Below are 144179 nucleotides of genomic sequence, written 5' to 3'. Positions count from 1 at the left end.
GCACCTAGTGTCGCAAGGTAGAAGAGCAAGCCTTTACCACGCCTTTAGAGGAGGAATGGAGACAATCGGCCAATTGGAACATGATAGAGGAAGCTCCCCAACTGAATGAAGAAGCAAGGAGACCAACCATGCAAGAAATACTCCAAGCACCAGGGGAGGCAGTCTTGGTACCCCCTCAAAAGACAGTAGTAGAGAATCCTATCCATCAACTGAGAAAATGAGATCTCAGCAAGACCCAAAAGGATGGTGCACCATCCCCCTCTGATAATCCCACCGACGGAGCCACAAATGACCCCAAAGAGAAGGAAGCAACACAACAAACTTTTGAAGAGAGTGTGAAGAACCTTTGGGAACACCATTAAAATTTGATTCAAGTGCCTATATCTTAGTCTTCCTCAATGATGAGTTATACATGGAATCAATAGACTAGCTTAGGACACATGCTTTAGTGAGTTTTCTCGTAGGATCCTAACCTCTAGCTTCAAAGAATCTTATATTAGATTCAACTCAATCAAGAAAAGGATTAATGTATTGAATGTTAGATTTCTCAAGAGAAAGGATATTTTGTCTCTCCCTTTGAGAAATTAGATATGGTTGAGAGAGCTCTAGATCACGATCTTTGGACCCTCCCCCCCCCCCCCCCCAAAGAGTCTTTGGACCAAAAACCAACCCTTACATCTTGAGCGATGGTCTTTAGATTTCCCCCTTGATAATTACAGATCCACTAAAATCCCAGTTTGGGTAGAATTTAGCATTATGTAGATCTCGAACTTTGGAACCCCCCCCCCCCCACCCCTTGAGTCTTTGGACCATTAGAAACCAACCCTTACATCTTGAGCGATGGTCTTTGGATTTCCCCCCTGATAATTAGAGATCCACTAAAATCCAAGTTTAGGTAGAAGTTAGCACTATGTAACCAACTATCAAGCCTTTGTAGTACACTAGGTAAGGTCCCAGGTATTGAAAAGCAAAATTTCATTAATCCCAAGGGTAACCCTCTAGGTAGGATTTAGCCTATCTTTAGAGAGCAAGAATTAGTGTACAAGAATCTACCTAATTCTTTCTTTGTAAGGTCCCAGGTATTGAAAAGCAAAATTTCATTAATCCCAAGGGTAACCCTCTAGGTAGGATTTAGCCTATCTTTAGAGAGCAAGAATTAGTGTACAAGAATCTACCTAATTCTTTCTTTCTGTGTGGTCTACAAAGTCAGAGTGTCAAGAACTATCCTCAAAAGACATCCAAACTAAGACCACCAACTGCATTAAGGCTAGGCACTCAACTCTCTCAGAAGTAAACCAAACTCTGCTTGATGACAAGGGATGCCACAATATAAACAAAGGTACAATTTTCATATCGTTGGGAATACCTTTGGGATTTGATATTACCATGAAACAAAGATGAGAATTATTCCTAGAAAGATTCAAGAAAAAGCTAGATATGTGGAGGAGTTTCCAAGCTTGCAAGAAGGAAGCTAGTCCTTAACCACTCTATTTATCCCATAGGTATCTTTTACCTTTCATGTTGGTCTCCTTCACAAGATTGACTTGAGAAATTCATTAGACTATGGAGATCTCCTCTAGGGAGGTAATAACAGAATCTCAAAAGTCAAATGGTCATTCTGTATTATTCCAAAAGCTGAGGGTGGTTTAGGGGTAAGTGAACATAGACGAAGCAACCAAGAAACTAGCAACAACATGGGTTATTAAAGCAATTTGAAATCCGTACAAAGATTGGTCACAGCTACTAATGAGAATATTAAACACAATAGACCAGTAAGAACCCCCAAATGGAAAAATTTGCTATTACTCTCTACTCGTTGTGGATCAGAGCCATGTTCTACCAAAGGAAGCCCATTTTGTAGAGAGGATATACAAAGCGAGATTTTGTTTTCAGGGGAGGGTCCTTTTATGGCTCTTGACTCCATCTAGATATCTGTAGAACAACTCCTTAACAAATGCAAAAATGGATGCAACCAAACTTGTTTTTAAGAAAGGCCTTCAGAGCTGGGGTCAACTTTGGAACAAAGGTAAGAAAAGTTGGCTAGTGATGATAAGGAAAGAGTTAGATTGAACGACAATCTACAAGCATTGGTTATGGGCAGAATAGAGCATAACTATACAAAGAATTCAGTCAAACAGGCAATACACAGTTCCTTTCTGTACCTACACCCTCTTTGTTCATAGATGAGCTATTTAGAGTGCTAAACAGTAGGTGGAATCTACATGACAGTAGAGAAAAATGGAAATGCAAGTTTGAAAAATTTTGGTCTAGGAAAATTCCAGAGAAATATTATATGATCTTGCAGCTCATTACACATATGGCAATCTGGACCAATGCAAGGAGCCTCCAAACACAAAGGGGATGGACTTTGTAAAAGATGCAACAACAAAGAAGCCATCTTTCATCTTTTTGTGGCATGCCCTTAATCAAGAGTAGTTTGGAAATATATCCAAATCAATATAGGAGAGCCACTAAATTGGAAGTCAATCCTTTGGGAGATACATGCAAAATCAAATGGGAAGATAGGCCATTAATTAGATACATGCAAAATCAAATGGGAAGATTGGACAATAATGAGAGCAAATGTCGTGTGGTGTATATGGATAGCTAGAAGTAATGTGCAATTTAACCAAGTGCATACTAATCCAAAAATGGCTTTTGTATCTTGGTGGTCCAAGAACAAGACCCATCTTCAACAATTATGTGGACTAGTTGCAGAATGGGATGGAAGAATTCTCCAAAGATGGACTAAAAAACACTATACCCCCTCCCTTAGTTTCTCCTGGGAAAGCAACAAGCCTGCGACAATTAATGGGAACACTGAAGACACTCCTCTCTCTACAAATGGACAGAATACTAAAGGCAAGGAATAACCTCTTTGAGCCCACACTCTTTTATGCTCTCAGCACGTGATCTCTTCTGTTATTTCATACTCTATCTGTGTTTTGTTGTTTCCTGTGTTGAGAAAATGAAGGCTACATGTAATAATATACAGTTCACTTTTTTTTGCTCCCAAAAAAACAAAAAAAATTTCTGCTCCCAAAAAAACAAAAAATCTACAACTTGCACAACAAATACATCTAAATAATACAACCAAGGCAAGGTAGAAAGGACTTACAATCAACAAGACTTGATACCATCGCAATATCCCATCAAAACAGGAAACCTTGTTCAACCATTTTTGCATAGGTGATAAGGCAATATAGGTCATTCACAAAATCAAAAGCAAGACCTATTTGAGTTACAACAATGGTAGTGAGACAATTGTCCATGTAAGAATCAAGGCCCTACATGCTCCATGTTTTGGGCAAGGGATAGGGAAACTTGAAATAAAACAAATCCAACGTAGGAAGGCCATTCATGCAAATGCCAAAAGTAGTGGCAGCGAAAATACAAGTTGGAGCAGGTCTTCATCCTCTTGGTCCCATAGTAATTTATCTACCTCAAGAGTGACAATTAGGTCAAAAGGTTACATTTGCAATTCTTGGGCAAAGATGTTTAATCAAAGCCAAGTCATCTTATTGGCTATCTTCGATACATAAGGTTGGAGCTTGATTTTTGAATGGTAAATTTCGAGAGTCAATTGTGATGTCCAAAAGAAATTATCAAAATTCTGTACTTGCTTTTGTTAGCACTGTCTTCCAAGCAGCACTCTACTTACACTTTCATTTAAAAAGTGTCCCACACAACCTTTTGCCGTGTGGAGTAGCTTCTATTTTTGTTCTCTTTCTCTCTCTCTCTCTTCCCTTTCCCCCCCCCTCCCCCCTCCCTCCCGAGTAGTAAAGGCACTCCCCTGTCTGCCTCCCCCTTCCCCCCTCCTTCCCGAGTAGTAAAGGCGCACTCCCTTCTCTGCTTCCCTCCCCACCCTCCCTCCCGTAGTAAAAGCAGTGCTCACGAGTACTTGTACTCGCTTGTTTATGTACATAGAAATACACAGTCATAGACTATACTCCACGACATGATAGTCATTCCATTTCGTCCGTGTGGGGTGTGCAAATCGTGGGAATGTGCATGCCAATGCACACGTCCATGTTTCAAGTTGAAAGTGTTCCATCTCATGCACCTTGCAGTGCATATAGCCAACAAAGTCAAAGACTTTGGACAAAAAACTATGCAAGGTTTGAGCAACAAAGCTACATATTGCACGACTAAGCATAAAAGTTCCAAACCCTTGGTTTACATTCACATTTTGCATACAGGTCAATTTGTTGAGCTCAGACAAAAGCCCAAAAACTACTCCATTGTTAAGCCAAAAGGCAACACCGAAAGTTTTAAAATAAAAGACATGGCCCATCCACCATCACAGCAGATGCTGATGACTCCGCTATCATGACTGCAAAGGCAGAAGCTACAATTATCATAAAAAACACTCCTGACAACCTATGCCAATAAAATATCATTATGAGCTTGCACACAAGATGAAGCAAATACTGAAATGTGTACATGCACGGACGCACACATGACAAGGTGGGACCTCTAGTCATGAGGATCAGAAGTTATCATTATATGACAAGAAAAGCAGGATAATGTAAATCCCTCTCTCTCTCTCTCTCTCTCTCTCTCTCTCTCTCTCTAGCAGGATAATGTAGATCTCTCTCTCTAGCAGGATAATGTAGATCTCTCTCTCTCACACACACACATGCACGAGCGCGCATCATTCCATGGTTTTAAAAACTGCAAAGAACTAATTTCGATTACCTGAGGTTGTGTCCTTCAATCTCTATAGGAGTGGATGCAAATTGCTTTATTCACTTTCAACCAGAAAGCGGCCTTTAAAACCTTGAACATTGCAGTCCCAACCAAGTGTCTCATATTAAAGTACAGCAAGTCTGTTTCCTATACCCAGCCAAGAGCACAATAACAAGGAAAGCCACAACCCGTAAGGAAATGCACTAGCTGATTCAACCTGAAACTCTAAACATGCGCAAGAAATAAGTGGCATGGTAAAAAAACAATCAATGATGCAGGCCATAAAAGTAGCTCATGAAAACATGGAATCAGATAAAGAGCTTGGGATCATCTACAGAAATTACTCACCTCAACTTGACGTACTGCACATAACACGTCTACTTCTGCAGAGTCTGATGCTGTTGCAGACAAAATTACTTGCATGTCTGTGATCAGAGGCTCAAAAAGTAGAGACATCCCTACTTCTACTATCTAGCAGACAAGGGCACGCTCTTTTATAAGCAATGACAACGTTCAAACTTCAAGAACTTGACAGATTGAATCATGAGAGGAGGTTAGAGGAGGCAGAGAAAAACTTGAGAAATAAAGATTTCAAGTTGTTGAATGCACGCAATTAAGATCACAGAAAGGACATCTTGGCAATTCAATGAACTGGTGTGCAAGGACTGGACTAAAGATAAAGAGAAAAGAAGAGGAACAATCTTCAGGAAAAGTAAATTTCACATTGACTTATTTGATGATCCCTATTCAATCCCGTTTCAGGGAAATGATAAAAAATAACGTGGGAGAATACTTGGGGGCACGAACTCGGTAGAACGGCATTAGAAACCAGCAAAAAATTCTTTTCAATTCTCCTATCTTTTTGCTTGATCAATCAGATCCTTTTAAATGCTATCAAGAACATATATCCACCCATTAGATTCAGCATACAATCAAGTTACCTGGGACAAAAGAGGCATTGGCTGACGAAGAGTGAATGTTCTGTTGTCCACAACACTACTCCCTGTGGGCAGAATTGGTACAGAGACCAATGGTACCATAGATCCAGGAACCACTGATCCAGGGAAATGCAAATTTTGCCTAGTTGTAGATGTGGTACCAATTCCTACACCCCTTCCCACCCCGACACCAACCCCATACCCAATTCCCATCTCCATTTGAGGCATCTGCCCATGTTGTGCCCCATGAGGAATGAACATTGGAGAAACACTCATCCCACTTCTGTAGGACATCATCTGTGCATCAAGAAGGAAGCTACTATTTAATAGAGAGACCTACAAGATCATTGGACTTCCTTTCTGACAGGCATTTTCACTGCAGTTTAATGTAAAGTATATATAAAATTGAAGAATCAACCAAGCCTCACCTGCAGCTGTGACTGCAATGTTTTGAGATATTCAATAGCGTCATCCAGCACTGAAGCTTTGTCAGTCTGCACGGACCAAGAAGAATCTAATGTAATAGTACTACACAAACTTAGTATTCTATGAGTGCGAGAGTAAACAAATCAAGACCCACTACTTGCGCTCCAAGATCTCCAAGATGCACCTTGTTAGAGTTGGGTATAAGTTCCTGAAGAGCCTTCAACTTTTCATTTATCCTGTCCCGTCGTCTCTGTCAACCAGCATCACTAATATCAATCCCAGCACACATGAGTGGGCAGACAAATCAATTTAAACCAAGAATTCAGTGCCTAGATTTCAAAGATGCACTCGTGCATACACACAGATAAATGTGTGTGCGCACGCGGGCGCGTGTGTGTACATGAGGATTTCGCATCCCAACAAACCCTTGTTAAAATGAGGCCATGCTACTATGTGAAAAGGAAATAACCCTTTCTGACTGATTGTGAATTTCAGCTGCCCTCCTCCTCTTCATAGCAGTTGGGCGTGACGAGGCTGGTTTCTTCACATCACCCAAGTCATCCTCAACTGCCTACAATGGCAATCAAAACTGAGAGTTGTACAGGATCTGGATAGTGCTGGAAGCTGAGAATCCTTACGCTGTCATTGACATGTGCACGTCCAAAAATGACAGTGGATATTAATAAACATACCTTGCTCTGACATTCAGAGTCATCAGTTTCTCCTGCCTTCCGCTTGCTGAAACTATTATCAATTTTAGTTGGCTTGCCAGCACTGTTGCCAGAGCCTCCTGAAGATGATGTAACAGTTGGTTCGGGAGCTTCATGATCGTCAGTGGTTTTCTCTGTAGCTGGGACTTGGTCACCAGACGGAGATGAACCAAAGCCATGTAATATAACCACAGCTTCTGCATTGCCGGCCACTGATTCGTCACCACAAACTGCAGCACCATGTCGTACAGTATGCAAGATTGAAGTCGAAGAAGAGCATAGAGGAACATTAGAGCCAGATAAAAAAGCATCTTCGTCATCGTCCCTTGAGGCCGGTGGGCTTTCAGATGTGATAGTTGATTCAATTGACAAAGCTTTGGGCATGCAAGCCTCTGTAGCTACTCCTTGCTTTAGTCTCTGGGAAGGCAAAGGTCCACTTGCCATCCCTAAACCGTGGAGGTTGGCCTTCATTATCGCTGCTGGCCTAGAAAAATGTGAGAGGTTCATACATGCGCTCCTTCCAGGTTGCTCAGATGAACAAGGACTAAGGGATCCAGGTTGCAGTGCAAGGCTCCAAGATGAGACAGTAGTAGCTTCAAACTCTTTGATTCGTGAGTTGGAGCCACGGTTTGCTGTGCATGTGACAACAGCAGAAACCTTCTTAGTGGCACTACCACTTTCAGATGCATTGCTACCAGTTTTGAATCGGTTTAATGGGCCTGGATTGCTGGAACTATAGGCCAGCTGAGCAGTTGCCTGTGAACTGACGTTCGTCTCACTTGTTGGATCGGCAGTTACGATCTTTGGCAAACGTTCTCGATCTGTAAGTCTTCCATTAGCAAAATTGTTTTCCAACGCGCCAGCTCTTGAATGCATGGAATCAGCATTACTTGACCCCTCATTATTCTTATCCATTCGCACTGCTGGGTGAAATTTTTCTGGAAGGACTTCCCCTTCATGATCCGTCCCTTCTTGCAAAGCCAAATATGAAGCGTTAGTTCTCGGGTCGCAGCAGCTGGTTTCTAAGGGTTCGTCCAGAGGATATTGCAACCAGCCTACTGTCTCATCGTCGGATATACCCGGGGGGAAATCTGCTACTCTCCTAGCATCAGTCACCACTGTTTCTAAAGTCCCCACCCTCTCAAGTGGGAAACCCCCCGTAGGAGGGGCGACATGTTGACCATCTGTTGCAGTTCGGCCGTCAAGAGATGAAGTGGATGATTGTTTTTGGGGCATAACCACCAAGAGTTGTCCATCCTCCCAACAAAGCTCCTCGAAGTCGTCTTGCCTACAGAATGAATCGAGCACCAAGGGATTTAAAAGCTTTACTGTGAATAACCGTTTGAATACAAGAACACGATCAGGGAGGATGTACTCACACGAAGGCCGCTCTCGGAAAGCTCGACCTTCGAGAGTGGCCAGACGACTCCCATCTCTCTTTAGATGAAGAAAACTCTAGGGGACGCATCGCGACATCCGAGACGCCGCAAGCGACATCCCAATCTGGAACGCACTGCAATGACTGCATCATAGTCTGGAATAGAAAGAGATATCAGCAGGGCGAAATGGCTGCCAAAGTGCATATTTCGATTTCCTGATCGCAGGCAGGCAGGAAAGCAACCAATAGAGTCGTGTGTATCCAAGCATCGACGAGACTACCAGGATAACTAGACAAAGTCGAGCATATTTGGAGAATTTGGGACATTTGCAAGGAAGAAGATCACGAGGAGAGATACAAAATCTCTCTCTCTCTCTGGGGCCTTACATCTCACAGCCGGGACGAGTGCACGGATTGAGCCAGCCTCGCTACACTAGTGGGGATGGTGACAATCAAGCTGATGAGCATTAAACCAAGAACTCCGGATTCACACTTTTATCCATGCTCATGAATCAGTTTATCCATTCTGCAGTCGCTTCACAGAAACCTAACACCTTAGTGTACCCGCTTCTTACTGCTGCAGAGCACGCGCTCATCGCTGATCAGTGAAGACATCCACGGGGGATGTCACGGTTGAGGCAGCAGGCGAGGCACGGTAGACTGTCCAAACAAAAAGGGCAATCGTCCGGCGACCTACGCTCGTTTCTGGTGGGGAGCTGAGTGAAAGGAGGAGTCACGTCGCCGGAAGTAATCAAATCAGTGTTGTGTGCTGCTGCTAAAATGGTTGCTAAGCGAATTGGAGTTAGAAAGTACCTTGAAAAAAGCATAGAAAAGCATGCGGCGATTGAGCTAATGCAAGTAGATCCTGGAGTGGGAAAAAGGAAGGAGAAGGAAGGGTGAAAATCGGAGCTTGCAAGCTTCGTGGCTATGGCGGGCAAAGCTTCTGTTCAGCTTCACAGAAAAACCCAAAGCTCTGAAAACTCCACCCTTTTCACAAAATGAGAGAGACGACACATTAATCCTCCATTAGCTTAATTAGAAACCCCTTAGCCTTAAGCCAACCGTTTCCCCCCACCTCACCCCCTTCTAATCTTAAACATGGCTCAAGGTTGCACTCAACCCATTTTGCCTAACCTCCTCTGTGTCACTCCAAAGGGCATGGAGGAGAGTCACAAAAGCGCATCACGAACAAAATGGCTGAATGTTTGCTGTACATTCCACAGCTGCTCCTCGGAACATCTCTGCGTCTTTGGTGTGGGCCTATGATATATTAACTCCTTCACATTTAGGCTTGCTGGTGGTTGCGGCAAAATGGAAGCTAATCTCCTCGGAATTCATGTCTAACTTCACCCAAATCCAAGATGTTAACAAGATCTTCTGCACAACCGATAAATTCTTGCAAAATGATTGTTCTTTGCCTCTCTGCAAATTTAGATTGTACGATTCCCCTACATAGGAATGCGGTTTAGCCGAAGATTTAATGAAATATTATGGATGCCCTCTTAATTTACATTCTATTTCAAGCCTCTTCCCTTCATTCACATCTCACTTTGCCTCCATTGCTTTACCCCTAGTCGGGATTGTTGTGGCTTTTATCGCCTTGTTACGCCCAATGTTATAACTTACAAGTTTGCTTTATCGAACATCCTGGTGAAGCATAGAAGGACTACATGAGGGAAAGAACAAGATCGAGAAACAACATCAAGACTAGGGTCACTCTCAAAAGGTGATTTACAATAGGAAAAGCCATTTGATGGTGATTGGGTTTAATGACATGTGTACCTTATGGTAAATTCTCAAATTTTCTAGGTTTCCATGTCAAAAGTGACCTACTAGATCTTACATTTGAAACTCACTAAAATATCATGAGGTGGACATATATCAAATGTGCATTTCCCCCAAGTTTGGGATCATTTAGAGATCCAGTATGTCTAAAAGTTCCCAATAGTATGTCCCCTTAGCATGATTGCATATCTCGGGGCCTACTCGAAGAGCACGAAGAGCATTTACCACCCAGAGCCTCTACACGTGTTCCATGAGAAACCTTCCGGATATATCTTCGCACAATCTATCAGTTCCCCATGCATCACTACAAACCACATTAAACCAGCACCTTAGCTAAGCTTGATGCAACCAAGTTCCTACTGCAAGACCCCCAAGTTTCATGAAAGTTTAGAAATCTCTAAGCGTCCACAAAATTGATGCCACATCTAGAGTTTTCCCAACATCTTAAACCCGATCACAACATTGCCAAAAAGCCAGGTCCACCGTCTCCAAAGGGGCACCTAGGTATTAGATAACCACACCTCTCCTAACCCAATGCACAGGTAGAGGTTTTACCCAATCTTCTTAAGGATCCACTCTAGGCCATAAAGCAAAGTTTTTTTGCTAATTGCATCCTGAGTGCATACTGGACCAAAGCTCTCACAAAAAAGACAAAGAATGGACAATAAATGTTCGACCTTATCCTTAGCCGTAGTAGAGACCACAATGATATCATCTGCAAACATTTGGGCACAAAAGTATTGTTCCAAAGGCAATTTCAATCCTATTGATGTATAGGTGATACATAGTTATATGTACATGGATGTAAAGAGTGGTTGTATCTATATGAGGTGGCATCTTTAAAGGATAGATGTAAATGGACTCAAGGGACCTCCTTGTAGATGGAGATGAATTGTAGAAGAAGTAATGCAGTCTATAGTTGTTACTCCTCCCCGTAATGAAAGTGGAAGACTTCATGAGCATACTCTATATGTAAGTCTCTCTCTTCTGCCCTTTTTGAAGTTTGGAACTCGACGAGTAGCTGCTAGATGATAACTAAGGTGTAACTGCCTAAGTTCAAGAGATGGAAGTCGCCTTGGATCTATAAGGGGCCAGAGGACTTTGCATGTGCTCAACACATTGAGCCTACCTTCACTGAAAATTGAGGAATGGGCAGCAGTACGGAATTCAAAACTGGGGTGCGAGAGAGCCTTATGTGATCACCCTATATTCAAGTTGGATGAAAGGAGCATGTTGGAATACCATTCTAGGAAGAACGCCCCATAAGGAGACCTCCACCCACCTTCTCTTGGGAAGAAATCATTGCGCAATTAGCTATTCACTAAGGATTGAAAGGCTTGATAACAAATCATCGAACTTGGTAGTAGTGGGCACTAATTACAACCATAGGCTAGCACCTCGAAGAATTGGAGCTCTTTGGCATTCTCGTCAACCCATTTCAATATGAACTTATTGAGATGTCGCTTGTGACCTGTAGAGAGGTATCCATTTTAAGACTTGTACTTTTGATTCAGAGTTGGCTGGCTGTCTTTGCTAGTGACTTGTTGTATAGCAAGATGGAAGGGTGGACTTGCAATTGTGGAAATATTGTCAATGTCTCTAGAGTTTAAGGTTGTGAAATCAGTGGAAATAATATTTAGCACATTCCTTTGGAAGTAGAAGGCTGCAAAGTCAAAGAGCATAGTGTATCTATGCACCAAAGAGATTAGTAATAGAAAGCAAAGTTTGGATGCTAAAGAAAACGAAGTGTGAATTGGCCCTTAGACAAGTGTCCAACAAAAAATTAGTCCCTATGGATTGCATTAGTTGACCGTAAGTGCAGAAGAGCTTCCCTTGAGTACTATGGCTTTGAGGCCTTGAAGGAGCTCTCCATAGAGGTGGAATTGCATGCCATGAAAGTTTAGTATCAGAACATCTTACTATTTTTATTCAAAAGAAGAAGGGTTGTCATTACCTACTATCAACATCGTTGGATACCTAGTAAGAGATCATTACTATCATTTCCCTTATTCTACTTTTAGGTTACCAGGATTGGCATAGCTCCCGTGAGTATTACGGTGGAAGAATTTTCCTTGGGAGTAGAATTTGTAGGTACAAACACTCAAAATAAAAAATTACAAGAGTGTCACAAGCATATGCCTTGATACAATGGTGTGGATGCATTTATGCACTTGGATTAAGGGGATTCATGTTGGAGAATACATATGAGTGTGTGAATGCGCAATATTGAAGATGTTTGATACCTAAAATATTGGGATAAATTATAGATTTGCAAATCATTACAATTGCAAGTTTGGGATGTCTTTAAGGGTTGTTTAATGCCCTGACATATGCATTTATACAAAGTGGAAAATTGCTATGGTTGCATGGGTAAATGCATGGTTTGATTCTCTTGAATGCTAAAAATTTGAGCAAATGTAAGCAATTGTGGCAAAGTTCAAATTTCTGATTTGGATGCTATATGCCTCACATGAAGTGAGTGGAAATTGGTGTGCATAAAATTCATAAAAGTGCCAACACTTTGGGTGTTGTTGAATTGCATTTGGAAGAACTATATGCATAAAGATTGTGAATCAAGCATGGATGAAACCTCTTAGATTATGCAAATTGTTGGTGGGAAACGCACCAATGACAACTATAGTGTTTGGTCCTATCACATGGAAAATTTCCTCATGGGCAAAGGTGTATGGGGTTTGATTACGGGTGAAGATTAATGCCCCAAATTGCCATGATGTGAGCCAATGGAGGAGGAAAACTTGGCATATAGGACTTGGGTGAGAATTCTAGGAAGGTGTTGCACTGGATATCAATATGCATTTCAAAAACTCTCATTCCACATATCAAGAAGGCCAACACTCCAGAAGAAGCTTGGGATATAATTTAAAAAATGTATGCTACAACCACCAAAGCAAGATAAATTTAGCCTAAGCAAGACTCCATGGAATGGGGAGAGATAATAGAAGTATTATAGATTATGTTGCATAAATTAGGCAAATCTCATAGGATTGGGCTTCCATTAATTGCAATGTGGAGGATGATGACTTGGTGTCCATCACCTTGAATGGCTTGGGGCCTCAATATACACCACAATAAAAACATATGAAATTATGTTGCATAAATTAGGCAAATCTCAGAGGATTTGGCTTCCATTAATTGCAATGTGGAGGATGATGACTTGGTGTCCATCACCGTGAATGGCTTGGGGCCTCAATATAGACCACAATAAAAACATCTAAAACAAATATTAATGTAGCATTGCAAATGTTAAAGATACATGGGAGAGATTTTTATGTGGCCAAATCTCATTTGCAATAGGTGAAATAGGGTACATTGCCATGGTCAGCATGTGAATGATAGTAGCCTCGCATAGCTTTAGAGGCTGTGGGAGAGCCTCATATGCTCATGAACACAATATGGATAGGAATGAATATGTGCCAAGAGGCCATGGTTACATGCAAGGAGAAAGGGGGAGAGCTCCAAACTATGGTAGAGGGAGGGCTAGCCATGTGCAAGAAGCTCAAAATTGCCATTTTTTTTGAACATATGGTCATTATGAGAGAGATTGCTATGCCAAACAAAATTCTAGCCATAGACTCCATGGTGGAAGGCATCAATACAAAAATTATGTTGGCCAAAGGGAGTATGATTATGAGCATAGGCATGGAGCTCATTTATTTAGCATAGAGCATGTTATGGGTAGCATGTCAGCTCCATCACAAAGTGATGATGGGTTTATTGACTTGGGTGCCACCAATCATATGACCTACCATGGTAAGCAGTTCACTTATAAAGATAAGATGTCAGATGGTGAGTTGTAAAAAGGGGATTTTAAATATTCCTTCTATTGAACCCACGTGCTATGCTTACATATTTATGAGTGACCCCCCCGAGAGATGACCAAGACCTCATACAACCCCTTGCAAGTCCTACCTAGACTATTTGTCTCCAGCCTCCAAACCAATATATGCCTCCTCTCCCAATCCACAATACATTGCATGAATCCCCTATTAACTACTAGCTATTCCATTTGTGGAAAGATTCAGCTTTTGATTCATGATGAACATTCCATTTACTAACAATACTAACAATACATTCCATTTATTGACAATACTAATGACAAACATTCCATTTATTGACAATACTATCACCAAAAGCCTTACTTAGGGCTAGGGCCGGTGTCGGTGGGGATCCTAAAGCTGTGGTTCCTAAGGCTAGAGAGTATTCGATATGTGTTGCCAAAGTGGATGATAATAGGAAGGAGGGATAGGATGGAGAGTGGATTGTTGGCAAGAAAGGCAAAGTGGTCACCCTTGAGGTAGTTCCAAAAGAGTGTGCCAGCTAGCATGTCATCTGCATCATGGAGGAAAAGAGGGAAGGGGGGGGGGGGTTCTAGTGGTTGGGAAGGGCCTAGTAATTTGGCTTCATAAAGAGGCCAACCAGTGAAGTGGTGATGCTAGATAATTCGAAGTACCTATATCTCTCCCTCTCTCATGAAATCACAATGACATTGAAAAGATTATTGCAAGCATTCTAACATAGCCTAACTAGGCTTGTTGCCTTTTTAAAAAAAGTTCAATATTGAAAAAACCTACTGACAGCTAGGTAACAAGATTGTTTAAGAGCCATGAAGCTAGACACAGACTTGAATTAACTCTCATGAGCACAACTCTCATCAAGCTTGGGTAGATTGATCCACACATAGAAGCTAGGTCTACAACACTACCTCTGCACCTTCAATCTCAAAATCTTCACAAAGTGATTGGTCAGCTGTGTAGAATAAGTGCATGGTGAGTGGCATGTCTAATTCATGTACACCCCCCTAAACTTCAGTTAAAATGCTATCCCCTACAAGGATTACCCAACGTACACCCCATAATTTGAGGGGGAGTTCTAGAAGACAAGAAAACTAATAATTGCTATGGAAATACCAAAACAAAAGGCATATACCCACACAGGGCTGAACACAAATCCAAATAAAGCTTGTCCAACATAGAACCAGATGACAAACAAGGAAAAGCCTGGCCACCCACAGCACAAGACAAAAAAGGTGTAGGTCACCCACATAGGGCAAGGCCGAAAACTGTCTATTGATTTCAAAATGCCTAGTTGTCTTCAATGCTTGAACATTGATCTGCAACTACAAATCGTGCAAGTTCTTCCATTGGTGGAGTATCTTCCATCAAACATGCGTGCTCTCCTTTACATTGATTATTAAAATATTTTTTGTTACCAATGTTTGCCATAAGTCCCTCTACGTTGCAATACTCACTTCTGAGTTTCTAGTTGTTGCTGTTAATATTCCCCTTCTTTCCTTCTTAATTGTTTCCATTCTTTATAATATATGAAACCAATCCTCCCTATACTAATGCCTTTGTTCTAGGCTCTTCACTTAATAGCATTGAAACAACGTCATGGAGATCCATACTATTCAAACCCTTAGTATTGTCACCAACTCCCAAAACTTGCAACTACTTCATGATTGATTGCATGCCATGGAGATGTGAACCCGTGTATTTCCTTCTCCCATATGCAAGCCAAAAAGCTCATCCTTCAAGTTTAGAGTTCATCATTTTTGCACTGAAGAGCGTTCTGGTCATGCTCTAGCCCGCCGTGTTGTGTCTTTAAAACGTCCACATAGTGAAAGTAAATAGCACCTAAAGCTCATACAAGAATCCCTATTGCCTTCTCATTTTTAAACTCCCATCCCTGAACCTTCTCCGAGACCTAGTTGTTGCTTTTCTTCTCTAAGCTACAGAAAACTCCCCACGGTCCCTTCCTTCTCCATGAAGAAAAGGAAAAACTGACACTATGATTGGCTTGTCAACCTTCAATCATGTGTTGGGATTGGCTATATTACTCCCTCATGGGGAACCCTAAGGTGGCACTTTGCATAGTGGTTGGCAGTTTTGTGTTAGACAACATGGAGGCTGTATGTGATTGGGCCATTCAAGTGGGCAACTATTGATTGGCTAGCCTATGCATGAAGGCATCGTAGCACTTGGCAGTTTTAGGTAGGGGCTTCTCGTGATTTCTACAAAGCAATGGGCAGTAGAGAAGGTCAGTCTTTTTGTCCCCATCACGAACCTGATGAGGGTCGTGTGTAGGTCGGCTAGTTGAATTGATGTCATGCAGAGTAGCTACTAGTGAGTCAAGTCATTAGAGTCTCTAGTTGAGTTATAGCTGTGTCACCATATCTGGTTTTTGTATGAGCAAAAAACTCGATAGAGGTGAGCTCCTATAGTTGGTCGATGTCAAAGTGATGCTTTATAAGAATATATTGTTTTGATATCCTTGTCCATTGCACAACTAATTTTCAAATGTTTATCATTCTAAACATGTTTGTGGAAGAACCTCTCTATCTGGTAAAAGCTTGGATTATTGATAGTATTTTACTACATGCAATATCACTATATTGAGAGCTCCAAAGCTAACAAGTGGTATCAAATTTAAAGGACCTGCTATCAATAAGAATTCAAGAGCGCTATGGATTCCATGAAGAAAGAGAAGTCTGAGGTGACCATTGTAAAATTCTACGGTCAGAATTTTTCTAGCTGCCAATTATCGACCAAGCTATGGTTTATGCACAAAAACCTCTAGAGTGTGGTATCAGAGACAGAGAAGAAACCCAAGAGTAGTGGTCACAAGGTAGAGAAGGTCACTATATGGGAACCAAAAAATGAACGAGCGCTTGATATGATGGGTCGAGCCCTCAGAGCAGATTTCTTTCATCATATGGATACTATAAAGATTGCAGCTGAGAACTGCACTATGTTGGAAATGTTGTTTGGAGTGCGCATGAAACATTCAAAAGCCATGTTGAAACAACAACTCTTTGATTTAAAGATGGATGAAACATCGGAGCCGAGGGATGTTTTTGAACCGCATGCAGTCCCTATTGAAGCAAATCAATGATGTTGGGTCCAAGGTGGAAGATGAAGATAAGAAGCCATACTTCTAAAGAGTCTCCCTCCAAGGTATCACGATCCTATGAAGATAGTACGCTTGGATGATGATGCGGATTGTATCGATTCTGTGGCCATGCTGTTGAGTGAGGGGAACCATGAAGACTAGTTTTTCTCACCTTGAGAACATGCCTATGCTATGAAAGATAAATGGAAGTTTGTGGGAGATAAGACTTGCAATTAATGTGGTAAACCCGGACACTTCAAACATCAATGCTACAAGAAACAAAAAGATGAAGAAGACTAAAAGGCAAATGACAAATCATGCATTGCGGATGAGACTCCATCGACATCAGAGGTAGTGGGTTTGGTATCTAATGATACTATTGAAGACAACTGGGCGTTCTAGAATTGTGAACATGTTGTTAGAATTGCTTTGGGTTGGCAATTGTTTGAGATGATCAGGTTTGATTGGTTGAACTGGTCATGTTTTAGATGTTCATGATAAAAGTGTTTAGCTTCTTTTCTTTCTATTGTCTGTGTTTATTCCCCAGTTTGGTCAAGGGGGGATTTTTTGGGATTGGCTATATTACTCCCTCATGGGGAGGCCTAATGTTGGCACTTTGCATAATGGTTGGCAGTTTTGTGTTAGACAACGTGGAGGCTTTATGTGATTGGTCCATGCAAGTGAGCGACTATTGATTGGCTAGCCTATGCATGAAGGCAGCCTAGCAGTTGGCGGTTTCACGTAGTGGCTTCCCGTGATTTCTATAAAGGACTGAGCAGCAGAGAATGTTGGTCCTTTTGTCCATCACGAATTTGATTAGGGCTCTGAGCAGGTCGGTTAGTTTAGTTGATGTCATGCAGAGTAACTCCTAGTGAGTCGAGTCATTAGAGTCTCCAGTTGAGTTATAGTTGTGTCGCCATATCTGGTTTTTTAATGAGAAAAAAACTTGGTAGAGGTTAGATCCTATAGTTGGTTGATGTCAGAGTGATGCTTTATAACTGATTTTTAAGTGTTTATCATTCCAAACGCATTTTTGGAAGAACCTCTCTGTCTCGTAAAAGCTCGGATTATTGATAGCATTTTATTGCATGCAATATCACTATATTGAGAACTCCAAAGCTAACATCATGTATCCATTGCATCTCAATAGAATACCTTACTGAATTCGACCTTTTCAAAACTGTGATCTAGACCTTCACTTTGATGAGACCCTAATCAGTCTCATACCAGTGTTGGATAATTTGGAGTATTAGATCACACTCTAATTATATCTCTCTATCTCTCATGAAATCACAAGGAGTTGAAAACATTATTGCAAGATGACCTAGACTTAGGATCTAGCTTCTTCCAAAGCTCTTTTGGCACATGTGCATATGCCTCACACCCAGATATAGGCTCACACAAAAGAACTAACTTGTATTATTAAGAAATGATAGGCATAGCCTAACCATGCTCGGCCTCTTTACATTTACAAAAGCTCAAGACAAAAGACCCTATTGGTATCTAGCTAATAGGATTGTTGAAGAGCTACCAAGCCAGACAAAAAATTATGCTCTTATTTAATGTTCTAAGCATAGCTTGTGATGTAGCTGATAATGTAGATAGATTTTTGGACATCATTTGATAAGCATCCTTCCTTTCACCATAGTTGCGAGGGTAAACTCTATATACAAAATCAAGTTACAATGGCAAACGACAATAAGAAGGCAATCATGATGTAATATATTGAAAGACAAGTACACTTGTAAGAAGTTGTGCTAATCATGAGACTTAAGGCTTGTTGTCCCTTGTAAAAGCACCGTTTAAACAATGTGTACTAGTGTTCAAAATACGGTGATGACCATATTCACTATTGTTGCCTCCCTCTTAGAGAAGATCCATGGGGCCTTCAGAAGCACACCTTGGTACCCCTGCTTTGTGGCCATAACTCTCTCATCTTATCCTTAACTCTCAAGTCCTCTTATTCACCTCTCATATTCCTCTCACTAACCAAATGTGTCCAAATATCTATGGGGTCTAAGAGGCAATTGGTTAGCAATTTACCCAAATAATAAAGCTCATGGAAGATTGATAGCTTCATCGTCCCAATGCTCACCATTATCTCTCCATGTACCTAGACAATCAACTACCTTTAATGGAAGTGGTTTTGGACCAATTATTTGATCGTGTAGGATCGTGGTCATGTGGGAGGTGTTGAATGTGAAACTCATATACCTTCTTGAGAGTATAGTTCCTCCAATCAATCACCACAAATAGGACAAGCATGGTATCCTCTTGCTCTCAAAACTTAGGCATAAGAGCAAGGGTTAGCATCACACATCTTAAGACACATTGCTTGCAAAGGGGAAGTTACTCTTACTTGATTAGTCTCCATATCTCATGGATTCCTCTCTGTAAGATTTTCAACTCCTCTATTAATGGTGCCACGTAAACATCCATATTCTTTGTCCTGTACATCTCTAGGATAAGAAGGGCAAGCATAAGATGTCCCTTCTTTGTGGTCAACAATGAGGGAATGTTGTAATTCACCACAACTATTGGTCATGTTGACCATGATGTTAAGTTATAATCCAATAGGATTCACCCTATCCATTACGAGGTCAAGATGCAAATTACATGGTTCCTCTGCAAAGTTCAACCATATGTTATCTATGTGCTTCCATGTAGCACAATCTATATGAATCCTTAGAGTGTCATCAGTGGCATGATTCTTTGCATGCATGTCATCAATTTGACCATGGAATTACACTTGAATATGTGTGGTTCCTATTGATGATTGAAAAATGTCTCAAGATCTTCACCGATATGGTCTCACCTTGCAAGTCCTACCTATTAAGCATGTGCACCACAATCTAGACAACTAACCATGTCCTCATACTCAAACCAAAAGATAATGCAATCATAAGGACAAGTGTGGATTGGTGTCCATGCCAACACCAGTCCCTTCTTAATTTTGTCCCTTGATGCAAGCATGGTATTTGGTTTTGGAAACATATTCTGAAGTAACCTAAATAAATTAACAAAGTGCTTAACAAAAAAAATGTGATTAGAATAGATTTCCTACTCACCTCAATAAATATGACACACTTGTATCTACATCAAATTTTGTTGAGCACATGGATCTTACTTACATTAAGGACTATACAAAGTATCATATCCATTAGATACATACCCATATGGTAGAATCCGACTATTAGGGGAGATTTGAACTCAAAAATTTGCCTCATAAGGAATGTATTAGTAAAATGAATTAAGAACTAACAACCCATCAAGAGGGTCTCGGAACCCCCTAAAAACTACACCTTGGAGGTTCCCCACTATCCCCCAAAAAGTGCACCTCCTCCTCCTAGTTGGGGCCCCCCACTATATCCAAAAATTTCATCTCTCTACTCATCAACGCATTGGAAACATGAATGTGGATAGGCAAAAATTAGACTGATTACTGGGATAGAAGGATCAAGGCATGAGTATTAGTAGATGTTATCTAGTGGATCATATGATAGGTGCACCTCCTACATTTGAAAATGTGCTAGGTTTGATTCAATACATAGGAGCTGGTCATTGGGGATTGCTCTCTTATTGCAATCGCATTGGTCACAATGATCCACAATCCCATTTTGCAAAGGTTCAATTACCTATGATGGAAGAAGCATTTGGAAAGCTTCAATATTATGTGCACAATTCGGATAAAGAATTGATACAAGAAGAAAGAGTATGTTCTATTCATTAAAAAGAGCTCTCAAATCATCAAGCTGAGATAAAAAACATGCTAACACTAAGGCAAGGATAGAAGAGCTCATTATGAGTTTGGTCAATGGTAAGTATGACTTATTGCAAGAAACTCTCCAGTCTCTCAAACAAGATCTCTTTGTGTTAGCTCTCAGGTTGAAAAAATTAAGAGTATATCTCTCAATTATAAGCATAGGAAGAGGCTTATGCAACCAATGAAATGGTTGGCAACACTAGTGGAGAGGAAATAAGGATGCCAGCTGCACATTTTATATCTTGAAACCTATTATTTTTAATCTTTTGTAGTTGTAAAGGATATCATGCAATGCTTGTAATAACTCGTGTGTTTTTCTTGCTCATATTTTGTGAAGGAGCTTTATGGATAACGTTGTTGGAAAACATGCACATGATAAACTTTATGCTGTGAAGAGTATAATTATAAAGAAGGTTTTTATTGCCATTCTCAAGGATTTGATCAATATTGCAAGACATTTTGTTTAATTCAAAAAAGTTGGTGGACCTAATAAAATTCATTCATGCATGTGATGCTGATGGCATTATGAGCAAGGGTACTTAGCTATTTGTCATGTTTTTCTAAATGCAATTCGAAGTTAAGGTTTAAAGAACCTTATTTTGCCGAGACGTGAATATGTTATGTCGGCAAGGGAGAAGAATAATTCTACTATCCAAGATTTGCTAGGTGGACTCTTGCGTGCACGTGCGTGCGAATGCATGCACACATGCACACATGTATGCACAGGCACATGTGCACATGCAAGCGCACGTGTGCACACACACATGTATGTATGTATGTACATACATGTGCACATATGCACAAGCACACGTCCACACACACACACACACACACACACACATGTATGTACATACGTACATGCATATGTATGTATGTATATGTTAATATGTGTGTATATGTATGTATATATATATACATATGCATGTATCTCTATCACTACAAGGTATGGTGAAATTTTTTGACACGAATATTGATGGAACTTATAAAGAAACAAAAATGTTCTTATGTAGAACCATCAGTATATTTGTTGATACATGCATCTTTACAACATTGATATATGCACTAAACATCGACAAAATTATGCAAACAAAGGTCAGTATATGCATTTAGCACCGACATTATGGAATGCATAAATAGAATGGGGATTTGCTACCCCCATTATACCCCACTAGAAGTTAGCATAAAAGAGTTCAAATGCATATACAAAGTAGAGCTATAAGTTTCTCTACTTTTTATATGCATTTGATCTCTTGTATGTTAAATTCTGGTGGGGTAACAAATGTCATAGGCTACACTACAAAATAGTTCCAACCATTTGGGTAGTATATTTTGGCTAATGCAAGAGAAAGTTAACATTTAAATGCTAGAGACAAAATACAACATTTTGGAGGCTCAAGCAAGTTGATGGAGGAAGACCCATGAGGAAGTAAGGGAGGAAACAATAAGAGATAGGTGGAGGCGACAAGTAAAGAAATATATTTAGTCAAAGACAAATTGGAAAATCCAAATAAGATCAACCAAAGAAGAAAGCATAGAGCAAAGGAAATAATAAGGATTCTAGACAAAGTAACTTGAAATAGAAGGCAAGAGTACAACTAATAGGGGGACAAGTCAATCTAGCAATAGATCATTAGGTACCCATCTACAAGACCAAGCTTACAAAGTACAAAATGAAGTTCACCAATGAATTCTCTAAGTTATTTGAAGGCATTAAATGTGGCATGAATATATATGGTAGAGGGACCTCACAATAGGCCATGATACGAAAAATTCTCTCAAAGGGCCATGAACCTATGATGTAAGATGTAGTACAAAAATTCCCTCAAGGGGCATGAATGTGTAAGGTTGCAAGATCAACTACAAGAACCCAAAAAGGGTATACAAACTCATACTTTATACAAAAAATGGAAATCACCACCTATAATATAGAGCCCTCATCGATCTCATCAATTTGCTTCACACCTAGAGGAATCTATCTCATCCTCACCTCCTCCTTTGCCTCCACCTCTACTTGCTCTAGATCCCTCACTTGCTCTAGACCCCTTGGCCTCTTCAGATGCCTCACCCTCTCCAAAGCTACCAAATGGGATAGGTTGCATGGAATATGAATGGAAACGTTAATTAAGTACATCAACATTTGTTACAAAAATTATATTTCTTATATATCTTGCTTTGGACATTATTATTTTTAGTCGAGTGTGACTATGGCAAAGTATTCCATAGGAGCGCACCGGACGTGACGGGGGTCCTAGTGGATACTTTGTGTGTTTAGTTGGGGACGCCTGACTAGCTTGTGTTTTGCCATGCTAGATGGTCAGTATTGTGGGTGATTCCATGTTAATACTGATGTCGCTAGTGTTATTGGTGTTGTGCTTGATTATTGTGCTTTGAGCACAGTTATGTTGGGATCGGTTGATTCAGTGATTCGTTCAATCGATTGTTAATAACTAATGTAATTGGCGGCTTGAGTGCAAGTGATGGAACTCATAGCGAGGATTGGAGTTAGTGCGAGGGTACCGATCGAGGTGTCGCACAGTGCATTATAAATGGCCATGGGCCAATTTTGTATTTGTTTTATTATTGCAAGTTTGAACAGTATATTTTGTGGAGGACATAATTCATTTTTGGGCCCTAAGATGGCTATGTAAAGCAAATCCCTCATTTTTGGATGAGAGGGATAATTTTGGCTATGGTTCTTGCTTAGGTAGCTACTGCATTGGCATATATGCATCGAATCGTGGATGTGGATGTAGTTGCAAGTGCATTTTCACATCAGTGCATGCCATGGTGGAGCTTGAAGTTGTAATGTGGTGTTGCGGCTAGTGAAGGACACTCAAAATCATTTCCTGAACTTCCCATGCCATCGTGCATGTGAAAGTGTAGTTTTTTTTTTCAAGAAAAAGTGTAGTATTTTTGGAAGGTGGCAGTAGGGGATATATTTCACACTGCTCTCTTAATAGTTACAGTGGCTCGACATGCTCCCATATATGTGCATACGCATGAGAGAGAGAGAGAGAGAGAGTAGGGGGGACGACACATGCGAGAGAGAGGTGTCACCAATATCAAGCTTGAGAATTCTTGAAAAAGCATATGGGAGTGGAGATTCAAAAATAAAGCCTGGAATTTTATCTTGGAAAGTAGGGTTGCCAATGTCATGTCTGGACGGGCGCGTATCTGTAGATGGGTTATGCAGTTTGTCAGAGAAAATCTGAGATGTATTGCCTCTAATTATTCCCTTGGCTAATGGAGAAAGCCGTAGTAGCTATAGGGGAGCATGGGTAATTGTAGCACAGGTGGCCATCTACCTAAGAGGTGGAACTCAGGTGGTTCCCACACGGTAGTTGCCACGGTTGGTGCATAGTGTTTGTAGCTCTCAAGTTGCACATCATTGGCAATGGAAGTATCTATGTTGGCTTGTTCAACATATTGTCATATGAATGAGCAAGTGGTTGGCACAGTATACAAACCTTCTTGTTGTTCTAGTTTTTGATGATGTAGTGTTGGTCTAGATATGGTGGTCAATTGTTGAACCGTAGATTGTTGTTGGTCGCTCAACAAGTTGGCACATGTAATGCCCCGTGAAGCCTTGCAGAGGAGGGGGGCCTGTACAAGTTGGAAACAAGTTGATGATTGTGAGTTCTCCACAGTCAAGGTATCAAAACATGCTCAAGAGGCACGTGCAACTTGCATGAGAAGCCTTTTCATGGTAGAGAAGTTGTAAGCTCGGCTTATAGTACATTGCAATCCCCAGCCCATCATGTTGGAGAAGAGCAGTGTGAAATATATCCCCCACCACCTTCAAACAATAGAAGCTCATGTGCAGTTCCATGATTGGTTCATGTTTCCTACAGGCACAAGATGGTGGCATCAAGCATGCTTCCAGAGTTGTAGGCATCTTGTGTAAGATGGCCAAATGACAATGTATTAAGGCTATGGAGGGTATCATTTGCGTCCATGGTGGCGGTCATATTACTGTTTTGTTTGAACGGCCACTAGCGAGAAGATCTTAATCTCAAGATTTCTTTTACCATTGGGTCAACCTTGATCTACCTATGTTCCACTTCGATAGGACGAATTGGTTGGATGGGTCACGTACACGTGAGAGAGCGGTATAGACTAGTCCATGCAAGTGTATGTTGGAAGGATCGAACGTGAGTGATTCCATGGTAAGCCCTTATGACCGATGCATAGTTCTTGCTACGGCAAGTTGCACAGGGGATTGTTTGCATGAGACTGTGTTCAATTGGTTCTTCCCAATCTAGAACTCGCGGATGACTGGAACTATTGGAGTCCAATTTCTTGATGTGTCTGTTTTGTAGTGGTGTTTATTTTCTGAACGTGTCTGCACCCCGGTGCCGTGATCCTTGAACCTCTCCCATACCATGCATGGTTGGGAATCCATGTGGCTGTCCATGAAGATGCCATCTTCTTTGTTCACTATCCCATGAGCTACATTCAAGTTCCCTGAAGAAATCTCCATGATCATTCTTAGTTTTAGGTGAAGCTCGCTATGTAGGCCTCCTATTATCCTGGAGTCCGTTGGGGTCTTGAGCGATTTGCTGCACAACCTGCGCCTAATGTCTTTTGTTCTCAAAATGTGGGCGGGAGTCTATAGTTTTTCGAAGACATATTCATTGTGGGCATTTTTACAAGCATTCATGTAAGGCTTGGTTTATACTAGGCTGGTGGATGACCTCGAAAAAGAAAGGTGAAGGGGCATTGTCCCACTTTGACCAATCAAAGTAGTGGGCCCGGATGCTCAAAGGAAAAAAATTTGTCCAATGTAAGAAGGCCATCCAAGCAAGGCATTTTTGAAAATTTAGACCTGGGAAAGAACTTCATTGGGTATTGAGCCTGTGCAACGGGTTCTACACCCATATCCTGCCAATAAGCGATTGAGCGCAATTATCTTTTATGAGGTTTTTTGCTGGGTGTTGTGAACCACCACACTGGCGGTCATGTCCTTTTGCAAAACCTCGAGGCCTTCCATTGGTCGGGGGCCTAAAACATGTGGGGGACGATGTGTTTATGCGGTGGTTCTTTGAGGCATAGGCAGTTGAGGAAATGTAGGTCTTCATTAGATTGTGCCCTAGTTCTAATCTTGTTTAGCACTCGTAGAAAAGTTACATTCTTTTGACGCATTGGTTTTTGTAGCTCATAGTAGAGCAGGCTCGATTTCCAAAATGAATCGAATGTAGCTGAGCTGGCAAACCTATCAAGAACACCCACAAGTCCTTTGTGGGGCTTGCCCAGCACAAGTCTCCAAAGAGCAAAACATCGACCCCGCAGAAGGGCTAGTCATGATTATGTTTTATGTCTCGCATTCGCGAGTCCGCCACAATGAAGGTGTTATGCCCAGCAAGGGAGATTTCTTCTATCATGAGCAATTGTACCTCCTTGTATCTATCAGACAGAGTATCAGACAGAGTTTGAATTTTATCTATAGAAAGTGCTGTGTAAGTCTATGTGAGGAGGGGCGAGTGGAGCACTGAGTGGAGAGTCAGACCTCCAACCACATGTGTAGCTCTTCTTGTGTAAGCGAGTAGCATCACCCTACGTAACTCAATGTCGAAAGTTTTACCTTGCATGTAAAAGCACAGTAGTGCCTACACTAGAAGCAACAGCGTGTAGCTCTTGCCTTTTCCTACCACTTTGGATAGGAAAAGATGGAAAGGCTTTCAAGGTGCTATCACCTTTATGAGCATAATGTCTTCCAGGATCGAACATTGCTCGAAGTTTATCTTCCTATTTGACAAGATCTCCACTTTCTCGGCTTTGCTAGAGAAGTCCTCGATGGTTTTTGTTTCCACCTGTGGCAGCGACTCTGCCAGCGCTCTAGAGATGGAACGCTTTGACATGGGCCTAGAAATATGCACCATAGACTTGGAAGCCAGCACATGCTGACCTACAGCACCACCATCCAATCATGCAAAACATTGAATACTACAAGCTACCTCAAAAGATGCACGATTTGCTTCGATTTGCTCCACGTGGAGGTGGTATATGTCATGCCATATGGGTACTTCGTCAGAGGGTAGGTGCTCTCTGTTTTGGAATGGTAGGTACAGCAAGCAAAGCTCCCTGAAATGGATCTCTAGATCCTTCACTTTGTTGTAGTTGTTGTAGCACATAATTTTACCTCATATTCTATTGCATTTTTGTTTGTTGGGTATTGTCTTTTCACTTGCAAACTGTGCTAGGAAAATGTTCTCATACAAGAGGCCATGGTCCACATATTTTTTGATTATGTCATCGAAGAAGACATCGGTGCTTCTGGGGTCCAGTGTCTCAAGCTGTGATCGTCTCTTCAATAAGAGGGTTTGCTCCTATGTTAGGCTCATGTTGGTGTAACATAAATCCCTACTTGCACTTGCTAAGGGTAATGATAGGCAAAGCTAAGCAGCTTGCTATGCACTTATTTGTTGCATGTTGAGGATTGTGTTCTTGACATCCCTTATGCACTATCCTTAGGTGCTCTTCTAAGGAAGATTGCAGGCTGTGTGATTCTGCTTCATAGTGCAATTATGTAGTCCTCATGGAGTATCCCTATTTGTTAGAAGAATATATCAAAGTCAAGCGAGATCATTGCTTGTTCCTCCAAGAAGCTTGAAACCCTCTTGAGGTTTTTTTTGGAGAGCCTTAGTTCAATACCATCTAGCAATGGATAGAGGATCTGTGTTTTGATCATTGGGGATCACGGGAACTCAAACCTGCAAGCGTTGCCTCGCCTTCGGTATTGTTTCCTATGCTTGTGGGTTTGTATGTCTTTTTTCGACAAGTCAAATAGAGAGAGGTTTGTCGTGATGTATCAATCAATGTACATTGCTATGTCATCATCTATGGTAGACCCAAATGCGGGGACATAAAAGAGAGAGTGGCACGAGGTGGGATTTTGAAAAGGGAAAATTCTAAATCTAATGAGATTCAAAAGAGAGAATGGCACCCGGGGGGGGAGGCAATAAATATAATGAGAAATTAATAGAGAACAATGAACACGAGTTCATGGTGTAGAAGAGGTGTGCAAGAATTGAGGACGGTGAGAAAGTAGAGAGGCAGGGAGGGCGCAGTATTGCTGACACTCAGGGAGTACGTGTCGGGCTAGAGGAGAGGGCAATAAGAAGAAGGTACCTGTGTAGAGAGCAAGGGAGGTTTTGGACGGAGGGGGTAGGAGGGGGGATGCAGCATTACAGGTTGTAGAGATGTGAAGCAGTAAAGGAGGCAAGGGCCGTGAGGGAGTAAAAGAGGGATGTGGCAGCTAGTAAGCGATGTGCAGAAGGGCAGTGTTAGCAAAGGGAGCACTCATAGTGGATGAAGCAGAGCAACTTAGAAAGTGGGGGGTGGGAATGACTGGGAGGGAATGGTTGGAGGTGAGGTAATTTATAGGCAAGGGAATCGTGCAGTCGAGGATGTAGGGAGTTAGGAGATTAGAGACAAGGAAGAGTGGTAGTTGTGGCAGGGGGGTGTTTAGGAGTAGTTTGGGGAGGTTAGAGTAGTTGTGTTATAGGGTGAGAGGTTAGGTGGTTTTTTTTTTAAAGGGGAAAATATTCAAAGGAAAATATTAGGGAGAAAATGTGAATAAATTGAAAAAATAGGGAAAAGGAGGAAAAAGTAGGGGGAGAGAACTTAATGAGGGAGAAGCTGAGGAAACATTAAGGATAAAAAGGAAGAAATAAGGAAAAATTAAAGAGAATAAGAAAAAGTAAGAAAAATACAAATTAAGGAAAACAAGGAAAAATAAAGAAAATTCAACACAAAAAAAAAGGAAAGTGAGAAAAAATAAGGAAAGAATAAGGAAAATAAGGGATGATTAAGGAAAACAAGAAATAATTAGGGAAAATAAGGTAAAATGAAGGGGGATTAAGGAAAAAAGGTAACATGAGAAATGATTTTAAAAAAGAGAAGATTTTAGCACAAATAGAAAAAACATAGGGAATTTTTTTTTTAAGGGGGAAATTTGGGAGAAATTGGAAGAAAATATTAGAAAAAATAGAGAAAAGGGGGAAAGGAATAAGGAAAAAATTAGGGAAAAGTAGGGAAATTTGGGGGGTGGGGCCAGAATAAAGGAACGGGGGGGGTGGGGGGGAAAATGGAGGAGAGAGGGAGGAAGGGAGAGAGAAAGAGAGAGAGAGAGAGAGAGAGAGAGAGAGAGAGAGAGAGAGAGAGAGAGAGAGAGAGAGAGTGCACCCACTTTTGCCCCAGTAGGGTACCTCACACTAGGTGAGACAATAGGTCATCACCTAGTGTGATGATCTACTGCCTACCCAAAAGGGAACGAAGTGTAAACAAATCTAGTTGTAGTTGGGGAAATGTATTGGAAGAGATGTACTTGTGGATGGATTTCCTAATTAAGTGAGGTTGGAAGACATTGTGTTTTCAAATGTCAATAAGAAAGGATGAGTGGACAACTACTTCAAAACTGTCCAAAAAGGATTGGAAGGAAAAACGTTAAATAGACTTTGTAGGAGGAGGAGAGGGGTCAGTTACTATGACAACTGACGAGGGAAACAGTGGGAAAATGAAGAGGTTTTTTTTTTGCAAACAAATGTGGTAACGAAATTGCCAAGGAAGGGAGGAGAAAGAGAGATATGTGTGCTTAGGAAAGTGGTGGAGAGGCTGATAAGTATTTGATTAGTGTCAACAAAGGAAGAGAAAGGACTACATTTAAGGGAGATAGTGTGTAGTGGACAAAGGTAAAGGGGTCATCGTCATAGAGTGGCCTAAAAGGGTCAAGAAATTTTGTAATGATAGGACTATTGATGAAAAGGATGTTGTCAACATATCTGAAGGTTAGAAGGAAGAGGGAAAGGAAGTGGGAATGACCCAGTTGTGTTAGTTTCTTTTATGAATTTGAATTTGAACGAGGTACAATAAAGGTGACACCAAAGAGGAGAATAGGAGAAACCCATAGGGATACCTTTATTTTCGGTCCAACAACATGGGCCAACCTAAATCAAGCAGGAGGTGGTTATAACTGAAAAAGGTATCGAAGCAGTAGAGTGCTTTAACCTTTTTTTATTTAGTGAGGTAGAGACATGCAATTTTTAGGATGAATCCCTTGAAACTTATTTTAGTAGAAAGATTACAAAAGTAAGAGAGAGAATCCATGAGACTGAAGGTGCCATGGTGGTGGATGGATTCATAATAGTTAGCAACGTCAACAGAGTAAAGGGAGTGGATCTCTTGGGGTATGTTAACAAGGAACTATAAATTTAAATCAATGCCCCATAGCATATTGGTGTTAACATTAAGGAAATTTTTATAATGTTTTTCAGTTCTTTAAGTCTTGAAGCAATGAGGTCAGTGAGAGAGGAGAAGATACAATTTTGTGCATTGGTAAGCCAACAAAAACCGTATTTGTGTGCCCTATAAGTACCCATGAGATAAGGAAGGTTACTAGAATTGTGAGGAAGCCTAAGGGAATCAAGAGTATTAGAAGTGGAATTAAGTGTGACAAATTGGGAGTCCGTTTGGGGTAAAAACTCGGGTGAGTTTATTCTAACCAGAGTGAGATTTTGTACTGAATATTTGCAAAGAAAAATGGTAGTTTGGGATGCTTTATCCAAGCCAGTGATAAATACATGGTTTGAAAGCCAATTTACTTCATCAAAAAGAGTTTTATTTTCTAGAATGCATTGTTTGGTTTAAAGGTTAGGGAAAGAAAGGAAAATCTTTTCAAAAAAAGCTGGGAAAGATTTGATTCGTAACTGGTGTGATCCAAGTTGAGAGTAAGACAAACATCTTGGAAAGCAAGAGTAAGTGATTTAAGTGCAACATGAGGATCTAAGGGCAGAGCTGCAAACATGAAACTGATCATCAAAAAGTTTGAGAAAAAGGTTTAAATCCCTTTAATGAGTTACAATGACATGTGGAGTTAAAGGAATTAGCTAAGAAAGTGAGTTTGGGTTTGTAAAGTAATGATCTAAGTCATGGAGTATACTTCCAACTAAAGGAGAAAGAGTCAAAAATGTGGAGAATGTCAAAATCAATGCTGAAGTGTATCTTTGAAAATAGATTTAGGGGGAATTTTATCTAAAATTTTGTTTGAATAAAGAACATGAAAGTAGTTTAAACTTTTCTCCTTTGGAATTGACTGAAAATGAAATAACCCATGATTGAGTATTTTGGTGGTACGTATCTCAGGAATGTCAGAGGGAGTGATCTACAAAACCAACAAGTCAGAGATGATCAATGTTTATCCTAGTCGATGGAGTCGTGTGGGGTATCATCACTCTTTGGTGCTTTTCTTTTGGGAGTAGAGGCGGCGGAAGAGTCTGGTTGGGAATATTTTACATGAGAGGTGAGAGAGGGATTACTGAGTGGGGAAGAAGGGATTATTTTTTGGAATTGAGGGGTGTATTTTTGGGGGGAGCTATGTCTTCTTTAGGGTGGAGGGGGGTTGAGTTTAGAAGTAGAGGAAAGGGAAAGAATGTTGAGGGCTAAGGAGGGACCTGGGAGGTTGAGAAAAGAGGAAGGGAGGGAGTAGTGAATGGAGGGGGAGAGAAACTTTCCTATTTCAAGGAGTAGGATCCTGAAGTGGTAAAAGGTGGCAAGGGAGAAGATGGCCTCTTTGGGTAACTGTGACATCCATTTTAAGAAGGCAAATAATTTAGCTTGCAAGGAACCAATAGGGAAAGAAATTTTTGGATGGTTGATAGACAACATGATCAAACCAGAGAATAGCGGATTTGCAAGACATGGTTGTCTTTTTAATGAGGCAGGTACACTTTATATATGGCCTGAAGACATTCCAACAATTCTTGATATAAGAATTGTCATCTTTGTTTGAAGAGCTAGCATCATTATGATTAGCACCTTTTGAGCGAAAGAATACTTCTTTAGTGATTGGAATGGTCAATAGAGTTTAAGAAAAATGGGTGTTAAAGTAGTAGTTTGAGTTAAGATGTTGACACCCTTTATAAGCATCTTCCTTGCATTGATCAACCTCTTTAGACGAGAGGTTGCAAATGAAGGCAAGGGACTAGATGGAAAAATGTGCTAGAGAGTTGAGGTTAGATCTAGACACCATATCATATTATCGAGAAAAGGAACTTTCATTTTGATGTGTCTGGGAGGAAGAAGGGGCACATAAGAAGCAAAATTTATAAGTACTCTGATGTCAAGAGGTTTGGGGGGTTTCATAGGAAGCTTTGTCTTTAGGGGATAAGAGGTTAATAAAGCTATGAAAATTGCTATTTGAAGGGGCTAGACCAGCAGGGATGGGAAGGGGAAAAGCACCCTTGGGAACAAGGATGTCATTTCCAAGAATGATGGAATGATAGTCATTTAAGGTATTAGTATCATTGAGATTTATGGCAGCAAGGTTTGAGGCAACTCTTTCAATTTGGCGAGGGCGCCATCACTTTCGCTATGCTAGAATTTTAGGAGTTTGATCAAGTCATTGAGGGAGAGAGTTTTGATGAGTAGTAGAGAGTTTTTTGAAAGAGCTTCAAGGTCATGAGTTCTAATAAATGCAAAGAACTTAGGTTGTTGAGAACATGAAAGGTACGTACCACTTGGGAGGCACGAGAAGAAGTCGAAAGCGGGTTGTTGAGAGACTTGGACTGGAGTGTAGCATCCCTAGAGTACTTCTGAAAGGACAAGAAGAGGATTAGCAAAACAAAAAATAATAATGGGAAAATTAGGTTAAAAAGTTTAATGAAAGGAGTCAAGAAGCCAAAAAAGGCCTTAATGACTTAAGTGTACTTTGTGCAACCATCCAAAGCCAGAGTTGCAAGGGAAAGGACGTGTGTGGAAGACAAAACAAAACCACTTTGCATAGTGAAATGACAAAAGAGTGAGGACAACGGAAAAGAAAGAGAACCTTATAGAAATAAGGGAGAGTTTGAACAAGTAGGTAAACACCTACTAATATATATAAAAAGTAAACAAGAGTTTTGGTAAAAAATATCCAATTATATTTGCAAAAATTGAGCTTGAAAAAGTCCTGGCAAGCGTCACTTTTATTGAAGAGGGGAGTTTGCATACCTATCACCATCCAACAAGAAAACAGAATAAGAACCAGCTTAACTTTAGTTGGGAAGACAGGTGTCATAAACACCCTCCCTTATTATTAGGGTCACAATAAATTAGAAGCTTTGCCATACAATTAACTTGCTCGATGTGAATTTGCAGTGTAAAAAGATGGGTTGTTTTGGAGAGTGACTAAACTAAATTGAAAGTAGGGGTTTATATAAGTAAAAGAAAGTGGGAGTTGGTGAAACAAGGGAAGTGAAAGGTGAATAAGGTAAGGTATTAATTACGGACGGAATGGATATGGAAGGTAAATAGGGAAGGGTTAACTAAAAATTAGAAGTAATAACAAAGTAAAGAAGTAAAGTGAGGACAGGGAAGTAATGCAAATAGTGAAGGGGGAGGGAATAAAGATAAGAAATGGAAAAAAAGGGGGGTTGTGGGGGTTTGAGGTTTTTTTAATTAGTTATACTAGTTTAGTAGGTTTAAGAAGGGAAAAACAAGTAAGAGGTAGGCACTAAATAGAGGTAAAAAGAAAAAAAGGGGGGGGGGGGGGGGGATGTAAAGAGGGAGAAATGAAGGGAAATATGAAGACAGAGAAATTGGGGTTAAAATATGAAAAGAACTTAAAAATTAGAAAAGGGACAAATACTATAAAAAGATAATAAACCAAAGGGGAAAATTAAACTTAATAAAGTACATTAAAAAAAGACATAAAAAAGAATTAAACTTAATAAGGTAGATTAGAAAAAGAATTGAAAAAATGAAAAGGAAGAAAAGTAAAATGTAACCTAAGTGGGACCTTAGATTAAAACTAGAGCAACCTTTTTTTTTTTTAAAGGACTTTGTAATAGATAGACCTATAGGGTAATAGATAGGCTAACAAAAAGCAAAGAAGGGTGATCGATAAAGCAAGGAATGGAAAAAGGGGAAAAGAGTTATATAGAGAAGAAGGGGGTGGGGGGGGGGGGGGGGGGGGGATTAATGGAAAAAATTAATGAAAATAGACTTTTAAAAAAGGGTGAATAAGGTCAAATGAGGAGGAGTTCCAAAATACATAGCCACTTTGTAAGAGGCTTTTACTGGTCAATAATTCTTACTTGAAGCATCATGCCTTCCAAGTTTTGGTTCGTGCTCTCATTCGTCGACTCCTATTGCATTCTCCTCGGTCAATGCTAACTGGGCATGGGATCGCTTCACGTCGGACATGCAAGATTTGATTAAAGTCTATGGCAAACACTACTTAGGTGATTGGCATCACAAAGTAGTGCATGCTAAGGCTTTAATTCAACAATATATTTCTACTACGCAGCACTCCCAAATATCTAAGCCTGATCAAGTTGACTTTAAGGATGCTCCTTCTTGCTTGGCAGAAAATGATCAACAAAAGTTAAGAAAGTGGTAGCTTCACTCTCGCAGAAAGTCATGCAGGATACTGGTTTTCTTCTAAGACCTTTGTCAAAAGTCTTCACACTTCTCATTGTATGCTATGCATACATTGTATCGGGTGATGCGCGAGGATGGCTCGTGGACAATGAATAGGCAACAACTTCATTTTGAGGTGTAGAAATATTTTGCTGATGTTTGCAACTCCTCCTTTGACTCTGCCTATAGAGGTGAATGCTCGAATTATAGATCTTTGTATTGTTTCTCCCATTCTATCATAGGAAGAAGCACATCGTCGTTTACTCAATAAGAACTAAAAGAGGCATCATCTAATATGGTTGCATGATGGTGTTTACTGTGGTGGTATTTTTATTTGGTTATTTTCAAAATCGATGTGTTTCACATCCAAGTTGGGATGGCCTTATAGTTGAATTTTTTAAAGAATTTTGGGATAGTCACTTTTGCTAACTCATAGTGTGATTAGCGTAGCCAAGTCTTCTGTATCCTCCAGATCAGGTTGTGCGTCAGTTAGGATATCCTACTGGCTGGCATATTTCCCTACCCCAAGAGTGACTTTGCGTAATGCATAAGCTTTTTCATAAGCTAGATTATTGGAAATTGTCTACATGGCCGCTGCATGTTTGCCTTCGGATTGTGCAGTCCATCCTCGTGGCCTTATGTACCATTGATTCCTTGGTCATCTCTCGATATTCAAAAGTTTATCACCAGGATTATGGAATGCCTCTGGTGTACTAAGCATGATCGTAAGGCGTTGCACCTTCTCAAATATGATTTTGTTTGTTTGCCCAAGGTGCATGGGGGTTTGAACATTCTTGACATTCACATTCATATGTTGACTTGTAAGGCCACCTTCTGCTTTGCTTTTTGCAGTAATACCAACATGGGTTGTTATTTTTTCATGTCTAGTTGGCTCTCTTCATACATTGGATTCCCGCTGTCTTTGATGTTATTTTTGGGTGCATGTGGGGGTTTATTCCTAGCTACCCTCTTTCCTCTCACCTAAAACATGATTGGCAGCATGTTTTGGCTTATTTGCACTGGTGAGATCATCTCTCGATCCAGGCGAGTTTGCACAAGAGCAGGGTTTTTTATCCTCCTCAGGCTTTTCTTCAACCTAGAAAGGCATATTTCCTACATCGTTTGGGTATTTCTACAGTTTAGGATGTGGTGGATGATCGAGGCTGCACTCTTCTTTTCTAGAGGCTAGGAGATAGTATTATCTTACTATGCATCACAAATCGATTTGGCAAACTCTTATAGTCATGCTACATTGTAGCCTTTTCAGCCTATCCCCCATCTATATACTACACTTCCACAGTTAGATTGGAGGTTTGATCAGCATTCTCCGAGCTATCCTTCCTTTTCACTTGTTGACCTCTATGCTAAGAAAGCTTATCTACTCTTGCTTCTTCATATTTGGGATAGCAAGCTTCCTCTCAAACAACAAGTCTTTTTATGGCACTATTTAGTAGGGGCCTTACCAGTGGGTTTGTTATTGGCTACCCAACATATTGCTCCTTCAGTCTATCTACCCTACTTGTTCACATCCGAGGGAGACTACATTACACGTCTTTTGGAACTATCCTACTGCAGAGATTTTCTTTTTAGGCCGAGGACGAACCTTGTTGCTCGTTTTCCTGGGATTAGCTTTGGTAGATAGTTCTGCTTGGTCACTATGCCTCTAGACAAGACTTTACTCAGTTCTTTTCCTAGTGTCAATTTAGGGCTACATGGTCTACCTATCATTCCCGTAAGATTCGGTTGTATGGGCATTGTTCTATTAAGGTCTTTCATTTCTTTCGTTCACAATCTCTCCAAGACATGCGTTTACTCCAAACTTTCCTCTAGCCCAATTGGAAGTTTTTTATCAATGTTTTTAGTCTTGAGTGTACATTCTTCTTGATGAAAAGTTTTTTACCCAAAAAAAGAAAGTTTGTGTGATTTCACTAAAAAAATGTGCACGCCTGTGCACGGGGGTGGGCAGGCGCGCACGTGCGTGTACATTTAAAAAAGTGTGTATGTATATCTCTATGTATATAAATAGATGTGTATGAATAGGGGGAGGGGTAGAGTCATCATGCAAAGCAGTAAGCTTCGTCATGCATACATGCTACCACTTCCCTATTGATATCATCATGCATAGACGTAAATGTAGGCAAAGGATGATACTGAGAACAGCACAATAAATGTCCAATAAATAGGGTTGTAAACTACCTGCAGAAATAGGTCTCAACTAGGTGCAGGCTGCAGCTGTAGACAAAGCCATTTCAGCACTGAAATATAAAAATCCAAGCTCCCCAGGATAAAATCTCAAGTAGCCTGTAGTTTAAAAGTGATTAATCAGTTACAAGCAAAGGCCAATCGGAGCAATAAGATCTCCATAGAAACTGTAGTATTCACATTTTGTATCCATCATTGGCCAAGTTCCAACATTTATATCAGGTACAGGTACACATCATGTAGAAAAACTCGGTAAAGTTCAAATTGACATTCCAGTGGATTCAATTGAAACAATTCAAAATAGAAAGGAAGAAGATTAAAAACTCTGTGCATCGCCGTGCACAAAGCCCCTCCACAAAAAAACCACTTAAAATTTCTTTACCACCAAGATTCCAGGGTAATAAACACCGCAGTAGAATTTGAAAGAATGAATAAACCCGTTCCTCAAAATGAGAGGGCTAAAGATACAACTTTCTGGAGTGGGTGGGGGGGTGTGTGTGTATAAACTATTCACCTGATAGGATTAATACTGATACATACGACCACCATAACGCCTGTTGCCATCCTTACTCTCTCTGATGTATTTTACAGGGATGGCAAGTAAAATAATGCTGGTACAAAAAGCAATGTTACAAGTGACTTGAGAACTCAGGTCACAACCCAAACATTGATAGCCATGATGGGGAGGCACCATGTTTGAAAAAAATCATTAGGGATACAAAAGCTAGCACCTAAGACTGTCAAAAGGTAGCTGTCGGGAAAAATATGTCCATGTGTTCCTGAGAATATGGAATAGGCACAAACAGAAAGCTTTGTCGCATATCTCCATTTAGCAGAAAAATGCCGCAGTTATTCCTGCCATTGATTTCCCCTTTCTGCACAGCAGCACCAACTTCATCGTGTACCTTAAAGTGGCCAAGCTCCTCAGGCCCCAGGCAAGGCAGAAAGTCCAATGTCTAGGTAAAGGGGGATTGACAAGCTTCAGAAGAGTAGTTCTCCTTCGAAAAGAATTAAAGAATTTGTATCATCAAGAGTAAAAGGTTAGGTGAAATCTGCTATGTAAATGATGGCATTGTTTCAACCACTGAGTTCTTTTCTGGCCACGTTTTGGGACATCATCTCCTCCTCACGAATCTCTCCAAGAATCTTCTGTATCCATTTCTTCTTGTCATTCAATCCAGCCAGATGCACCATGAAATCACCGTTAGAGTAAACCCCTGCAAAACACAAAATAGGCCCATCATAAAGCTGCCCGAACACAATCAAGAAAGAGAGATTCCACAAGAACATATGCTTCTGAGAATGAAAAACATCTTCAAAATGGTGGGTCAATTCCAACCTTGCCATACAGTTTTTGTCAGTGTCATCAATCGATGACCACTTTTCAATGAAGGACTCCACAGATTTGAGTTAAATACACATTGCATTCGAGGAATCCTGACATGCTGCTTGCGTTCTTCTTCTGACATGTTCTGTATTAGATACTTCAATGCATCATTGTCCCCGCTCTTTTTTTCGCCAAACGGTCGTATAAATGAAGTTTGATTCCACCAGAGGTCCAAGAATTGCATGCTCCAGCTAGAATTGCGGAAGAAAAACATTCCTAAACGTTTGGGATCCAAGAAAGGTCGTTACCAAGGAGACCATGAGATTTAAAACTCAAAACAACAGCGGGAGCGTTCAATCAAGTATCAACAAACAATTATCGGACCGGGAAAACAAGTACTTCTACAGAACCGACTTTGCTTCCGAGGAGAATTCAGTATCAAAGTAAATGCATCCACACACGCACTCAGGATAGAAGTCTTTAACAAGATTCTAAAAAAGATACACGATTCAGTATCCTAGCTCGGTGTTCCTAATATCGACTAGCAATGGAATGTCCCAATGTGTCACCTGCATTTACACCTGTGACATCCTCTGTAAGGATGAAATCTGGCATATCCTCGTATGGTGTGCTTCCAACAGAGGACTCGATTATGTCCTCCTGTGAAACCCAAGAAAATGGACAACAAAAGGGGCAACACGATCAATATTACTATGAATTTTTCCCGAGTAAAAAGCGAGTGTTCTCGTAAAGCATGACTGCTTGAAGACTGTGATGAGCAATTGCAGGCAGTACTTTACCAGAGCAATTGCCGGATTAGTCACGAGAGAATCCTGCACAGCAGAGTCAAGCAATCATTCATATTGATCGAATCAGGTGAAGGCAAGAAACCTTAGAGATGTTCCAAAAACGCACATACCGCGTCGTTCCAGAAGACCCAGTCGAAATTGGGCAGATGCTTGCGTACGGCCAAAATTTTGCTCCAGCTAGGTGGCCTTTCTTCGTCCAACAAGTCACTGGCATCGATGAAACGGTAACCATGCCGCTTAGCATAGCTGAGTTTATTTGGCCTCACCAAATCCATTAGACCTTCAAAGGATCGGCCTGCAACACCCTGACGTCCGTCTGTGCAAGTCACCATGGCAAAGCTATATTTCCTGCCCTCATGTCGCCCGCTTGTTTTCACATCCAAACACTGCCGACCCAAGTAATTGGCCCTTGCGAGCAGTACTCCAGAGCCATAGATGAGGATGGCACTGAGAACCGTGACAAGTCCTACCAAGACTACAATGGATTTGAAGAAACCTCGAGAGAAGGAAGGGGGAGGCCAGAGGAAGCGATAATCTGGGTCGCCCTTGAAAGATTCTTGCATACGGATCATGGCTAGGTCTTTAGGGAGATCCTTGGTGCATGAGAAGAGAAGTAGCGGGAGGGGCTCGGAGTCGGAGACCTTAGCAGGGCGACGCAGAGGAAGAAGGTCGGGTGAAGTAGGCATGGTATCACGCTTAGATGATCATGCAGCACACAGATGGGCGCTTCTCCCCTTGCTTAGATGATCATGCAGTCGATCAAACCGCCTTGGAATCGTTGATTGCTGGCTGGTGGACGATAGAGGACAGCAGCGAAGGTCGAAGATTGCCGGCAATCTAGAAAATGATAGGAAGGTGAATGAATCTCCCGCAGCCCGGCTCTCTTGTTCTTGTTCTCTGTCGCGCGCGTGCGGATAAAAGCCGAATGAATCTCTGTCTCTGTCTCACACTCTCCGAATCAATCTCTGTCCCTTTTAGCAAAAGAAGGCTTCGTCTCTCTCTCTCTCTCTCTCTCTCTCTCTCTCTCTGCTCCGACGTGACAAGTTCGTCGTCCTCCTCTCCTTCTTCGTCGTGCGCTACTTCTCCTCTTTCTTTCTCGCGAACCTCTGAAAAGAGCAAAGGACGTTGCTGCTTACAAGTGGCTGAATCGCGGTGTCCGAACAGGGAACAAGGACAATTCTGGGCTTAGGCGGGGGGGGGGAACGGAATGCAGGCCCGGCGGAGGGCACCCAAGTCGCTGTCTCGCCAAGGAAACGGCAGAATCAAGGGCAAGGGGGGAGGAGAGGGGAAGGATAGAAAGAGCAAGATGATGCGCGAGCAACAACAAAAAGAAGATACAGAGAAATGGCTGGAAATCGTTGGCAACATCGTCGTGGAGACGATGATTCTTTCTTTCATCCCGCGATTTTTGTTCGTTTGCTTTTTTGCATCTCTGGAAGCGGTCAAGAACAACCCGCCGGCGACTCTTTCCCGGCAACCCGAGAATATTACCGGCAGTCAATCGTACAGAAGCGCCTGCTTACGTGGCGCTCGCGTGGCCGCCCTCAGAATCGCCGGCTCCTTTTGCCCGAGAGAATCACGGACGGTCGCAAGCCGTTGTACAGGAGCGTCTGCTCGCGTGGCCGCCCGGCACAAGTACCACGGCGTCGCCACGTCAACCCATGGTAGGCCACGTAATCGTATCAAACCCAAAAAAAATAAAAATAAAATCTGGTCTTATTGAAAGACAAAATTTGCAAAATAAATTCTGGGCCAAAACCTTGCCTTTGAAGCCTTCACCCACTCCAAAACGATGCCCACATGCCAAGAGGGCCCCATCCTGATATTACAAACAATGCCACTTCTTGTGGAACATAGGTAAAGGCTCCATCGAGGCAAACTAACTATGGAGTGTTTACCTAGTCCTCGTGCTACCCTCTACATCACTCCATTCTAGGGGCCTTGCTTCCACTTGACCTCATTGAGAAGGTCGGCCCAGGGACCTCCGCATCAACTTCTTTTCCTAGCATGGACATTCTAGAGATCACTAGCTATGGGCATGCTCTTGATGGGCCACCATCACATGGTTTTCAAGCTCAACAAGAGTAGCACTACCTCTCAGCTTATGATAGGAAAATTCTCTCTCTCTCTCTCTCTCTCTCTCTCTCTCTCTCTTTCTCTTTCTTAAACCGTACTCTTCCCCTTTTAAATTACCTCTATTCTTTTTAAGCAAGCACCAACCCCCCTCCCACACACTCCATGTAACTCATTTTGAAACCACGTCTCATGCTCTTTTGAAATACTCCCATTACCACATTTCAAATCCCTTAATTTTATGAATGAAAATTTTGATGGATAAGAAATATTATTCCACTCACTAAGGCATGAAACATATTCATGGTTCATCTATCAAAAGCGATCCCTTGGTTATTGTACTTTTGACCCATATCTACAATCCAATCTAGGGAGGAGAGCAATTGAAAAAGGAAAATCATTGGTCGAATAAACTAAGTTTTATGAGCTCTCTAGAAGTTCAAGCACCACCAAGTTGAGTATAGTAGCTTGGGTTCCCTTTCAACAGATGGTGTGAGGATATTAGCCTAGGTTCACTCCAAGTATTACAAAGGTCCTAGGAGAGCAGTTGAAAAAGAGTATTTATTTGCGCGTCAAAAAAGGGAGTATTTTATTAACTGCAAAAATTTTGAGAATTACAGCATCAAGCTAAGCAACTAAGCTGAACTTAGGGCCACGTAGGCCACACTAAAGGCTCTTGACCATTAGCGGAAATATGACATCAGTTGGAGAACTTCTTGCTGAATCTCCAACTGTGCAGTAACCGAAAATAGGGCATGCTGGAACACTAAACCATTTCTAATCCTCCATATTTTTCCCATGAGAACGCCCTGAACAAGATTATGAAAAAGAGTATTTACTCACCAAATAAACTAAGTTTTATGAGCTCTCTAAAATGTTCAAGCACCACCAAGTTGAACACATTAGCCTAGGTTTCGCTCTCAACAAATGCTATGAGAATATTAGCCTATGCTCCTCCAAGTAGATGGCAACAAGCTCATATGCGAGGGCGAATAGCCATGCTCAAGTATAGATCCCTCTAAGCTCTTCCTTTAGCACATGGTGCACAAGTCAATCCAACCAAAGGGCATGTGGGATGGTGAATACTTGTGATCCTAAAGGGTGCTTAAAAAATGCTAATATAAGTTTGATACCTTTCTTGCATGTAGGAATGATGTTGTCAAACTCACCATTACCATTGACAAGGGTGGCCAAAGTCCGTACTACAAATCAAAGGGATCAAGCATCAAAAGATGGCTATTCATACTACATCACAAAATGGGATAGTGGAAGTGGAAGGACAATTCAATAATGGAGATGACAAGGTCAATGCTCAAGTGCAAGTGCTTTCTAATCGCTTTGGGCTGAAACCTACTCAAGGGGAAAAGGTCCCCCACACTTATTTTTTGGGCCTTGATTAACACATCTTGAATGCCCCACTTTAATGTATTTGTACCAACTAAGTACAAAGTGAGGGGTAATGCAAATTTCATGCCCAAGCATCATTCAACAAAGTGAATGAATACTTTAATAGGATTGGAGCCCAAGGCTACATGCCTCGTACTTGGAAGCCTCTACCACTGTAATAGAAAAAACCATTGCTTTTTAGAGACAGTTGTTCCCTTGTCCAATGGCACTACAACACTATTGGAAGAGCAACTCATCGTTTATCCTTCCCTTCAATTAATTGTCCTTTCTCCTTTCCTTTAACGCTCGAAATGACCCCCCTTAGTTTGTCCTTATTGCGCATACTTTGAATTTTGGTTCAATTAGATGACATATTGCAAATTTTTTGAAGCAGGCTTGCCTTGTTTACATTTTCTTGATGCAACATGGTGGTATATTTGTCTACAAATTGATTGCTACACCAATGAAAAAGTTGTTTATAGGGTATGATAGCTATCGCTTTGCAAATGTGTAGATGTTTCATTCTATGGTGGTCATTGTATGTAAACTTGAGAAAAGAAGCATCAGTTGCTATAAGCACACAAAAGTGGCTTATAGGGTGCAAATGCTATCACTATAGCAAATCACACGTATAGGTGTTTGCAAACAAATGTGCAGATGCTTCATTGATTGTATGGTGGTCTTTTTATGTGCACTTGGGAAAGCTACCAATTAGACAAATCTCATGTACATGTGTTTATGCAAACAAATGTGTGGCTATTTTATTGTATGGTGGTGGTCATTGTATTTAAACTTAAGGGAAGAACCATGCCATTGAAAAGCTTACACTTTGATAAAAATGGTGGAATCTAGTTTATGTCCAATGTCTTTTTTGTAATCAGTATGGTATGTATGTGTACATGCATATAAATGTGCATACATGGGCATCCATCCAAACTTATAGATGCACTACATAAGTGCCTATGTAAATGCACTATGTGGACATAGGTTATCCTACACACACACACACACACACAAACAAACAAACACACACACACACACATGTATGCATGCGAGCACATATGCATGTCCATGTACACACACACGCATACGTGTGCATGTACGCACATGCACACACACGTATGCATGCACTCTCTCTCTCTGTCTCATGCACACATGCATATAGTATTATAAAATGATCATGTTAATAATTGGTTCGACCACCCCAATCGGATAGGCATTTTGGTAACACAACAGGTTTATTCGTCGGAGTCACTCAAGAAAGGGCCCGCCTCTGATAGGCCTTTAAGGCATAATCGAGAGGGTAGTTGCTCCTTGTTCAATGCGGCAGTGCCCTTGGTTAATGCAGTGTCGCCCCCACTGCTATAGTCGTTTATGTATACGCCAGTTAGCTCAAACCCCACAGCACCGTACAATGACCATTGGTGGGAAGTAGGCTTATGGATACCTTGCCCCTCTTTATAAGTTGTTGATTCCAGACTTCTAGAATACAAGTGACTTTGCTCAGCTAGACCCATCAGTTGAGTTGTAGTACTCCACAGGCAATGTTAATCTCTTGACTACTTGCTTCATTTTGTGGATCGCAACTATGTTAAAGAAACGTTGTATTGAGACGACCGGTTAATGTAGCATTAAAAACTCGTTAACACTTTGCCAACCACGATCATTAACCCGAGCTTTAAAATTTTTGGATCTAGGTTGTTTTCATTTTCTTGTGGTACATGTCTGCGCGAGAAGCTCGATATAGAAGCTGCTGAACTGCATCGCTCTTAGGATTACCTCGAGTCTGTGGACTACAAGGAAGCCAATAGCAGTGCTCTTGTAGCTAACAAGCATTCTGATGATTCTAGATCTCTTCCCCTATGCTTTGTTGCAACCATGTCAGGTTGTATCCCCATTTCACTACCGTATTGTCCACCGATCACCTTTCACTTGTTACCAAATCGTGTTCATGCTCGTTGCCCATCATGACTATCAAGTATCCCAAGTTCTGTCATTTCCAAGAGGAAGATGCCGATGCATGTAATGTTGTTTGAAAGTGTATGGCAAGCCAATGTTCCAATGGTGCAGCAAACTGAACCTATCAAAATGTGACATTCCTAGATAGTCTCCGCAATAGAGCAATAATTTGGGCTGCACAGTATGCCGTTACCCCATTCCCAAATTTTACTACCCTTCGTACAGCCTTTCTACCTGGCTATCGCATAGAAAAGATGGCATTTCACATCCTTGCAAATCTTGGACATATGCACCAATGAGATCTCACATTAGATGACTACATTGCCAAGTTCCACACACTCACCAGTCACCTGCCACCACAAGTACACCCGGCCCAGGAAGCATTAAACTCGTAATGTGTTCATGGGTTAAATCATAAACTAAAACAAGCCGTAATGTGTTCATGGGTTAAATCATAAACTAAAACAAGCCGTTGTGTCTTCAACTATGGCAGGGTTGAACTTCGACAACCTTGTCAACGGTGCCCATCATGCCAAACGAATGTTGGTTCACACGAAGCGTGAACTATCGACCCATCGAGCTAACCACAGTTCTGATATGGACTCTGATGATAGTAGTAGAGATGAGAAATCTCGTGAATGTCATGAGCATAGAAGAGCGACCAAGAATCCTACGACATCATCCATAGAATGTGGCCTCGCTGCCACCTGCTTGCTCGAAGATGGTACTGAAGCCTCGCTGCGTCTACGTCATGGTGTCAAGTGTCCCAAATGCTAAAACAACACCATGGACTAGAAGAATGCGGCCTTAATCAACCATGGTGCATGATATGCCAAATGGCAACCCACACCATTGATGCCTATAGATACAATGCTTGCCACACACCACCCCCTACCCTCGGCAATTCTTGTCCAAGCAATGGTTGTAGCCCCAATTCAAACAATGGTACCGGTAGTAGATCCATCTGCTCAGGGTAGACCCTATCACCCTCGTCAAATACCTTATCGTGGTACTCTGGTCTAGATAATTTGTTATTATTGCTATGTGCTCGGCCACTGAAAAAGCGAGTGAGCGATTCAAGAAGCACCAATAGGCCGGGAGAGAAGCATTGTGTACTAACCTTACTAGTCTTGTGCCTACAACACCACAAATTCAGAATGTACAAATTGTTGCTCTAGACGAGCCAAAAATTGTAGCTATTGCCACTAGTGCTGCCACCAATGTGGTGATAAGGGCAATGAAGATTTTGCGAGGTCTCGCACTATCAAAGAGCCAATTAATTGGCAAGAACAAGCAAATGTTTGTGACACAGTGACAAAGTGGGTGCAGGATTTGTAACCTCCAGTTGGTCTGATGCCTGGTGTAAAGGTCTCGATGGAAACAATTCCGGAAGAGAAGGACGAACTCACCTAGATCGAGTTGTGTGCCCTAGAAAGTGGGAAGACCCTGGTAAGGGTAAGCAAGTGTCGTCCGAGGTTGAGTTTGACATTTGGAGCGCATTGAAGGACCTACTGATCAATATGTTAGTAAAGCAACTGTTGGATCTGGTGCCTAGTAGCTCTGTCACTAGTTCTATGTTCTAGTTGTACCGGTAGTACCAGTACATCTAGTGTGTGTTGCAAGACCGTTCGAAACCAGTTGATGGTGTGCGCCACCCAACGAGAACTGCCAAGGGCACAACTGCAAGCATCGACTTACGATGATAATATTGCGGAGATTACAGTGACACTGAAGGACCAAGTCATTATGGGCGCATTGCTCCATGACGGTTCATGGGTCAATATAATATTGAATGATATGTGTCACCAACTTGGATTCTCCAGATTGGAGCCAGTGTCGTTGGCGGTTAGGATGGTGGATCAACAGCGTGTACAATCGATGGGCCTCCTTCACAATGTTCCAATCATAGTGGAAAACCCAACATTTGTGGTTGCCATCTCGTTCTTTGAAGACATCAGAATTGCCTACCCGATATTGCGCAGCAAGTCATGGCTGTGGGGCAAGCGCATGTGAAACAAGTCTAGCATTATGACCGGCGGATCACACTTCAACAGGGTAAGAAAAAGATCAAGCTGTCTGTTAAAGCCAGAAGACCGTCGATTCACACACGCACCCGCCTATAGGTGGCTAAAGGAGTCAACATGACCAAAGGACTTGATGATGATGAAGAGGAGGAATTCCTTTGGAACAACCTTGACATTGTGACTCTCTTTAAGGTGAATGTAGTCTCCATCCTTGACAAGTACCACTTCCTTCAAGAAAGACTGTCGCTAAATGATGATCTCCCAGTCGAGGATGATCCAAATCATTATTGGAAGAAGCCGATGATACCCCGTCCAATATCCTAAAGATCATTCACACAAAACAAGATTTTAAGAGAGAGTTGCAACACTCTTGAAAGGTGACAGAAGATGCCTTGCCTTGATGTAGCTAAACCTTCACACTGAGAACCACGAATGGTCCACGTAAGCACCCAACTCAGCCTCGAGTTCTAGATAGAACTAAAAGACCTCCTCAAGACATTTGTCGATGTCTTTGCATGGTGTTATACAAATATTAATGTTAATGATCTTTACTTTTGTCAACAGAGAATTGTCCTCAAGGACGATGCCAAACCCATCTAGCAATAGCAATACTGGATGAACTCGAGCTATGCAAAATGGGTTAAAGAAGAGATTAACACATTACTGCAAGTGGGATTTATATACCCCATCAACAGTGTGACCTAGATATCCCCAATTGTAATTGACCCAAGAAGAAGAAGAAGTTGTGGGTTTGTGCGGTTTATCACAAGCTCAATGTCACAACTATGGCCAATCCTTTCCCTCTCCCTTTCATGGATTCTATGCTAGACATTGCTGGGCGCGAGATGTACTTATTCCTCAACAGGTTTAGCAGATACAATCGCGTCCAAATGGCTAAAGAAGACTAGGAAAAGATTGCTTTCATTACCGAATGGGAGGTCTTTGCTTCCAACGTCATGATGTTGGCCTCAAGAACACACTAGCGGCATTCCAATGCCTAGTCCAAGAAGTGCTCGACGAATATCGCAATTCCTTCATGAGAATGTTCTTAGACAACTTCAGTGTCTTTGAAGACTAGAGCCTACATATCGGCCACCTCCAAATGTGCCTTACCAAATGTTGTGCTGCGCAGCTATCCCTCAACCCTATGAAGCGTGCCTTCGTGATCCACAGTTGACGCTTGCTTGGCCATATCATCTTGAAAGACTTCATTGCCCTGGATCCAAATAAAGTTGATCGCATCTGCAAGGCAGAACAACCCACAATTACAAGCAGTTAGCCCATTTAATTGACCAAGTGTGGTGGCAAAGCCTTTGTTGATAAATCTACCCCTCTTAGCACGCTCATCAACACGAAGCCACTCATATGGATGGAGGATTGCAACCGAGCTTTTCAATTTCTCAAGCTGATGCTGGCCAAAGTCCCATCGTAACCGCCCAATTGGAAGCTTCCCTCCCATATCTTCATTGACACCTCCGACATAGCAATTGGTGCAGTATTGATGTAGGAAAGGACAAAGAATTGGTATTGTCTAGTCTACTATGCCAGTTGCCAATTATCGAAGCTCGAGAATAAATTTTCGACACGATGGAGAATGAAGTGCTCGAAATGAAGAACTCCATCAACAAGTTCTAGTACTACTTGCTCGAAGTCCCCTTGTTAGTTCACGTGGATCACTCAATGCTACTATTTCTTGTCAGCAAGCCTAAATTGGGAAGTAACCTTGCTCGTTGGATGCTGCTACTACAAGACACTATTCTTCATATTCATACTCTAGATAGTTCGCACATGGTGGCCGGTCCGAGCTGGATGGCGGCAAGAACCCTGACCTTTTTATCAACAATTTCCTCGATGCAAACTTGTTTGAGGCAATAGTCAAGGGATGCTTCTAGCCAATGTGTGTCGGATTGAGTACAACTGTTGGTGTAGGCCCAAGACGAAGCACACGACATCCCGTTGTTCATACCGACATGGTATGATGATATGTATCACTTCCCGCAAGCTGCCATGCCATGCCATCACCCTTCTCGAGATAAACACAAGGGACTTGCTCTATGGAGCTAGAATTTTGAGATCATCCATGACCCCTTGTACCACCTTGGTCTAAACAAGGTCCTTCACAGATGCGTTCCGCTACATGACCAGCAACCCATCCTGGGGGAAGCTCACAAGGTCTGGCCAAAGGTCATTTTGCCGGAGATACCACCAGTTGGAAAATCCTCCAGGTTGGCTTGTGGTGGTGTACATTCAGCCTTTGCCTATGCCAAGCAATGAAAGGCTAATGACCATGACATCATTACGAAAGTGCATGAGCACATCTCGAAAGAAGAGCTCACAATCAAGAGGTAGCAGCCAAAGTTGGCAACCGGTAATCAAGTAGTGAGAAGGGAGGCAAGGGCACGGAGTGAGACCTTGGCAAAGTAAAAGTAGTGATGGCCCGTGGATACCAATATTTGTAGCACCATGCAATGTAGAAGAGCAAAACATAAGGGAGCAATGAAGACCTGCGAGGCAGCCAAGGTGTAGGCCAAGCTAGGACGGGCGTATCTTTTCCTTCGCGTATCTTTGCAATGCAAGGAGGTTGTTGGAGCAAGCAAGAAGCGACTTTACAATGGAGTGGTGAATCAGAGGTATGAGAACAAGAAGGGCTAATATCGAATTAAGAGGAGGTTTTGTAATTCATGGGCGGTGGGCACGAGTTGTAAAGTGATGCATGGTCCAGGCATGGGTGGTGGGTGGGGGTTAGAAAAAAAGAGAGGTGTTTGACACCGTGGGTTAGATAAAAGTACAGTTAGGTGGGCAGGTGAGGTAAGTTAGGTAGGGGGTTGTTTAAAATATAACTTATATACAATCCAACCCCAATGAAACTACTAAGCAAAAACAAGTCCTTAAGGGGGGACGATTAACACGGGAAAAGAAGGGGAAACCGTTAATTGGGTTTATTACCTAACATTAGGACCTATTATTAAGACATAATATAGTCCAAGGGGGAAAATTATTATTGTGATTTTTTAAATAAAGGAAGGGGGGATTTTTTATTAAGAACATGTGTGTATAATTTTATTGAAAATTATAAGCATGCATGTATATATTAAGGGATATATTTATACATTATATATATATATATATATATATCATGCCAATAAATAAATAGAAAGCTAATAGTTGTACATAGGTTGGGGGTTTGTGGGGTTGAGGTTAGGATGGGTTAAGAAATTAATTAATAATTACACTTTTAAAAGGGGCTAAGAAATTAAATATAAGGGGGATTATTTTATTGAAATTATAGGGGATAAAAAAAAGGGGAAGGTGGGGGGGGGAAGCAAGTAAATGGAACAATGAAAGTGTGTGAGTATGTGTGTGTGTGTGTGAGAGAGAGAGTGAGCTACAATATTTAAGCAAAATTAATGTGTGTGTGTGTGTGTGTGTGTGTGAGAGAGAGAGAGAGGGCAGGGGCATGAGGAACAATAATTTAGGGATACAAATTTTGCCAAAGAAAGGGAGTTTGTGTGTGTGTGTGTGTGTGTGTAAAGAAATAAGTGTGTGTGTGTGAGATACATAAAAATAGAAATAAGTGTGTGTGTGTCTTTGTGTCTGTGTGTGAGATACTTTTGCAAAATAGAAATAAAAGTTAGTAAAAAATAAGGCGGATCACAAAATGACTAGGGATTATCCATGCTAAAGAATTATCCAATAGATGTGAATTAATTTTATGGCACTAGCCCTGGGTTCATTTCCTAGATCGCGACTGTGTTAGAGTATCGATACGACTGGTTAACGTGGCATAAAAATCCCATTAATAGATCCTTTAAGATGCAAAAGAGTTGCCATTGTCTTTGTACATCATGCAAAGAACACACTTAGCAATGTTTTTTGTCTAAACTAGTATAAGAACCAGTGAATTGAGTTCTATTGTTCAACATGATCATCCTTGTTAAACTAGGATCATCATGTTGAACAATAGAACTCAATTCACTCGTTCTTATACTAGTTTAGATGAAAAATTCACTCGTTCTTATACTAGTTTAGATGAAAATCATTCCTAAGTGTGTTGTTTGCATGATGCACAAATACAATGGCAACTCTTTTGCATCATAAAAGGATCATTTTATAGTACTATATGCATAAGTGCATGAGTGCATCCACAAATGTGTGTGTGTGTGTGTGCATGCAAATTTACCAAAAAAAAAGTGTGTGTGCATGCGAGCATGCATGCACATGTTTGTGTGTATGCACATGCACATGCTTGCATGCATACATGTGTGTGTGTGTGCACGCTCATGGGCACGTGCACGTGTGTGTGCATGTGTGAGAGAAACACACACACACAGAGTGTGTGTGTGTGTGTTTGCGTGTGCGCACGTGTTTGTGTGTGTATGCACGTGCACATGCATGCACACATGCGCATGTGAGTGTGTGTGTTTAGATTTAATAGTCCCATCAATAAATGAGCCATACAATTAATTCCACCATTTGGATAAAAAGTTATATATGAGACAAGTACATAAATATTTATGACATCTAAGTTGGGACTTGCAAAAATTTGAGAGTTTGCAAAAATTCTAACAAAATTGAGAATTAATAATTATATTGAGTTTGAAATAGGAACACAAGATTGGAAAAGGGTGTCAAGTCCATTAGGTAGTCTAGGTTCCAAGGTCAGGGTCCACTTACCTGCCACCATCCAAGAAAAACTAGGTGTTAGACCATCACAGTTTCAATTGGGTAGATAGGTAATGCCTGTATTCCCTGGCGGGTTATTGCTTTACCTAGGACCAAAGACAACTGTCTAGATTCACAAATATCAATTTTTTGCAAATACCATGTTATATGTACAATCAATGTCACAAATCTATCATTACCATGCCACGAAAGTGTGTGAGACGATAAGGGAACCGTGACACCATTACGAAAGTGTATGAGCACAGCTTGAAAGAAGAGCTCGCAATCAAGAGGTAGCAGCCAAAGTTGGCAACTAGTGATCAAGTAGTGAGAAGGGAAGCAAGGGCACGGAGTGAGAGCTTGGCAAAGTAAAAGCAACGATAGCCCGTGGATACCAATAGTTGTAGCGCCATGCAATGTAGAAGATCAAAACATAAGGGAGCAATGAAGACCTGTGAGGCAGCCAAGGTGCAGGCCAAGCTAGGGATCAATGACGGGCGCATCTTTTCCTCCGCGTATCTTTGCAATGCAAGGAGGTTATAGGAGCAAGCAAGAAGCGACTTCGCAATGGAGTGGTAAATTAGAGGTATGAGAACAAGAAGGGCTAATATTGAATCAAGATGAGATTTGGTAACAAATTCATGGGCGGTGGGCACGAGTTGTAAAGTGATGCGTGGTCTAGACTTGGGCGGTGGGTGGGGGTTAGGAAAAAAGAGAGGTGTTTAACAGCATGGGTTAGAAGTATGGTTAGGTGGGCACGTGAGGTAAGTTAGGTAGGGGGTTGTTTAAATCATAACTTATATACAACCCAACCCCAATGAAACTACTAAGCAAAAACAAGTCCATAAGGGGGGACAATTAACATGTGAAAAGAAGGGGAAACCATATTACCTAACATTAGGACCTATTATTAAGACATAATATAGTTTTTTTTTAAATAAAGGAAAGCGGGGATTTTTTGTTAAGAACATGTGTATAATTTTTTGAAAATTATAAGCATGCATGTATATATATTAGGGGATATATTTATACATTATATATATATCATGCCAATAAATAAATAGAAAGTTGATAGTTGTACATAGGTTGGGGGTTTGTTGGATTGAGGTTAGGATGGGTTAAGAAATTAATTAATAATTACACTTTTAAAAGGGGCTAAGAAATTAAATCTAAGGGGGATTATTTATTGAAATTATAGGGGATAAAAAAGGGGGGAAGGTGGGGGGGAAAGGAAGTAAATGGAACAATGAAAGTGTGTGAGTATGTGTGGGTGTGTGAGAGAGAGAGAGAGAGTGAGCTACAATATTTAAAATTAATGTGTGTGTGTGTGTGTGTGTGTGTGTGTGTGTCTGAGGGCAGGGGCATGAGGACCAATAATTTAGGGGTACAAATTCTTCCAAATAAAGGGAGTTCTATGTATGGGTGTGTGTATGTGTGTGTGTGTGCATGTGTGTATTTGTAAAGTATAGAAAATGTGTGTGTGTGTGTGATATATTTACTAATCAAATTTATTTTGTGTATGTGTGGCCCACCCCCAACCCAGAGGGTAAGACCAAATGGTGGGGAGTAAGCCACCATGTGGAACTTACTCCCCACCTACTTATAATAAGTGAATAAAAGTGGATCTGTATAAGTGTCAAAATGAAAAAATAATGACAATGGTAAATGCGTAAACCACTTTTGCAAAATAGACATAAAAGTTAGTAAAAAATAAGGCGGATCACAAAATGACTAGGGATTATCCATGCTAAAGAATTATCCAATGGATGTGAATTAATTTTATGGCACTAGCCCGACCAAAGGCTAGTTGGTAAATCAAAGTATGTGTTTAGATTAAAAGTCCCATCAATAATTGAGCCATACAATTAATTCCATCAATTGGATAAAAAGTTTTTAAAATGAAAAAATATAAGGAAAAAATTGTTTGAGACATTTAAGTTGTAAGATGCAACTAGAGTTTGCAAAAATTTTGATCAGAATTGAGAATTTTTTAATAATATTGAGTTTGACAAACATAATATTGAGAAAAGATGTCAAATCCTCAAGTAGTCCAGATTCCAAGGTCGAGATCCACTTACTTGCCACCATCCAAATAAACTAGGTGTTAGAACATCATAGTTACGTTTAAGTAGACGGGTAATGCATGTTTTCCCCGTCTTGCTATATTGCTTTACCTATGAATATAGACAACCATATGGATTCTTAGTAGGTAATTTTAAACAAAATAAGCCACAGGTGAGGTTTAAGTCACAAGTGGAGTATAGAGCGAATGAGTGCATGGGCTGAGAAGAGATTAGAGGAGCTATGGTACGATTAGTGGGCTTGGTGTGTGGGATGGTTAAAAAGAAAGTGTAAAGGGAAGATTTCACAGGGGGTGCATCAAATAATAATTCATAGTTGGGGAAGTATACATGTGTGTGTGTGTGTGTGTGTGTGGAAAACAAGACAACAACCTCTTTTGCATAGTTAAAAGACAAAGGAGTCAGGGAAAAAGATAGAAAGAGAACATTATAGAATTAAGGAAAATTTTAAGTATGTAGGTAAAGCACCTACAAAATTGCATAAAAAGAATATAAGAGTTTTGATAAGAAGTGTCAATAATGTTTTTGCAAAAAATTAGAGCTTGGTGAAGTCCCGACAAGCATCTCTTTTATTGAAGAAGAGAGTCTGCATGCCTGCCACCATCCAACAAGAAAACATGGTGAGAACCAACTTAACTTTGGTTGGGAAGATAGGTGTTATCAACATCCCTCCCTTGTTATTAAGGTCACGATAAAATAGAAGCTTAACCACAAACTTAAACAGCTCGATGTGGAATTATAATTTAAAAAAGATGGGTTTAAAGATTATGGAGTGGGGTGAACCCTCTTGAAGTGAGTGCGGTGAGGTAAATCAACTTGATAAAAAATGGAGAGAGAGGGGATTGTAATAAAATTAATTAACCAAAGTAATAAGACCATGGAGGTGGAATATTGTATGAGGGAGATTATGAAGGGAAATTTTCAAGGGAAGATATAAAGTGGGAAAATTCTTAATAGATAGAGAAGGGAGAGGGCAAAAAAGGTTTTATAGATTATGGAGCGGGGTGAACCATTTTGAAGTAAACATGGTGAGTTTAACGAATGTGAGGTAAAAATAGAGGGGAAGGAAAGGTGTAATAAGAATAATAATAAGAACATATAGGGTGGAGTTTTATAAGAGGGATATTTAATTGAAAAAAATTAAGGGGGAATTTTATTTTTTTATTTTATAAACAAGGAAAAAATAAAGGAAAATCTAAGGGGAGATAAAAGGGCAAATAAATATATAGACAAAGGGAGGGAGGAGAGAGGGGGGGGGGGGGGAGAAGGGAGAGTATGTATATGTAGTGGGGGGGAAGGGTGGGGGTGAGAGTTAGAAGTAAATATATATTGAGGAGGGGGAGTTAAAAATTTTTAAAAATAGATATAAATATATTGAAAGGGAGAAGTTAGATAAAATTATTGAGAAGGGAGAGGAAGATATAAACAAATAAAAGGGGGGAGGGGGGAATTAAAGAGAGGTAGATATATAAAAAAGTAAAGGGAGGAGGGAGGGGGCAAGAAGAGAGATGTAGATGTATAAAAAAGATGAGAATAGAAGGTAGGGGGAAATAGAGCGTGAAGACAATAAATGAAAGGGTGGTGGTTGGGGGGGGGGATAAAGGAGATAAATGACCTGAGAGTCCATTTCGGCGAAAAGGTCGAGAGGGGACAGAGGCTCAAGCCTCAAGGCCCGAATCAAAAAGCAAAGGTGCATAAGGGGCTCCACCGTAAAAATTAGGAATGGCTACCACAGTCAGACTGTGTAGAGAAGGCAAGAGGTGGGCGTACAGTTCACGAGAGGTCGAAGTAGAGAGTAGAGGTAGCTGGTAGCCCATCAGAGAAGAGGGATTGAGGCACGAACTATGAGGAGCACAGTCAACCTTGGTGTAGAAACCAAGATGGGGGGAGGCACGAAATGCGAGGAGCGACGACAAGCTATGGACTCTGGAGAAGAGGTAGCGCAGTAGAGTACAATGGAGAGAGGGAGTAAATAATTAAGGTGAGGGATCTAGAGGTGCATAAGAGAGGGACGCAAGGCAATTAAATAGGAGAGGATGGTGAAATTCGAGGAGTCGGGGAGGTTAGAGTTAGAGAGAGAGGAAGCCTAAGGGGTGGGGAAGCGTGTAAGGATTCGAGGGTCATGAATGCAGAACGATGGGGAAAATTTTGGGATAGTAAAAATAGTTTTATAAAAAGGAAGAAACATTAGGAAAATATAAAAGAAAAGAAAATTAAGTAGCATCGATAGTAATAAAAAGGAGATTAAGAAATAAGCAAAAAAAACTATAAAATTTAAGGAAATTTGGAAAACATAAGAGAGAAAAATAATAACAAAAATTTCATATAGATTAAAAATAAGGGAATTAAAATATACAATAGATTTAGAAATAAGAAAAATAGAAGAGATAAATTTTTAAAATTTTAAGAAGAAAGTAAATTAGGAAGAATAAAAGGAATAATGTAAAACAATAATAATAAAAGAGAACAAAAGGAGATAAAGGGGAAATTCGGAAAAAAGGGAAGAGTAATTAAGAAATCAAGGAGAACATAAATAAATTAAGGAAATTTAGAAAAGTATAAGGGAAAAAAGAAAAATTAAGAAGTTAAAAAATCGAACAAGAAAATAAATGGAAAATTAAGGGAAAAGGCAAAAATTACAAAAGAAAAATAAGGGGGGTTTAGGAATATAAGAGAAAACTAAATTAAAGCAGAGAAAAGGGGGGAATATAGGAAACTGAGAGAAAAGGGATAAAAATGGATTATAAGTGTAAGAATGAAGTAGAAAAAAGGAAGATTAGGAAAACTAATTGAAGGAATGGGGGTGGGAAAACTAATAAAGAAGAGAAATGAGAAATCTAGGGAAACATGAAATTTAAGAAATTAAGTGGATGCAAAAAAAGGGAATAGTTGTAGAGGGGATGAATAAGTAAAATAGGGGGGTAAGAAGGTCAAAAGATAAATAGAAAAAAGGTGTAAGTGAATCACATTAACAAGTGGAGCTAAAGGAATTAGCTAGGAAGGTACATCTTGGTTTGTAAAGTAAAGATCTAAGGGGTGGAGTATACTTCTAACCGAAGGGAGAAAGAGTTGAAAGTGTGGACAATGTCAAAATCAATGTTAAAGTGTAGAATCAGTGTATCTCTAAAAAGAGATTTAGGGGGAATTTTAGTTAAATCTTGCTTGAATAAAGAACATGAAAGTAATTTGAGCTTTTCTTTTTTGGAATTGACTGAAAAATAAATAATCTATTGTTGAGTGATTTTATGGAAGGTACCTCAGGAATGTCAGATGGAGCGATCTACAAAAGCCAACAAGTTGGAGACGATCAGTGTTTATCCCAATCAATGGAGTAGTGTGAGGCATCATTATTATTTGGTGTTTTTCTTTTGGGAGCAAAGGTGGTGGAAGACTCCGGTTGGGGATCTTTAACATGAGAGGCGAGAGAAGGGTTGTTGAGCAGGGTAGAAGGGATAAATTTTTGGAATTTAAGGGTGTAGTTTGAGGGGGAACTATGTCTTCTTTTGGGTGGAGGAGGATTGCGTTTAGCGGTAGATGAAAGCAACAAAACGTTGAGGGCAAGGGATGGACTTGGGAGGTTGAGAAAAGAAGAGGGGAGGGAGAAGTCAACAGAGGGGGAAAGGGACTTTGCCATTTCAAGGAGTAGGATCCTGAAGTGGTAAAATGTGACAAGGGAGAAGATTACCTCTTTAGCTAATTGCAACATCTAGTTGTTCCATTTTATGTTTTAGTTGAAGTGTCATTAATTTAGCTGGTTGTCTGCTTGTTCATGTCGTAGCTTTCTTTTGTGAAGGAAAGGAAAAGTACACTCACTCGACTTGTGCGAGAATTCAATGATGAAGGTGTGGTTATGTATGTGTTGAATAATGTCTCCTTCCTCAAGGCAAAGGGAACTATTTGTGTCTTTGATTCCACCATCTTGGTGGATGTGCCTAATGGTTCTATCAAAGATGACCTTAAGCAAGAATTTGTGACTCAAGTAGCAAGGCTTGGCTACGGTACACAAGTGATTCCTCTGCAACCCAATTCTTTGCAACACTGTTCAATCCAAGTTTGCATCTAACTAATTTTTTTTGAAATTGCCGGTGTTTGGGATTTTGCACTTCACCAACATCAATGCCGAGTTGCTGGAGTATGTTTGCGAGTCATGTGGTGGAGGCCGAGTTAGTCAAGATCCTCTTCGACCTTATTGCTATACTTGCAGGAGCCCACAAGCTATTGCACAAGTTCCTTGCTTGACTGGAGACATTGTGCATCGAGGTGGTGAGTAAGTTCCAGTTCACCTTCGTGGCCCTTATGTTGACATTGTGCTTTCATTGGGCTATCCATTTGTTGAGCTATATGAGCAAGATCTAATGATGGCATGAGGAAAGCTTAGAAGTCCCAAGCGTAGTGGAAGTTTCACAGTAAACAGTTTTGGATTTGACATTGCATTTGAGCCAAATGCATGATGTAACTATTTTGTTTGCACCATATTCCAAAGATGTTGTACTATTGAAATCCAATTGTTTCACTATGCAATCACTCATCGTGTTTTAAGCAATATCATTGTTAGTTGAGATGAAGTTAGATATAGCAATGGATTTGCAACAACTGCTTGCATCAAAATATTTGGCAAACAATGTAGACTTCATCTTAAGCAACCCCTCCAACACAAATGCTCTAATTTGTGTATTGAATTTCTATCCTAGCCTAACATATCATCAATTAATATCAACCATATTTGAAAAAATTGGCTCAAGTATTGAGACAAGTAGTACAACATGGCATATGTTGGCAGGAATCCCGAAAGGTGCAACATTGACAATAGAGAATGTTGATAATGTGCTTAAATACTCTTCAACATCTCGTGCAATAGTAGTGGACATCCTCGAACATATTCCTGGAATTTTTGGAACAACGTTCACTTTGCCTTGATTTGATGGAATTAAACTTAAAAAAAAATAACAATAGGAAAATGCAAACACATTGTGATTCAAAGGCCTTACTATTGGATGAATCGAAATCACCATGCACAATAACACCATTGATTCATTTGAAAGGCAAAAGAAGGCGTAGGTGTTGCATTATTCTATCGTAAGGAACTTCATTTGCTAGCGCAAAATCATATCCAATAAAGACGGATGCGAATGCTTGCTAGCAATCCTTACAAATAAAAGTATGTATAGAATAGCAATAGTCAATGTGTACAATTCCCCCTCAACAAAATGCTTGACACTTATTTCTTGTCTAGAAAGTCTTCTACGCACAATACAACCAACCACAAAAACAATCATCATCGGAGACTTTAACATTAACTATAACACCTCCAACAACAAAGCAATAAAACTCTCAACATTCATGGCACAAAATAAAGTGCAACAATTAATCCAAGAACCAACATGTATACACGGCTCAACAATAGACCACATTTGGTCTAATACACCAAAACAACATAATATATTTGGGTCTAACTTCATTTATTGGTTTGATCACTCTCTAATTTACACAAACATTCAACTTTCTTAAAGGCAGGCCACTTGAATGTAATTCATCTTGTTGGTTTTTGCTAGAGTTTGCAAATCCGAAACAAACATGATACTTTGGATGAATATATTCTTCATAAGGTACACATACCACAACCTTTTACCTATGTTACAATGGAAATGGATATTGAGGAAAAACAATGTTTGAACATTTTCATGTCAATTATGATACACATTGAAAATTCTAATCAAAGGAAAGAGGTGAGCAAGTTTAAATACCAATTATGCCTACTAATAAACTCAATATGAGCTATGTGCAAGTTTACATTTGAGCTGGCCAAGCATTCTAGTTGTCTCAAACTGGTAGTGGGCTTTTACCTTTGGGTAAATTTCAATTGATAGGTGTTGGGTTTTAGGTCTATCGTGTGAGGCCATTACTGAGCTAAGGTAAAAATGACTAAGTGATGTCCGAGTTTAGACGAAGAGTCAAACATGTCAAATATGTCACAAGGCCAAGCAAATTCATGCAGTGGGAAATTGCCATTGAGAATGTCTTAGCGGCAACGTCTAGCAACAGGTAACATGGACATGGGGGGATCGCTTTCGCTCTAGCACCCTCATGTGCCCCCCCCCCCCTTGATGCTATGTGGACAGCACAATACCGCGATTTCATAATGCCCATTGCCAACATGCTTGCAAACGTGGTTGGCTAGACATTGGTTGATGGGTAGGACGTCTGAATGCAATGCGTGGTGGACGAAACCAAAAGGGGGCCGAGGGCACCTCTTTACTTGACCAACATCTCAAATTCTTGCATCTTAAGAAGCCACGTGGATTGTTTTAGATCGTTGGATCGCTCTATTAATAGGTTCATTGATTTTTTAGCACTCCCCAAGCCACGGCCCTTTTGTCGGCATGTGGCTTCTGTGTACTGGAATGATATCATTGTAGTTGGTGTTGTCGCATGCGATAAACATGCTTTTCCTTTGCTTTTGAAAATCACTCCTCTCTCACCATTGACAGTTGCACGTCCTCGCGGTTTTGGGGTCCGTCCTCTCTGATGGAATGGTCAAGATGCCTTAAGAGGGTAGAGGGCAGTATATAAAGTTCAAAAAGCTTGTTGGGTTCCACATGGATGAAATCAATTTTACGACTCGCTGATTTTATTATTCGATTTGTAGCTATGTCACAGAACTATGAATTCCTTCGGAGAGGGCAGTGAGAACTTATTTAATCTTTGGTGATTGCCTCTCTTTTTGTCTAGTCTCTCATCCTTGTGCACACATTCTAATGACCACTTTCGTCTAATATGAGTTTATCTTACTTTAGCAGTCCCTGCAAGATCTCTAATCCTTTTTGTCGTCGTTTGTTTTTGCTAGAGTTTGCAAATCCGAAACAAACACGATACGTTGCACGAATAGATTCTTCAAAAGATCGTCCAATAGATTCTTCAAAAGGTAAACATACCACAGCCTTTGACGTATGTTACAATTGGAAATTAGATGTGGAGGAAAAACAATGTTGGAACATTTTGATGTGAATTATGATACAAATTGAAAAAGAGGTGAGCAAGTTTAAATACCAAGGATGCCTAGTTGTCTCAAACCGGTGTCAAGAGTGGGTGGACGAAGTGGTTCGAGCCTTGGAGGATGCTACTTTTTGCCACTTTTAAAAGCTAATTCACAAGGAATATTCACATTTTGTACCAAAACGAACTGAAGCTTGCCACCTGCAACCTTTCTTCTTCCCAGCATTTTCTTTGCAAGCTTGGCTATGGCGAAATACCTTTCTACTTAACGCAGCAAAGCTATGTTTACCTTTTCCAATCCTTTGCACTAGCACCTTCTTCCCTTTCAGCCATCTTCGCATCGACACTCTCCGTCCATCCTTCGCTTCTCTGATGGCCTCAGGCATCCTTTTCACACAGTCTTCCCTCAGGTGCTTGCCCTTCCATACCCTTTTCGGACTGCGCATTTTCCGTTCCTTGACGCCACCATCCAGGCTTATGGATGGCCCGTTAGAAAAACTTTGATGCTGTGATCGATTTCCCAATAAGAGATTATGCTTGCAATCAAGATGAGGCGTCGCGAGATAGGCACGGTTTAACCTGATTGTATCGCATCTATTTGTAAAGGTTACCTCGATGAACACTGTAAACGGTGTTCGAGTGTCCAATCATCTTAGTGAGTTGCACATGAAAGTAGATCGCTACAGATGTTCGTCGCCAGTGTCGTGCGTCAATCGGCCTCCGTTTTCGGAGTCCTACTGATCTGTGTCCGAAAGTTCTGTCAAAACAACAATGGCATTTGCGAATAAAGGCGAAACCGGGTCTAAGAATCAGTCAGTCGTAAATCATCACATCCTAGGCAATAATTAAATATTTCCCAATTGATTTTTTTTTGATTTCATGTCTGCAGGTCTGCCACGTTCGACTCTCCTGTGCTGGTACAAGGGCGAAGAACGCGTTTTGTTGAACGGGTGCCCTTTCCAGTCGCTCTTAAATTGGACTCTTTGAATGCTAGAAATGCTTTAACTCTAGCAAGCAACCTTGAACGTTCTTGTCCCAAGCTCATAGAACAGTGAGCTAATGCTGTAACGTATTCTGTTGTTGGTTTCTTTTGTTAAACTTCAGGCATTCCTGAATACGAGGAGAAAACGATCCGCGCAGGTACTATCCAGAGACCTTCGGATAGCTGTTTTTCAAAATTAATTGTCCAAGATTTGTAGTGATTCTGATATCGTCTTTCATGTGCTGGGTTTCGAGTAGATTGCAATGATGTCTTGGTTATTTAAGAATGAAGTTATTATATAATAATATAAAGCATAAAGGATGTGTTTCATGATGTACGTATACGTATTAAGGTAAGAACAACTTAATGCTGAAACCAGAAATCGATAATTGTAGATCTCTCCTTGAAGGCATTGAGGCCCCCACTGTTGGAAAGGTCACGTCCCCATCTGTAAGCCCCTAAATGAGGAGTGCGTGGGGGAGGGAGACCTAGGGCAGGATGTGCCCAAGAGAGAAGAAAGAGAGGGGGCTGCCACATGGGCAGCACCTCACAGGATTGCGACCTGCAGATGGCGTCAGCATGGCAAGCCATATGGCGAGGGTAGTGGGCAGGTGAAGGGCCTGCAACAGACCCTGATGATGGCGCGGTACAGGTGGGTCAGGACAGCAGGAGGTACGGGGCAGTACGGCGCAGGACACGTGGCTGGGAAGAGCCTGGCAGAGGGCAGAACCAGCAGGCCTGGTGGAGCAGCAAATTGGGGCTGTCAGTGGGCAGTAGGTATGCCTTATAGAGGCTGGGCCCCTGCCTTGATTGGAGGGCCAAAGGCTCTAGAAGTGTGGGGCAAAAGGCCCCGGTTTTGGAGCCCTTAAAGGGCTGGTTGGGCTGAGCCAACCAGGTCGGTTGGGCCAGCCAACCTGGTCTGTCCAGTCGGCCAGATTGGGACAGACTGGTCGGTATTTTTTGCCATGCCTTGGGGCCTATAAATGCAGAGGCTCTTCCCTATTTCAGTCTCCAGCAAGTCAGCAGATAGAGGAGCAGCAGAAGCAGCAGAAGCCTGATCTTTGGGCCTACATACAGGAGGCAAAGCAGGGCCAGAGTTGCTGCAGACTGAGCTCACTTGGGGCTGAGCCTAGGCTGTCTACTAGGGCAGCAACGTGCTGAGATCTTTGGATGGAAAGTCTACTGACGCTCGAGGTGGAGCACGCGGGCTCAAGTCTAGAGATAGCCAGCTGATAGGAGAAGGACCTTGTGGTAAGATTAGAGGACCACACCATTGGTGGGACTTTGGATCTATCTCTCTTGTATTGTGTCCATAGTTTTGGACGGAAATATATATTTTGGTGGTTTCTCTATCTGGCCGGTTCATTGTCTATTGATGAGTCTGCACATCTATTGAATGCAACACCCATACCGCACACTCTGTGAGCTCCTGGGCATTACTATCAGTCTTTCCGCTGCGTGTACCCTCTGTTGGGTATTTTCTAACATGGTATCAGAGCCCAAGTAGGAGCCAGGGCATGGGCATCTCTGTCTTCCCAAGCTTCAAGCTCCTCTCTGTCTACTGCCATGACTATCTCCCCTTTCCTGTCCTCCGGCTTCGGCTTTGACTCCACTCCCGTGGTCAGCTTCCACAATTTCCGAGCCACTAAATGATTCCGGATCTTCACTTTCCAGATCGGGTAATTAGTCTCGTCCAGTTTCCCAGACTCCCCAAAGTTAGGGATAGTGAAAGAGAGAAAACTGGGGGAGGAGGAAGGGAAAGCAGGGGCTGAAGAGGCTGTAGAGGTCGACATCTCTGCTGTTTATACCACACAGCAAAGTCAACCAAACTTAATTTCAGTAGACCAGAATTCTGAACGCACTTGACTGAACCTGAGTCACCCTCCTTCTCGCAAGGGCACAATCCTCTAGTCGTGGAAGTAGATTCCCAAGTCAGCTGAAGGACGACCCTACCAGCTCAGAGAGTGCGTTGATTGGTGATGCAGAGTGAGTGCCAGTTTCTTTCAATTGTCTCTTTCTTTTGTGAGGTGGGTGGGCGGGGCCACGAAATGGACCTATGCTCATGCTTTATAACCCAAGAAAGTCCTGCATGTGTCCTTCAGTTGCATAGGGGCATTAAGTGCTGTCTAAGGGCCCCAGGCACTTCTAGCTTTGGTTCCAAAGATTGCAAATTCTGCCTTCTACCCTGTTTTGGAATAAGTTGTTCAACTCTTTGAGCTCTTCAACATTGTGCCCTCAAAAACCAAAAGCCCCAAATTCACTTTGTGACCCCTTTTTACAAAAAAGAGTAACTGAGAATAGAGATTCCGGAATATTTTGAAGCTCAGATTGCTGCTTATGCTTGGGTACTGTGAGAACATAACGTAGGTTTCTTAACCGAGGCTCCACTTTGGAATTTATTTTATTTCTCCTTCCATCTTCCCTTTCTCCTTTCCCTCTCCTTCCCCCTCATCTTTCTCATTGTTCTTTGGTTTGTGTTTTCAGATATTCAGAGATATTAATTTGTATTCTAGTTTTATAAAGGTACATATTCTTTCTCTGTTGTGGTCTTACTGAATAATTGAATTCAAGAGGAAAGCATGCATATGGAATTGTATTCCTCATATTTGTGCTTCCAGGTGATCATGTTTGCAAGCCAAAATATTGAAGGGTTGGACAAAAGGCAGACAGCAACTGAAATGGAGATGGCAGTAAGATTTAATTCATTGTTAACTTCAGAAGGGAAACCTTTGATTGGGAAGCGATTGATTGAAAACAGCTGCAAATGGCAATTTTAATGATTTCCACAAGATTTGTTTGGAACTAGAGCAGGATTTTCTGAAATATAGTCTGTCTGTAATGATATAATTCAGTGGTTGGATTTTTACTCTGTTTATCACAGGCAGAACATGGTGATTTGGAGTTAAGTGAAAAGAAGTCTGACACTTACAGCTCAAACATGACAAATGCTATGGGTGCAGGTTTGTTTTCATCTTTTCCTGTATGCAAGTAAATTCTTGGATGTATGTATTGCAAAATATAAGGAAGGGGCTGTGGAGCAAGACGTTGATTGCATTACCTCCCTGGCCAAGGTAAAATCTGTGTCAGTTTTTTCTCTTGTGAAAGAGGCAATCTGCTCTCTAGCGTGACATCACCTAAGAAGGCTCGAATCATTTGTATGACTCAGATCATTTTTACGTAGGTGATGCCTTCTAGTATTTTAGAGACTGATAACAAAGCTCGAAGAAAGATAATGTGCTACAAAAGCAGTAAAGCTGACTTAAATATGCCACTTGTGCTTATTAGCCAGTGTGGGAATGATGGGTTTTGTATAATTAATGTAAGGTATTTATGATGTTATTGCAGTTCTGACCTACAGGCATGAGCTTGGAATGAATTATAACTTTGTTCTACCTGACCTCATTGTGGGGTCTTGTCTCCAAGTACGTTTTTTCTGAACGAAGTCAAATTTGATATTTGGACTGCTCGCTCAGATATGCTTTAAATTCTTTATTATAGATGCAGCTGATTCAATTATGATAATCAGTGTGGTCAGATGGAGTTTGATTGAGTAACACTTGTACTCTTGAAACTTTAGGCTCCTTCAGATGTTGACCCTTTAAAGAGTATTGAGTAGATGGAGTAGATTTTGACCGCTCAAAGAGTATTGAGTAGTCACTTGTAATCTTGAAACTGATATGTGCAGCTGTTTGAATTGTGATAATCAGTAAGATGGAGTTTGATTGAAATGTAACACTTTTACGTGTGCTTGCTTGAAATTATGGACATGATTGATGGTTGTAACCCCCTTTAATCTTGAAACTTCAGGCTCCTCCAGATGTTGACCGTTTAAAGAGTATTGGAGTAAGAACAGTTTTCTGTCTACAGCAAGACCCTGATCTTGAGTATCCTTTTGTGACGTACTTGTGGGTCAGCTTAGAGCAAGAACTGTTTTTTCAATGCTTGTTTCTCTTTGATTACAATTTATCATTTTTTAGATATTTTGGGGTGGATATCTGTGCAATCCAGGAGCGGGCAAAAGAGCTTGGAGGAATTGAACACATTCGTGCCCAGATACGGTGTAGCTATCATTGTTCAACAATCCTTAGGATTGCTTTACTCTTAGTAATTCCTTTCTAAGATTGTGACAAGTTAGAGCTAATTTAACCCTTAAGTCTGTACAGTTTTTCGTATGAACTTGTCCTGTGCAATTATGGAGTAGCTTGTACAGTCCTGTACTAATGCATTGGCCAAGTCAGAACGTATTTTGTGAAGCACTACAGTTTATTTATAGAAATTTTAAGTATCTCATATCTGTCCTCTGAGCTAGCTACTGTTTGTGTGGATATTTCATGAAATGTCACATGGTTGAAGCGTCTGTTGCTACAAGCCTATAAAGGCCAAACTGGATAGATTGATATGCCATTCTTCAGGCAGTTTTGGTCAAGGAAGAAACTGCTGTGGATTGTCATTTTATGTTATCTCAAATATTTTGTTGCAGAGATTTTGACCCTTTTGACCTACGGGTGCGGCTTCCGGTGGTCATTGCTAAACTCTATAAAGCAATCGAGAAGAACAAGGGGATAACATACATTCATTGCACAGCTGGACTTGGCAGAGCTCCTGCTGTTGCAGTCAGTTTACTTCTTCCACATTCTACATTTGCTTGTTTGTCTTTGCTGTATTATTTATGTGATGGCTTTCCTCTGCAGTTCTGAAATGAATTCATGATCATGCCTTCAAAGAGGTGAATTGGATGATACAAGCATGCTGATTGATAGGATATTGTCATCAAGCTATATGATCATGTGATAATTGTTAGAATTCTGGGCATCTCCTGTCCGTACTATAGGGAGTGAGGGCTGATTTGTGGGTGTGCTCACGCAAGGATAGTTGTAGATTTTCCCTAGAAAATGTGACAGTAGTTGGGGGGTTGTGCCAGGGCATTTAGCCAGGATATGTAGGCTGGGTTAAGGGCTGCAAACAAGGCCTTGTGAGGGGCTGGTTAGGGCCTGGCATAGGGCTGTTTAGGGCTTGCTATTGCCAGCTGGTTGGGGCCAGTCAGGACAGCCAACCACCCAAGTAAAGGGTCAGGTTAGCTGACCAGCCAACCCTTGGCCAGTCAGCAGCCTCCCCCCTCCTATAAATAGGCCATATTTGCCCTTCTATTGAATGAATCAGAGGCGCAGTTTTCTACCTCTGGTCCAAGTCTTCCAGAGTGCAGTTCAGCCTTGGGATTGTATCTTCCAGTTGTGGTTTTCTCAGCAGTAAAGAGCAGAGTTGTTTCTTGCAGTCCTTTGCAGTTTATTGTGCAGTACATTCTCTCTCTAATCACAGGTTCTGTCTCTAGTCGCATTCCTGCATCTCTCTTCCACACACAGATGTCTGCTGTATACTAATACTCCCTTGCTCCTAGTGATAAGGAGTTGTTTTAATTGAAAAGGCACTGAAGGGAAGCTTGGGTGGCTACCAGCAAGCGATGACAATGTCTTTGAGTCAACGCACAATGATTTTTGTTCATTTTTTGATACTATTTAATGCTGGTAAGATGGTGCATGATGCTGTAGAATATGAGTGGCAGTGTGAAATCACTTTTGTGCAAAGCCATCATATATGCGGATGACATGATGCTTGCCATTCTTACGAGATAAAATTGGAATCAGAAATTCCTGATTCTGATATCAATTTCACCTTTCTGGATTTCAGGCCTATATTCGTGTAAGAGACTGAAATTATTACTTCAATGTATCAACAACTTCATCCTGAAAGTTACGGTGAAACATCCCCAGACCAAGTATAGTAAACATCAGACCCTGGTATGATACGACTTCAAGCCATAGCCCATACAAACATGGGACGCACCCGCACACAACCCAGAAGGGTTGGAGCTAGCAGCTCACCTCCCAGCTGTAGGCTCAGTACGTCGAGCCACCCCCGAGCTTTAGGTCTAGAACACCGCAGAGAGCCAGCCAGCCTCGAAGTCCAGACAGGCATCCATACCACATGCCCTTTCCTCTAGCTGCTACTCCTAGGCCAGCAGGTCTACATCCTAAGGGCCACACTCCTCGGACCCATGATAATGAGCCCCTGACCTAGGCCCCTGATAATGAGCCCCTGGCCTAGGTCCCGGCTATCTTTAGCATGCAATGCCCTAAAGTGAATTGACTTTATTTGGGGCCACACTTTACCAAGTTTAGCTCAGCCATGCCACGCCTTTAGCAGGCCAGCTCAATCTACGGGATCTAACCTCATCCATGCCAGCTTTGTATTCCTAACCTCGGGTTAGACCATGCCTTAACCTTAGATCTAATCGGAGATCACAGGTTAGTCTGGCCTTGGCTTTGGTTAAGCCTAGGCCCTCGTTAGTCCAGTCATAAATGTAACATTTTTCCACCCTTAAAATAGATTTATGCATGCATAAATTAAGGAGGATAAGGCGAATCAATGATTCTCAGCTATACTTCTCAGTCCAACGTCCAATTCTAAATGGTAGTATCTGTGAAGTATCTCCTGTAGAATCTTTTGAATGCACTAGAAATTGATTCTAGCTGACTTAGTCAATTCTCGTTCGATGGTTGAGTAAGTTACATTTGACATCCAGTTGAATGTTCAAATTCAGATACTTCCCAGAATCAAGTTCAGTGCTGTAATCATTCAATAACTCCTCTCTCAGAATTGGATCGTGTATATTGTGTGTTGGGTAGTATATGTATGTCATCCCTCAGAATCCACTTGAATACTGGCAGGTACTAGAGAAGAATTAGTGCACTTGGTAGATATTTACAGCACAAATATAAATTTCTTAGCTGACTGACTGCAACGGGCGACCCATATATTCCAGGCAGTGATACTGGACACAGTCTCCCAGAGGCTGTCCTCTGGCAAAGGTTGCGGACGAGTGCGGGACGGTGGCATGGCCTCAAGAAATGTATCCTGTATGCCGGTGAGACTGGATCAATAGAGAAAGCATGGTGATCCTCTGTGAGCCACGCCACCATCCCCCACTACCCATCCTCTGCGTCCTGTCGGAAAGCCGTTGACCAGATGCTCTTTGCCGTCAAATAGCTCCACAAGCAGTGTGGGATTGTCTCCAACATTCCCTCCATACAACGAGTACATCTGCCATCCACCTGCAGTTGCTCCAGCCAGCGACTGATAGGCAGACCCCCATGAGCCACCATCCAGAAGAAGTACGATATCTTCTGTGGTCTCTATAAAGAAAGTTCTTGGAGACAAATAAAACAACACTAAAGACAAATGATAGCTGAAGAAGAAATATATATCACCAAAGGAACTCAATACAAGAGAAGGTATCAGAGAGAAGCTTTGGAGGGAGCAAACATCAGTCCTCCAGGGCAGCCAACTGTAGTGGACTTCTGCACTAGCTCCACAAGTTGGAACTGCACCAGATCTGGGACAGCAAACTGTTGCAAGGTTTGCTGCAGATCTGGAGCAAAAAAGAACAGTAGATGGAGAAGAAGTTGTGGCTGATTTGGAGCAGAAGTTGGGGCAGATCTGGAGCAGAAGTAGGAGCAGAAGTTGGGGCAGATCTGGAGGAGAAGATGGAGCAGCCAGGAGGTAGGAAGGAGAGGCAGAGAGAAGGCAGCCAGGAGGCAGGAAGGAGAGGTAGAGAGGAGGCAGCCAGGAGGCAGGAAGGAGGCAGGGGCTCAGGGTGTGCAGGGACCTCAGGAGCTGAAGTGGTGAGTGAGCACCTAGGCCCCCCCCCCTTTAAGTAGGGAAGGGCCAGTCGGTCAACCAGCTGGTCGGCCAACCAGCTGGTCGGTCAGATTTTGGCCGACCTGGCCAGTCTGGTCGGCCAGATTTTGGCCGACCTGGTCAGTCTGGTCGGCCAGTTTTTGGTTGGCCAGAATTTGGCCAGTTTTGGCCTCCGATTCTGGGCTCTTTTGGTGCCTGTTTTGACGAGGTTTTAACAGAGTATTTTGGCTTTGAATTTCGTCCTGACAGAGATTCACCTGTGGCCTTTTACCTGTATTTTATCTGACGTTTGTGCCAGTTTGGCCTTTGATTATCCTGTCCTCTAGAGTTGGAGATTGCCTGGCTTAACACCCCCTCTCAATGTCCAATGTAGAAGGGAGAAGCAACGAGTTGTTCCAGGGGTGAAATAGTTCCAGGGGTGATCTATCTTCTTCATCAGCCTTTAAATTTAAAAAAAAAAAAAACTACAAGAGGGTTTTCATTTAGATGGAGATGCCTACAAAGTAGGTTTTCATCTTCACTAAATGCCCAGTAGTGATGGTACAATCAGAAAGTACAAAAAAAGAGGTACTTTAAGGAGTGCCCTCGCAGGGGATTTGTTCACTTCCTTAAGCACAAGTACACAAATACTACTAAGGAGAAGGAGGCGGTACACCAATCCCAAGCCATGGGCTGAGATGCTCAAGAGTAGGTCGGTTAACCGGCTTGGTAAGAATGTCAGCATGATTATCGGCAGCTGGAACATATACCAATCGAATAATACCCAATTCCACTTGCTTGCGAGTAAAATGAAAGTGTACGCCACTATGTTTGGTGCGGTTTGAAAAAATGGGATTGCCGGCGAGAGCGATGGCACTTTTGTTGTCGACGTAGAGGATCGTTGGTTCAGTACAAGGAAAGTGTAGCTCTGCCAAGAACTGTCGGAGATATATGGCCTCTGTGGTACAATCATACAAGGCCTAGTATTCAGCCTCAGTAGAAGATCCAGCAACAGTTTCTTGTTTACGGCTGGACCAAGAAACAGGTGCCGAGCCAAATGAGAAAATGTAGCCGCCATGAGAACGGCGATTATCCGGGTCGCCAGCCCAGTCGGGATCAGTGTATCCCTGTAGTGTTAGTCCTGGTCTGAAATGTAAACCATAAGAGTAAGTACCATGTATGAACTGCAAGATACGAATACATGCATGCCAATGAGTGTGCTTGGGTTCATTAAAGTACTGACTGAGAATGGAAACTGAGTAAGAAAGATCCGGACGAGTTTGAATGAGCCAGAGCAGCTTGCCAACAACTTGACGATAGAGATGTTCATCAAAGGGAGGAGACTTCAAGTCTTTTGAGAGCTTGACTGTGGGATCCAAGGGAGTGGTAGCTAGCTTAGGCTCGTGGGGAATGATCTGATCAAGGAGTTGAAGAGCATATTCCTGTTGAGAAACAAAGATACCACCAGAATGCTGAACAACTTCCATGCCTAAGAAATAGGAGAGAGGCGGCACCACCGGAGGAACAAAAGGATTCGGATAAACATGAGAGGCGGGATACGACATGAGAGGGGAAAAAGTGGAGAGATAGAGGGAAATAAACTATAGGAGCCCAGTGGCATGGGAGAAGATGGAGGATGAGAAGCCAGTGTAGGAAAGATGGCAGGGGAAGATATGAGAGGGATGGGAGGGAAGGAAGAATGAGAACCGAAAGCAAACTCATTGTCTGACGCATTTCTCCTTTCTCGTCTACGAGTGTTCACATGCATGTATGGATCTGTGTCCTCGTGATTACTCGTTCCTATGCCTTGCATAACAGATGGAGTTGCACCAAGGGAATAGGGCAACATACCTTGCACTGATTCTTGTGGGATAGGCATTGTCGAATAACCCATTGTTCTCATGCCGGCCTATCCTCTTTCGTCAGGGTATACTTGTTCTTCGTCGGCACCGAACTTGCTCTGCTTCTTCTGAGTTGAATAGAGGTCCTTGTTGACGTATCGGAGAAAAACGTGGAGAAGAAGAAGCACGAGGTGTGCTTTTTGCTTCAAGTTCCTTCCATTTCTGAAATTCAGCAAATTCTTTAAAGAGTTTGGAGAGGTGTTCATCACCTCCGATCCTTGCAGACTCTCTCTCGACATATGACGAGGGTGGTGGTTGAATAGAGGTCGATTCAGGCTGAGATCGCTTCGGGGAAGAAGGAGAAGACATCTTCAGTTGATGATCTATCTTCCAAGCTTTCCAGGTCAAGGCTCAGGTGTCGATAGGCACACCTTGCTCTGATACCATATAAATAGAGTTCTTGGAGACAAATAAAACAACACTGAAGACTAATGATAACTGAAGAAGAAATATATATCACCAAAGGAACTCAATACAAGAGAAGGTATCAGAGAGAAGCTTTGGAGGGAGCAAACATCAGTCCTCCAGGGCAGCCAACTGTAGTGGACTTCTGCACTAGCTTCACAAGTTGGAACTGCACCAGATCTGGGACAGCAAACTGTTGCAAGGTTTGCTGCAGATCTGGAGCAAAAAAGAACAGTAGATGGAGAAGAAGTTGTGGCTGATTTGGAGCAGAAGTTGGGGCAGATCTGGAGCAGAAGTAGGAGCAGAAGTTGGGGCAGATCTAGAGCAGAAGTTGGGGCAGATCTGGAGGAGAAGATGGAGCAGCCAGGAGGCAGGAAGGAGAGGCAGAGAGAAGGCAGCCAGGAGGCAGGAAGGAGAGGCAGAGAGGAGGCGGCCAGGAGGTAGGAAGGAGGCAGGAGCTCGGGGTGTGTAGGGACCTCAGGAGCAGAAGTGGTGAGTGAGCACCTAGGCCCCCCCCCTTGAAGTAGGGAAGGACCAGTCGGTCAACCAGCTGGTCGGCCCACTGGCCGACCTGGCCAGTCTGGTCGGCCAGATTTTGGCCGACCCGGTCAGTCTGGTCGGCCAGAATTTGGCCAGTTTTGGCCTCCGGTTTTGGGCTCTTCTGGTGCCTGTTTTGACGAGGTTTTAATAGAGTATTTTGGCTTTGAATTTCGTTTTGACAGAGATTCACCTATGGCCTTGGACCTGTATTTTATCTGACCTTTGTGCCAGTTTGGCCTTTGATTATCCTGTCCTCTAGAGTTGGAGATTGCCTGGCTTAACAGTCTTAGGCTGGACCAAAGTCTTGGCCAGCAGCGGGTTACCACCTCCTTGGGAACCTCTTGCTCTAGCAAGTGTCTCTCCCTCGAGGGCTACTGCTTCCAACTGAATGCGTCTACCGATGCGTGTCGTGTACGAAAAGAAAGGCACCTTCTCTATCCTATCTGAGTGACCTTGCTGCACTTGCCAGAACCACTCCCATGGGTCCCACTGTATATCTCTAAGAGGCCTGCCCTCCCACAACTAGAGACGCCAAACCGCTACCTCTGGGATGGATAGGACCTTGGTTGGGTCAATATGCCACACTCAGCCGAGACGACCAATAACCGTGATCCTTTGCCAATCTAGATTCTCCAAGGCTGTCCAGCCCTCCGACTCCCTCTCTAGCTCGCTCTGTGGGAGCCCACCTAGTCCCACCTTGTAAAACCTGTGTCGAATGAATCTTAGATGCTCTCAAAAGAAATGGACCTTGAGAGGCACCCCCGTCTGCGAGAACCGGCCGTCCTAGCAGTGGGGGGTTCAAGGGCTGTGCAACCCCTCCCACCACGACTCAGGGATCTTTGAATCTTTGAATCAATCTTTGCCATCCGTATGCATGCTCCTCGCATATGGGAAAGTACCCTCGCTTTGGCATCTGTATCCCCAGGGAGCTGCCTCCAAGACCCAAAGGATCTCGTTGGCCCAATGTCCCACTTGCCCAGCCAATGTGTGTCCTGTGTCCTAACATCCATCCGTGTGCATCCTTGACCTCAAGGTGCCAAAGAATTGGCTCTCTCTTGAACTCTTCCTTGCATGAAGGGTTGGCCTAGATGAGTCCCGTGCCAAAGAATTGGCCGTCTCTCGAACTCTTCCTTGCATGAAGGGCTGGCCCGGATGAGTCCCCCTGAGATCGTGCGCCACACTCTAATTAGGCTTTTCATGAATGAGGATCCTCTCCCTACGAGCAGTGCCTCCAAGAAAATCCACCTGTAAGAAGACTGCTTCCATTGCCCACCTGTCCGAGGGGTGTTCTTGAGAAGTCCCCTCTGTAGGAGGAGCTTCGAGGGCTTGGCTATGCATCTTTGGTTTTATGATACCCAACCCGCCCCGTGACTGTGGAAGGATCACTGTCTGCCAGGCCACTCTAGCCCTGGTGCTTTGCTTGCCATCTGAACCCGCCAAGAGAGGGCTGCCCCCTAGTCCCGGATCGCTTGGACCTCCTCCATGCTTGTGAAGAAACCTACGGATTTGGTCTAGTTGGTCCGTGCTCCTAAGGCTCATAGTAAATGGCCAGAGCCCCCCCCGACCGTCTCGAGGCTCTCAACTAATTCCTCCACAAACAGAGTTGTGTCATCTACAAACTCGCGTTTAGTAGCTCGTCCTCCTGTCGAATCGGGAGTCACATGCCTGAAAGACCAGCAGCTTGAGAGCGTAGAAAATAACCCATGGCTTCCGCCACAAACAGGAAAAGGAAAGGGGCGAGAGGGCAGTCTTGTCGAACCGAGCGGGATAAAGGAATTGCCTCTCCTGTGTGGCCTCGGATTGTCAATTGATTGGAACTCCCTTCATAGAGGGCTGTAACCCCTCAGATCCATCTCTCTAAAAAGCTCAGCGTCCTCATCGTTCCCTCTAGAAATGGCCACTCCACCTTGTCATATGCCTTCTCAAAATCCAAGAGAAGGATAGTGAGAGGCTGATCCTCCTCTCAGGCCCAATCCATTGCCTCCTAGAAAGTAAAAATGTTGTCCAGGATATTGTGCTACTAAACAAAACTAGTATGTGTGTCGTGGATGATAACTAGAAGATGGGACCTTAATCTCAGACTCAAGACCTTGGCTAAGATCTTGTAAGCGGTGTCTAGAAGGATAATCGGCCTCCATTGGTGAATGTCCGCCTGCTCCCCCCTTTTGGGAGTAACATGGACTGCGGGAGAGAGCTTGTGTCAAAAATCTCCTGGTAAGCTCATCGGAGCGGGGTGTGGATATGCTCCTAGAAGAAACAAAAGAAAGTTAGAGTCAGACTGTCCTCCTCGGGGCACTTTTGCAGCGGAAGGGCCTTGAGGGCTTCCCAAAGCTGCTCCTCTGTTAGGGGGCGTCTAGGCTTCTGCTCAGGCATGGGGGGACCACCATTGGAAGCTGCTCCCACACGGCCCCTCTGGTCACAAGAGAAGCTGGGGTTTCCTCCTTTGTTTGAAACAACTTTTTGTAGAAGTCCGTGGTCATCTCTAAAATCTCTTGAGGGTCCGTATGTATCTATCCCTGTCCATTAATCAGACGTTGCAGTTGTGCAGGGCGTGGCCCGGTGACTTGGAAGAAGTGTTGAGTCATCCTGTCCCCCTACTGTACCCATATGGCTCGGGAGGAGTGGTACGAGGACTCGGCCCTCCGCACCTCCAGATCCTGCAATGTTAGCCTCGCACTCTAATATCTCTCACGGAGCCATTGCGAACTAGGTTCCTGCTCCTTGAGGAGAGATTTGGCCTCCATAAGGTCGACTTTTACTAGAGTTGCCTCTAAGCCATTAGAAGGGATCCTTTACCTAGGAGTCCGCTTCTTTCCCTGCTTCAATAATGGGAAACTTTGCCCATGATGTATCACCAGATAGGGTTACTTGATCCCATGTGTAGCAAGAATTCCTAGGATCCCTCCTGTTAAATCCAAGCAGAGGATACATGAATTCATGGTCAATGGTACTCAGTGTTCATGTCCTTTGCTTCAACCGACTGAAAGATATCCCATGGGTTTCATGAACGACGGTTAACCAACTGCACATTGTTCAGATCATCATTAGAAAAGTGATGCAACCAACCATTCTCATGGTTGATTAGTCAAATCATGGCTAATCTATTACTTTCTTAGCCTCAATTCGTTTGTCCCATACCATGAGAATCCACCTTATAGGTGAATTGCCAAGAAAAGAATCACCAAGGAATAATCAATAGTTGAATAATGATACTTGAATATAAAACTTGACCATTCAAAATAAAGAATCATAAATTCAGTTTAGAGCATAAGTTACCTTACGATATTGCGATAAATTCATTCTATCTTAAGTGGTGTGTTGCCGTATTAGCTAGATTATCTAAGCATTTTTTTTGCTTAGATGCTCGTCTGGGAGAGACTAAAATGAAATCGTATAGTCTTCACATGCAGTTGTAGCTTGAATGAAGAGAATGTGGACTACTTTTTGATTAGCCTGCTAGCCTTTGTCATGGGTGAGTCTTCCTTCACCTCTAGAGTGCCGATAGAAACTCAGTACAAAGGCAAATAGAGGGGCTGTTGGGTCGGTTGTTTTGGGGGCCTATATAAGGAGAGCCATAAGGGCTTATAACTCATGTAGTGTGGCAGCTTTCAGGGAGCAAACTGGAGCATAACGCAGCGAGCCAGAAGGGCTTCCACAAGATCGAGGAAGGTGGCAAGGACATGCAAACAAAGAGCTCTGGGAAGGGTTGCACCCTTGGCTGTCGTCCAGGACAGCAAGATACAGGGATCAAGGTACATGCATCAGGAGAAGCTTGGAACTCACCTTTGCTGCACATCAAGGCAGCAAGGAGGTCAAGTCTTCTAGGCATTCACTGCCTCATAGGTAGCTGTCTGGAAGGATAGCTTGGAGGTGTGTTTGTTGGCACAAGTGACTAAAGTTTGTAGAATCTCATCGGAGAGCATGCGGGCTGAGGGATCTAGAAGTGCCACGAAGGTAGTAGGACAACATCTTTTGGGCTAAGGATAGAAGACCACAATTTGGTGGGACTCTAGACTTCTTTTGTATTGTGTCGAGGTAGACGGATATATATTTTGCTTTGGTTCTATATCTCTTGTAAAGCATTGTCTACTTAGTGGCTTGCGCACACACACGTTTGTTCAGTACATCCAAGTAAAGAAATTTTAGATTTTGTAGTTTAACACTTCCATGTGAATCCCTGTGATGCTCTATCGGTCTTCCTCTGCGGGATACCCTCTATTTATATCAAAGCCCTGATCGGAAGATCAAGGGAAGTGGAGCTTGAAGGCAAGGACCTTGTTAAAGGATGACCTTGATTCAGACCTCGGGGGAATCTACTTCGACGTTTGGGGGATTGCACCCTTGCGAAAGGAGGGAGGCTCAAGTCTATACAGGTGTGAGGATTGTTAATTGTTGCAGGTCTTGCCAATTGGAGAACAGGTTGAAACAGACCCTGAGGGCATGGTGTGTGGAGTACCCTAGGCTGGTCATTCATTTTGGGAGGGATAGCTGGAAGATGATGGTACATGGATTGCTCTGTGATTGAAGGTTGTGGTGTCCATCATGTGCTACCTTGGATGGACGTGTGTACCAGGGTGATTTGCTTGTATGGGCGGGCCTAGCAGAGCAAGAGCCATTGGATGAAAAGCCAAGAACGAGATCGACACTGGATTGTTCCAGAGGGTTATTGTACTTGGATTGCTCTGTGACTGAAGGTGGTGATGCTATGATGTGCTACCTTGGATGGACTTGTGTACCAGGGTGATTTGCTTGTACGAGACCGGACTTGACAGAGCAAGAGCCACTGGATGAAAAGTGAGGAATCGAGATCGGCACCAGATTGTTCCAGAGGGTTTCGAGATGGAACCAATTGTCATGTGCACGGATTGGTATCTGACGTGTACTGGGTACACAGGACTAGCTCAGGTAGCCTGGGGAGGCTTAGAGCTAGGCAGGCTTGATTCTCGGGTTGAGTAGCAAGGGTATGAACTATTTATAGGTCTTCGCTATTTTTGGCGCTCGGGGCCCGAGTCTACAAAAGGGGCCCAGGGGGTTCAGTTCTCAGTGTGCAGTTGGGAGCAAGTTTCGTTCCCAGGTGCCAGGTCTGTTCCTGGATTGAGTCGCGGACGCGCGCCTGCATCTTAGCGTAGCCCAAGGCCCAGTTGCAGATCCAGAGCTTCACAGCGCCACTTGGTGGTATGGGACACCAGGCTGGTTTGGATCTGATTGGGAGTTCGTGCCAATAGCTCAGCTCGTGGCTCGGAGGGGACATCTCCTGATTCGGGATCACATCCCGTAGATGTCATGGTTGGGTGGTGAGGAGCCTGCTCAGTTTCTCACGTGGTGTGTTTGTTTTGCAGATCAGAGGTTTCAGGAGTGCGGGGATGTGTGAGTTGGTATCAGAGCCAGCTCCTGAGGTATGCGAGAAATTTTGACGATTTCTTTCTCCAGGTATGCCCTAAAATTCGAAATTTGCTGCTGCAAATTCTGCTGGGTTCCTGGGTTAGCAGGGGTGGACAGGATGTAGGGAAAGGGTAGGAGGAAGAAGGAGAGAGTTTCGAAATTCCTGAAGGGTGATGAGAGAGAAGGATGCACGTAGCAGGGAGAGAGCAGAGAAGAAGGAAAGAGAGGCGAAGTGACTGACGGGGCTGCGGTGGAGGCTGCGATTGGGTGCCATGGCTGGTACGGTTTTCGGCCAGGGCAGGGAGAGGCACAAGGTGTAGGGGCAGGGTGTGGCCACCCTGCAAGAGGGTTGCTTTTTTCGAAAAAGCATCACCCTCCAAAGCTGGGAGGGTGAGCCTTTTCTGGAAGCAGGGCTTCCTAATTAAGCTGCCCTATTCCCTATATAGTTGGGCAGGGCTCCAACCCCAGCCATAGCCTTGCAAAGAGCCCTCTCTGTCCTATGAAGAGATTGCGCCATCGAATGGCGGGACAGCCTGCGCCAGGCGGCCGTACAGCTGCGTCATCAGCCGCACACCCTGCGTCATCAGCCGCCGTACGGATCGCGTCAGCCATCCATACAGCTGCGTCACCTGTACGGTCAGCAGGATTCTGTACGTGGTTGACCAGGACTCAGGGATTGTGCCACCTACGGTACAGGCGGCGGGAGGTCAGTGGATGATTAGGAACGGCTTGCTGTTCCGGAATGAAAAGATTTATGTGCCGGATGTTCTGGACCTTAAATCCAAGATACTCTGGGAGTGTCATGATGCTCCTAGTGCGGGACATCCGGGTACATATAGGACTCTGTCTCTTGTGAAGCATACCTTTTATTGGCCTAAGATGCGTGCATTTATTGAGAACTATGTAGTAGGTTGCGGGGTTTGTCAGGTTACTAAGGCAGAACGCCTTAGAAGCGCGGGCTTATTACAGCCATTACAGATTCCAGGTAATAAATGGGAAAGTATTTCCATGGATTTTATTACTGGTTTGCCTCGTACGCGCAAGGGTCATGACTCCATTTGGGTTATAGTGGACCGTTTGACAAAAATGGCTAGATTCTTACCTACTAGAACAACTATTTCAGCTGTTCAGCTGGGTCACGAGTTTGTGGACCACTTGTTTAAGCTGTATGGTTTGCCATCTGACATAGTCAGTGACAGGGACTCAAAGTTTACAAGTAACTTTTGGACACTTCTTTTTTGAGAAGTTAGAAACTACTCTAAGTATGAGTTCCTCGGATCATGCACAATCCGATGGCAGTACAGAGAAGGTTAACCAGTTGGTTGAAGACATGCTTCGGGCATATGTATCTAAGAGACAGTCTTCATGGGAAGATTATCTACCTATGATAGAATTTGCTTACAACAGTGCAAAGCATTCTAGTACTGGTTATAGTCCTTTTATGCTTATGTACGGGTTTCAACCTAAGTCACCAGTTATGGTTGGGTTAAAAGGGATTCAAAATGATGCTGCTAAGAACTTCTTGCAAGACATGCAAGAAATGTTGCAGTTTGCCAAGGAGTCTATTAGAAGTGTCCAAGATCGGGACAGATTTTATGCTAATAGACATCGTTCGCCTAGAGAGTTCTTTGAAGAAACGATGGTATATTTGCGAATTCCTAAGGAATCCAAGAGCCTAAGTACTATTTTGGTTCCGAAATTATCCCCCAGATACTGTGGTCTGTTCAAGGTCATTAAAAGAATTGGACCTGTTCCATATCGACTAGAATTGCCTCCTGATGTTAAAGTACATCCAGTGTTTCATGTCAGTAGACTGAAAGAAGTATTGGGTGCAGATGATCAACTTGTTTCTCCTCACGAGATAATAGAAGTTACAGATTTGACTTTTATTCCCCACGAACCTGAGTGTATTCTTGAATTTCGTGATAGACACATTCGCAATCGATCTATCACGGAATACAAGATCGAGTGGAAGGATCGTGTTGAGGAGGATGCAACATGGGAGACATTACAAAACCTCCAGAGAACATTTCCGGGTTTTTTAGCGAACTCAGGAGTGAGTTCTTAGAGGAGGGGGAGTATGTCATGTGCACGGATTGGTATCTGACGTGTACTGGGTACACAGAACTAGCTTAGGTAGGCTGGGGAGGCTTAGAGCTAGGCAGGCTTCATTCTTGGGTTGAGTAGCAAGGGTACGAAGCACTTCTAGGTCTTCGCTATTTTTGGCGCTCGGGGCCCGAGTCTATAAAAGGAGCCCAGGGGGTTCAGTTCTCAGTGTGCAGTTGGGAGCAAGTTTCGTTCCCAGGTGCCACACCACGTGAGAAACTGAGTAGGCTGCTCACCACCCAACCATGACATCTACGGGATGTGATCCCGAATTAGGAGATGTTCCCTCCGAGCCACGAGCTGAGCTACTGGCACGAACTCTCAATCAGATCCAAACCGGCCTGGTGTCCCATACCACTAGGTGGCGCTGTGAAGCCCTGGATCTGCCACTGGGCCTTGGGCTACGGTAAGATGCAGGCGCGCGTCCGCGACTCTATCCAGGAACAGACCTGGCACCTGGGAGCGAAACTTGCTCCCAACTGCACACTGAGAACTGAACCCCCTGGGCCCCTTTTATAGACTCGGGCCCCGAGCGCCAAAAATAGCGAAGATCTATAAATAGTTCGTACCCTTGCTACTCAACCCGAGAATCAAGCCTGCCTAGCTCTAAGCCTCCCCAGGCTACCTGAGCTAGTCCTGTGTACCCAGTACACGTCAGATACCAATCCGTGCACATGACATACTCCCCCTCCTCTAAGAACTCACTCCTGAGTTCGCTAAAAAACCCGGAAATGTTCTCTGGAGGTTTTGTAATGTCTCCCATGTTGCATCCTCCTCAACACGATCCTTCCACTTGATCCTTGTATTGACTGATCATCAGTCAATTAATTATGTGTGTGATGGATTAGAATTGAGGGGAAGGAAAGCTAGATGGGCAGAACTAATGCAAGATTTTGATTTCGAAATACGTTATCGTAAGGGTTCGTTGAATAGTGTGGCGATGCCTTAAGTCGAGTTAAGTTTGTAAATGCTCTGTCATTTACGGAAATATCGTCAGACCTATTTGTATTCTTGAGAGGGCTATACGCGACTGATAGTCATTTCAGTTCTTATTGGCAGAGAGTCCAGGATTGGAGCTCCATGGTTGACCAGGACTCAAGGATTGTGCCACCTACGGTACAGGCGGCGGGAGGTCAGTGGATGATTAGGAACGGCTTGCTGTTTCGGAATGAAAAGATTTGTGTGCCGGATGTTCTGGACCTTAAATCCAAGATACTCTGGGAGTGTCATGATGCTCCTAGTGCGGGACATCCGGGTATACATAGGACTTTGTCTCTTGTGAAGCATACCTTTTATTGGCCTAAGATGCATGCATTTATTGAGAACTATGTAGTAGGTTGCCGGGTTTGTCAGGTTACTAAGGCAGAACGCCTTAGAAGCGCGGGCTTATTACAGCCATTACAGATTCCAGGTAATAAATGGAAAAGTATTTCCATGGATTTTATTACTGGTTTGCCTCGTACGCGCAAGGGTCATGACTCCATTTGGGTCATAGTGGACCGTTTGACAAAAATGGCTAGATTCTTACCTAGTAGAACAACTATTTCAGCTGTTCAGCTGGGTCACGAGTTTGTGGACCACTTGTTTAAGCTGTATGGTTTGCCATCTGACATAGTCAGTGACAAGGACTCAAAGTTTACAAGTAACTTTTGGATACTTGTTTTTTAAGAAGTTAGAAACTACTCGAAGTATGAGTTCCTCGGATCATGCACAATCCGATGGTAGTACAGAGAAGGTTAACCAGTTGGTTGAAGACATGCTTCGGGCATATGTATCTAAGAGACAGTCTTCATGGGAAGATTATCTACCTATGATAGAATTTGCTTACAACAGTGCAAAGCATTCTAGTACTGGTTAAAGTCCTGTTATGCTTATGTACGGGTTTCAACCTAAGTCACCAGTTATGGTTGGGTTAAAAGGGATTCAAAATGATGCTGCTAGGAACTTCTTGCGAGACATGCAAGAAATGTTGCAGTTTGCCAAGGAGTCTATTAGAAGTGCCCAAGATCGGGACAGATTTTATGCTAATAGACATCGTTCGCCTCGAGAGTTCTCTGAAGGACGATGGTATATTTGCGAATTCCTAAGGAATCCAAGAGCCTAAGTTGGTTTGGTTCCGAAATTATCCCCCAGATACTGTGGTCCGTTCAAGGTCATTAAAAGAATTAGACCAGTTGCATATCGACTAGAATTGCCTCCTGATGTTAAAGTCCATCCAGTCTTTCATGTTAGTAGACTGAAAGAAGTTTTGGGTGCGGAAGATCAACTTGTTTCTCCTCACGAGATAATAGAAGTTACAGATTTGACTTTTATTCCCCACGAACCTGAGTGTATTCTTGAATTTCGTGACAGACACATTGGCAATCGATCTATCACGGAATACAAGATCAAGTGGAAGGATCGTGTTGAGGAGGATGCAACATGGGAGACATTACAAAACCTCCAGAGAACATTTCCGGGTTTTTTAGCGAACTCAGGAGTGAGTTCTTAGTGGAGGGGGAGTATGTCATGTGCACGGATTGGTATCTGACGTGTACTGGGTACACAGACTAGCTCAGGTAGCCTGGGGAGGCTTAGAGCTAGGCAGGCTTGATTCTCGGGTTGAGTAGCAAGGGTACGAACTATTTATAGGTCTTCGCTATTTTTGGCGCTCGGGGCTCGAGTCTATAAAAGGGGCCCAGGGGGTTCAGTTCTCAGTGTGCAGTTGGGAGCAAGTTTCGTTCCCAGGTGCCACACCACGTGAGAAACTGAGTAGGCTGCTTACCACCCAACCATGAAATCTACGGGATGTGATCCCGAATCAGATGTCCCCTCTGAGCCACGAGCTGAGCTACTGGCACGAACTCCCAATCAGATCCAAACCAGCCTGGTGTGCCATACCACCAGGTGGCGCTGTGAAGCCTTGGATCTGCCACTGGGCCTTGGGCTACGCTAAGATGCAGGTGCGCGTCCGCGACTCAATCGAGGAACAGACCTGGCACCTGGGAACGAAACTTGCTCCCAACTGCACACTGAGAATTGAATCCCCTGGGCCCCTTTTATAGACTCGGGCCCCGAGCGCCAAAGATAGCGAAGACCTATAAATAGTTCGTACCCTTGCTACTCAACCCGAGAATCAAGCCTGCCTAGCTCTAAGCCTCCCCAGGCTACCTGAGCTAGTCCTGTGTACCGAGTACATGTCAGATACCAATCCGTGCACATGACATACTCCCCCTCCTCTAAGAACTCACTCCTGAGTTCGCTAAAAAACCCGGAAATGTTCTCTGTAGGTTTTGTAATGTCTCCCATGTTGCATCCTCCTCAACACGATCCTTCCACTTGATCCTTGTATTGACTGATCATCAGTCAATTAAGTATGTGTGTGATGGATCAGAATTGAGGGGAAGGAAAGCTAGATGGGCAGAATTAATGCAAGATTTTGATTTCGAAATACGTTATCGTAAGGGTTCGTTGAATAGTGTGGCGGATGCCTTAAGTCGAGCTAAGTTTGTAAATGCTCTGTCATTTACGGAAATATCGTCAGACCTATTTCAATCCTTGAGAGGGCTATACGCGACTGATAGTCATTTCAGTTCTTATTGGCAGAGAGTCTAGGATTGGAGCTCCATGGTTGACCAGGACTCAGGGATTGTGCCACCTACGGTACAGGCGGCGGGAGGTCAGTGGATGATTAGGAACGGCTTGCTGTTCCGGATTGAAAAGATTTGTGTGCCGGATGTTCTGGACCTTAAATCCAAGATACTCTGGGAGTGTCATGATGCTCCTAGTGCGGGACATCCGGGTATACATAGGACTCTGTCTCTTGTGAAGCATACCTTTTATTGGCCTAAGATGCGTGCATTTATTGAGAACTATGTAGTAGGTTGCGGGGTTTGTTAGGTTACTAAGGCAGAACGCCTTAGAAGCGTGGGCTTATTACAGCCATTACAGATTCCAGGTAATAAATGGGAAAGTATTTCCATGGATTTTATTACTGGTTTGCCTCGTACGCGCAAGGGTCATGACTCCATTTGGGTCATAGTGGACCGTTTGACAAAAATGGCTAGATTCTTACCTACTAGAATAACTATTTCAGCTGTTCAGCTGGGTCACGAGTTTGTGGACCACTTGTTTAAGCTGTATGGTTTGCCATCTGACATAGTCAGTGACAGGGACTCAAAGTTTACAAGTAACTTTTAGACACTTAGTTTTTGAGAAGTTAGAAACTACTCAGTATGAGTTCCTCGGATCATGCACAATCCGATGGCAGTACAGAGAAGGTTAACCAGTTGGTTGAAGACATGCTTCGGGCATATGTATCTAAGAGACAGTCTAATGGGAAGATTATCTACCTATGATAGAATTTGCTTACAACAGTGCAAAGCATTCTAGTACTGGTTACAGTCCTTTTATGCTTATGTACGGGTTTCAACCTAAGTCACCAGTTATGGTTGGGTTAAAAGGGATTCAAAATGATGCTGCTAAGAACTTCTTGCAAGCCATGCAAGAAATGTTGCAGTTTGCCAAGGAGTCTATTAGAAGTGCCCAAGATCGGGACAGATTTTATGCTAATAGACATCGTTCGCCTAGAGAGTTCTCTGAGGAACGATGGTATATTTGCGAATTCCTAAGGAATCCAAGAGCCTAAGTATTGGTTTGGTTTCGAAATTATCCCCTAGATACTGTGGTCCGTTCAAGGTCATTAAAAGAATTGGACCTGTTCCATATCGACTAGAATTGCCTCCTGATGTTAAAGTCCATGTAGTCTTTCATGTCAGTAGACTGAAAGAAGTTTTGGGTACGGAAGATCAACTTGTTTCTCCTCACGAGATAATAGAAGTTACAGATTTGACTTTTATTCCCCACGAACCTGAGTGTATTCTTGAATTTCGTGACAGACACATTGCCAATCGATCTATCACGGAATACAAGATCAAGTGGAAGGTTCGTGTTGAGGAGGATGCAACATGGGAGACATTACAAAACCTCCAGAGAACATTTCCCGGCTTTTTAGCGAACTTAGGAGTGAGGTCGTAGAGGAGGGGGAGTATGTCGTGTGCACGGATTGGTATCTGACGTGTACTGGGTACACAAGACTAGCTCAGGTAGCCTGGGGAGGCTTAGAGCTAGGCAGGCTTGATTCTCGGGTTGAGTAGCAAGGGTACGAACTATTTATAGGTCTTCGCTATTTTTGGCGCTCGGGGCCCGAGTCTATAAAAGGAGCCCAGGGGGTTCAGTTCTCAGTGTGCAGTTGGGAGCAAGTTTCGTTCCCAGGTGCTAGGTCTGTTCCTGGATTGAGTTGCGGACGCGCGCCTGCATCTTAGCGTAGCCCAAGGTCCAGTTGCAGATCTAGGGCTTCACAGCGCCACCTGGTGGTATGGGACACCAGGCTGGTTTGGATCTGATTGGGAGTTCGTGCCAGTAGCTCAGCTCGTGGCTCGGAGGGGACATCTCCTGATTCGGGATCATATCCCGTAGATGTCATGGTTGGGTGGTGAGCAGCCTGCTCAGTTTCTCACGTGGTGTGTGTTTGTTTTGCAGATTAGAGGTTTCAGGAGTGCGGGGATGTGTCACCAATGGAGCATCTTCATCGACGAATTGGGATCGGGACTAGATGTGTTGGTGAGAGGGGTGTTGGAAAAGTCACCTCTCCATGTGTAAGCCCCTAAATGAGGAGAGCATGGGGGAGGTGGATTTAGGGTTAGAGCTGCCCCATGGCAACACTTTGGTTGCCATGTGGGCAGCATACCCGCAAGGAAAAGCATGGTTTGCCACATGGGCAGCACCTAGGCTGCCATGTGGGCAGCAAGCTCACAACAAAGCAGGTCAGCCAATAGAAGGGCTGTGGTATCAGTTGCTTTGGGGCCGTCTGGGCCTAAATAAGGAGAGCCATAAGGGCTCATAATTCATCCAGTGTGGCAGATTTCAGGGAGCCAATTGGAGCAGTATGCAGTCAGCCAGAAGGGTTTCCACAAGACCAAGGAAGGTGGCAAGGACTTGAAGACAAAGAGCTTTGGGAAGGGTTGCACCTTTGGCTGTCATCCAGGACAACAACGTACAAGGATCGAGGTACATGCATCAGGAGAGCTTGGGCCTCACGTTTGGCTGCATACCAAGGCAGCAAAGAGGTCAAGTCTTCGAGGCATTCACTGCTGCGATAGTTTGGAGGTGCGTTTGTCGGCACAATTGACTAAAGTCTACAGAAGCTTATCGGGGAGCATGCAGGCTCAAGGATCTAGAAGTGCCACGGAGGTAGTAGGACAACATATTTTGGGGTAAGGACAGAGGACCACGATTTGATGATACTCTGGACTTCTTTTGTATTGTGTCTAGGCAGACAGAGATATATTTTGGTTGGTTCTGTATCTCTTGTGAAGGATTGTCTACTTACTGGCTTGCATACACACACATGCTTGTTGAGTACACACAAGTAAAGAAATTCTGGATGTCGTAGTTAAACACTTCTCTATAAATTCCTGGGGCGCTCTATCAGTGTTCCTCTATGGGATATCCTCTAACATGGTATGAGAGCCCTGATTGTACATTCACGGGAAGTGGAGCCTGAGGGCAAGGACTTTGCTGAATTGATTCAGAGCTTGGGGTAATCTACTTCATTGTCTGGAGGATTGTGCCATGCCATTGCGAGAAGGAGGTAGGCTCAGGTTCAGATAGGTGTACGAGGATTGTTACTTGGTTGCAGATCTTGCCAGATGGACGATGGGCTGAAACAAACCCTGAGATTGGTTACTCATTATGAGGATAGCTGGAAGATTATGGTACTTGGGCTTTTCAAGTTTGAAGGCGGGAAGGTGACTGAAGGTGGTGGTGCCATCAGGTGCTACCTTGGATTGACCTGTATACCAGGGTGGTTTGCTTGTACAGGACCGGAGCTGGCAGAGCAAGAGCCACTGGATGAAAAGCTAGGAATCGAGATTGACGCCGGATTGTTCCAGAGGGTTTCTAGATGGAATCAATGGAGCATCTTCATTGACGAGTCGGGATCGGGACTAGATGTGTTGGTGAGCGGGAGTGTTGGAAAAGTCACCTCTCCATCTGTAAGCTCCCATATAAGGAGAGCATGGGGGAGGTGGACTTAGGGTTAGGGTTGCCACATGGGTAGCATTTTGGTTGCCATGTGAGCAGCATACCCACAGGGAAAAGCATGAAGAGGGGGTTGCCACATGGGCAGCACCTAGGCTGCCATGTGGGCAGCAAGCTCAAAGCAAAGCATAGAGTTAGGAGGCTGCCACATGGGCTGCCATGTGGGCAGCACAAAGAAGGACTTACCTGGCAGTGTGGAGCCAGCTTGGTGGACTGCAACAGGCCGGAGGGAACACGTGGCAGTACGGCTCAGTTTAGAGAAGGTATCATTTCTCCCTTCGCAAAAGAGAGCCGCAAGTACTTGAGATTGGCAGGCTTGTAGTGGCTAGAGTTGCAGTAGATCTGCCAGGATAAAGAGAACAAATAGTCGATTGTAGACAATGAAGAGCTGCCAACTAAAGAATAGGTGGCAGGAATAGGCTGGTTGCAGCTAGGAGCTCACCTCCCAGCCATAGGCTCAATACATCGAGCCACCCTTCAGCCTGAGGTCTAGACCACCGAAGAGAGCTACCAGCCTCGAAGTCTAGACATGCGTCCCATACTACATATCCCTTCCTCTAGCTATTGCTCCCAGGCTAGTAAAGACAATTTATGTACGCATACATGCTACAATAAAAGGGAATTGTAGAAAAGAAGAATGAAATTATTGGAGAATCTACTGCATGCTAGACAAAAATAAAGTTCTAAAACCGTATTGGGGTGAAGCATATGTAACAATAATATATTTGATGAACAAAAGTCTAACTGTATGAGAAGAAGCTTTCTTAGGCGAAACATTTAGTGAATTATTTAAGAGCATTGGCTCTCTAGCCTATCATCTTATAGATGAACTCAAAAAGAAACTTGATGTCAAATTACATGTGTTTTAATGGATACAACGAAGAATACCAAGGGACACAGACTTTGTGATGTAGTTAGGAGAAGACTCATAGTCTTCACAGATGCTATCATTGATGAGACATTTTTTTATTTTGCTCGGCCCATGACAATTTTAGTACCATTATTTTCTCCTATCCCTATTATTTGTAGAGTTTCATTGCGAGCAAATCTTGAAAGTCTTCACTAGATGTTATCTAGTGAAGACTCATAGTCTTCACAGACGTTATCATTGATGAGCTACTTTTTTATTTAGTACCATTATTTTCTCCTATCCCTATTATTTGTAGAGTTTCATTACGAGCAAATCTTGAAAGTCTCCAGTCTATGTGACTATACAAAACAAAAAAAAGTAAAAAATGAAAAAGATTGTGGATATCGCAACAACTTAAATAATTACATAAATTCTTGAAAGTTTCATATTATAGGTCAAATCTTTTCGTGAAAGAAAATTAGTAAAAAGGTGAACGTACAAAATTGGCTTCACATATTATGGTAAAAGTCATGGTAATCGAAGAATTGACATCTTTTAGAGAAGCTTTAGAACATCAATATGCCATGGTTGAAGAGTATAGTGCTCTTATGATTGTCACTCAGAGATCTTCCAGAAGTAAAGATGCCTGTAAATTGTAAATCGATACATAGAGTTTAGCGTCATTAGGGTGGAATAGTTGATAATTACAAAGCAAGTTAGTTGGCAAGGGTTATTGTTATGCTCTAGTTGAGATAACATGACTCGGAAGGGTCAGTGGACATTTTCCTTTTGGGAAGACCAACTTTTGTATTATATTTTAGTGTGCTTCATGTAAACTGTTAAAGGAATTAGTGTCAAGGTCCTTGGTGAGGGCGAAATGGCGCATACTAGATGTCCTGAGGTCAGGGGCCTAGGTGCGCAATTGCCAAGGGGCAAATGGAATTAAAAACATACCCAAGAGAGGGGTAAATGGTGCATTTAAGTAACGCCCTAGAATTATGACGTGTGCATGTAGAACCATCTAGGGAATTGTGGACTCTAGTGAAAGCATGTAGGAGGAAAAACGCATGGCATCTTTTTGAGCTTGGTTTGCCAGAGGCTAGTTGGGTGGTTTAATAGTGTGCCATCGCTCGTGATTCCATACTTTGTAGTTTGGTCGTTTCAGTTATTGCAAAGATTATGAAGGAATCATCTGTAAAGATGAAAATTACAAAGCAAGTTAGTTGCCAAGGGTTGGTGCAAAGATTATGAAGAAATCAACTGTAAAGATGACAATTGTTAATAGTGGATATATAGACTGGAAGAGTTAACAATTACAAAGCAAGCTAGTTGCCAAGGTTATTGCAAAGACTATAAGAGAATCAAGTGCAAAGTTGACAATAGTTAGGACTATTATTGCATTAGCTTCTCACTTTGATTAGCCTAGGTACCAAATGGATGTTAAAAACACATTCTTGAAGGGTTACTTGGATAAAGAAATCTATACGACCTAGTAGAAACATATGTTGTCAAACATAAACAAAATAAGTTTATAGATTGGACAAGTCCTTGTATGGATTGAAATAGCCACCATGGACATGGAATGCTAGGATATATAATCACTTTTTTCATATGGATTTTCAATCATTGGATGACATGTTAGAGGAGAATTGGGGTCTTAAAGGGGCCCCAAATTATTGTTTTCTAATTTTAAGGAATTAGTGAGGGATTTGAGGTGTACCAATGAGAGTGCTCCATTTGTGGTCCCATGCCATATTGAGGTGGCATGTGCACTTACTATGCCTAAGTCCATAGGTGGTTTCAATTTGAAAGAGGGGGGTTTATGTTGAAGAAATGCCATGGATTTTGAGAAGAAAACTGCCACGAGTTGGGGAGGGGGGAACCGCTTGTTGCCACATGTCCAAAATTCACAAAGAGGGGGTGGTGTGCATTTAAGGTATGTGCAAGTGGGCATGCATTGCACCGCTATAGCATTGTGCATGTATCAGAGTAGGCCGCGCGAAACGCGAGCGTGCCATGTGTTCATGTGCATGCCACATACCCCTAGCAAAACTTTAATGCTTGAAACGCTGACTAGCTGGCTCAAAGCCTTACACAGTGACCACCAGACTTTTTGTCCATCATAATAGCTTGCAATACCCTTTGCAGTCTACCAAAACCACCTAATCCTCCATTATGACTCCTACACGTAGGCCTGTATTATGAAAACTAAACTTTCACTAATCCATTCTTTGCGAGAGTTTTTTGAACCGGATTCTCCCCTAATGATTTTGGTCACTACAATCAAAGGTGATGTAATATGAAGGTATTGTGAGTGCTTTGATGAAGCATAATATGGAGGTAGAATTCAACGTCCATGAGGTTATGTTAGAACTTAGGTTAGAAGACATAGGTCAAGTTTGTTGTCCTTAAAACCGTAATATGAAGGTATTGTGAGTGCTTTGATGAAGCATAATATGGAGGTAGAATTCAACGTCCATGAGGTTATGTTAGAACTTAGGTTAGAAGACATAGGTCAAGTTTGTTGCATGAGGGGATGAGGAGGGAGGCTTGTACATGATCATAGCTTTATTAGGTGGATCGCTTGAGTTTGAGGCATGATGGGTTTGGATACATAAGTTGTAGCGATGTTTCACAGTTACATGAGACTAGTCTGGTCGGTGGACTTCCGTAGCAGGCATCTTAGGTATGTGGCTTGCTTGGAGGGACCAACAGAAGCTACATTTGTAGCCAAAGCTGAAAATTTAGTTGGTGGAATTTCACAATTGTGGAAAGATGACTATAAGCTCAAGTTCAAGGTCAACATTCTTCCTTACTTTATTTGTGATTGTTTTAGCATGTTTTGGTGATCCGTTTTGTCAGAATTATTCTTTGGTACTTGAAGACTTCAGAGATGGAGGATGGAAGACCTTGAAGACAAAGAGGTGGAAATTGAGCCTCATTGGTAAGAGAGTTTTGAGACAATGGTGACGTGAAGGTACTAAGATGTCTCAGAGATACATGTGGTATGTGATCAATTATCAAGGGATATCACTTTGGGTGGTACCTTGATTCAAATTGGGATTTCAAATGGGCTACTACTAGATGTTGGCGTCAGAGGCTTGTGCCTTATAAGCAATTGATGGTTGCCATGACTGTAGAGCCTCGTTAGGATTTTTTTGTGTGTTTGAAATCAAAATTAGGCAATCTATGTATAGCAACGTAGGGATAGTAGTCCTAGTAATGATGGTTTTTTAATACCCAAAGTGTTGATGAAGGATTCCATGTTCATCAATGTATCTCTAATGTTGATAGACATACTCCTGGCCATTGATGGTTCGGATGAGATAATTTTTGATAGCCCTTTCATCGACTTTTGGGACTCAAAGTGCAAAGAATTTTCCAAGAAATGAATGTTTGTGCAAAGACAAAGTTGTTATTGATTATTGCAACTTTTTAGCAAGGTTCGGCTTGGTTCTTGCCTCTTAGCTTTAAGTGATGTTTTTAACAACAAACATTGTACATGTGTATTTTAAGTATTGTTTTTGGAAACCGATTGATATGTGACCCCACAACAAACCGTGTACATGGGTTTTTAATGTACTCCACATATTGCCACCCTTAAGTTTTATGTTTGGTATGAACTGATGTTCATGCCCATTGTGGTTCTTCATGCCCCTCTTGAAAATAAGAAAATAAAACTAAAGGATCACCTGTTGAGTGTTTCAAGCTGCGTATCATAGCACGTTGAAAGTAATGCCATACAACTCTGTTTTTTGGCTATTTAGAGTTTTTTTCATGAAAGTAATATGAATAGGTCCTGTTTAGGAGCTCTTTGATTTGATTTGTGAAGTCAAGGTCAAATTTATGCTCACAGTTTTTACTTTTCCTGACTTTGTTACAGCTTACATACATGTATTGGCTGCTAGGCTATGACCTACTTGAAGCCAATTCACTGCTTCTGGTATCCACTAAATCTAGTTGCTTTAAAATTTCAAAGGCCATATATTTTAGATACGTGGGGTGTTTCTACTGGATTCTTTAAATGTTGATGTATGGACGATTTTGTGTGTTGGAATGGAATTAAATTTTGAGAATTCTTCTCATTGTTTTTTAAAGATTGAGCTTTTATGAATGCATAAGAAATGATTTTTTCTAGTATGAATGAGTTTGAGGATTGATGGTGCTTTTTTGGTGGTTCAGAGTGTGCGGCCTTGTTTCCCGAAATTGGAGTCCATAAAATATGCTACATGCGATCTTGTGAGTTTCAGTGACTCCATGGTTGTATTGAAAAAGGTCTTTGCATAGAATGCTGGTAACACATTTATGAAGTAACTTTGTATGGATGAGAGAAGATTAGCTTTAGTGTGATAATTCAATTTCGTGGCCTTCGTAGGGTCTTGCAGTCGCTTCTTTTTTTCTTTTCTTTTATGTTTATTAAACGGATGGCAGCTCAAGTCATACGCATAAAATTTTAAATCTTATTAATCTATTTTGTACCTATAACTAGGAAATTTAGCTAGTACTTTATTACAAATCTTGCAAAAGGCATAGAAGAGAACAACAATACCCCCCTCGGCCCCGGCAAAAAAAAAAAACAGATGAAGGGGAAAAAAAGAGACTTCTATTAAGTATATCAAAGCGAGGAAGAACAACTTTTGATGGACAAAGCATCCCAATGGATAATAATATCGATTGGTGTCGTCGTTGTGATATAAGTGTAGCTTATGACCTTGGGTCGTATTCCAGTGAGAGATGTAGGCTTAAGTGTGGTAAGCAAATATCGTGCATGGTTGTATGAAAGGAATGTGCATCATCATGGTTGGGGTAATGAAGACTTTCACCTCCATTGGGGGTTGAAAGTTTTAGAAAAAGTTTAAGGGTTAGAGGGAGGCTCAGCATTCATAAGGGGTTCCAAGGCTTAGAAGAGGTTCCAGAGCGCTTAGAAGAGATTCGAGGGTTCAGAAGGGGTTCCAGGGTTCATAAGGAGTTAAAGGGTTAGAAGGAGGATCCAAGGTTTAGAGTAGAGTACATGGTGGAGAACTTTGCATTCCCTAGTTTGGTGTCTAATCCTAGTCTGGTGCATGCACTCTTTTTGACATGCAAGGCCACAAACAGAGTGCAGTTCACAACTACAAGCATGTCCAAAGTGCACACTACCTACACTTGAATGCTCTACCCAGAATCAGCGACACAACCAAGGTAGAAATTGAAACAAGGTAGAAATTGAAACAGTTGTAGCAGATTCTCCCTCCCAAAAAAAAGAAGCAAAAATGGTCGTGGCAAATTCTGCTCAGCCCTAGTTGACCCTCTATTTTTCCATATTGAAATTCTTACTTCCTGTAGCTAACAGGTTGCTGCAGCGACGCTGCAGGTTAGCCAGCTTCTAGAAACAGCAACGAAGCTATTCCATGCTGCTCAAAGCCTCGAATTAGGCAGCAAACCCATTTGCCTGATCAAATCATCACCAGTTCCACAAGCAAGTAATTCGCTGAAGGCAGCACATACCTGCTTGAACAAGCCAAGCCTCTCTTGCCAAGACTTTTGGCTAACACATAGCTCTTCTGCAAAATTCCAAGCCAATCGTTATAGCACAAACACTAAGGTGTGTTGCAGATTTCTCTGCTACCTACCTTCGTTGTGATACGAAGTTCAATCAGTCCAAGCTGTCCCAAAACCTGGAGATCAGATTTACCTCAATCAAAGAGACGATTTTGCACCCCTGCTTGTCCCGCCAGCATTAGTCAAACCTCTTCCAACCACTTCTACTAGGAACAGGTGCATCCTTTTTCAGGATAAGCAAACCCGAGGGTAATTTATGCTTTGCCTCACACCATTTGAGACCCAAAGCGGCTAAAGTGGTTACATGCATGGGGGAAGGGGTAAAATCTAGCAAAGGCTAGGAATAGTAAGGGCCTTTCTAGGGAGACGGGGGACAATTTTGTTCTACATACTGGGAGGCTAATCATGAGGATTGCGATGATTTATGAGAAGAAAACCCAAGCTGGGTGTGTGTAGGCAGCAGGAGTGTGAGGTCCAATGTATATGCTAGGACTTTCGATACAACGACCAAACTATTACGTACAAGTTTCCCTAGCCTATACAGAAGACCTGCAGGTGCCCTAAACAAATTCTTTCAAAGCCTTCTAGTCGCGATCATCAAAGTCCTTGACAACTAAATTCTTGACCAATCTGTCACGGGGACGTGATGGTGATGGTGAAGTGTCTAAACTAACTGTCACTGAATTTGGCCTAGGGGTGCCAGGCTAGGGGCATTAGTTAATGTCCAAAGGGTACCTATGATTTCATGTGCAACAAGTGTAACTCCTAGTGCTATTAGAGTGGTTCTATTCTCTAAGGTCATTGGTTTAGTTCACTGGGGTCATCCTTTTAATATTGACCCACTAGAGGTCCCTATATACTATGGTTGTTGGTATTAAGCATTAGGGTCATGGTTTGCCAAATGACCCCCCTAGGGGCATTAAAATCCCACACACCATTTGCCATGTTTCTGTGTGTGGAGCTTGTGTGGCCTCTTTGCTTGCCTTGTGGCACCTGTGTGTCACCTCTGGAAGCACCTGGAAGGCCCTGGAGCCTTTTCCTTCCCTTCCTTGCTGTTTTGGGTCTTCTCCCCTACCAGAGGAGTCTTCTTTTGAAGATGGCGGATTTTTGCAGCTCTCCTCTGGCCGGCTGAAGTGGATTTTGAAGCTTTTTCCGCGACAGCTCTCTTGCCCTTGGTGTTTCTTGCTGCTGGCATGCTTCCTAGACTTGGACGCCTTCATTTTGGGCCTTTTCTGAAGGTTTTCTTGACTTTCTTTGCGACAAAAGAAGTTCTTTCCTGCATCTGAGGCCATATTTTGGATGCCTCGCTCCTAGCGTCTGTCTAGTGCAAGGCGCACTGAGTTCTAAGGTGTTTATGGGTTGAAAACTCCTTCTGGCAGACGCATTCATGGCATATTTGCTACAGCTTGCTGGACGCTCTCTTTTGTGACCTTTGCTGGCGCTGGAAGTCAGTCAAGGGCAGCTCCCTCCTACCAGAGTTTGATGTCTGTTGTTCAACCATGTTCTGGGGCTGTTTCGAGCTGAAACAGGCTCCGTTTGTTGGCCAAATTCTTGTCTTCTCCTTCTGCTCTGTGCTACTGTCATTCTTGTTGAGTTTTTGCAAGGTTGGATGCCTTGCCATTGGCCCGGGAGAGGAGTGGGGCACTGGTTGTGATACTCTCTTCTTGGGGGTGCAGTGGCAAGCCTTGGGCTCAGTAATGGCTTTGATTTATGTGGATGCATTGCTTGGCATGATGCTGGTTTGTTTTGCTTGTGATATGTATGGCCACTGAAGGGAACCAAGAGAATAGCACTGGGAGTTGGTCACTGGCACAGCCACGGGTTGGCATTGTACTGGGTTGCACCCACGGGTGAGCTCATGAAGGGAGTCCCTTGTATTTGAGCTAACCAGTAAATAAATAAATACCGCAAGGGGCACCAAGTGTTGGGGCCAACAGGTGTCGCTGTGTATGCTTTTGAGTAGGGGCATTCTAGCCTCCCTTGTTTTGTATGGTTCAGTGATGCTATGCTGTGAAGTTATATGCTCTAAGTATTGTGTGTGGGCAATGACAATGGTACATGTTGGCTGTATTTCAGAGTTGTGAGAAAATAGTGTCAGTTATACTGTCCTTTGTCAGTCAAAGGCCGGTTACAAATCCCTTTCAAAATACAACATAACCACTTTATATCTACATTTATACACATTATCATTGGTCTCTCCAAGGACTTGCCCATTTGAGGTCATGCTACATTCAAACCCGAACATAGCAGCTTTTGGGACCGTTCACAGTGTAGCTGGAGCTCGTATCAACTAGCATAAGTCCATTTGTTTCTGGAGCTTGCTAGCTAGAGTTTGGACTGGATTTTTGACTGGATGGCAAGGGACAAGTAACTCATTAGATAGGTTTCTAGGTATGGATTAATATTCCTTGTAATCAAAAGTGTCCACTGGTTTTAGATAGCACCAGCATGAAGCTTCTCTACTGGGGCACTGGCGCCTGTTCTCTCGCAAATAGGCTCCTTGCTACATTTGGCATGATGCTTTTTGATATTTCTTGTGGATCTAAGATTGGTCTAGTGACTCTGCCACAAGAGGCCCCAAGGTCTAGGTACCCATGCTTTTGAGATTCGTGGCTCATGACAGCTTTACATTATCTTTCATTTCTTTATTGATAACTATTCTGCATAGCTCTAGCTTTGTGCTTGTATTGCTGGTGCTTGGGTGCCCTTGTGACAAGTCACAAAACTAAGTTATTCATAGAGCCTATCTCATTCCTGACAGTTTGTAAAGTGGTAATGACTAACAATGAACTGACCTGCATGTATCATCTTGAAGGGTGCTTGTGGTCTTTTGGGTGTGACACTTACTGTGGGAAATGCAGTTGACAGGTGGAGCAACAGAAATTGCTCATTTAAAATGGAGGTCAGGCAGCTGTCAAAGTGTAGAGATTTCTGGGCTTGACATTGGTTGGGGTCAGGTATTTCCTTCATTTTTCAGTATTGAACTTCAAGCTTGTTGACAACTTGGATTATCTTTGTTAAATGCATTAATTTTTTGCTCCTGTGTCAAGAGTATGGCCTGTCTGATTTTCTGCCCCTTTGCAAGGATGAGACCAATGCTATAACTACAAGATAGTGTGATTGCCAAAATCTATCTGGTGGAAAGGAACTACGTATTTCATTTCAATCTGTAGGAAGTACCCTATCCTTCTCGTGCAAGAATGATTATCCAGGTTGGTTAATCAGCAAGATGTGGTCATCTTGTCAACAAAGTCTGATAATCTTTCTTGAATGTATATGCATGCATACTTAAAAACACTGCAAACGGATTTATATAGGGCACACGTGCTATTATATATATATACATATATATATATGTATGTATGTATGTATGTATGTATGTATGTATGTATGTACACACACACATGCGTGCATATATTTTGTGTGTGTGTGTGTTACACATACATACATATACATATACACATACATATAAATAAATAAATATAAATAAATATATGTGTGTGTGTGTGTGTGTGTGTATGTATATGTAGATATATCTATATTACACACACACACACACACACACACACACACACACACACACACACACACACACTTACTTTTTTTAGTGAAATCTTATATTTATGTGTGAGAAACCTCAAAGGAGGTAAAAACCCACCAATAAGTAACGAGAAAAAAATTTACTAGTAAAGCTTTAGAGCAAAAGTCACGAGCAACCAAGTAAAAAGTTACATATCAAGCTAAAAGTTACATATCAAGCTGGGGGAGGATCAAACACATTATCATCTAGCTTCAAATTATTGCTCTATAAAAACTGATGCAGTGATGAAACTACACCATCAATAAAAACCAATTGTTTTTTGTCCTTGTGATTCTTCTTGATATAGGTTGGTACCCGAAATTTTTGAATCACAGGGTCAAAAACCTGTTGTAACATGGGATGAAAAGATTCTAGTAAAAGAGGCACTTCTGCATCCCGAATAGAAGAAGACTTTGGCACATGCATAAGAGGCAAAGGATTATACTGACATGCGCTTCCTGGATTAAGGAATATCATGCCCAAGTTTCCTGCAATAGTTACATCTCTTCTTCTTTTTGTTATCCCCTGAAGAAGAGACACCATGTGAATGATCAGCATGGGAATGAGAGGGCTTTCCAGCTGAAACCTTGCCTTTACCTTTGTGTTTATGATGGGCAACAAATGCTTGATCACTAGCCATAGTAGCATTGTAATTCACACGACTTTGCTTCTCCAAAAGAAGAAGAGCAACAAGCTGGTCAAATGAGAAATGATTGGCATCACCCCCTGCAACCAACCTTAATGTAGTAGCAAAGCCTTGATATGAATCAAGCAACCCATCAAGGGTATTAGAAACCACTTGAGAATCAAGCATAATCTCATCACTGTTGGCAAACTGCTCTTTCAAATCCTTCACATTAGTGAGATAGGCATCCATGTTACCACCCTCATCAAGCTTAAATCTTTCAACTGCTTGCGGAGATAGGCAACCCTCACCTCATTCCACACTTGATATAAAGATGCAAGCTGATCCCATGCTTGCTTAGCCGTCTTGCAAGACCGAATATGAGGGATAATAACCCATTTCACTAAAAGAGCAATCAAGGCATGTGCTTTGGCATCACGACCATCCCACTGAATTTGCTCTTGTGAAGGAGGCAAAGCATGGGGAGCACGAGGTGCAGGAGTCCTGGCTGTAGCAGTAGAACCCTCGCCTGAAGACCCATCACTTGAAGAAGCAAAGGCTGCAAGTGTAGCACCAGTAACAGTGCGTGTAGGCCTGGCCTCAGAACCTGAAACAATATGCCATGGATTCTTGGCAACCAAAACATGTCTCATCATGTATGACCACATGGGATAATTGGTGCCATCAAGCTTGTCATCGGCCCCAATCAGTCCAAACAAATCATCTTTGCCACCAGACATGATACTAGAATACAAGGCAAAGGCATCAACTGGCAAAGCAAATGAGAGAAAGGCAACCTCTCAGAATCAAGTGCCAAAAAATCGGCCCAAGCTTCAAAGCTTATGTCTGCAAAAGACTATGCTGTCCCAAGGTATCCCTGTTGCAAGAAAAAACCCCAAAGGCAACACAAGGCCTTTCCAAAATGCAAATGAAACAGAAATTGGAAAAAACCAATGCAACAACGGCTTACCCAATGATGAACAGCAGTGACAAGCTCTGAAAGTGAGCAAATGAGGGCTGGAAATGTGAATTACAGGAAAAGAAGTGCTCCCACGAGGAGGAGAGCACGTAGAAATGGAGAGAAAGAGATCCAATGGAGAGAAGCTCGCAGCCCGAGGCAAAGGGATGCCAAATGAGGAGGGAAGGGCTCAAAGAGAAGTCTCCGGATCAATTCAGCAGCTCCAAATGGCTCCAAACGCCGGCACACATCTCGAGGCAGCTCCAAAATGCTGGCATGCAACTCGAGACAGCTCCAAAATGCTAAAAATTCTGAGAAATGACTGGCACACACCCCGAGGCAGCCCGTACTTACAGTGAATGTACTGAAATTCTGACAAACCAGATAGAAGTACAGAATTTTCTGACAGATGTATGGATTTCCGTACAATTTCTAACAGATGTACGAATTTCCATGCAATTTTTGACGCATGTGCGGTTTTTTTTTTGACAAGTTCGAAATTCCGTACAGATGCTGTAAATTCCGAAACTTGGGCTTTCTTGGTTACATGTCAGTATAATCCTGATGTTCATGATGCTTGTATGGCAGTTTCAGATGTTCGTGATGCGTGGTTCTTTGATAGTGGTGCTAGCAAGCACATCATTTCCTGCAGGAAGTTATTCAGCTCATTGGAGCTTACATCTAAGGGGGGAAGTGTCACATGTGCCAATAATACATCATATACTGTGAAATGTATTGGGCAAGTTGCTCTTACTTCTGTCTTTGGTGGTATTGTCACTCTAGAGTATGTGCTTTATGTTTCAGGCATTCATAAGAACCTCATTTCTATTTTAGCCATTGCTACATGTGGCTTTCAAGTTATTTTTGATGGTGTGAGGTGTGCAGTGTATGATGTTACACATGCCTCTACCCTAGCAGTCTTTACAGACTTGATACTTATGACAGATGTTCAGATGATGTGCTGCACTTGCCGATGCACATGCCTTTGCTATTGATTCTATCATGGCAGATACTCATTTGTGGAATGAGAGGTTTGGACATCTCAATTTTGGAGCCCTGGTGAAGTTATATAAGGAAGATATGGTTGTGGATCTCCAAAATGCATACGCCGACCAAACATGTTTCTGAATCATGCTTACTTGGTAAGATGCACCATGCTGCGTTTCCCAAGGATGGGAGAGTTGGTGCTTTATGTAAGCTTTATCTAGTTCATAATGATGTTTGTGGATCCATGAGGGTTGCAGCTCTTGGGGGATTCTACTATTTTGTTACTTTTATTGATGATTTCACCAGGTACACTTGGATTTTTGCATTAAAATCCAAGTCTAATGTTTCTTCATGCTTCAAGCACTTTATTGCCTTGGCTGAGAATGAGAGTGGGCTGCACATTGCTCACATTAATACAGACAGGGGGAGTGAATACATGTCAAAGGATTTTGTTGTTTTTTTGGCTTTCCCTGGCATTAATCATTGATGCACGGTGCCTTATACTCAACAGAATCTCGTGGCTGAGCGGAAGAATAGATCAACGATGGAAATGGCCAGATGCATGTTGAAAGGCAAAAATTTTCCTAATAAGTTGTGGTTGGATGTGGTCATGTGTGCAAATTACATCTTGAATAGATGTCCTACAAAGGCATTGCAGACTATCACACCTTATGAGGCTTGGATGGGTCGTAAGCCTTGCATTTCCCACCTGAGGACTTTTGGGTGCTTAGCTTATGCTCATGTGCCTTCATAGAGATGCACTAAGTTGGATGATAAAGCTGTTAAATGCATTTTTCTTGGGTATAGTTCAGAGAGTAGGGGCTATAGGCTATATCAGCTCCGCACGGGCAAGTGTTTTGTCAGTCAGGATGTTGTGTTTGATGAATCTTCCACTATGCCTTTGCTGGACTGTCAAAAACAGCCTGTTGTTGATGCCCCAGACATATTTGACAGCTTGATGCCTTTGTTGCCATGCGATGCTTGGGATGATGCTCCATCTGAGGTTGTACCTCCTCCATTTGTTGGTCATTTGCAGCCACATGTGCAGCCAGAAATTCAGCCTGATATGCCTATCATTGATCAGGATCATTTGCACAGGGCTCGACTAGGGAAGAGCAGAAATTTAGGAGCCTAAAAAGGTACCCCATTGGCTCCTTGACACATTAAAAGACAGCAAACAAGACACTCCTCTGCCAGCCCGTATGAGAGCAACTATTTGGAAAGAGCATGCTAGTTTTGTTGCTTATGCTTTGGTTGCTACAGCATGCAATTAAGAGCCATTATGTCATCAAGATGCCTTTCAGAATGATTGATGGATGAAGGCCATGCAAGCTGAATTGGATTCTATCCATCAAAATGACACTTGGGAGTTGTGTGATTTGCCTTATGGCAAGAATGCCATTGGAACTAAGTGGGTTTACAAGATCAAACGGAAAGCTGATGGTTCAGTGGCTATGCTCAGCAGCATGGCATTGACTTTGAGGAGACTTTTGCTCCCACTTTCAGGATCAGGGCAGACTTGTAGCTTTTGAGAGTAAGAAGCTAGACGACACCTAATATCGTTGGCCCACACTAGAAAAAGAACTCTATTCAGTTGTGTATGCTCTGAAGGTTTGGTGACACTACTTATATGGTTCGAAGTTTCTTGTATTGACCGATCACGAGTCAATCAAGTATGTATGTGTGTTTTGATTTTGAAATACGTTATCGAAAGGGTTCGATGAATAGTGTGGAGGATGCCTTAAGTCGAGTCAAGTTTGTAAATGCTATGTCATTTACGGAAATATCCTCAGACCTATTTCAATCCTTGAGAGGGATTTGCGCAACTGATAGTCATTTCAGTTTTAATTGGCAGAAAGTCCAAGATGAAAGCTCCATGGTTGACTAGGACTCGAGGATTGTGCCACCTATAGTATAGGTGGCGGGAGGCCAGTTGATGATTAGGAACGGCTTACTATTCCGGAATGGAAAGATATGTGTGCCAGATGTCTCGGATCTTCGATCCAAGATTCTCTTGGAGTGTCATGATGCTCCTAGTGTTGGACATCCAAGTATACATCGGACTCTGTCTCTTGTGAAGCATATCTTTTATTGGCCTAAGCTGGGTTTGTCAGGTTACTAAGGCAGAATGCCTTAGAAGCGCGGGTTTATTACAACCATTATAAATCTCGGGTAATAAATGGAAAAGTATTTCCATGGATTTTATTACCGGTTTGCCTAGAACGCGCAAGGGTCATGACTCCATTTGGGTCATAGTGGACCGTCTGACAAAAAGGGCTAGATTCTTACCTACTAGAACAACCATCTTAGCTGTTCAGCTGGCTCACGAGTTTGTGGAGCACTTGTTTAAGCTGTATGGTTTGCCCTCTAACATAGTTAGCGACAGGGACTCAAAGTTTATAAGTAACTTTTGGACACTTGTTTTTGAGAAGTTGGAAACTACTCTCAGTATGAGTTTCTCAAATCATTTACAATGTGATGACAGTACAGAGAAGATCAACCAATTAGTTGAGGATATGCTTCGGGCGTATGTTTCTAAGAGACAGTCTACATGGGAAGATTATCTAGCTATGATAGAATTTGCTTATAACAGTGCAAAGCATTCGAGTACTGGTTACAGTCCTTTTATGCTTATGTACGGGTTTCAACCTAAGTCACCAGTTATGGTTGGGTTAAAATGATGATGCAAAGACATTCTTGTAAGACATGCAAGAAATGTTGCAATTTGCCAATGAGTCTATTAGAAGTGCCCAAGATCGGGACATTTTATGCTAATCGACATCGTTCACCTAGCGAGTTCTCTGAAGGAACGATGGTATATTTGCGTATTCCGAAGGAATCCAAGAGCCTAAGTAGTGGTTTGGTTCCGAAGTTATCCCCCAGATACTGTGGTCCATTCAAGGTTATTAAAAGAATTAGACCAGTTGCATATAGACTAGAATTGCCTCCTGATGTTAAAGTACATCCAATGGTTGACCAGGACTCAGGGATTGTGCCACCTACAGTACAGGCGGAAGGAGGTCAGTGGATGATTAGGAATGGAAAGATATGTGTGCCAGATGTTTCTGATCTACGATCCAAGATTCTCGTGGAGTGTCATGATGCTCCTAGTGCTGGACATCCAAGTATACATCAGACTCTGTCTCTTGTGAAGCATATCTTTTATTGGCCTAAGATGCATGCATTTATTGAAAACTGTGGTAGGTTGCCGGGTTTGTCAGGTTACTAAGGCAGAACGACTTAGAAGCGCGGGTTTATTACAGCCATTGCAAATCCCGGGTAATAAATGGAAAAGTATTTCCATGGATTTTATACCGGTTTTCCTAGAACGCGCAAGGGTCATGACTCCATTTGGGTCATAGTGGACCGTTTGACAAAAATGGCTAGATTCTTACCTACTAGAACAACCATCTCAGCTGTTCAGTTGGCTCACGAGTTTGTGGACCACTTGTTTAAGCTATATGGTTTGCCCTCTGACATAGACAGCAACAGGGACTCGAAGTTTACAAGTAACTTTTGGACACTTGTTTTTGAGAAGTTGTTAACTACTCTCAGTACGAGTTCCTCAGATCATGCACAATGTGATGGCAGTACAGAGAAGGTCAACCAATTGATTGAAGATATGCTTCGGGCGTATGTTTCTAAGAGACAGTCTTCATGGGAAGATTATCTACCTATGATAGAATTTGCTTACAGTCCTTTTATGCTTATGTACGGGTTTCAACCTGAGTCACCAGTTATGGTTGAGTTAAAGGGAATCCAAAATGATGATGCAAAGACATTCTTGCAAGACATGCAAGAAATGTTGCAGTTTGCCAATGAGTCTATTAGAAGTGCCCAAGATCGGGACAGATTTTATGCTAATTGACATCGTTAACCTAGCGAGTTCTCTGAAGAAACGATGGTATATTTGCGTATTCCCAAGAATCCAAGAGCCTAAGTACTGGTTTGGTTCTAAAGTTATCCCCCAGATACTGTGGTCCGTTTAAGGTTATTAAAAGAATTGGACCAGTTGCATATAGACTAGAATTGCCTCCTAATGTTAAAGTACATCCAGTGGTTGACCAGGACTCAAGGATTGTGCCACCTACAGTACAGGCGGCAAGAGGTCAGTGGATGATTAGGAACGGCTTGCTGTTCCGGAATGGAAAGATATGTGTGCCAGATGTTTCTGATCTTCGATCCAAGATTCTCTTGGAGTGTCATGATGCTCCTAGTGCTGGACATCCAAGTATACATCGGTCTCTGTCTCTTGTGAAGCATATCTTTTATTGGCCTAAGATGCGTGCATTTATTGAAAACTGTGGTAGGTTGTCGGGTTTGTCAGGTTACTAAGGCAGGACGACTTAGAAGCGCGGGTTTATTACAGCCATTGCAAATCTCAGGTAATAAATGAAAAAGTATTTCCATGGATAATACCGGTTTGCCTAGAATGCGCAAGGGTCATGACTCCATTTGGGTCATAGTGGACCGTCTGACAAAAATGGCTAGATTCTTATCTACTAGAACAACCATCTTAGCTGTTCAGTTGGCTCATGAGTTTGTCGACCACTTGTTTAAGCTATATGGTTTGCTCTTTGACATAGACAGCGATAGGGACTCGAAGTTTACAAGTAACTTTTGGACACTTGTTTTTGAGAAGTTGTAAACTACTCTCAGTGTGGGTTTCTCAGATCATGCACAATGTGATGGCAATACAGAGAAGGTTAACCAATTGGTTGAAGATATGCTTCGGGCGTATGTTTCTAAGAGACAGTCTTCATGGGAAGAATATCTACCTATGATAGAATTTGCTTATAACAGTGCAAAGCATTTGAGTACTGGTTTGCCTAGAACGCGCAAGGGTCATGACTCCATTTGGGTCATAGTGGACCGTCTGACAAAAATGGCTAGATTCTTATCTACTAGAACAACCATCTTAGCTGTTCAGTTGGCTCATGAGTTTGTCAACCACTTGTTTAAGCTGTATGGTTTGCTCTTTGACATAGACAGTGATAGGGACTCGAAGTTTACAAGTAACTTTTGGACACTTGTTTTTGAGAAGTTGTAAACTACTCTCAGTATGGGTTTCTCAGATCATGCACAATGTGATGGCAGTACAGAGAAGGTTAACCAATTGGTTGAAGATATGCTTCGGGCGTATGTTTCTAAGAGACAGTCTTCATGGGAAGATTATCTACCTATGATAGAATTTGGTTATAACAGTGCAAAGCATTTGAGTACTGGTTACAGTCCTTTTATGCTTATGTACGGGTTTCAACCTAAGTCACCATTTATGGTTTGGTTAAAGGGAATCCAAAATGACATTCTTTCAAGACATGCAAGAAATGTTGCAGCTTGCCAAGGAGTCTATTAGAAGTGCCCAAGATAGGAACAGATTTTATGCTAATAGACATCGTTTACCTAGGGAGTTCTCTGAAGGAACGATGGTATATTTGCATATTCCCAAGGAATCCAAGAGCGTAAGTACTGGTTTGGTTCCAAAGTTATTCCCTAGATACTGTGGTTCATTCAAGGTTATTAAAAGAATTGGACTAGTTGCATATAAAATAGAATTACCTCCTGATGTTAAAGTACATCCAGTATTTCATGTCAGTAGATTGAAAGAGTTACTGGGTGCGGATGATCAACTTGTTTCTCTCCAAAAAATAATAGAAGTTACAGATTTGACTTTTATTCCACACGAGCTTGAGGGTAATCTTGAATTTCGTGAAAGACAGATTTGTAATAGAACTATCACGGAATATTAGATCAAGTGGAAGGATCGTGTTGAGGAGGATGCAACATGGGAGACATTACAGAACCTCCAGAGGATATTGCCGGATTTTTTAGCGAACTCAGGAGTGACTTCTTAGAGGGAGGGAAGTATGTCATGTGCACAGATTGGTATCTGACGTGTACTGGGTACACAAGACTAGCTCAGGTAGCCTGGGTGGCTTAGAGCTAGGCAGGCTTGATTCTCGGGTTGAGTGGCAAGGGTACGAATCAGTTAGAGGTCTTTACTATTTTTGATGCTTGGAGCCCGAGTCTATGTAAGGGGTCCAAAGGTTCAGTTCTCAAGGAGCCGATGGGAGCAAGTCTCGTTCCCAAGTGCTAGGTCTGATCCTGGATTGAGTCGTGGATGCGCGCGTGCATCATAGCGTAGCCCTAGGCCCAGCAAGAGATCCCAAGCTTCACAGCACCACCTGGTGGTATGGGACACTAGGCTGGTTAGGATCTGGTTGGGAGTTCGTGCTAGCAGCTCAGCTCGTGGCTCGGATGGGACATCTCCTGATTCGAGATCGCATCTCGTAGACGCCATGGTTGGGTGGTGAGCAGCCAACCATTTGGTGTGTTCTTGTGTTTGCTTGCAGATCAGAGGTTTCAGGATTGCTAGGGTCGTGTCACCGACGGAACCTCATTCATGTGTACTAATAACCAGTGCTGTGCTTTGCACAGAAAAGCAAGGATTGACAAAATGTATGCCTCCATCTGTGAGGAGGCTATGACGATCATGATCAAAGGGCTTTCCACCCTTCCCTTATTGGATTACAACCAGGTCTTTTTGTACCTTGATAAGGGAGAGGGAAGAGGCAAATCGTGGTTTAAAGCTCAACCCTTCTTTTTCCAATGCCCTATGTTAAAGAGAAAATCAGCCGTATCTGGTGGGTGGCCTTTGGGGAAATAGTGAGCATTTTCGACAAATGGGTCAAGGCAACAGAAAGAACGAAGGTTTACCTTAAAGCTATAAAAAAAAGAGTGGAAAAGTCAAGATGGGAGAAACTAGAGGACGAAATGAAAGCAAAAGAAGCAGACACTACTGAACAAGGGCAGATTATTTATAGAGAAATTAAGGAAAACCTTAGAAGAGAAGCTATAGTTGAAGCACAAGAAGGAAACATCTACACAAGAGATTGGTAGGCGGGCAAAGGTGACATGGAAAATGAGGGAATGTTTAGGATGCTTAGGAAAAAGGACGCCCAGGAAAGCATCAAAGAACTCAAAGTGGATGGGCAGACGCTAAACGACCAAGGTTTGATCCTACAAGCGGTGGTGCAGCACTTCCAACAGATACTAGGGGAACCAGAAGCTCATTCCACAAGTAAGCAAGCTGCGGCGGAGCGGTGCAATCAAGCCCGACTTAAAGTGGTAGCAAGCTAAAGTGGAAGTAAATGACAAAACCTTAGATGCCTTCCCTCTAAAAAGATCTATCAGACAAGGATGTCCCCTTTCGCCTCTGCTCTTCGCCATAGCGGCTGACTCACTGGGATGGCTAATTCAAAGAGAAGTGGACAAAGGGAACACTATGGGCATTCAGTTAGAAGGGAACAAACAAATTGTGTGCCAGCAATTTGCTAACGACACAAACCTCACCTTGACAAATGACCCAGATCATTGGACATTGTGCTGAACTGCTCGAGACTTTCTGCCTAGCCTTTGGTTCAAAGGTCAACCATAGTAAGACCGGAATCTTTGGCACAAGATCCCAACGGCCAAATTCTCTGCTTGAGATGGGGTGCAAAGGTATTAAAGAAGGTGAGGTCTTTAGGCTTCTCAGAATTCCAATGGGTTTCAGGTGCTCAAATAAAAGTAGGTGGGAATGGGTCATTAAAAAAGTCAAAGAGAAGATCTCAAAATGGCAAGGTCTCCAACCCACACTAGCCAGGAGAAAGTTTGCACTGAATCATTATATTTACGCTTCAGTAATTTGCTTTATTTCATGTTGGTTCCCCTCGAAAAAAGCACTTAATCAGATTAACACACTCTTCAAAACTTTCCTATGGGGAGGAGACATGGGTCAAAGAAAAATAGCTAAGGTTCAGTGGAGATTCTGCACGATGCCCAAAGCGAAGGGGGTGCAGTGGATTCTCAAGTCCTTCCAAGTGCCGCAGACTAATTGGGTCCTTTTAGTTAGGAAAAACATCGAAAAACTCAAACCCGTTAGATGCAAGTACTGGGAAAACCTCCCTGAAGGCACAACAGTCTTCAGCAAGGAGCCCTTCATGGCCAAAGGATCGGAACTCTGGAAGGGGATGTGGAAAGCCTGGGAACTCCTCAAGCCGCATCTCCGATGGAAAGGTTTCTTGAGGAAAACGGGAACTTTATGTAGCTAGAACTCCATTTGGTTTTTTGTCATCTGGAACTTGTCTCCCACAGATGAAAACACCGTCAAGGGGGACTCTTTGCCTAAACAAAAAAGGAATTAGATGCTGGTAGGAGCTGTGGGACAGACCAAATAGAAGGTGGAAGAGTGAAGAGGTTGTAGCAGTAGAATTCAGACTCAACCGATTCAATGCCACCCTAATCAAGGAGCGACAAAATCTTTGGGACGCTGAATCCTTAACATGGATGGGAGGAAGAGCCAAGCTTTCGATCAGAGAGTTTAGATGGGCGGGGCAAAACCAACTCTGTCCAGTTCCTATCATTCAGGAGCACCAAGAGGACCTAATCGCAGACATCTCAATCGAAAATTGATAAGACGAGATCTGGCGGAAAAGTGGGAGAGGAGGTTCGAGAAGATGTGGGATAAGGAAATCCCGGAGAAACAGTCGTGTTTGCTATGGCTCATCGTCCACAAAGGAGTATGGACAGCCAGCAAAGCTCGAAGAATTGGGCGTGGGGATGGAAAATGTGCACGTTGCAAAAGGGAGACAGAGGACATTCCCCATCTGTTCATGAATTGTAGGTACTCGACCAAAGTCTGGAACCTCACGAGAAGCCCAATAATGGGTGTTCCTATGCATTATGCTTACCTACTCTTGGGAGACACTCCATCTAGAGCATTGGGGCACTGGCAAGTAGTGAGAGCGCAAGCGCTGTGGCTATTATGGCATTAGAGGTGCTCTGTTCTTTTTCGAAATGATTTCATTGATTCTTCTGTCATGTTACTAACTTGGTAGCTGAATGTCAGATCGAAGAAAAAATTCAGGCACTTGATAGGATGACGAATGAGGTAAAGGCGGGACTCGAAAAGGAGTAGACGCTCGTGGACCAATAGGACCATCTCATGAGGAAGGCATGAGACTTCATGGTGACTTATGCCCACATGAGCTGCAAGAGAGAGAAAGTGCGGGAACTCTCTCAAAGACAACAGACGACTCCCTTCGCCATAGAACCGATGGCGGCCCTTCAGCCAACTGTACCAATTGGACCAACCCCCTCTCCTATCACTCCGGAAGGAAGCATCCCGTACATGCAGTACAAGCAATCTGTGGCTCGATCTGATCCAAGAAGCGCTACATACAGAGTTCGGAAAGAAAGTAACTTGCAGAGCTAGCGGCTGCTCAATGTTCCGACCCAAGAGACGTGTGAGAGAGAGAGAACCCAAAATACCACCCATCGCCAAATGGCTGACAGTAAGCCAAATATCAATAACTGTGTTTAAAGATCTTGGAAGTGTGTTTAGAACCACCGGTGCTGTGAAAACACTAATGCTCTACCTTGTGCAGATATATCTAGCCTTGCATGAGTACCTGGTACCATGTTGGAGATTGGTGTGTGGAGTTGGAACTTCCGTATATGGTAGTTGGGTGACAAGTGAGTCAAAATTAGGAACTTTGTCGGAGGATGTTGAAGGTGTGCCTAAAAACTCTGATGCTCTACCTAGTGAGTGTTGCATGCCCCTTGCTGGTGCCATGTTGGAGATTTGTGTGTGTGTGAGAGAGTGAGTGAGTGAGTGAGTGAGAGAGAGAGAGAGAGAGAGAGAGAGAGAGAGAGAGATTTCACCCCAAAAAATGTGTGTGCACGCGCGTGCAAGCTGCACAAGTGTGCACACAGAAATTCATGGATAAATAAATAAATAAGCACGTACACACATGCATTCATGGGCACACACACACTTGGATAGATTTTTTTTTTGCCGAAAAAACAGTGCTGATTATATTACTGCGAAAACAAGATACATGAGGTCAGCTTTGCAACTGACGGGGCTGCGTTCACAAATCGGACGCAGCCCTAAAAGGAAACAAAAATGTAAAGCTCTCTCTCACGGAGGGATCAGGCGAGTGTGAATGAACAGCCAGAGAGGTGGTGAATAGCGCCACTGAAGGCCCTGCGAAGTATGCTCGAAGAAGAGGCCCTGTGTATCCCAATCACGGAGGAAACGTCTTCGCTTCTCTCGGCCAGCCCGGGAGTCTCCCTGTATCTGGTCCCACTGGCCTCTGAGGGTGTGTATAATCTCACTCCAGATGTCGGTCATGACCTGGGCAGTCGAAAGGGAGGTGCCACCGAGGATCTGCGCGCAGCGCGAGGTCCAAATGTGCCATCCTGCGATGCTGCTAATAATCTCCCAGACTGGCTGCCTCTCCTGAGATCCTGTGTCAGCCTCTGCCAGGTGCGGCGGAATGCTCTCGAGCGGCCCCCAAGTCCGCTGTGTGATAAGGAACGTGGGGTCCTGCGGGCCTGCCTCGAACAACTGATGAAAGCCAGGTGCGGTGCTGCACCAGCAGAACGCGCCTCAAGTGATCAAACCTAACTCCGGTGCTGCGCGAGTAAGGATCCCGAAGGTCCACCTCCACACTTCCCGGTGTCGTGCTGTAGGCGAAGAAAGAGGTCGGCCCCTGACCTGTCACAATCTCTGGCCATCTCCACTCTCCTGGGTCCCAATCAAGCTCTGACAAGGCTTGCCCCTCCCAGAGCCAGAGTCGCCATAACTGCAGCTGATCCTGCTCTATACTAGGATCGGTCCGCCAAACCTTCCCCACGAGGCCTACGACCCGAACCCTCTGCCATGGGAGGGGGTCGATGAGCACATCCTCTCTCCTGAGTCGGCCGTCCCCCATAACCGCGAAGAAGGAAACAGAGGGGTCGTCCATCCGACCTGCAACCACCAGTGGGATGCCACGGGGGGTGAACTGTCCCAGCCAACGGTCATCACCAGGCATGAGGATCTGAATCTCGGGTGGAACCAACCAACCGGCTGGAATCGCTCCGTCTATCTCTGTGCATCTCGCCTGAGCTCCACGGGCACCTCCAGCTGCGGCTGCTAGAGCAGCGGTCTCCAAGTGTCTATATGTGTCTCTCCAAACTCGAAGGGACCGGGCTGGCCCCCGCATCCAACCGTCCCACCTGATGTGTGATCTCTCCCCCAGCTGAAGGCCCACGGCATCTCTGACCTGATCGTTCCAGATGAGCGGTTGGTGATCGATCTCCTCCTGACAGCTAGGAGGGGACTCTATGACTGAGGCGGAGCCGCCTCCAAACCATGAGAAGGCTACGAATGAGCGGGGAGCAGGGGTGAGTGAGCGGGGCAGAAGTGAAGATCCACCTGAGGGACGGTAGCCACTCTCCACCTTGGCGCAGGACACAAGAACCGATCCCCTGTTGAAGTAGCATCTTCCACGTTTGCCCCCTCGGGGTCAAACTGCGGATAACCAACTTGCCCAGCAGGGCTTGACTCTGAAGCTCAGGATCGATGACCCCCAAGCCACCCTCAGCCTGCGGAAGAATGACTGTCTGCCAGGCAACCCTGGCTCTAGTATCTCTGAGATCGTCCCCCCCAGACCACAGGAAATTCCGGACCAACCTCCTAAGCTGTGCCACGCTGGATCTCGAGAAACACCAACAAGAGGCCACATACCATGCCGTGGCTAGGAGAACCTGGTTGACTACAAGAGCACGACCTGCCAGAGAGCTTAGCAGTGCTGTAGAAAGCCAGCTTCTGTCGAATGGAATCTAGCACCGGGAGAAACTGTTGAGCTGGCGTGATATCCAAGGCGACCTGAAAGCCGAGATATCTAGCTGTCTGTCCTCGCGGGATCCACCTGAAACCCAAAAACCTCCCCCATTGTGAGCACGCCCCGGGATTTGTGAGAAAACCAACTGATTTGTTCCAGTTGATTTTCGCACCGACTGCCGAACAGAAGACCTCTAGGGCCAGCCTCACCCTCTCCAGCATCATCTCATCATCCTGAACATACAGTGCTGTGTCATCTGCATACTCCGAATCCAGGAGCTCCGTGTCCTCCCTGATGGGAAGGCGAACACCCCGGATCCCGGTCGACCTCCCCCAAAGGTAGTATGTCATGGCCTCGGCGAAGAAGAGAAACAGGTAAGGAGCAAGGGGGCAACCCTGACGCATTGATCTCTCCAAACGAAATCGCTCTCCCATCCTGCTGCCGATAATGACCCTGCTGGAAGCTGTCCTGTATAACGCTGAAATACCCTGAATCCATCCTGCTGGGAACCCTAGTCGCTTCAGAGTACCCTCCAGGAAGGGCCGGTCCACTCGATCATAGGCCTTCTCAAAGTCGAGAAGTAGGATGGCTAAATGTGACCCACTGTGCTGAGCCCACTCGATCGCCTCTGAGAAGGTGAAGACATTATCCAGGATACTGCGATCCTGGACAAAGCCTGTCTGAGTGTCATGAATGAGGTCAGGAAGTAGAGGCCGAACTCTGGCGCTGATCATCTTGGCAAGGATTTTGTAGGCAGTGGTGAGGAGAGTGATCGGGCGCCACTGACGGATCTCCTGTCGATCTCCTCCCTTCGGGATGAGGCAAATCAGTCCCGAGGAGAGGCTCTTAGGCATATATCCGCTGCTGAAAATCCTCTGGAGGGCTGCTAGGAGGGGCTGATGGATCTGATTCCAGAAGGAGGTGAAGAAAGCGCGAGAGAGCCCATCCTCTCTAGGGCATTTTTGCCCATCGATGGCCATCAAGGCCTCCAACATCTCGTCAGTATTGAACGGTGCCATCAACGTCGCCTGCATGCTGGGCTGAACCAGGGCTGGAATGTGCCTCCACACCTCCTCGCGGGAACGTCGAGTGCGAGGGGCAAGCTGCTCCTGCTGGAAAAGAGTCCTGTAGAAGTCGGTAGCCAACCCCAAGACCTCACCCGGATCAGTAACGATTTGCCCCTCCGCTGTCCTAAGACTCCGTAGCTGATCACCTGCTGCTCTCTGGCCATGCGTCCTGAAGAACTCCCTGCTCATCTGGTCGCTCTTCCGAGCCCAGTATGAGAGGGAGGCGTGATAGGAAAACTCTGAGCGGCGCTGGAGAGTCTCCTAAAGAAGGGCTCTGGCTCGAAGGGCCTGGATCCGAAGCTCCTCCGAGCCCGGGGCTGCCTGCTGGAGTCACTGAATGGAGGCGAGGTCCCTACGAAGAGCTCTCTCTCTGCCCCACCACTCCTGGCAAACCTGAAGGGCTGCGAGCTGGCAAATCTGGTTGGACTCCTGCAAAGCCTGCGCCACCGAATCAACTAGATCCACGCACTCGCCCCAATCTCTGTCCGAAAGGCTACCGATACTCCTGCGCATCTCCTCCCTTGAGAAGATGGAGTTGGGAATCCGGCACGAACGGGGAGGAAGGGACTGAGCTGCCGAGTCTAATGATAAGAGCACAGGCGCGTGGTCGGAGAGTGTCGTCCCTGGCACTATACCCGCCTGACCACCTCTGCTGATGGCCCAATCACTGACATAAAATCTATCAAGTCTCTCCAGGAGTCTGCCTCCTTCCCTGCGGAAGCCCCACGAGAAGTCCAAGCTCCCGTGCCAACGGCGGAAGGACGGGTCTCTCCAGCTGTCCCTACCTCCTGTCGCGAAGATAAAGGAGTCCCAAGCGGACTGCTCTGCCTGAGCCATACCTGTAAACTCTGGTCCTCTGCCCTGCTAGTCCTCCAAGGTCTCCAGATTGTTGAAGTCACCTCCAACAATCCAGGAATCCATGTCTGGGAGAATCCCTGTGAGTGTCCTCCAGAAAGTGGCTCTGCATCGGAGGTTTGTGGGAGCATAGATGTTGAGGATTCCTATTTTGGAACCCTCCAACTCTAGGCCTACCCAAAGTGCACGGCTTGGAATCAACGTACCATGACCAAAAACTCCCTGGGCTAACAGCTCGCACACGGAAGTACAGACATCGCCACTCCTCCCCTGTGCGCCAATCGAGGGCTCCCAATAAGTGTGAGAGCATCCAGGGAGAATCTTCCCGCAGCTACGAGAATGAGCCGCCGAAAGCTTATGCTCCTGGAGCAGAAGTATATCCAAGCGACCAATCACTGCTGGCTGAAGTTCCTGTCTCAAGATGAGCTTCCTAGGACCACGGGTGCCAGAAGAATGAAACCCGTTCACATTCCAGGAGACAAGGTGTAAGCTCATGGTGAGGACTGATAGGCTGCGAACAACTGTCTGCTCGCGGCTGATGTCGATGAAGAAGCTGACATTTCGGAATGGAGACGCTGATGCTTTTGAGAGGGTTTAGAGGGGGAGGCGGGGTCGTCCTGCCCGTTCTTCAAAACTTTTAGCAAAGGCGTAAGGCCTTTAGTGCCATGGACAAACGCTTTCTCGAGCCAACTCGAGATCTCAGAGGTAGTCATCCCGTAGAAGGCTCGGAGTTTCTGAGGAGTCCAGGCTCTGACATCCTGGGGAAGGGGCCACGACAGAGGGGGCCTGAGGATCAGAATCAATCTGAAGCGTTTGGCGGCGCAACGCCACCGCAGGCGCACGTCACCCTCGGACCACTGAGTCTCGAGAAGCTGTCCACCCGACGGGCCTATCCAGGAGCAAACCTGAGCGTGCGTCTGCTCTCTGAGAGCCTCCCAGACCGAGTCATCTGTCCAAGTCTCGGTGCCGTCGCTGAGAAATGTGAAAGCAAAGCTAGGGCCATCCCTCGGGGCCAAGGCTGCGATCTTCCCATCCGCCCCTTTACGGAGCAGGAAGATACTGATGTTGAGACAAGTAGGGAAGGTCCCAAGGTCGGCCACATCCAAGTAGTCCCAGGGGCCAGATCTGTAGAAGTCGCGAGGAAGCTCTCTCTCCTAAAGCTGAGGCCCACCAGAGTCTGCAACTGAGGGGGTCGGGCTAGCAGATAGGGAAGACTGCTCTAGGGGTGGTGTAGACTCGGAGTGTCCTGCCTGTGGAGGGGAAGGGGGAGGTGGCTGAGGGGTAGGCAACTCAGACTCCACGGAGGCGACTAGCGGGGGGGTGGAGGAGGGGGGGTGGGGCTGCCCGCGGCTGAGGAACCATCGGAACAGCTGACACTGCAGGAGAGCTGAGAGAGGCGGGGGGAGGGGGATGGGGCTGAACCTAGGACTGGGGCTGAGAAGGAAGAGGAGGGGGCTGAAGAGGAAGAGGCGGGGGCTGATGCTGCGGGTCGGGAAGAGGGGGGTGCGACTGGGGAAGGGGTTGGGACTGAGGGGAAGGGGGCTGGGGAGCGGAAGAGAGGGGGACCTGAGGCTGCGGAGGGCGGGCTACCGTCGAAGAAGAAGCTCTCCCAGGGCCCTGGGGCGGCTGCCTGTCAGGTCTCTGAGGCGCTGTTGCAGGTTGGGTAACCTCTGCCTCCTTGCCTTTTTCAGAAATCTTCTTATTCTTTCCTCTTTTCCTTCTGACCTCAGTCCAATCGCCAGCCATCTCTGGACCGGACTCCGGCTGCCTCTGCTCCTCCTGACGTGGCTGCCCGGAGGGGGGGGGAGGGGGCGGAGGGGGAGGGGGTGGGGGGGGGCCGAGAGGAACTGGAGAATCGTGGACAAATAGCAGCCAGGGGCCTAAAGCCGTGACACCTCAGGCACTGGCCTGGCTATCCTGTGACTACCATGCTCTGGGTAATGCTGCCAGCGTCTGTCACGATCTCAATCACTGCAGGGAGAGTCGCAGGGTCTGCCACAGCCACACGGACTCGGGGGGCTCCTGTCGTAGTAACCGCGTCGGCGAAAGTGTCATGCATTACCCAGCCAAAGTGGGAGCCCAGGTCCCTGACAATCGGCTGCAGCTCAGCAGCAAGACCTGGAAAAACTAGCGTCATTGGGTGGCGAGGTATGCGGAAACGAGCATCAAAATCTGCTGCACTGAATCCACGGTACCAAGGGACTATCATAATGATCTTTCCATCCACAGATGTGGGGGAACCAGCAATCAGGTTGCTCGCAGCTTTCGCAGTGGAGAGTTTAAGCCAGAAGATGCCCCTTCCCATAACGGCCACCTCCTCAATGTCGCTGTCCTCTAGCATGAGAGTGGACTGGAGCCAGTCCCTGATGGCTGATCTCGAGGGGGAGTGTCCAATGACTCTGCCATAGATGGAAGTAAGGGCAAAGTCATTGTCAACCTCTTGTACCCGAGACGATTGTTGCTCTGTCAAGATAACGCGGTAGGCATCTGGAGAGGGAGGGTCCGACTGGGCCTCCGGTTCCGGGCAGGGAGCCGCCATATCGCCAAGACAAACTGCGAGACCTCCGATGAAGAAGAGGCTGCCACCCAAAAAAAAGGGGGGATAGACGAGGGGGTGGAGCCTGGGTGTGATGAAGAAGGGTGAGGCGATACGAGACGAAACGAGGCGGGTGGGGGAAGCGGAGGCGAAGGCGAGGGCGGAGGCGGAAGGCGGAAAGGGTGGAGGGCGGAGGGCGGAGGCGGGAGTGGAGGCGGGGGCGAAGGTGAGGGGGAGGGACGGCGGTGGAAGCAAGGGCGGGAGGCGGAGGGGGAGGGGGTGGAGAGCGAGGGTGGGGGCGGAGGTTGGAGGGCGGAGGGGGGGTGAAGGGGCGAGGGCGGGGGACGGGTGGGGGAGGAAAGCGAGGGGGCGGGGCGGAAGGGCGGAGGGGCGAGGGGCGGGCAGGTGGAGAGCGAGGCGAGGGGGCGGGGGGGCGTAGCGAGGGGCGAGGTGAGGCGGAGGGGCGAGGCAGGGGCGGGCGGAGGGCGCGGCGAGGAGTGAGACGGGAGGCGGGGGGTGAGGCGAGGGGCGGGGTGAGAGGAGAGGCGAGGGTCGAGGGCGGAGAGGCGAGGGGGTGAGGGCGTGGAGGCGGCCGAGGCGGGAGTGTGCGGCAAGGGCGAGGGGGGGTAGGCGAGAGCGAGGGGGGCGAGGCGAGGGAGAGAGGCGAAGGAGGCTAGGGAGGTAGAGGCTGCGGGAGGGAGGGAGGGGGGCTCGCAAGATCAAAACCCTTATACACACTTGGATAGATAGATGCATGTATACATGCATTCAGACATTCATAATGACGTGTACTTGTATTACACGTAGCATATAATGTACCATATGTTTTAAGGTTATTTTTATAGATACATCTGTGCACTTGTGTAACTAGACGGAGACGGAAGTCTTTTTCTGTGCTAGATGCTGGTTGTGCAATGTACAATGCAGCCTGGCCCTTTATGAACCTCCATGCATCAAGATGAAGAGCCGATCTCACAAACCACCACTGATTCATGGGCTACTGCTGTGCTGTTTCCCTTGAAACTAGGGTCCAATATATAGGCATGAGCATGCAATGACAGATCATACTGGCTCCAACAAAATTGCAGCCATCAGAAATCATGAATCAAAGAAAGGAAGTAAGTAGCACCTCCATGGATGGTAGTTTAAGCTGGCCTCCCAAACCAAGTCCAAACTCCTTGCTTAAAAAACGATCGCCCACGTCAAGGTCATACTTGCTTGGTCTTTCACAATGACCTTTTGTGGAGTGGTAAGCAGAAAGCTGTAAAAATTGCTGGACTCCACACCACATTCTACTTAATTGAGCAATACTTAAAATCGCACCACAAAACCCTGTGGTGTGATATGGCCTATTGAAAGAGGATACTTTGGAAGACCAAGCACATATGATTCTCTCTTTTCAGCACAGTTGATCAGGGAAGTCTGTGCCATACTTCTCATTGCAGATCACACAGAGTTGGGATTTTTCCTTAGTCGATCTGTACGACAGGGCTGCCCCTTGGTCCTGTGTCTGCTTCTCTTCAACTGTGGAGACCTTGGGCTGCTTTCTTCACTCGAACAGGAGGCAGGACTGTTGGGGATGTGCCTCCTCTGACAACAGGAGGAGCTTTTGGACTCAGGTTTCGAAGATGAAATGGCCTTCTTTGTGGAATAGACATAGGATAGCCTGAAAAGGGTCAGATGCATATGATGTTGGTTATAATGGTCCAATAGCAGGAGTCAGTAGGGTTACTAGGGTTATAAATGGGATGAACAATGCTCACATTCCAATCCTGTACAAACTGCATGTCTACTGCCAAATGGTTAAGCCTCATCAAGGATTTTTGCAACAACGATAGTTTCAATGCATCCCTGCAGATACTTGTGACCCCTTGCCCTTCAGTTTCATTGTCAGATAAGCCCAGTCATGAAGAGATACATGTCTTAATATTGTGGTCTAAAATTCCATCTGGTCAGAGGCCTCTTGAACTGTGCATGCATAGCACGGGTGTCTTCTTGGCTAGCAATGGTACTGTTCAGTAGGAAGGACTGTGCATTCCAACGCTTTGGATCCCGTTCAGTTTCGTTGAGGTAAGCTGAGGCATGGATAGAGTCGTGATGCTCCCTGCGTGAATACTGACGACTACATGAAAAAACTCTACGGAAGAGCTTCCTCAGGTTTGATAAGCCTCTTCCTTTGAATGCCACGCTTGCTGAATGCAGCTCTATAACTTGTAGTAGCCCCCCTTTCTTATGCCTCCCAAAACAGGAGCTCAACTAGCTCTTAGCTCCTAATCTCCTGACCCGGGAACGATGGCAGTGACCTTTATGTGTGTTTGAAAATTTAAGTGAGAAATGTTATCCACACAGCTACATTAATATCATAGATGGCGTGAAAACTGTCCTGTTATATTGTGGCTGTGAGCATTGGCATACAACCAAAGAAAGATGAAGGAATTTTATCAGCATGGATAGTACATTTTTTAGAGCATGTGTGAAAGCATGTAAAAGAAGATATTGTGAAACTGAAGTTTGTTGCTTGGGTGTATGAGTTGCAGCGACTTCCTCTGAGCTTTATTCCTGAGAAGAATTACTGGATGTTGAGCCGTGAACTGCCTGTAAGATCGCTTTCCCACTTTTTCTTTGGCATTAATCCTTTGTGTCCTCGTTGGGGGCTCTTGCTTCTTGCTGATGTTGATGATTATGGAAGCTCATATATTCAATGATTTCTGATTCTGGTGTACAAATAGGTTGGGAAATATGAATACAAATACATAGTAGATGGAGTTTGGACCAACAACCCTAATGAGCCACAGACTCAACCGAATAAGGATGGCCATATTAACAACTATATACAGGTGAAAATGAAACACCATGCTTATGTTGCTGAGTCAGATCCTGGTCTATGTACTGACAGCAGATAACTTTCTTTCTTTCCTATTATCAGATAAGAAAATAACACAAGAGATTATTTTCTTCAAAGATTCACCTATTTCTGCTCTTAGCAAATCTTTTCATGGTTATATTGTTTAAGGGCCAATTGCAAGGATATAGGTCTTCTAGTTGTCACAAATATGGGTGGGAAGAGACGTAAAGTGACGTGTGAATTTGGCTTTGGATTCTTATGGCCTTCAGGGCAGGGACGTTAGCATCTTAAATGATATCCTTGCATGCATGCTATATCCATAACAAATATCCTTTTGCATTAGTGTTTCCATATAACATAGAGGGTTAGTTTGAGTATGCACGTGCCAGGAAAAGATTTGGTCCATGTCAAAATGATTACTTGGATTTCCCACCATGAAAATTTTTAGAAGAGTATGATATGAAGATAAATATCATTTGCATCTATGCTTCTTTTTTCAGGTTTAAGTAGTTGTTGGACAACATCCAGGGATAAAAAGTAACGCTTTTAGCTCTGTAGGTGTTAGGTGAATCTGCAGACCAAGAGATCAAAAAGTTGAGACAGCGACTAGTGCAGGACAATCCAAGTCTGAATGATGTTGAGCGGCGGATTATACGTCGGAAACTGCTATCCTTGGAACATTGAAGTTTGTTGAGAGGTTGCAGTCAAGAGCCTGCAAGGCATCTGTTTGACTTTGCAGAATGTCAAGATGCAGGAATCTATGCCAGCCAAAATGCTCTTGTAAGTTCAGAAGATTCAGTGGAAGCTAGCTGGGTGAAATCTCAAGAACCATTGTCCAATCTTTTGAAGAAAACACCCAGTCATATTAGTAGAGCAGTTTATGACATAAATGTGTATGTCTCATTGAGCTGAAATCTATATAAGGATGCTGAGACCTTTCCAGGATCAGGATAAACTGGATTGTAGGTTGCACACTGCTTTCAGAACTAGAAAGGTGCTTCATCTATATCCTGGCATTTGCGTCCGAGTGCCAGCCACCTTTTTCTCTTGCAGGGAGGATCAGCTTTCTCATTGCCTTTGCCTTCAAAGGTTTACAGGAGCATTCTTCGTCAGTACAGTTATTTTAGCTGATGAGCATCTCTTATGTTTTATTAGCACACTGTAATGTAACGTGACTATATGAATGGAATATTTTTTGAATCGTTTTACTTCAAGAATATATTTTACTCGAACCTCCATATGCTAACCCTTTTCCCACTTGATTTCATTTAGTCATGTGGTAGGCCTTTGTTTTTTCCTTGCATATAATGCAGGTGTCCCTCCAAAAAGGGCCAACTTGGGGTCAACAAAGTGGTTTATGGAAGATGGCGGTATTTCGAAAGCTTCAATCAATTCAATATGAACACAGTTCTAGAGCTGTCAAATTTTAGGCAGTAAGGCTAGAGGCAGAGTGCTAGCTGCTTGTCTTTTCTGGTATTGCTATCTGAGTTGAAGGAAACCAAAAGGTTAGTGGCACAAACTGCCTATTATCGTCTGCTATCTTGAAGCTTGTAATTAATTCCTGTATGGAAATTGCTTTATACTATTGCGGCCTTGAGCAGTGGCTTAGGGTGGCGATGTGTTTCCTATCACCTTTGAATGTGAGTCACCAAGTGCAAATTACCTTGGATAAATCAGTCTAACAAAAACGGAATGGTCATACTTGTCATGACAAGAGAGATGATTAATTAATTAATTAATAATCATTAGAACATTATTATATTAGTTGCCAATTCGATGGTGCGGTATATGCTTGTATTTACGACAGATCAAGCGGTGTAAATGCAACTGCTAAACTTTATAACATTGGCCAATGATTATTAATAAAGATGTGCACATGTGTGTCTAGGTCCTAGGGGCTATAGGAAAGGGAAGGGTGCACTAAATGGTATGTGCATGGGTCATAGGCTAAGGGTAGGTCTAAATGGGAAGATGGACCTTGAGAAAGGGTATCCCCTTTCATTGTCTCTCGACCATTTTGTATTCTCTCTCTCTCTCTCTCCATATAGGTAAAATAGAAGCAAGTACTCTCATGAGGGCACTCTTCTCCCATTGGAGGGCCCAAGAAAAGATCTTTACATATTTTCCCTAGATACTCGCAAATTATGAAGCAATTGCAGAAGTAAAAAGAGAAAGTGCATGTAAGAGAAAGAGACCAGAGAATCTAGAAGAGGAATTTTGCTTGTTTAGATAAGAGGGAGTGTCATGGCGAGAAATGATTGTTTAGTTAGTTAATAGTCATTAGAGAAGTATTTTATCAGACACCAATTTGATGGTGTGGTATATGTTTGTCTGTATGATCAATCAAGTGGTGTAAATGGTACCATAAACTATGTAACATTGGCCAATATTTATTAATAATTAAGTGCACACATGTCTCTAGATCCTAGGGGCAATAGGAAAGGAAGGGTGAATTAGAGTGCATTAAATGTAGGTGCATGGGTCATAGGCTAAAGGGTAAATCTAAATGGAAAGATGGACCTTTAGTGATCTCAAGGGACATCAATCAAAGGGTATCCCCTTCCATTGTGATTGCACATAGTATTCTCTCCATCGGAGTGTAGTTACTAGATGCTTGACCGATCTTCATTGCAGTATGTTATTTTCCTCCACACACGTCATCACGTGCCCATGATGTCACTATAGAGGGGCATAACCCTTATGAGACGATACATGATGATATCATGGAGTTCTCCAGACAGGGAGACACCCTCCTTCTGGTTGATTTCAATGCAAGGACAAGGGACAGGCAAGTGAGCTTACTTGACTTCACATATGAGAGAGATCTTGACATGATGCCAGAGTTAGATGCAGCAGAACTTGGGATTCAGAGACTTTTTGTGGCGACACCTCCTTGAGTTGGGAGCTGTCCATGAGCTCATCATCTATAATGGCCTTCAGAGATGGCCATCATTTGAGGGATTCACATGCTTTCCACATAAAGGCAGGACTAGCACAGTGGACTACCTACTGGGCCCATTGGCTTTTGTCTCATGGATACATGACCTCACCATACCCCCGCCCTCTCCCACTTGGAGCCGATCGCTCATATCTGGCCTTCGATGTTCTTGCTACTACACCAGGCATAGGGAGAGTTCCTACCGCTACCCGTACCCAAATCCACTTTGATCGTGCCCTTGATCCAGTGTATGTGTGTCGCTTAGTCAGAGAGCTTCCGGCCTTATTGGAGACTTATTTAGATCTCACCTACGCCTCAGTCACCCTTGTCACATTGATACAGGATGCTGTCACTAGATCCTTTCCTACGACCCGATATTCACCGGGTACGAGATGGGCAGATGCCTTAAAACCCTTGGTTTGATGATCAGTGCAGAGAAATGCGAGCCCATCTCACACGAGAGCTTGGGTCAGTTGATGTCACATGAGGCACACAAGATCTTTCAGCAGTTGACACGCTGCAAAAGACAAGCCTTCCTCACACATAGGATGGATGAGATCATCATATCATTTCATGGAGGAGACCCAACCACTGGGTGGGGATTCCTCGTGGAGGGAAAGCCACCCATTCCCATCACTGATATGTGCGTGTGGCACACTTATGCATGCTCCTTATATGATGTCCCGAGGCAGACACTGCCAGACATGTCCACTATGCCCAGGCCCACTACTTGTCATTTATTCACTATGCAGAATGTGTGGGCTGCAGTTCGTCGGCTCCACAACTGGAAAGCACATGATTACGAAGGCCTTCGGATAGAGCACTTCACACATGGGCAGGAGGTCCTAGCACCGATCCTTGCACATATGTTTAACCTTGCAGTTTGTCACGGCTTCCCACCAGCGTGGAGCACCACTACTATCGTACCGATGCACAAAGCAGGGGATCCCATGGACACCGGGAACTATCGCACCCTTATGATTGGCCGCACACTGGCCAAGATCTATGGATCGGTACTAGAGAGAGAGATTAGTAGTCATACAGAGGCACGGGGGCAACAAGCACTAGGGCAGGCAAGATTCAGGAGGCAATACTCTACTCTAGACCACATTTTTACTTTGAGGGCTATCATTGAGGAGGCGAGGTCCAGACATCAGAGTCTACACATACTTTGTAGACTTTCGAAAGGCCTTCGACACTGTTCCACGATCCCGCATGATCAGGAGACTCCAAGAGATGCAGATCCCAAAGATGCTGATTTGGGGTGTGATGAGCTTATATGAGTCAATCAGAGGCAGGGTCCATGACCCAAGCGGCCTATCGGATTGGGTCGAGACCACCATTGGGTTGAAGCAAAGCTGCCTACTCTCACTGACTCTCTTTGGACTCTACATTGAATAGATCGCATCTTTCATAGATCGCCTAGGTGGCGAGGGCTCATTACTAGGGGATCTCCTCATACAGATGTTGTTATATGCTGATGATATAGTTCTTATATCCTCTTCAGCGGAGGGGCTGTAGAGAGATTTAGAGGCTTTAGAGGTGTTTTGTAGAGAGAGAGATTTGACGGTCAACCTTGGGAAAACTAAGGTTATGATCTTCAACACGTCACGAGTAGTGACTAATCGACTCGCTTTCACCTATCGTGGTGAACTAGTGGAGATAGCATAGTCATACACGTATTTGGGAGCAGTCTTCACAGGACCCATCTTCATGATGAAACATGTAGCCTAGGCACGACTCACATGAGGGCGTAGTGCTTTGGTTAAACCGTAGCAGCAGTGTTTCCAGGATCCACCGATGAGGGGCTGGCTTTTCGACATACTAATGCGGCCGAATGTCATGTATGCCGCACCTTTTTGGGGTTGCGATCTTCTGAGGACAGACTGGAGGAGCTTTGAGTGGCTACAGGTGACGATGGGATCCAGGATGATCCGATGTAAGCCCTCAGTTCCACATGAGATAGTACATGCAGAGTTTGCCATGACACCTCTCCAAGTTGATGCCATCTTTCAGAGAGTGACTTTCATCCATAGAGTCAGGGACTTACCCCATTGGAGACTTCCAAGGTTGGCCCTAGAGTCATCCAGACGACTCGTAGAGAGCGAGGCAGACACATGGTATGCACTCATATCTACATGGCTTGCCAGGCACGGTATCCAGATGGATAGGCTTCCCTCCTTTCAGTATAGCATGGATGCACCTTTTGAGTCGATCCCGCGAGATGAGATCAACCGTATCATATGGTTAGACCTCCTCCAGCTTCACACATCTCGGACTCGGGGGGAGGACCAGGAGCTCCCTACCAAGACCCAGTTTTATCACGACCACTTCCTGAGAGTATCAGAGGGGGGATTCATTATCAGACCATAGTATCTCGAGGATAGAGGAGTCTCCCATGCACTAAGGATTGCCATTGGTCAGATGCGGGTTTCCTCCCACCAGCTGAGGATCGAGGCAGGTAGAGCAGTGGGTCTGCACACTATGTACGCTGGGGGCGGTTGAGACAGAGGAGCATTTTCTTTGTGTTTATCCAGCCTACTACGAGATTCGGGGACGCTACCACTGTCTCTACTTAGAGGGGAGTGGCTTCGGTCCTTTGTCACGACTGATCCATTTTCATGACCAGGTCTGTATCGAGCTTTATCTGAAAGAGATGCGGCGACACAAGGGACACCACTACAAGACATAGAGGATGACCGAGCATAGCGACACGTGACAGACTTCTATACACACATGTGCGGCAGAGAGCCCACAGGATACACTCTATTGAGGTCCGACCTATCACAGCTTTCCTTAGGAGAGACCGATAGAGACGAGGGGTCACCCTAGACATAGCCCAAAAAGTCCAAAGAGTGAGGAGACCACATCCCCCACTGCAGCACGAGACAACCTGACAGACGCAGATACGAGACATCTTCGTAGCCCACCAGAGAGCCATCACTGTACCAGACTTCGATTTCGTCCCAGCACCTCGATAGATTGATTGATTGATATGGACCACTCTGCAGTTGTAATTGACTTTTTTTTTCTCTATGATTATGATTCTATTAACATAGATTAATACTCAGCAAGGGTCCTAGTGTTCCCTTTGCTTCAGCTCACTGAGGCTTGTATGAGTTCGCTTTTTTGTGAACTTTGTCCCATAGGCCCGTGAGGCCTCCCGTGGATGTTAATATATCTTTCTTTCTTTCTCTCTCTCTCTCTCTCTCTGTCTGTCTCTCTATATCTCTCTCTCTCCATATAAGTCAAATAGAGACAAGTACTCTCACGAGGGTGCTTTTCCTACATTGGAGGGCCCAATCAACATTGAATTTTTACATGCGTTGCACCCATTTGCATTCTTGTAAGTTTATTTTTTCATAATACTAGGTTGAGTGTTTTTTATTTTTTAAATAAAGTAAATCGAAGGGAGTGTTGAATGTCTTGCTAATTCATCTGGCAAGTGTGGATGTATAAATGGCAAGAGTTCCGATGGGCACATGTGTGATTAATTTGTATTTTGTGTGTAGGTACTATGCCAGCTCTTGAATGATACTCGCAAGGACTTTGGTGCTCACATCAATCCAACGATAAATGAGATTGTGCGACTTCAATAAATTGAGCCTCATCAATTTAGAGGCCATTTGTCTCACAAAGAAGGCGATCAAGGTTGTCGGGCCAGAGTACGAGATGTCTGAGGATGAATTCTAGGATATGTAGAAGTCATTGTTCAAGAACAAAGATGAAGAAAGCTAGCACCTTCAGTCAGCATTGACCTCAAGACCCACGAGAAAAGAGATTCCAGTTGGGCACTGCAGCTGATGTCCTTCGAGACGAGGTAGAAAAGGTATGTAACTTTGCTAGCTTAGGGTTTAGGATTTATTATCATATTCCTTTCATTATTTTATTAGATTTCCCATCCATATTCTCTATTTTTTTAGGTTCTATTTTTGCATAGAAAATCAATGTTCTGTCTTTAACTGTTGGTAGAGAGTCAAAAATAATGTTTCTCAATAGCAACCCCGATCTCAAAAATTCTTTCTCATTTTGAACTCACATGCTCATGTAGAAATCATAGTGCATGCTACGAAATATCAAACAAAAGTGGGTCTTGAAGTATCAAATATGATATAGTGTGACTAGGGCCTACTTGCAAAAAGTAGGCCTAGGTTGCACCGTACCGGATTTGATACTCTAGGGCCCATTTGGTTCTAATATTTTATAGCATGTACTATGCTTGCATGAGCATGTGGCTTCAATTAAAATCCAAAAATAAATTTTCATCTCGTAAGACATTCTAACCCTAATTTTTATTCTTCTAGATTTTATTATTTTCTTCTGATTTTCCACCACAAGGTTACAACATAGAGGATTCATCTAGTGAAAAATCAGATTTAAAAAGCCTTGGAAGCACAAAATCCAGTATCATGCAACTAGGATCTACTTTTCGCGAAAGGTAGATCCAAGTCGCACGGTACAAGATTTTGTGCTTCTAGAACTTTTTGGGACCTAAGACTGGTTTCTTGCCAGATATATTTTCTCTGCTGGGAGAATGATCTAGTGCAATTTTAGCTAAATAAGATATTATGATCAAAACTGAAGGTTTAGAATTTTGATATAATATTCATCAATGGTTGATTCTGGGGTATTTTGTGGCTTGATGAACATGCTTATGCTACAAGAGTGGAACCAGAGGGTCTACTAGGGGAGTGATGGCTTCAATCAGTCTCACTATATCGGCATGGCTCCATATATTTTGGTCTTCTGTCAGTAAATTTTGCTAGATGAAAAGTTAAAGATAATGAAGTTTAGGGTCCTTAGTTGGATGCTGAAGATGAAAGCAATTTGTCATAATGTGGATGGTGTGGTTTTGATAAAGCGTAGTGTTACTTTATTTTTCTTCTTGGACACATGATCTAGACCCCTCCATAGCATCATAGCCATTGCAGGGCTAGCTGGTATTACTGGTCGCCAACCACTTGAGAATGAAATTGTTGAACCTTTCCTTCTCCAACAAGCTAAAGAGGGTGCAGAACCCAGTAGGAAGAAGTGTAGGCTAGAGTAATATGTGCCCTAAGGATTGATCCATGTAATCTCACTCTTAATCAATAAAGACTTTATTTTTGATTGATTTCTTTCCTTATTGTTCAATATTGTTTTCGTTCATTAAATTGCATGTAAGTAAAATAGATATTACAAAGACTAAAGCATATATATTTTTTCAAATTGCATGGAAGTAAATTGGAGATTGCAAAGATAAAGTCATAGGTTGCAAATGATTTGGAAAAATTAACTTTATTATCTTGAAAGGAACTAGATACAAGATTGAGATTGCCCAAGGCATAATACACACACCAACCCTAACTATCACCCAAGTTGTAGTACACAAACAAACTCTTTGGCTCGACTAAGGCATACAATAAATTGCATATCCTTTATGTTCATAGTGACCTTGCTCCTATGAATGGCAACCATATGGACATCATCTATGAGGTCTACCAAGTAGGCCTCACAACTACGTGCTGCAAGGCAAGTAGGGCATGTGCTACTAGATGCCAAGAGGCCTCCACGATTCCCGACTAGTACCACCTAGACATTTGGTTGTTGTTGAGATCTTGCATTATCTCACATACCACATTCACAAATCTTGCCTTTAGGATATGGAGATCGCCACTAGACTTTTGATACTTGTGGATCTCTTAAAGTGCTAGAGTTCTTAGTTTGAATATATGGTTTCTCATTGGTGGAGGACCACGAGCAGGAGATCTTTGGTCTAGACATAGTAGTGGCTATGTGTCATGGGCATGGACAATATGCCTACTAGGTTGAGGTCACAGATCTTGTCTCTGCTTCTATTCTACCTCCTCATGATGGAGTTGTTCATGCAAGTGGTGCTACTTCATCCTCTACTTTGCTCATCGCCGCATCTCTTTTTCATCCTCTTCTCTGGTATCCTCATCCTCTTGCCTCTCTTGTCTTTCGACGGGAATCTTTTTATGGGATCGTGGGCCTACAACCTGGTTGCCTCTTTTTGGGTAGGAGGATCGCTTTTGGTGCCCTCCTCATCAGTCTCAGTCAACTGCTAGTTGAGCTTTTTAGCCTTTTGCTTGTCCTTGGTTATGATGGACATAGAGTGAGGGAGACAGTGCTATTGTATGTGGAGCTTGATTTTTTTTCCAGAGATTATTTTTTGGTCATGTTTTGGACCTAGACATGATTATACCCATCCATGAAGGGGGAGGTAAGGGGGGAAATGCCCCTCATAGTACTATCATCGAGAGGTTCCAAGGGGGGTCGACGACATGCCTTAGGTGCCCCTGGTGGCTAGGGTTTGGGGGCAGCATCCCCAAACCCAAAAATACATGAAAATTGATGCATGAGTTGCTCATGAATGGTGTGGTCAACATTATAAGATAAGGGTGTGGCTCCCATAGCAGGAGAGTAGTGGATATATTGCTTGTATTTTGTATCTTCTCACTTGTTGGATAAGAAAAACGTAGGACTGGTTGTTTCTCCATGGACGTAGCTCACACTAGGAGAACCATGTATATCAGTGTCTCTTTGTCTCTTCCATTTTGTACACTTTCCTGTATTGTGTTTTTTACACATTTAGCTTCTCGCATTGTTACTCCATTATTGTGTTGCTCCTAACAATTGGTATCAGAGTGTTTGTTTGAGCAACACCCATTTGACTCGTTTAGAATGAGGTTCTTAGTTTAAGTGGGAGCAATGAAGGATGAAGGAAAATTAAAAATCGAGAAGTTCAATGGCAAGAAGATGGAGATTAAGGATAATCTGTACCAGAAGGACCTTGTGGGATCACAAAGAAGCTTGCGAGTATTTTAGTTAAAGACTAGGAGGTTCTTGACAGAAAGGTGCTAGGAATGATATGCATGTGTTTGGGAGCATCAATGGCTTTTAACGTTCTTGAAGAAAAGACAACCAAGGACTTTATGAGCATGCTGGATACATTATACGAAACACCATGAGGTTCTAACAAGGTATATCTTATGAAGCATCTATTCAATCTGAATATGTGAGAAGGTGGGTCTATAGCTAATCCTTTGAATCAGCTCAATCCAAAAACAAGATAACTAAGCTCTATAGGAGTAAACTTTGATGATGATGTTCGACTCTCCTGATTTTGTGCTAATTTTCAAAAAGTTGAGATAGCTTGGTCATGGTTGTAACTCTGTTTCTAGGTCAGCCACTTTAAAGTTTGATGATGTCGGTGATGTTCTCCTTAGCAAAGAAATGCGACGAAAAAGAACAGGTGAAAGATCATGAAATATTTGCTCTTTACTAGCCTCTGTAACTCCTAGGGCATTACCTCTCTTTAGTAAGAATATCTATGAAAATTTTGAGTATGAGATGAATATAACAATCTGCCATGAGTAAAAGTTAGTCAAATTAGTATGATTGTGTTTTACATGAAAAGAGCTTCAAATATGTCTTTACACCTTGAAATTTGAGTACCACATCAACTGTTACATGATGTTGAAAGGAGTTGGATTTAAGACCTTCCCCCCACTCTCTTGGGTCTCACATATTATGAAAAATTTGTATCAACCTTAAAATCTTACATATTTTTTTAAGTATAAACCTTATGCTTTGTGGTAGGGAGGACTAGACATTGTTATATTTTTTCTTTGCATATTTAAAACTTTTGTAGAAAATCCATGCATATTATACATGGACCTTGTCTCTCCATACCCTAGATTTTGAATGAGGGTAGTAACAGACCCCATACCACATACCTTGTCTCCACATACCCTAGATTTTGGACGAGGGTAATAATATAATACCCTGAGCTATAACTGCATCATATTCTACTTCTATTGTAGAAAGTGCAACAACCTTTTTGCAACTTTGAAACCCAACTTATTGTTGTGCCACCTACAGTGAAAACATGCCTGGTGGTGCTCTTTCTTCTATCTTTATCACTCACCATATCTGAATCAACATATCCTTATACAGAATTGTTTGAACCTTTGAAACATGATGCATGAGTGACTATACCTCTCAAATATTTGGGAATCCACTTTACAGCCATCCAATTTTCTTTACCTGGATTGTTCATAAACTTGATCACAACTCGCACTGCATGTGCAATATCTGACCTTGTGCATATCATTACATACATCAAGCTACTAATTGCTGATGCATATGGAAACCTTGACATATAGTCAATCTTCTCCTATGTCTTGGGATACATATCCGTACATAATTTGAAATGATTAGCCAAAGGTATAGAAATAGGTTCTGCATTATGCATTTCAAACCTTTCCAATACCTTTTCAATCACTTTGAGCTAATATCAATTTCCTATCTCTTGTTATTCTCATGCCAAGTCATTGCACATATATTTGCCAACTTTCTCTTGAGCACATTTATATCCTGCATGTTAGATCCTGTAATAAGCATCTCATCAACATACAATAACAAGATCATGTATCCGCCATTGTCTACTTTCTGAGAATAAACACAGTGGTCTGAATGGCACCTACTAAAATCTTGTTCTATCATAAACTTGTCAAACTTTGAATACCACTACCTTAGAGCTTGCTTTAAAACATACAAACTTTTCTAAAAGCTTGTTCTATTATAAACTTGTCAAACTTTAAATACCACTACCTTGGAGCTTGCTTTAGACACAGTGGTCTGAATGACACCTACTAAAACCTTGTTCTATCATAAATTTGTCAAACTTTAAATACCACTACCTTGGAGCTTGCTTTAGACACAGTGGTCTGAATGACACCTACTAAAACCTTGTTCTGTCATAAATTTGTCAAACTTTAAATACCACTACCTTGGAGCTTGCTTTAAACCATACAGCCTGCATACCAAATTCTCCTTTCCTTTGACCTCATATCCTTGTGGCTCCCGCATATAAATCTCTGCCTCTAGATCCCCATGAAGAAAAGCTGCCTTCACATCTGATAGTTCAAGATGCAAGTCTTCTACAGCCACAAGACTCAGAATAGTTTTGATTGAAGTCATTTTAACAACAAGAGATAATATTTCATCAAAGTCTATACCTTTCTTGTGTGCAAAGCCTTTTACAACAAGCGTTGCCTTGTACCTCCTTTTTCCTCCATCTTCTTCCTTCATCCTGTAAACCCATTTATTTTGCAACACTATTTTTCCCATAGGCAAGCAAACGAAATCCCCAATCTAGTTTTGTAGCAAAGAGTCCATTTCCTCTTCCATGCCTTGCTCCCACTCCTTTTTGGATTCTACCTGCATTGCTTCTTCATATGTTTCTAGTTCACCAGAATGAGTCAACAGAACATAATTGAAAAAAGGAGAACCTCATAGACCACTTAGAGTGGTGCACCTAGAGGAATTTGAGATTCTTATTGTTGCTGCACATTCTCATTTTTTGCAACCTTTGGACTTCCATCTCCTGTGATTTCATCAAGCGTTGTGCATTCTGTGTCTGCATTTTCTTTCTTTCTTTTTTGCAAGTGATCTTTATACATAACAGTCTCATTGAATACATCTCTACTCCTAATGATTTTGTTACTTTCTTAATCCCACAGATGATAACCAAAATCACTACCTCCATATCCAATAAAGATACACTTCTTGGATTCTACTGCAAGCTTTTTTCTCAATTCCTTATCAACATGGACAAATGCTTCACAACCAAAAACCTCAGAAAAGAGTAGTTAACGTTTTTACTTGTTCATACCTCTTCTGGAACGCTACCATCTAAGAAACTTGAAGTTGATCTATTTATCAAGTAAACAGCTATATTCAATGCTTTAGTTCAAAGCTATAAGGCTGCCCTTGCATGTAGCCTCATGCTCCTTGCATGCTCCATGATTGTTTTGTTCATCCTCTCTGACATAGGATTTTCTTATGGAATCCTTGCAGTTGAATTCTCTCTACAAATTCCATTGTATGAACAGTAACGATTAAACTCTTTGTTGCAGTATTCACCTTCATTATCAGATCTAAGAGCCTTCAACTTCTTTCCTGGCTCATTCTCAGCCAAATCTTTCCATTTCTTAAAAGTTTCAAAGACATTAGATTTTCTTTGAATGCAATAAACTCAAGTTTTCCTAGTTGCATCATCAATAAAAGTAGCATATTAGTGAGAACCACCAAGAGATGATACATCGGCAGGATCACAGTATGCACAAGCTCTAGCTTTGTCTCTTCTTTTTGTTCCCAACTCTGAGAAATTTGACTCTCTATTGTTTTCCATAAACATAGTTCTCACAAAAATCCAAATCAACCTGCTTCAAACATGGCAATAGCTTTCTTGAGTGAACAATTTGCATCCCCTTCTCACTCATGTGTCCAAGCCTATGATGCCGCAGAGCTGTAGTTGCTCATGTAGAAGCTAAAGAAATAGAGAACTAAGCATTATTGATACATAAATACAACTTACCTACCTTGGGTCCTTTTGCTATTACCATTGACCCTTGTGTGACCATCCACAAATTTCCTACAAATGTGGTTGTGCAACCTTCATCATCCAATTGTTTTACTGAAATTATATTTCTTTTTAAATAAAGAACATGCCTTACCTCCTTCAGCAACCATTGGTTTCCATCGTAATTTTACCAACACCTTTCCCTTTCCAACAACCTTTAATGCTTCATCACCACCTAAATGAAGTTCTCCAAAAACACCTTGAACATAGTCTTGAAAATATTTCCTATGAGGTGCAGCATGAAATGAAGCCCATGAGTCCACTACCCATGCATCAGTGATAGTATCCAATGAAAGAATTAAGGCATCTTGCAACCCACTACCTGCTACATTTGCTTCTGGCATATTCTCTTGTTGTCAATCTCCTTACTTTTTCTTTCATGACCAATAGTCTTTCTTTAGGTGTCCTTTCTTCCCACATGCTAGCATTCCAGGTTCCCTTTGGATTTGAATCTACTTCTTGTTGGCTTGTTATGATGTCCTGGGCTCTTTCCTCTCTCCCTTTGTCTTTCGTTTTTCTCAAGATTATTTGGGAGCAGAGGTTTATGGAGGGGGACGAAGCAAGAAAATTGCAGCTTGTATAGTGATAATCAAAGTGAATTCATCTCGCAAAGAATTTCTCCTTCCATTCAAGAACCAAACATATATAGCTCAAATATCGTTTCATCCAATCTATTTTGAAGTATGGATTGTTGAAGCTGGAAAAGTTACACTTTAGCCAGGATCCTATAGACATAGTGAATAAGGTGGTAACTAGGAAGAAGTTGAGCTCTTGCTCAATTTTAATTGGTCTTCAAGAATTTTTAGCATCCATGTTTCCATAAATCTTGACATAAACACTTTAGAAACAACCAATGTAACTATATGCTCAGAAGGCACAACTTTCACTAACTTTGGCCAAGGACCCTTCAATGTGCGATATGTATCATTATTTACTGGTGCCTTTCATTGAAAAGAAAAGCCAAGACAAGCCAATAATAGCTATTCAATTGCTAGCAAACATAGTTCATCATACCATTCTATTGGTTGGTTGCATGGAATAATAGAGTGTTCTTCACACCCTTCATTCACTTCGACTTTGCAAGGAACTATTATAGATCGTCCTACACATTTTTTAGGTCCTATAAAGTCTTGAATTCTTTGAGCAATATCAAGTAATTATACATCTAGTTTCGATCAGTTCTACTGATTTGAAAAGCACAAACAAAAAGAGATCATTATGTAACCCCCTTACATCCTTGCTATTCCTTCTTTGTATGAAGCAGCCAAGCTCATTGCTCTATTATATCGAAAGTATCTAGAAGCTTTGTCTAGACTATAGCATTTAAAAGAAATCTTTTGAGAAGTGATAGGAGAAGTAGATGATGTCTTAGAGGCCAACTTCTTAGAATCTAAAGCACTAACTATTGGAATATAAGTTGTGGGAATGCAAACTTCAAATTAGAGTTCTTAAGATTCTCTTTTGCTCAGAATGTTTAGGCTTTCCCTAGTCCATGGGTGGCAACAACTGCAAAGATTTTTGAACTAAAGCTTATCCTTCTCAACTAACATTACGATGCATTCTTAGAACACATCAATATAATGAGAAAAATTAAAAAAAAGACCCGACACCTGAGGGGGTTTCCAGGTTTCCTCCTCTTTCTCTACTCCTCTACTCTTCCTCTTTTGCTCCCACTCCTAGCTAGACTAAACTCCATGGCCTAGCTTGGGGGTTAGATTCCAATTTGGAGTCTTCAATCAGTTGATTACCTTCAGAATGGACCTAGCTCTTTGGCTACCATTCACCTCCAGCCAAAGTTTTACTAGGCTCTGCTGCTCTAAGTTGGTTTTTCCACAAACAGCTTTGCTAGTATCACTTCAACGCAAAAAACAAATTTCTTTATTAAATCATGATCTACACTTTTTGAAAGTGAGATTCTTGTGTGTTTAAGCGCTATCTATGTTGCAAGAAGGGGGGTTCCTTGTAGGCTATCATTTTTGTGATTCTACAATGAGTGACAAGAAAAAAGAGAAGTAGCCCTCCTATGCTGCAGCAATATCATCCCCTTTGCCTAGCACTAGGTAGAATGAAGCCCTTCTTCTTCTCCAATAGTATATTCTCCTCCTTAAAAAAGGAGAACAATAGGCTAAAGTGTAGATTTAAGGAATTAAATGGAAGAGTAAAAGTTTTTGAGCTTGAATTAAAAAAGCCAATTCCCTACCTAGTTTTGGATGATGAGTTAATCCCTAATTAGCTAGAAGAGTAGCATAAGAATCTTAAGGGAGATCTTTAAGAGAAGCTCAAAGGAGAGGTGAAGAGCTCCATAGATACAAAATTGTACACACAATTGCAAAAAGAAGTAAAAGAGCAAGGTGAAAGGTAGTTCAACCCAAAGAAGATCAGGATTGGAAGGCTACCTAGGCAATTAGAATTTAGCAGAAGACACTTGAAAGAAACCCACCAAGAAAATAGTGAAGCTTTACTAGGAATTGAATGGGTAGATTTAGACTTTGAGATTGAGCACATGCAAATCTTACTTTCAAGAGAAGAGTTGAAAGAGCACAAATTATCAAACAATCCAATAAGCTAAGATTTACACATGTGGATTTAAGAGTAACTCACAAAAGCTCAGCTAAAGAACAAAACCTTAAAACTTGAAAATGGTTTTTATATCAAGATGGCATTGAATGGAGGGGGTTTCGATGTTGAGGGAGCAATGAAATCTAATGGAGAGGATGGGGGAAGAGAGATTAGAGAGGGTGTTGATGTCAAGGGAGCAATAGAATATAATGGAGATGTTACGAAAATTATCTTTCTAATATATCTTGCTTTGGACATTATTATTTTAGTCAAGTGTGACTATGGCAAAGTACTCCATAGGAGTGCACCGGATGCGGTGGGGGTCCTAGTGGATACTTTGTGTGGTAAGTTGGGGATGCCTGACTAGCTTGTGTTTTTGCCATGCTAGATGGTCGGTATTGTGGGTGATTCCATGTTAATACTGATGTCACTATTGTTATTGGTGTTGTGCTTGATTATTGTGCTTTGAGCGTGGTTATGTTGGGATCGGTTGATTCGATAATTTGTTCAATCAATTGTTAATAACTAATGTAATTGGCGGCTTGAGTACAGGTGATGGAAGTCATAGCAAGGATTGGAGTTAGTGCGAGGGTACCAATTGAGGTGTGGCACAGTGCATCATCTATGGCCATGGGCCAATTTTGTATTTCTTTATTATTGCAAGTTTGAGCAATATATTTTGGACTGAACATAATTCAAATTTGGGATCAAAGATGGCTATGTAAAGAAAATCCCTCATTTTGGAAGAGAGGGATAATCTTGGCTCCTGGTGCTTTTATGAAATATCATAAATACTCTAAATGAGGAAGCGTGAGCCACTCGTCTAGGGGGCAGATTGTACCCAGTCTGCTGTCGCTTTAGTGGTGTGATTTGTGTTCTTCTTCTCCAATTGATTAAGTGGTGAATTTTGTGTGGAAAGATCTTCTTTTTTGGTTTCAGGAGAGGCGTCGAGGAGAGGTGGAACTGATGGCCAGGCTATTTGGTGAGGAGCTAGGTGTAGACAAGACGAATGATGGGGTAGAAGTCAACATGGTCTCCAATTTGAAATGAGTATCAAGGAGTTGAAGTAACCTTGCCACTCTCATATCATCCATTAGCAAGACAACCATCCTCGTGAAGAGGGGAGAACTAGACATAATAGATAAACCCTAAGCCTCAAAAACTCTACCGATGTGAAAATGTACCCTTAGCATCTTTAAAGACACATAAATAAGGAAAAACAAAAAAATCATTCCTCTATTCTACATCTCCCAACTAAACCAAGACATAGTCCTTCCTCTTTGAACATTCTTTTCTATCCTCCTCCTCAATCCTTAAACACACCCATGATTATTCCAAACATCAACCAAAAGCAACATAAGAAAAAACAAAAAAATGATAGCCCTCTTGAATACTTCTCATAGAAAGTGAAAAAACCACTTTTGGAGCCTTCGCTTTGCTTGTGACGTAGTGGACTACTTCTTGCCTCTAGCCCTTTTGTATGTAGATTGAAGAAATTACAGTTTTAATTTGAGCTCAAACATGAGAGTGGCCCTTTTAGCAAATGCTTAAGTTGAAGCGGTTTCTTTTAATTACAAAACCATCATTACGGCGGTCGTTTGGCAGTGTGTAAAGGGGTTGCCCATGGGTGGGCACTCTTTGGGTGCCCATGGGTGGGCACACATTGGGCAACGTCCTCAGGATGTGCATGAATCCTTCCTACATAGAAGGCTTGGTTCACACCAAGTGGCGGCCATACTTCGAGAGGAAATGCGAAGGGATGCCATCCTAGGTGGACCAACGAAGAGCATGCACTTTACATGTTGCGGGGATAACTTAGGTTCACAGCACCCGCCCACCCCAGGAGGAAGAAATAGAATTGTGGTTCACACCATTAGGTAGTCATCAGGCTTGCTAATTTATGTCATTGGTGTATTGGTTGGTGGACATGGAATGGGTCAATCATGTAGAGTAGTTGGAGAAGTTGCATTATCGAGTGGGCGGCCTTAATGGGCCGGACACAAATCTTTTCTATCCGTGTTGTCTGGACTAACTAAGACTATAGGTGTGAACCTAGCATGGGTGTCGATCTGTCCCACGCATTAGAGAAGAATGAGTTGTTTGATCGACATGTGAGTCGAAAGATGGCTGTCGAGCGATGTTAGTAGGAGACCTTGTCTTTGTCCCAATTTTTTTTTATAAAATAAACGGAGGAGCCTAGGGAGAATTTTCCCTTTTGTGAGCCCTTGTGAAGCCACTTGTCACAATCTTGGACGTTGATCTTTAAAACATCTAATGGTTTGAATTGTGCTTTGTTTTTGGGAGTGATCAATGCTTTTTACAATTGCTAATTGCTTTTGCAAGGTTACAAGCCATCGAATCTTGCTGGGCGCATGCAGTTTCTTTAAAAACTTGCAGCATAGGAGATTCTTGGGTGGATTGGTGTGAGCCACAATAGCTATAAGGAAGCCCCTAATCGTGAGTTCATACGTTGCGTCGATTGATACACGACGGCGGGAGCAGCTGCCGTCTGTGTACACTGTACATGGTGCTGAAAATTGTTGGTCAGCAACAATTTCCCGCGCACCCACAACCAACTGAACACAACCAAAGAGCGTAGAACAAGGATTATTTGGCCTGGCGAATTCAAATCAGGCACCCTCACAAATCACTTCTTGGTGAGCAAAAAGCAAGCAAAGGATTTGCGAATCAAATTTGCAACTCCACGAACTGCCACACTGGAGCCAACAAGAAACTTCCACAAACTGAAATTGGCAAGACGTGGGTTCTCTCCTTATGCATGGTTCATGCTCTAGCCTCCCTTTTCCCAGTTTCTACTCAATGGTCAAGAGTGTGTTTTCATCTGTTGCTACGGGTTCATCTCTTTCTTCCCTTTTCTGAAGCTTATGTAAGTGGTACATTTTTGGCGTTCTGCAAAAGCCATGAGCGAACGCCATCCTCTATCAGTGGCAATGGCTTATGCATCCGAGCGCTTAGCCAAGCTTCTCGATCATAGGCTCTTCCTCGGATCTTCTTTCTTCCCTAGGCAGTGCCTCACGACTTGCTTTGTCTGCTTTTGCTTCTCGTTGCTTAGTCTTCTTCTTGGTTGGGCTAGCACAAGAAACTGTTCTGATCACGAGAGCCTCGAAAGGGCACTGGAGCTTGTAGGTCGGCCTCTGCTTTGGCTCTTTTGGTCGTGACTGCTTACTGGTAGTTGGCATCAAAACGCTAGTAGCTGTGCTTAGTCGTCTTGCTAAAGGCTGCATCACAGTAGTTCCCTGGGTGGATGATTTGGGTAGCTTCTCGGGTTTGCATCACAGTATCCCTTTCCTCTGAGGCAATGCGGGAAGCTTTTTGGGTTTGCCTGCTCCTCCGGAAGGTGTCTCAGTCATCTTCATGCTAAGGCTGGTGCTAAAGTATAACTTGTGTCACTCCAAGTTTTCGCTTCTCAACTGACAACTAACCAAGTTGCTGTCAATTACGGGCGTCCCAGCGTTGCTTACCTCCCTCGCCTCATAAACACCCTAGTTCAGCATGCCTTCTCTCCCTCTTCCTATAGCTTCTTGATCTTGGCTCGGCATTCTTCCCGCGAATCGTTTGATCAAGCATTTCTCTTCTATTTTTGGCATCCCTAGAGTTCCGATCAAAGGGGGAGTAAGGGCCTTAGCACATGGATGGGGCTAGCATGGGTTTAGGGTGGGAATATTTTTGTCATCATTACTCCCATCCTACACCAACTGGTCTAGGATGGATTTAGAATGGGAATAGCCACTTTTTCTCCCATCTTGGACCATGGCCTCTAGACCCTGGCAGCCATTCAAAAACATGGAAGGATGACATGTGTTCTTGTCTCCACAAGGTCCCCACCTCTTAAACACATGAAATGATGCCATGTGTCCTCTTCCTCCTAAACCCATCCCTAGTTCTTTTTTTGTTAGCACATGGTGGAATGGGAATAGGATAGAAATATGCATGGGACCACTTGGGACCACCTTTTCCCATTCCCATCCTATTTCTTCCCATGTGCTAAGCCCCTAAGCGCCATTGTTTCTGGGCCATTCGTGCTTTACAATCAAGCGCTTAATTGTGTCCTTACATGACGTGAATAGATGATCTGTGCCGGTTGTGCTGGCTATTGTTCGTTGCTCAGGGTGTTAGACTCTTTGGCCGTTTGTAATGCTGGTAAGCATTAGCTATTTCTTTGTTGCCTTTCTTATGGCAAAGTTCTAAATATGTTTAGATTTTTACACGTATATATATATATTTATATACATACTCACTTAACTATGTATTTATATTTCATTTGGGTGCACGTATATATATTTATTTATATACATACTCACTCAACTATGTATTTATATTTCATTTGGGTGCATAGTCTGCGGATTAGTTCTGTTGCCAGGATGCATGCTACAGCATGATCAGCATTCTCCATTTGGAATTCTATCGTAATTACGGATTCAAAAGTCCTATTGGTCACTTCTCTACTAGAAATTCCTTCAATTCTATGCTTTCTATTCACAGTTCTAAGTTAGGAAAATGAAGTTGTAAAAAACTCTTAGTTCCAACACAGTGGTGGCCTTGGCCATCAATTCTCACAAAGAAATTTGTCAAAATTAAGCTAAGGTAATAAGGCCTTAAAAAAGGCCTTTCAAATATGACCCAAAAGCACAATGCTTTAAGGTGAGAGTTACACCTTGAAAAAGAACTTGTCCAAAAGAAGGGGAGAAATTCCAAATCATTCAAATTCCATGGATCCTAAATGTAGTCTAGGCTTTCCAGACCAACAAGACAACGATTTAAGTAGATTCCAGAAGTAGTTTGGACATTGGAATCTGAGTGCAATTTTGTTATTCTACTTTCAGAACGAGAGCATTACCAATCCCTATCCTCCAAGTTTTTGCTTTGAATCCAATGATCCACCTACTAATTTATATCTACAGTATTGATAAAAGCTAAGTTTTGCAAGTCCTTTACCAAATTTGAATTTTAGCACCCTCATGTCACATGTGCTTTGCTCGTTTTCTATTTGTGAGCGCAGGTTAACATGGGAGTCGTTAGAAAGATGTGGGCTTTATAGCCAATATGCAGAAATATGATTACGGCTATTCACATCCAGGTAATATGCTAGTATCTTATCCGTTCACGAGACTTACCTCGTCGCTAATACTCTTGGCGTTTATATTCTCAGCGTTATCTCGATACCTAGGGAAGGGCCTATTCCCTCCAATTATAACTCTTTGGGGAAGGAAGCGCGCCGCCTCCCCGCCCACACTGTGTGGTTATAATAATTATATATTATATATTATCATATAAATATTTTCAATTGCTAATTCATTCAAAATTGCTTGTTTTCAATCCGAATTCTTACAACATTCCTCTCTTTTGATGCATGTTATCGATGCAAGGGAGCAAGGAAATTCAAGTTGGATGAAAGATCGAAGGATATCCCAAGGAAAATAAGTTATTGTATTGCCTTATTCATGTATTTGTTGGACTTTAGCTTCCAAAATATGGACATCACAAAATCAATAACAAATCATCACCCCTGACATTTTGAAGGGAGGATCACGTGGACCTTGTGTCGCATCTCATGTTCACTATTTGATTCATAAACTTTTTTAATTAAAAAATTTGATAAAATGCTAGGATTTAGCTTAGATTTCAAGTTGTAGTCTCGACGGAAAGGCTAAGTGCCACAAATCTAGTTGTTTGCATTGTAGTGAAATTGAAAGTACCCCCATAGGAGGTGACCAAGAGAGAGGATCCTGAGCTGACAGCCCTTTGGTCTTACTCCCAGTTTGAAAGGGATGGCTGTCACCCAACCTAAGCTTGCCTTGTAGCTTGTGGCTATGGCGGAAATGCAAACAGACGACGAAGACACGCCTCGCCTCAGTGACAATACCCTCGCCGCCCTTCAAGAGTTTCTCGCTGCCCAATCTTCTCAGCCTTCCCTCACCACCGACTCACCTCCAACCCAATCTTACCATCTCAGCCTTGTCCCTGAAGATTGGCGCCTCAGTCAGTTCTGGTATGACCAGAAAACCTCCTACACCGTCGCCCAGGAGTTGGATCTCCTCAGCAGCGAATTGGGCTCCCCCGTCGCCTGCATTTCGTGTCCCTCCCTTTACGTGGAGCTCAAGGTATGGCCTGTGAGATGCGCTCGGATCTGGGTTTTCCAAGTTGATGTTTGTGCCATGCTTACTCTCAGACCTCCATGGGCACCGCAGAAAAGCTTTCCAAGTTCTAAAGCACGCCTATTTGAATACGACCAGCGTTTTCAAAGATATGGTAGCGATTTTACGTTCTACGATTATAATCATCCTGAGGATGTGCCCGAACACTATCAACACGCTTTCAAAGTAGTGGTAGCCGATCCTCCATACTTGGTATACGTTCTTCCTTTATCCTCTGTTTTACCTCCGATTCCTCTGTTGTTGTAGGGCTGGAGGGTCCTGTTTTATATTGCATAAGGGATTAGGTTTCTGAAGCTTGGCATGCTGCCCGTTCGTTTGAAGGGCAACATTTCTGAGATCTTAACGGGGACTGCAGAGTGAGGAGTGTCTTCGCAAGACCGTACACACAATGAAGCTTTTGGCCGAAGATGGAAAAGCTCGTCTCTTGTTGTTGACAGGTAAGAACTTCTCGCGGAGTACTTCATGGTACATGTCTTTGCATTTTATACGAGAGGCCAGCTGTAAAGGTTTTTGATTCATTCAATCTGAGTTTGACATGGGTTCAACAAGGAGGCAAACAATGGGAAATGCTCCATTGCCGCGTGTGTGCGTAAACGTTAATCCCAAATAAAAGACGGAATTTCAGTTTCTTTTAGGGTTTATTTCAAAATAAATGTTTGTTTTGTTCATGCATGCACTCCTATTATCAGTGCTTAGAAAAACTATTCACTGTAGGAATTTCATGCGTACAGGGGCAGTGCAAATTGAGCGAGCACAAAGCCTTCTGGGGGCTTACCCTTGTGCTTTCAGACCCTTTCATCAAAATAAGCTTGGAAACGATTTTATGCTCTTTATAAACTACAATCCACAAGAGAGATTGGGTGGTTGGGAGAAGCTGTGACCTTCAACTTGGTCTGTAAGGAATTTTACTTAATTAAGGTGGTGGATAGGATGTAACCTTTTAAAGTTGGTGATAAACCTTGTAACTTTTGGAATGCACGTCTGTTGAAATGCAATGACGGTAATTCCATACAATTTTTTGACTATGTTACTTTCTCTAATTTACATCATGAAACATTCTGTTGCAGTTTTCTCAAATAGAATTATCGCGCATATAGGCTTTGCAGCTCCTTGGACACATCTGATACTGAATACACTACAGAAATGTGGTGTAGGCTTTAGTGGTGAAGGGTACGTGTACTATACATGATGTTTTGGTTTGAAGGCCTTTTTATTGGGCATGTTGTATTCTCTTAACTCTGTTAGATGTGTACTGCTGCAGAAATTTACTTCATCTGTCATTGTTGGACATTAGTTTCTATGTCAATATTGGAATATTGTTTATTTTCAATCTATTAGGGACTTCCCACAAAGCAAATGCTGCATGCTGCTGAGTCCTGCGAGACAATTAGGTTTTAGGCAGTGTGGACTATCTCCCTGTGTGGCTTACCTTTGGGTGATTAATACAAATGAAGGTTGTCAGTTATTGTTTTAATTTGAAGTTCCTCAGCTTGAATAAACAAAATGAATTGAAATGTGAAGCTTGAAAATAAGGATACAAAATTTTCATTCCAAGTTAGACTCTCATTAAATGAAAAGCTAGCCTACAGTTGCGTGGTTGATTTGCATTGAGTATCACATGATAAACACGATTCTGCACTAGAAGCTCATCATTTTTGAGTCTGCCCAATTCAGTTGTCATTCCATTTTGAATCTTCAAAGTAAGCAATATCAACTCCTAGTCAAGATTTCAATGGAGTTTGGAATTGTGGTTGCAAATCTCAAATTTAAGGAATTTACAGGTCAATTGGAGGTTTCATATTCAAACTTGAGAATGCAAGATAGATGTGGCGAGAGTGTGGATAGAGGGCATTGGTAGCATTTTGTTAGTGCATCTCACTTATGTGCCCTCATTTCATGTGGCATAGGAAATGATTCATTGGAGGAGCCCTACTTTTTGGGCATTGGAAAGAAAGTGTATCGAGACATTAAGAAAGGGGGTTGTAGGAACTCACCCAAAATTGAGGAATTTTGAGAGTAGTGAGGAAAGTAGTGAGGAGCTCCTGAATTGTAAGTCCAAGCATGAGCTCATTATATAAGGTCCTTGTGAAGGAGACATTCTAGTTTTCAAGAGAATATTCTCACAAGGATAATTTTTTCAAAAAGTCTCTTAACCTTACCTATGCTGAGTTATTTCTCAATAGCATTGATAGAGAGTGGAAAGCATTGATAGACTCCTTTCTTTTGGCAAAAGCAAAGGAGGAGGTAGTAATAGGGGGAGGAGCAATGGTTAAGAACTCTAATCATAACCTTCCAAGTAAGCCATTGTAATTGAAGACAAACTTCTTAGTGGCAGAATTAAAAAAGCAAAATGGTAGTGCCTTGCATTTGGGGTGGTCATGAAAGCATTGAGGACTCCTTTCTTTTGGGAAAAAGAAACACGCTTGTAGTACAATGCTACTCATAATCTTCCAAGCAAGCCATCTTGCAAAGCAAAATGGTAGGGCCTTGTATTTGGGTGGTCAAGGCTTCACTTCTTAATTTGGGAACACAAAAACTGTTTCAAGGCTATACAAGAGGGCCTACGGAGCAAGTAGTTGTAGCTCCCCGTTATAACAGCTCTTGATGAAAATACTAAATATATTTTGTCACTATGCACAAAGAAAGAACCTTGGAACTTAAAGTAGCACTCCTTGTCAAAATGGTCAACGTAAATCCCTTAACTTGATAAAATTAGGAGCATACTTTATGAGTTATTACCCCCACCCCCCTCCTCTTTATTTATCACTTTAACTATATAGCCTATTTTTCTTATCATATATATATATATATATACGCTTTAACTCTAATTTCTCTCCCCTTAACGTCTCCTTCTTTACATATAACTTCCCCCTTACTTTTTAGTTCTTTTTTTTGCCGCATTTGTTTTTTTCCCCCTTCTTAATCTACTAAACTAATTAAACACCCCCCCCCCCTCCCCCCCGCCTCCCCCCATGATTGGTGCTAGATACTAGTCTTGGGCAAAGGAAACATTGAGAAGACCCTATCCTTGATTAAACACTTGTCTGAGAACTTAGAACAACTAATGGAGGAGGATAATACTAACCTATTGAGCTATGCTAAAAAGTCACTTGAGATAATGAGGAATCTGTTTGTGTATTCAAACTTACCACCACCACTGGGTCTTTTATCGCCAGATAACCTGGGACTGAAATGCTTTTCATTACCTGAGACAGCTTCCAATGTATTACAACATAGCTTTTGTGACATGGAGGGGCTTTCTAATGAGGAGAAACAAGCAATATACTCAGACCAGTTGATGACTATCACAGGCACACCCAACACATACCTACACAAACCCCTTCTTTCCACCCTGGGTATTAGAAGCGAAGTTGATGGCGTATGATAACAAGACCTGGGAGCTGAATTTCAAAAACAGATAGGAGGACACCAAAGTACTTGAATGACAGATTCAATGTGGGACGCCCGTACCTAAAATGTTGATGTGTCAAAGAACACATTGATTGTAAAGCCCAACCACTATGGTTTGACCATGCAATATGGTTCATTGCTAATAACATCCCTTCCTTCTTCCCCAATTGCCCCTTGAAGGCAATATTTAACTTGTTCCTACTCTTTATGAAAACTAATGATATGTAGTTTTGCAAGGCATCACTCAGCTTTTACTACATGAGGGAGTTAGTTCTGCTGTCAGTCAAAAATCTGGAGAAGAACCCACAGGTCCCTTTACTTCCACAACCATCCCCGGGTGTGATATCCTACAGAAAGTTGATGCTGAGGTCACTAGAAGTACAACCATTGAGATCCTTTGGTCCTGCAAAAAGAGCACAACATGCTGGGCGCACATGAATGACGCGTGGGCACATACGCATCGCACCCTATGCTCAAAGGTAGATTTATTGACTGGCAGCCTTCATCTGAAAGCTCAGTCCATCTGGACAGCCCGGAATCCCAGGTAAGAACTACGAAGGCAACAAGAGATGGAAAGACAATCTCGTATACAAGTTCAAAGAATGGTAACCTCCCTGTACGCCACCTGTTAATGATGACAAGGATTGATCACTTAAAGGCATGTTTGTGTTTCAGAGAAGAATTTCACTATTCCCACATGGCAGAATCACATTAGAATGTAATAAAAATTCCCCAAAATTATTCATACATGCGTTATTTGACAACCCTTTAATGGAAATGTTCTCTATAAAAGAATTGTTCACTGGATTCTTTGAAGAATGGTGGGTCTGCTCGCGGGGACTAACATCAATGGATGAAGTTTCATTTGCTTGGAAGTTCCACAAACCGTTATCATCAATTCTTCGCAAACCTGAAGTGTACATGTGGTGACGCTTGATCTAATGGTGATAAAAGTGAAGGCCCTATGTGTAGAAATCAAGAAGGGGTTGAACCACATTGTCAAACAGAACTGCAACATAGAGGGGACACTATATGCTGTATGGGAAGTATGGCACAAAATGGAATCTCTTAATACAACCTCGGGGATCCCCTTTGGACACTTACAGCCACACTTCTTTAACTTCAGCAAAGATAAGATAGAAGAAATAGCCCATAGAAGGATTAGAAACTACAAGGACATCCCTCTAACCATGGAAAGTGCAAACATGGTTGAGGAGATTGAATGTCTAAAATCATGTTTACTGATTACCTCTGCTGATAAGTCCTCATACACACCAGTGTTTATATGCAGGGATTTCATATTTAAACAAGCAAACGAGAGACTGAAAAGCAAGGACTTCAAACTTGTGATGGATCCACATATCCTCGACCGACTGATCAGAGAGATAAACCACTTTGACTCACACTTATCACTACAATCAACAACTTTACAGTATCTTATGGCCACCTACAAGGCCCACATAGAAGCATTCCGATGGATCACTAATGCTCACTCATGTGTATTCTCAGAAATAGCTTTGGTCATGACATTGATCCTACAGGGGTGCATGGACCCGATAATGAGATATGCCAATGATCTCCAAAAAGAA

At 43.0% G+C, this 144179-nt stretch overlaps 4 protein-coding genes across 10 annotated transcripts; 2 read left to right on the top strand and 2 right to left on the bottom strand.

Moving 5' to 3' along the window:
• Nucleotides 1-3890: 3890 nt before the first annotated feature.
• On the bottom strand, nucleotides 3891-9121 carry LOC147905029 (uncharacterized). Of its 3 annotated transcripts, XM_087389445.1 has the most exons (12): nucleotides 8955-9121; nucleotides 8706-8857; nucleotides 8529-8598; nucleotides 8143-8297; nucleotides 6746-8051; nucleotides 6523-6624; nucleotides 6238-6303; nucleotides 6056-6121; nucleotides 5631-5924; nucleotides 5038-5087; nucleotides 4699-4836; nucleotides 3891-4333 (listed from the first exon to the last, which is right to left on the bottom strand). In XM_087389445.1, exons 4-10 carry the CDS (start codon nucleotides 8292-8294, stop codon nucleotides 5067-5069), a joined length of 2007 nt encoding a protein of 668 aa, XP_087245571.1. In that variant the 5' UTR covers nucleotides 8295-8297; nucleotides 8529-8598; nucleotides 8706-8857; nucleotides 8955-9121; the 3' UTR covers nucleotides 3891-4333; nucleotides 4699-4836; nucleotides 5038-5066. The 3 variants fall into 3 exon arrangements, with proteins under 3 accessions (XP_087245571.1, XP_087245563.1, XP_087245555.1); XM_087389437.1 differs by having other exon boundaries at nucleotides 8529-8857; XM_087389429.1 differs by lacking the exons at nucleotides 8529-8598; nucleotides 8706-8857.
• Nucleotides 9122-36596: 27475 nt separating this feature from the next.
• On the bottom strand, nucleotides 36597-39700 carry LOC147905028 (alpha-1,2-galactosyltransferase-like). Its single transcript, XM_087389416.1, has 5 exons — nucleotides 38442-39700; nucleotides 38323-38355; nucleotides 38092-38182; nucleotides 37535-37798; nucleotides 36597-37412 (listed from the first exon to the last, which is right to left on the bottom strand). Exons 1-5 carry the CDS (start codon nucleotides 39015-39017, stop codon nucleotides 37273-37275), a joined length of 1104 nt encoding a protein of 367 aa, XP_087245542.1. The 5' UTR covers nucleotides 39018-39700; the 3' UTR covers nucleotides 36597-37272.
• Nucleotides 39701-59693: 19993 nt separating this feature from the next.
• On the top strand, nucleotides 59694-118315 carry SEX4 (dual specificity protein phosphatase (DsPTP1) family protein). Of its 3 annotated transcripts, XM_087389384.1 has the most exons (16): nucleotides 59694-59919; nucleotides 60399-60459; nucleotides 60614-60649; nucleotides 62976-63014; nucleotides 63110-63181; nucleotides 63373-63451; nucleotides 63837-63913; nucleotides 64299-64375; nucleotides 64469-64549; nucleotides 64972-65104; nucleotides 90313-90372; nucleotides 90612-90668; nucleotides 94832-94927; nucleotides 116770-116829; nucleotides 116962-117069; nucleotides 117636-118315. In XM_087389384.1, the coding sequence occupies exons 1-16, from the start codon at nucleotides 59882-59884 to the stop codon at nucleotides 117759-117761; spliced, it is 1200 nt and encodes a 399-aa protein (XP_087245510.1). In that variant the 5' UTR covers nucleotides 59694-59881; the 3' UTR covers nucleotides 117762-118315. The 3 variants fall into 3 exon arrangements, with proteins under 3 accessions (XP_087245510.1, XP_087245520.1, XP_087245529.1); XM_087389394.1 differs by lacking the exon at nucleotides 62976-63014; XM_087389403.1 differs by lacking the exon at nucleotides 90313-90372.
• A 20514-nt stretch (nucleotides 118316-138829) lies between these two features.
• LOC147905026 (uncharacterized) lies at nucleotides 138830-140588 on the top strand. 3 transcript variants are annotated; one of them, XM_087396508.1, is made up of 5 exons: nucleotides 138830-139125; nucleotides 139213-139371; nucleotides 139535-139616; nucleotides 140247-140349; nucleotides 140441-140588. In XM_087396508.1, exons 1-5 carry the CDS (start codon nucleotides 138835-138837, stop codon nucleotides 140550-140552), a joined length of 747 nt encoding a protein of 248 aa, XP_087252634.1. In that variant the 5' UTR covers nucleotides 138830-138834; the 3' UTR covers nucleotides 140553-140588. The 3 variants fall into 3 exon arrangements, with proteins under 3 accessions (XP_087252634.1, XP_087252652.1, XP_087252643.1); XM_087396526.1 differs by lacking the exon at nucleotides 140441-140588 and adding an exon at nucleotides 139911-140100 and having other exon boundaries at nucleotides 140247-140341; XM_087396517.1 differs by lacking the exons at nucleotides 140247-140349; nucleotides 140441-140588 and adding an exon at nucleotides 139911-140240.
• Nucleotides 140589-144179: the final 3591 nt, after the last annotated feature.

Source organism: Dipteris shenzhenensis, chromosome 2 (genome assembly GCF_047967505.1).
Source record: "Dipteris shenzhenensis isolate YYH24624 ecotype China chromosome 2, Dip_SZ_1.0, whole genome shotgun sequence".
Classification (NCBI taxonomy): domain Eukaryota; kingdom Viridiplantae; phylum Streptophyta; class Polypodiopsida; order Gleicheniales; family Dipteridaceae; genus Dipteris; species Dipteris shenzhenensis.
The sequence above is the reverse complement of the archived record's forward strand: the minus strand, read 5'-3'. Positions and strand labels throughout refer to the sequence as shown.

Coding starts and splice junctions, on each gene's coding strand:
- LOC147905029 (XM_087389429.1), bottom strand. CDS start 8,978: ATGCTTTTCTATGCTTTTTTCAAG. Junction 8,052..8,142: donor TTTCCGAGAGCGGCCTTCGT/GTGAGTACATCC, acceptor TTCATTCTGTAG/GCAAGACGACTTCGAGGAGC. Junction 6,304..6,522: donor TTCACAATCAGTCAGAAAGG/GTTATTTCCTTT, acceptor GCTGGTTGACAG/AGACGACGGGACAGGATAAA.
- SEX4 (XM_087389384.1), top strand. CDS start 59,882: ATGGCCTCAGGCATCCTTTTCACACAGTCTTCCCTCAG. Junction 64,376..64,468: donor CAGCAAGACCCTGATCTTGA/GTATCCTTTTGT, acceptor ATCATTTTTTAG/ATATTTTGGGGTGGATATCT. Junction 94,928..116,769: donor TTGACATTGGTTGGGGTCAG/GTATTTCCTTCA, acceptor TATGAGTTGCAG/CGACTTCCTCTGAGCTTTAT.
- LOC147905028 (XM_087389416.1), bottom strand. CDS start 39,017: ATGCCTACTTCACCCGACCTTCTTCCTCTGCGTCGCCCTGCTAAGGTC. Junction 38,183..38,322: donor CTAATCCGGCAATTGCTCTG/GTAAAGTACTGC, acceptor TGGGTTTCACAG/GAGGACATAATCGAGTCCTC. Junction 37,799..38,091: donor TGTCACAGGTGTAAATGCAG/GTGACACATTGG, acceptor CCAAACGTTTAG/GAATGTTTTTCTTCCGCAAT.
- LOC147905026 (XM_087396508.1), top strand. CDS start 138,835: ATGGCGGAAATGCAAACAGACGACGAAGACACGCCTCGCCTCAGTGAC. Junction 139,126..139,212: donor CCCTTTACGTGGAGCTCAAG/GTATGGCCTGTG, acceptor TGGGCACCGCAG/AAAAGCTTTCCAAGTTCTAA. Junction 139,617..140,246: donor TCGTCTCTTGTTGTTGACAG/GTAAGAACTTCT, acceptor ATTCTGTTGCAG/TTTTCTCAAATAGAATTATC.